At 39.4% G+C, this 106,781-nt stretch overlaps 1 protein-coding gene across 1 annotated transcript; it reads right to left on the bottom strand.

Moving 5' to 3' along the window:
• Positions 1-2,693: 2,693 nt before the first annotated feature.
• Positions 2,694-104,748, bottom strand: LOC103472660 (dolichyl-diphosphooligosaccharide--protein glycosyltransferase subunit STT3B). The gene is made up of 16 exons (XM_008422421.3): positions 104,143-104,748; positions 62,503-62,611; positions 50,458-50,745; positions 41,287-41,352; positions 32,008-32,107; positions 29,781-29,879; positions 27,215-27,361; positions 23,703-23,751; positions 21,382-21,536; positions 18,312-18,523; positions 14,160-14,347; positions 12,225-12,396; positions 11,569-11,742; positions 10,194-10,307; positions 6,626-6,832; positions 2,694-6,034 (listed from the first exon to the last, which is right to left on the bottom strand). The coding sequence occupies exons 1-16, from the start codon at positions 104,406-104,408 to the stop codon at positions 5,960-5,962; spliced, it is 2,421 nt and encodes an 806-aa protein (XP_008420643.1). The 5' UTR covers positions 104,409-104,748; the 3' UTR covers positions 2,694-5,959.
• Positions 104,749-106,781: the final 2,033 nt, after the last annotated feature.

The raw sequence follows: 106,781 nt of genomic DNA, 5'->3' as shown, positions 1-106,781 counted from the left end.
AAGGTTTGAGAGTAAATCTATGATTTATCAACACCCACCAGACGGGGACGTGTCCCACCCTTTCTGATAAGAAAAAGCCAGAGGTCATTTTCTAGATTCTGCTCCGGATCAAAGTTTGAGAGAAATGTTGTTACTACCAGCAGGAGGCGGCTTAGGTCAGAATCACAGTTAAATGGAGATAAAGTGCAACCAAATAAAATTGTTTAGACAAATAAAACTATAAGTTAGAGTCTGGCTTTCTCATAATTTATTCCTAATATTAATGGGAAAAAAATGCGCTTTATGGTTCAAGTATACGAGCATGAAACGGAAGAAAGAAGAGATTGTGAAGTTTAAGTAGAAAAAAAAGGGATGAACAGGTGGAGGATAAATGGCTAAATCTATTTGATCAGAGATTTAAATCTCCAGGCCAGAGTTTCTGCTTTAGGTCATTAGCAGGACTCTAAGGATTAGGGACACATCTAAAGGTTGCAGAACCTCAGGCTTTAAACGCTGCAGCTGAGGACCTTGGTTAAGATAATGGCAAATACTTGTGTTGAAATGGCCCAGTTAAAGTTCGGGTCTAAATACAATGGAGAAACTTTGGTGAGGCTGTTTTAGATGCTCTATATATTTTAACTGAGCTATTTTGCAAATAAGAACGGTAACTACACACTACTTTGTCTTCATGTATGACGTAAAATCCCACTAAGGTACATTACAGTTTGTGACAAAAGTGTAAAAGTTTAAGGGGTTTAAAAGGTTTTGTAATTAAACTGCTGCTCATCTCTGGATTATAACTCCTGCATTAAAAATTGTCACGTTAAAAGTGTTACAATAATATCTCAGTGCTCAAACCTAAACATGCAACACTGCAAAACTCCTTGGAGTAACAGATCTACTCTTACCTGACGGGGCGTGGACAACAGGAGGGGAGGGCTGGAGGCACAGGGGTTAAAGGTCATGCAGAACCTTCAATGTTCCGTTTCTGAGACGCATCAGGTGGGATTCGTCCCTGCAGATCATCTTCTGCACGTCACAGTAACATCTGCAGGAGAGGCAGAGTTACACAGCAGGACGGCGAGTTGCAACAAGATGTTTGGTGGTTTCCATGACGACCAGCGGAGGCTCTGATGCTGATGAAAAGAAAGAGGTTATGACATCTTCGCATGAAATCAATAGAACATCTGGTCGTCTCTTGACTGATGAAAGCTGGATTACAAATTAGACTCGAGCCCGAAATGATGTCGGCTTCCGCCGGTGGAGCCAGATTTCAGTTTCATCTGCTGAAAACTCCAAGAAACATGAAAGCAGAGCGAGATCGATACTGTAACTCCCACCTGCAGGCCACAAACCTCCCCGAATGTTTCACAGCCCATGATTCACCACAGCTGATTTCAGTAGATAATCAACTGTGGAGCCAATCGGATCAGAAACGTCTGAAACACGCAGGAGACTCGAGTGCGGTTATTTACCATCGGTTTCAACGCCGAATACGAAAAATTTTTGCAAAATAAAAGCATGCACACTTGTTTCTGCAAACCCATAATAGAATTATGAATAAAAACAGAAAAGGAGAACACAATTATAAAACTTGTCACATTTTTCAGGTCAAAATAAATCAAAATGTTAATATATTTCTCAATCCATTTCAGGTAAAAAAAAAACCCACACATGAGGGGAAGTAAGGATGGATATGAGGAGGGATGAAGGACCAATATTCTACTGACTACCAGGAAAAAAAATATTGTCCAATCACCTTTTTTTTTAAATCCCAGTCTTTGTAAGGTAATAAAAGGTTTCATGCACTTGTCTCTTCCCATAAAATGTGTTATTACTGATAAATACCATTTTTATGAATTAGAAAAAGGTACGTACAAAAGTCCCACCCCTTCACATGTGGTATCATTGAAAAGCCCTAAATGTCCTCTCTAGATACCAAAAGGAATTAATTCAGCAGAATGCAGGGTGTGGGAGATATTCACGTTTAGAAATGTCCTCTACAGAGGACAAAAATGAACTACTGGTGGTGAGGAGGATATTAGAAACTCACCGACAGACACATGAAAGAAACTGATGGACATCTGGCCAGAAAAGCTGATGGGTGAAGGACAAACCGATGCAAGAATGAAAGAAAGAAACAAACTGATGGATTGATGTGAAAAGGGAAGAAAGACATATTGATGGATGGACACAACTTTCAAACTCCTGTACTCGAGTTATTCTGAAACTTCTGGACCTAACGTGAGTGTGAGGAAGGACTCCAGGGAGCTGCAGAGCCGTTAAAAATAAATAAATAAAAAAAATAGGGTAAGAAAAAATGAAGTGTAAAAGTTTTCCACACTCAGTTTTCTTCTTCCATATTTATCCAGATCTGGAAAATATTTCAACTCCAAACTTTTTCAGACTGGTAAGAAAATCTGACCAGTAGAAACTTAAAACATGTCAACACACTCCTTTAAAAGCTCCCAAATTCATCCGAGGTGCAGCCTTCACTTCACATCAGGAATGTCACGAGGAACATTTCCCAGCATTCTTCCCAAACACACCAGCTGAGGATGAAGTCATTCTTCATGCAGATCTGCAGTCAAAGGTGAATGCTGCCATCAAGTGGTTCAGTTTGCACTCACCTGATTCCTCCAGAGGAAAAAAAAACAACACAATTTAAAACACGAACACAGCGAGTTCATAAAAACATCACACACAAACACGGCTGTTTTTGTTTAGGAGTATATTTAGAGGTGGCACAACTGAACAAAATGTAAAAATGTAAACTCTGAAGGTGAGCGGGGGACAAATCGGAGGCTGCACCGAACGAAAAGTGCTCAGGAAAAACCGCAGAGTCGGAAAAGCAACATTTTAATCCGTTTTAAGGAAAAACTTATCACATGAGGAAAAGTAAAAGTACATCACATTAAGGCTTAGTCTGAACTCTGTCCTCTCCGTACTAATGAGAATCCAAAAAGGACACAATGCAGTTTTAGGCGAAGTGCAACGACACGTCGGAATGTCACCGTTCCAGCAGCCTGAGGCCTCCAGAGGAGACGGGCGGTAAAAACGAGAACAAAGCAACTCAGACGCATTTTAAAGAAAACAGTCAGAAAACCTCCCCTTCCGTACAATGTGGCAAAACAAATAACAGCTGTACGATGTGATTTTAAGTCTCTCTGGTTTGATAAAAACAGAAAAATAAAAAAAAAGTTCCCAAAGCATGCATTAAAACAATCTTTCAGTTTCTGTCGTATGAAAACAGATGCAGAGCTGTGTCCCAAATCCATACAGCACACCCCGGCTGAAACCTGCTCAAACTGGACAAGGGAAACATTTTTAAATAGAGTATTTACTACCAAGGCAGCCGTGAGGGGGAAATAGAATGTTATCATTTTTAAAGGTTTCTCCCCAAAAAACAGAAGTGCCCTTTGGAATTTACTCCTTTACACCAACGAAATCCAGATCTCCCTCGTGTGAATTCTTAAAGGACAGAAAATAGAGTTACGGCAGACCTGCAAACCAAAATAACAGAGTGTGGGTAGGGTAGAACTGATGTGTGGCACTGAGGTCTTTTGCTACAAAGAAGGAGGAAGTAAACCTGTGAAGAGCAAATATTTCACCTCAGCCAACAAAAATCGTTTCTCTGCTTTAAATATTTTAAGTTCTGGGAAAGTGAACCAAAAGTTCAGCTGATGAAAGAGACGACAATTCATGGAGTCAAAAGCCAAACCAGTCAGCTGACCACACCAGCTGGTTGTTGGCGAAAAGTTAATCAGCTACATTGTTTTCAGCCGTTTTCACTTTTTGAACGTCCGCTGTCATCACTGCTAATTTTGCAGATCACCTTGCATTTCAAACCACTATAATTAGCCTTTACTGCAACTGTTCTTCCTCTGTGTCTGAGCCAAATAAAGAAGTGTGTTCATTTGTGCTTCAGTGTAATAACATCCCTTCTTTCACCACATGAGAAGCATCAGATTGAGGTGACATATTTTAGGGACAAACATTTATGTGGGGGAAGTCTAACGCAGTAAAATATGGAATAATTACATGGAAAAAAGTGAGACTCGCACAAAAACGTTATAACTCACTAGCAGAGTAGGTTATTCTAATGTTGGGAGAAGTGATACATGCAGAACTGCTTCTCTGCATCTGGAATACTACACGTCTGTGTGCTCCAGATTTCTTCTGCTTGGAAATTGCATTAAAGTTCTGAGGGGTCCAGTCAAAGTCCTGACTTAAATTTTAATAGAGCGTCTGTAGAGGGAGCTGAAGATTAGGGTGATGGCAGGGATGCAGTCCAACCCGAGGGACTCATCAAATGATCAAAATAAAAATGAAGGTATGAAAAAAACAAAAAAACAAAAAAAAAACCTGAGTTGGGAGTTGGATCGCTGTGATGGCAAGAAAAACGTTTCCACTGAACAACCAGGGCATGAAGAATTCAACGAAAAACACCCCTAATTATTTTAGTCAAAATCGATCCTCCATTTTCAGTTTTATTTTGTGTCATATGCATGTCGGAATGAAAACTTTATAATTTTGAGTTTCATTGCAACCATCATGAGCTTCCAGCCTCAGCTACTCTTTTTCTTGCAAGTCATGAATTTTTGAGGTTTTATTTCGTTTTGATGGCATTTTTTTACTTTTTGATAAAAAAAAAAAAAAAAAAAGAAAGAGTAGCAGCTAACCTGGTTCAAAGTTGCCTGACATTTCCGCCGAGGGAAGCAAGTATGTGGTGCAGCATTAGGACACAGCTCCTTAACATTTGGTAATTTATCTTCCCGTTACAACCGATGTTGCTCCTGATAACAGCCGTCCTTTACCAAGCCTACACACAAAAATCCTCCTTCACATTTCTGTTGATTTTCAAAGCAAATTCAAAAGCAAAACAAACGGACAAGTCTAATCACCATGTGTGGTCAGCAGCAGCTGCATGACGAGCCAAAGTAAGAAGAAAGAAGCCAAAAAATGTGAACGGCAACAAGGTAAAATTCTGCAATATAACTAGGCTTTGCTCAACCAAGAGCGCCCCCTGCAGCCCCAGTTTGTAACATATATATTTTTTTCTCTACAGCTCACTTGCTTGTTTTTTAAAAGCCTAGCAGCAGAAATGTACAATCAATGCAATTTATGGAAAAAAAAGGGGGGAGATGTAAAAAATAAAAATCACATTCAAATTCTTTCAATGAAATCTGAAGCCCCTCTGTGTAGTTATTGCATTCACTGTTCTAGTTGCTGTCATATAAAAAAAGGGAAAAAAACGAGGAAAACCCAAGAACTGCGCATTTAAAAATCACAATGATCCAATATATTACCATCATTTTAGAGATTTTTTTTTTTTTTTGTTGTCTTTACAGAACATATTTACACATTAGGCCAATTTCTTCTAGAATTTGTTGGAAACCAAAAGTCAGAGAGCCAGGCAGACGTTAAGGAGATGAGGATGGTAAAAAGGTTAATATTACAGATGTGCTGCGTGTAGACGGTGACGTTCCTCCATACCGCATACTGTCCTCTGTACACGCGTCAGGAACAAAGTCCTCTGCTCTCCCCCCGGCGTTCCCTCGCTCTTAGCAATGAGTTCCCATGTGCCACGGAGCAAGGTCGATGGGTCTTTGGTGCAAACGTTCCTCTGACTGATAATCAGGTCATTAACAACCCCCCAACATACACACACACACACACACACAAAAAAAAAAAAAAAAAAAAAAAAAAATGAATCAACGTTTAATCAATTAGAGCAGCCCTATGCCTCGCCACATTCAAGTAAAAAGTAGAAAAACAAAACAAAAAGCAAGACAGACATCGTCAGGATAAAACGAACAACGATTCTGGACAGGCCGGATGTGACGCTTCCTCGTTAAATGAGGGCGCTCCAACGAGAAGCGCTCCTGACCAACCGCCAGGCACATAGCCGCCCGCCCTTGTGTTCTTCTTCATTGGTTGTTGGAGGTTTCTTTACGTTCGTGTGAGTTCAGAGCCGTCTTTATTTTTTGGGGAGTTTCTTGCCCTTCTTCAGGACGAGTTTGTTCTTGATGTGTCCTCGCTTCCTCTTGGCAGTCTGCTCAGAGACAGAAAAAAAGTATACAAGACATCAGCGTGAGCAACAGGGTGCAGTCCAACAGAACCTTAGAGTCCAGGCAGGTGATCAGACTGCTGGATGTAGATGGACAAATAAAAGGACGCATGTACAGAGATGGCTGGACGGACAGTTGTGGCGTCTTCACGGAAAGACACAAATGAACAGGCGAATGGACAGATTGGTGAATGAACAGACAGATGAATGGATGGATACGCGAATGAGTGATTGGTAGATCATGGAGAGAAACGGATATATGGATATGAGGAGAGATGAAGAATGACAGATGGACACAATGACAGATGACTGGATGGATGCGAGTAAAAAAGGACCAATGGGCGATAAACATCATTGGATGTCCTGATATAACACTTACACTCCCTAAATAAACACACATGCTGATCTGGCTGAAGGCCACATCAATGTTCCTCTGCATAGGCAATTACAGCTGACATGGAAACACGTTTCCTCATTAACGCAGGTGCGTGTGTGGATCATTGGAGTAAGGCGTCGAGCGCATCGTAAAACTCAAACTACAGCTAAAACCGTCTCTTCTTAAAGGAAAACGCTCACCTTCTTAGAGGTGTACTTCTGCCTGGACACCACGCTGCGGAGCTTGTGGTCCAGCGCCTCCCTGTTCTCCAGCTTCTTCACCTTGTAGATCCTGACGAGCCAGTGCTCGGAGGTGAACGCCTCCTCCAGGTGCTTGAACTTGATGTCCTTGTTGCCGATCTCGGCGTTGCGCGTCCGGTCGAAGCCAGGCGGCGTTCTGAAATCCAGCTGGGAGAGAAACAAGGTTTTTTGGTTTTTTTTGTTAAAGCTTTCCTGAGATTTTAAAATCAACTCTGCTTTGTAGCCCAAATATTTAGCATATAACTTTATAAAAATATTTATTCTAGCTAACCGTTGTCAGCACTGGTAGAAAATGTACAAATTTAACTCACTATTCAGTCTGTGAAGTTCATTTAAGCTGCAAAACACCAAGAGAGTATAACATTTTAAACAGATAACGGGAAGGCTAGACGGAGAACAGGAAAGTCTCTCCATTTTATACTTCTTGGCTTCAAACTTTTGTCTCGTTATGAGCCATGATGGATTTGGAAACATTGGCATCCTTTAGGAAAAAAACCTCAGTTTAGTGTGAGACAACTAAGCGCTACCGTCAAAGTGGAAGAGTCGGTGACTGTCTGCTGGACAACACTCTTACCTACGGTAAGGCCATAACATCACGCTTTCCCTTAGAAATTAAATTCTATAATCTGAACTAAAGATTTATCTTGTCCATATAGTTCAGTTCTGAAACGATCCACAGGTGTTTTGGTTGAAGTTCATTTTTATTTTCTTTGAATTATTCAAGTTCAAAATTTTCTTGCTGATCCCATTTGTACATTAATGACTCCACATCAGACTTGAGTTGGTCCAGTGTGGGATCTTTAAACTTCTACCAAACACCAACACATTCAGATGGACTCAGATCAACGTCTCAACTCCCAGTTCATTGGATAAAAACACCTAAAATAAAGTTACATCCCAAAGCTGCTGTGCCAAATTTAAAACTCAACAGATTAAAAATAAAAAAAACACAGTCGAAACTTAATTATAAAAGATAAACAGAGTGTGATAACACTGTGGAGTTTCCCCTTGAGCAGCAACTCCATTACATTTTTTGTTTGAGCCACTCAAACAACCTCTTGTGTCTGTTGCTCGGCGCTAAAAGCCCTTGACGGCTCGTCCTTCAGAAGCCGCCGCTGCGTCCTCTCTGCCTCTATTTTCTGAGCTACAGTTACATTCAACATTGTGTTTTTCCTCATGCTTCCTCTTTCTATCTGTGCCACAGTTGATTCATCTTATTTCTGCTCTCTCTCTGCTTCAGAGGGCAAATATTGTGAAATATTAGAAATGGAGGCTTAGTGTTATCACGCCAGCCACAGTTATTGGAAATCTCACCATCGGTTCGCCTTGTTATAGCTGCATTTTTTTTTTAGGAGGGGGCGGGTGGGGGGGCTACACTTTCTAAACATAAAAATAATTCAGGGCACTATTTTTATTGTTGCAATTATTTCTTCATGTTGCCATTTTCAATCACACTCAAACAGCTGAGGGTAAAGGTGCCGCCGTGTGTTTTGTTAAGCGGTAACTCAATTTGTTGTCACATTGTATTGCGAAGTTTGTCATCAACCGTTATTTGTTTCGAACTGCAAATTCCCACAACTCCATGAACTGTATAGCTGGGGCTTTTTGTCATTTGATGTCTCAACTATTTTTTTCTTTTATTGTTTGTAGCCATGAGAACATCAATAAAACCTGCGCTTATCTTTCAAAATATGATTGAATGTTGATTGTGTAGTCAAGGAGCCGTAATGTTTTAGCTGCTGCATTGAAGCAGCTCATTAGGTAGAAGTTTATTGATGTTAGACTCATGCAGTGAACAGCGGCAGATTTATAGTCAAAAGGCTGAGGTAATTTCTACTTTTTAAATATATAAACTTTTTAATTTCCATATTCCTCATTGCTGGCATCAATAAAGAAATGTTTCAATCTTTTTTATAAGGCATTACATTTGTTTAGATGGATTCTTAGGAAATTTTTTATGATCCGTATCTCTCGACTACAGCTGTAGACAAACCGGTAAATCAATAGCTTTGCTTTTTGGCTTCGCCCCAACAGACCGGAGCAGCACCTGCATCACTGCAGACGAAGCTCCAATCCGTCTCTCCTCCTCCTCGCTACATCCTACCATCACTAAAAAAACAAATCACAAATCACACACATACTTTAATTCCCCCACTTGAGGCAGAGACTGACCCCAACCAAGAGGGAGCAGTCCAACTTCTTCTGGTCAAGAACCAAAACCTCAGGCTTAGAGGTCCTGTGCATTTGTGAATCCTTTTGCATTTGTGAATCTTAGTCTGTGCATTTGTGAATTATGAGACCGTTTTAGCTCCATATAGAGGAGCTGAATCATTTGTCAGTGAGAAAATTTTTTTTGCTGCAATGAAAGAAAATCATTTTAGCCTTCTTTTGCACATTTTTACCGTAGGTGTTAATAAATGTGATTTTACAGTTGGGCATTTGCTGTATTGTTTATCATTTATCGTCGTCACAATAAATTCTAAATAATGATGTTTAAAAGTTTCAATAGCTGCACATATTGTTGGGATTGTTAGTTTTAATATTCAATGACTATCAATACAAAGAAATGTGTAAATATGCTTAAATACAATTAGTGTGTGCAGTTTAGTGATAAAAAAAAAAAAAAAAAAAATCACACTTAATTATGTGAATGGGTTTGTTTTTTTAAGAGAAGTATTTGTGTGTGTGGTGATATGATGGAGTCTTAGAGTTACCTAAAGAAAGGAAGTTGTAAATAGTTCTTACTTGAAGTGACTGGCTCAGTTTATTCCAAACAGAGCATCAGTAAAGTAATGTTTAGAATACATCATGTTTCTCAGTTTTCTGTCTTCTCTGCGATGTGAAACTTTAATCTGCTCCCCAGACTCTCTCCCTCCATCTTGACCTCGCCGTTTTGTCTCTCCTGACAACATTCTGAGTTGCTCTGAGCTTCACCCGTCTCTCTCTCTCTTTCTCTTCCTCTCTCTCTGTGGTCTGCAGCTGCATCGATTCAGCCCAACTTGTAGGCTGAGCAGCCTCTACAGCAGGGATGCTCGCACCTGGCAGGGCGGATATCCCATCTCTCCACCTGAAATCTGCCACGGAAAGCGGCGACAGATTTTTAAAAAGCTTCCTCCAATCCCTCATATTTTGTCTGACAGCCTCCAACACCACATGCCCCCTAAAGCAATTCCTTTAAAATCCCTTTTCTGTCAGCCGGCTCTGCTTTGAAACTCCAGCGGCAGGAATCCTTCACCTTTAGTGCTGGCAGACGCCCGTTATTTCCTGCCGAAACTGTGTACTCTAAAATAGAGTGCGGCCTTTTCCCTTTGATTGGTGACGGCGGCTGCTTGTTAGCTTTTGATTGCGCCACAGAACCGGAGCTCATTATTTGTAGCCGTGAAGTGGATCATAACACCAATAAAAATAAATCTCCTGGGAGGGGAATTGTTCCCGAGTCTTAACCCGTCCCCCGGCAGGTGAAGAAACGATCTGCTGAAATGACTTTTTGTTGACGTCGGTGCCTTACCTGCATCTCACCAAATCGATAGTACGACATCTTGTACATGAGGCAGTTGAGCAGAGTCGGCGAACCGGCCTTGTCCACTCTGAACTCTCCCTGCGGAGTGAAGTAGTCGCTCTCCTGAAAAACAAAAGGAAGCGTTAATAATCAGAATACAAACCCGTAACTGAGCACGTTATTCGCTTATAGTTTCAACCTCCAGACCTGGAAGGCATCCGAGAGCTTTATTTATAAAGAGAAGAACTAAAAAGTGTATTTTTTTTTATGTTTGTTGAATGATCAAAAGAAGGTGGAAATATTTCAAATATTTATTAAATTATTTCTCATTAATTTTCTCTAGTTGAAGTAAAATCTTAGCGTGGATGTAAAAGATCAACACAAGAGAAATGCATCAGAAGAAAACTTAACTGTCTTTTCTAAGTGATTAATGGTTTCAATCATGGATTATAATGAGTTCTAGTTTTAATACATTTAATGAATGAAAAAAGGAATGTACAAAAATGTCATGTAAAAATAAACATTTCTTTACTTTGTATTAGAAGCTAAACTGACGGTTTATTTTGGCTAAATCCTGAAATCCAGCAGGAGAGCAAAGAGTCTTTATGTGAAAAGTCCAAACCTAAATCAATATTGTATAGAAAACTGAATTATGAATCTACAGGACACAAAGTATCCACAGAAGATATGGAGTACAGCTGCTATACTTATAACCCTTATAAGTGCCTATTGTAGTTCAGACACTAAAAATGCCTTCATATGCATCAATATGCATTCTGGTAAAAGCTAATGTCTGCAGTCTTGCTCATCTCAGCTCTTAGGGGTTACAGCCAATCGCCACAGAAGAAAATAAACGTCGCTCCTGGATTGGCTGCTTTGCAAACCCAGCCAATATTGTGTCAGGTAGCATTACGTCGACGCATTTCAGCTTCCCGAGCTGCACTTTCTTTTGAATATTTTAGATATGCTTTAGGATAAAAGAAGAAAATCAGCAAATTTTCCCACACACAATTAGGAGTCAAGTTGTTCAGAAAAATCCCTAAAACGGCAGGAATCCACTGTTTTAGTTGGAACTTGTCTGCTAACAACCCTAATAGAGTTGGGCAGCTTCAAACCAAACTGACTGCTGAACTGAAAGATGTTCAGCTCACTGGTAAAGATGTTTACTCTTCTGTCAGCCATGCCGTTTGTTTCTTTGAATCAAATCAGGCAAAAAAAAAAAAATGAACCCAGCTTCCTTCAAGTCCAATAACGCGTCTTCATTCATCTCAGTCATCAGAGATGCACGTTCTTTTTTTTCTTCTGGCCATTTCCAACATGAAGCATCAATCTCTCGCGCTGCTGCGTTCTCGTTCGCAGACAGTTACCGCCATCCATCACTCACCCTGATGTCTTTGGGGTGCTCCCCTTCAGCGATCCTCACCATCCACAGGAACTTGTTTATATCGTCGCCGGAGTAGCCGATTACTCCTCCGAAGATGATCAGCACGTAATCCACATCCAGCGACCTCATAATCTCGTAGGCCGCGCTCTCGTTGGACGACATGGCCTTCCCCACCTGAAAACATCGACAGCGGGAGTTAGACTTTAATTGGCGTTTCCTGTTTTGAAAAGACGCCAGGCTTCAATACTGCAGCGGCAGAAAGGAGAATTATTGAACAGAAATACAATCATGTATTCTCTGTAATTACATTTCCTGTGGATAGACGCTGCAGAGACGAGAGGCAGCAGGTAGAAAAACAAGACGGAGCGGAGCTGGAGGGCTTTACGATTTAACTAAGAGATGAAAACATTTGTCTGCATTCTGCAGTTTAAAGAAAGAAAAATAAATCAAAGCTGGGAAAAAATATCTGACAAGAATTGACTTTTATTTCCCTCAGTGAAAATTCGGCAGAACAAGTTTAAACAAGTGATGATGCATAATGTGGCAATTACATAAAAACTCGCTAAAGAGCTGCAAACGACTCAGTCGCAGGAAGAGGAATGCTTTCGTTTCTCTGGGTAGAAGAGCAACATCAGACGGAAACAGGGAGGCTTTACCAGAGCTATGTGACTGTTGTTCCATGTGTTGTTATCAACCAGCGTGGTTCTGTTGGCCATGCCGGCTATCTGGTATCCGTAGTCCCACCACGACATCACGCGCGCATGCTCGTTCGTGTTCTGTCTCAACCAATAATAAGCCTCTCGGAAGTCGTCCAGGATATTACGAGTCCTAATGGGAAGAAAGAAAACAGGTGACCACACCGGCAGGAAGGAGGACTGTACAGAAAAGTGTCAATGTCTCCTGAGGTTTTCAGATTTTCTCGTGTTATAATCACTAACTGACTGCGATTAGCTTACACAAAGTAGCACATAAATGAAGCAGGTCTCGTAACATGAATCTGTATTCAACTCTCTAACTTGGGAGTTTTCATAGTGTGAGAACATTGACAATCAATGGCACCATCCAAACTACATTACTGCTGTTTTTTCTGTGAACATTTTGCTGTTGCTACACTTGATCTTCCATTCATACACGTTTCACTGATGATGCGAGGTTTACCTGCTTTAACTATGTGTATCGCCACTTGATATGATGCTCCAGCTGCTTCATCACTTAGTGACAAACGTATGAACCACCCTCTGCTGAGATTGTATTTCATTTAGTTTTTTGCTGAAAAATCTGGAGATTTGTAAACAACGCTGTGGCAGTGGAGCTTCAGACGCAGCCCACGAAAATCCCAACTTAAAAAAAATATATATATATGTATATCATAATCATACTTCCCCTTCTTTATTACTTTGCTTGGCCCAGACACAGTCTTCTTACTCATCATAGCCTTAGGTAATTTTGTAAAATAGACCAAGTACAGACAGATGTGATTGAAAGTATCTATGGATGTCAATTTTTAAGTCTTGCCCAAAATGTTCAACTGGATCTGGACTTTGACTAGGCCACTTGAACCTGAGTACACTTTTATTTAAACTACTCCATGATAGCTTAGGGTTGTGGTCCTGTTGGAAGGCAAACCTCTGCTCTGGTCTCGACCTCCAATGGGAAAACACACGTTTCAAAAACGTCGTATCGTTTTAATTCCCCATAATGATGATCCTCTTTGTGTCTGTAACCTAAAATCCCAATAAAGACATTAAAGTTTGTTTTTATAATGTGAAAAAGTTCAAGCAGCATGAATTCTGTAGCAAGGACATTTCTGCCTGCAGGAGATATTCATGTTTTAGAACCAGGTGCTTCTTGACAAAGAGTTTTCCATCTTAATGAGACTTGTTTGTATGAATAAGGGCTATATTTAGTTAAGATGTTCAATCAGAATAGCAACATCTTATAAAAACAACTCTTCATAAGAAATTAAGAAGCTGTTGGTCATTAAATTTACCTCATGAAGAAAAGTTAATTAACCACATGGTTTATTCCATTAAATCTGTGCGTGTGTATTCGTCTGAACGTGTGTGTGTGTGTGTGTGTGTGTGTGTGTGTGTGTGTGTGTGTGTATGTATGCGTACATCCAAAACGAAGAAGCAAATATGACAGGCATGTAGCCAAGAATAGCATGATTAAACAATTGTCTGAGCTCCTACAGTAACGTCATAAATTTATGCATGAGAACTTGTGGGTCCACCATTTAGCCTTCAATATTTCTTCCTAAGGGCTTTAAAAGAATAATTAGGCCTGTGAAGCATGGCAGAGAGAATAATATATGAGCTTTTTACAAATTCAGAGAAGGTCCACCGGTGTTTGCGTTAACCTACAAAAACCATGTTAAACAATATATCAGATCTTCCAGGGACACGTCAATATTTCCATACAGCTCATGAAATATACATGTGCACGAACCCGAAGTTCTGTGCAGTCCTGCATACATGCATATGTGCTAATTTGCCAGCAAGACCATTCAAATCGGTCTTCCTGCGTTATGGACCATCACAGCTGCAGGCAGTTACGGGATCTCCACCAACGGAGCGCCGCACGGCTCTCACCCGTCATGGTTGTATGACGCCAGCACCACGCTGGGACTGGAGTAGGCGTTGCTGGTCACCCAGGTGCAGTGGACGGCGAACATCATGAGCAGCATCAGCATGAGCATGGTGACGATGGACTTGATGTTGGGGCCCAGACCCTCCTCTGCCTTCTCCTGCTCAGACACGTGCTTGCGCACCTTGCCCGCCTGCAGGGGGAGACATTTGCTCTTATCACAGACGGAAAAATTCAAAAGCTTCCAGAGGTATAAATTATTTAACTGCATGCATTATTAATCCGTCTAAATGAACAAAGTCTTTTGGAGTGTCCACAACTTTTTTTTTTTTTTTTTTTTGCTGCGCTGTGTGAAGATGCGTCCGAGAACTGCTGCGTGAAACGCTGTGATGAGTTAATATTATTTTACAGCTGAAAATCACGGCTCAGCTGCAGAGGAAGACTGCAAACTGTTAATAAGCACGGCGCCAGAATTTAAAATCAGGAAAGAAAAATGCAAATGACACAAAATCAGATATTTCCAGGTGATGAGATGTTAAACTGAAAACTAACACATGTACTGCTGTTGCTGCTTTTCCTACAGGCATAAAACATAAAGCAAAGTGCAAAATAAACCGACTGTGGTGTTCGTGAAACCAGCCCGCAGCTTTTGTGAGGAAGAACAAGCTTAAAACTAAGACATCTTGCACAATCTAAATAGTTACGCTGCTTAAGGCTTCAAGAGCTGGAGGACTTAAACATTTTTATCAATTTATTTTTTTTCTCGCTACTCTCAGACGATGCAATATTTGCCGTTTCTGCTGGAATTTACTCAGAGTTCTGTGTTCTTTCTTCCAAAGATAAAGATCCCTGGCTCAGTTCTTTTGTGTCTCTTATTTTACAACCTCTGATGGAGTTTCTGCTGGCTTTAGCACCGTTTATCCCCTCTGTTTTGTTCCTACAGAAAGTGCTCTAATCTCACTGCTTCCTTGTTTGGCTAGGTCTTTCTTGGACATAGATCTAAAAACTATTACTCTAATTAACTGCTTCTTTTTACACAAAAGAACATTATGATTTTATGTTAAGTTGCGTTTCTTCCTGGACGAAAGGAAAGACGCTGCTGCTGTTTACTGGAGGCATTTTATTTCTCAGAGCATGCTCTTGACTCAAGTGTTCCTTTGTTTTAGTCTCTCTTTTCCGTTTGCATCAACTACGCAAGTGTAGATTTTTCTCACTCATTGCAGATGTTTCAAAACTGATCCAAAAAGCTTCTTCAGTTATGTTAACTGGTCCGTTAATAGCATTAAAAAGGCCTTTAAGGTCACCCGAGTCACCGGTCCTACCCATCCATTCAGGTCAAAATTTGAGTAGTTTTCACTTAACCCAAACATGACGCCATGAGAGCTGCTTTGATCACGTCTCGGGTGTGAAAGGCTGTTAAGCTGATTTAAGGCAGCAGTGTAGGTGTTAGAAAGACGAAACCCAAGGCCACTTCCTCTGCTTAGTCTTGCTTTTTCACGGTTAACATAAAAAGCTTCTTTCCCTCCACTCTGGAACCACCTTCCCTGACAAAAATGTGCATGTTGTCGTCTTCTAAAGAGTCACTGTCCTGCAGAAGTAGATGAACTGCAAAGTCATGACCATATAAACCGGATCTTCAGTGATGGGTCAGCGTTTTGTGTAGCTGCTGCTTAGTTTCTCAATGAACTGGACTTGATATTTATCAGATCTGAGCTGGTTTGATTGTTTTACCCTTGGCTTGAACCAGTATTGGACAGCGGGGTTCGCTTGAAAATCCCCCCGGAATATACACTCCTGCTCGGATACTTTCAAAGTACAAGAGACGTGAAACACAAAGTCCAACACCAAGCACAGGATGTGGCTGTTTGTCATCTTTCTCACACCTGCTGTGCAGCTTGGAAAGGTTACAAGTCTGACACTTAGAAACCAAAGTCTAGACACAAAGGAGCATTTTAGATCAGATCCGAGATCTCGTCAAAGAGGTGTTGTCCAGCTTCTCTGTACTTAAGCACTTAGAATCGTCTTTCTTTTTCTTTCTGGCAGAAGGTGATCCTGTCCCAGAGCTTCTGTGTTCTGCTGGATGAATTCACTGAGGGTTATTGGTGTCATTAACTTTGTTTACTCCGTACTACTATCCTATGGGAAAGACTTCCTACTCAGTGCTTCTGTTCTTAGCTATGTCTCCTTGATGAAATAATACATTGTTTTTCCATTTTCATAGAAAGTACTCTGTGCATCAGAGCTCTTTGTTTTAATTTCCTACTGAAAGTTCTCTTGATTCACTGCTTCTGTGTTTAGCCATTCCTCCTGGAGTCCTTGGTAAAACTACTGCTACAATTTACTGATGCATCTCGTTTGTTTTTCATCCCAAACAAAGGTTTCCTGACCTGATCCTGTTTCATTTTAGTGCATCACTTCTATAGGTCACCACTCACTCTGAACATGGTTGTGAAGAAAGTTTCTTCTTGCTAAAAGACGGATGTTCCTTTCCACTGTCACCACATGCATGTACAAGCGGTGACAGTGCATGCACACACACACACACACACACACAAAAAAAACAATGGCTGAATGCAACAAGCTAGGCGTCCTCGAAAAGACACCTGGCATGAAACGATCAACTAAATATGACTGGTTTTGTAATTTTCTTTGAATCAGACTATGTAAGGCTGTAGGCTTTACATAGGTTGACAATATGAATGTCATAATGGACTGATTTTAATTCAATCCTAAAAACTGGATCCATTTTTCTAGCAATGTGCTTGGATATAATATTGTGATTAGCATTTAGCTAGGCTATAAGCTCATTTGAAAAGAACAGAATCTGAATTGTGGCAGTTTACTGGCATTTGTAATGAGATCTCGAGCTGCTGTGCATGATAAATGTTTGGCTTTCTGATTTGATGAGAAGAGCTTGCACTTTCTTCACAGGTTGCTCTTGTGGAACAGACCCATTACCTTGATTAAACCGCCTGAATAAATAAAACTTAATTAAGGGCCTAACTAACTGAATATAAACAGGACTACTTCAGAGGACAGAATCCTTTAACAAACAAGCTTTATGCAGGACGACACGTTGGTGGTGCTGAACGATCTGCTCATAAAAGAAAAGTGTTTACGATCTCTCTGAATTAAGTCGTCAGTATAAACAATACTTAAATTATAATGTTCTGTTTCATTCATTGCATTTAATGCTCTTAAATCAATAACTGCATGTGCATGCTGTTTATGTATTTTTTACAGGCATTCATTTGGTTTACGAGACTCGTTCCTTAAACATAAACACCTCCAGGAAAGCGCTACTGGGGTCGCAGGGTGGGAAGAACCTTTCCACGTCTTATTTTTTTAAATTACTGCTGTGAAATGATTCCAGAACGCGCTTCTAAATTCAACGAAGTGAGCCGGCTAAGAGGATGGCAACGACGTGAAACTGCAGCAGCTGAGTCACTGCTGAATCACAGTTTACTCAAACAGTTGGGGAGCGGGGAGGGAAGCAGAGGGATGTGTCAATACGTTCAAACTGCACAGGTTGTGGTGAGACCTCAGCAGTTCATTAACACCTAAACACCATACAGGTGCATCCAAGGCAGTTAATTTCTGCGTAGAACACAACACATTTATGTTTAAAATAGATCTACTACACAAAGACTTTTTATGTTTTTAATGATCTTTTTCTTTTTTTTTCTTTTTTTTATTGCTCTTATCCAGGACCCGTAAAGATCAACACGGAAATGTTGACCTACTGAAAAGTACATCCACGGACACCAATGTGGAGCACAGTACACGTACACAAAATTATTTGTTTGTTATGCTCTACACAGTTATGGGGAATACTGTTGACATTACAATCCAGCAGACAGTTATTGACACACAGAGGCTAACGAGCTTTAAGGAGAAGCCGATTTCTTGGTCCAGCTGCACTTGACACCTACCCACACAGCCAAAAGCACCAACACTGGTCTTAATGACCATGAACCTGTCTGGCCAGTAAGCTGGCTTCACCATTTATGTCATTTTCAGATTTAAGTATCAACTTTCTCTTAGACATAACCATCAAAGATAACACAAACACTCTGTGTGCAATTAGTTTATATAAAACAAGTTTCCCTTCACTTTAGAATTAAATAAAGCTCTGGGTTTTTCCCAGTGAGACTTGCCTTGTCGTAAAGGTTCCCAGAGTTCCTCTTGTCGTCCTCGTCGCTGCTATCTTCAGCAGGCGGCTTCTCCCTCTTGGTGTCATCTCCCATGTAATGCTCAAAGACGCTGGAGAACGCCACAGCAGACAGCATGCACACCACCGGCGTCAAGGTCAGCATGAGTCTCACCATCACTCCGGCAAAGTACACGGCACTGATGGCGTACAGGGCCACTGGGCAGGCAGAGAGAAGAAGGAGGAGGGTAAGAAACCGTTTGAAGCTAAACAAAAAAGGTCAGATGAGGATAAACAAGGTCTGAATGTATCTGAACGGAGATAAACCTGCAAAATAAGGAGTCTGGGCAGTAAAAGTCAGGCAGCATAATCAGTCTTTGCAGAACCCTGAACAGAGAACAATGGCTGAACATTATCCTTGCCCAACCTGCTCTACAGGTGCACGGCTAATCAATAGCCGTTATTGGTTAATTAGCTGCTGAACAGAGGTAGAGTGCTATGATCCTTTCCTTAAGAACTAAAAATCTGCCTTCCTTTGGTGCCCCAAGTGTCTTTTACTGCAAACATAAAAAGGTAAATGGCTAAAACCAAACCCACCCACTATTGATGAATGAATTGAGATGGTTTATCGAATTTATGTTATGGAAAAGATCTCTTTTTCCCTCCAAGTTGAAATAGGAAAATTTTATAAGATCTGGACCAAATGGACTGAGTATGTAAAACCAATTAGATCCGACTTCATTTGATTATTCTTGTGAATTATGTGTCCTGCCCTTTTATGTTCATGTGGTCTTTATGACTCAAGTTGGTGCAATCCCCATTTTTGTTCAATGTTGTTAATTTTTGTTATCGTTCACAACTAAAATTAGTAACAGTCTGTAAAAGAAAATACCAGAAAGGCAGTATGTATGTAAGAAATTACTTTGACTCTCTGCTTCTATCCTTATGTACAACCTTAAATGGGTTAAGTTGTAATTAGCGATTGTAATGGAAATCTGTCTTTCTAAATAAAAAATGTAAAAAACAAAACAAAACAAAAAAAAACATAAAAAGGTTTTGTGAAGATGCAGTCAGTCGGTCGGTCTGCTTAAAAGCTGAAAGATCTTAACACTTAACAAGCAGCTGAGTCACAAAAACAGGAGGCTGATTTATAACCCCAAGCAAATCAAAAAATATTCTACCAAGGCATATAAGGACAACAGATAACCGCTGCAGAGCTTTCAGCTCCATCCGGACATAAATGAAGACCCTGTGGTGGAAAAAACATTTATTTCATCAAGAACAAAGAAGCACCTGTCAGCCTAAAGTTCACAAAAACTCCTCAAGCTGAAATATCCCTTCCAAACTGCCAAGACGTGAGTAACGTGACACTGGCTGCTGGAAGGAATAAAACATTTAGCGCAACCGCTAATGTGAAACCGTTATATTACATGCGTCTACATAACGATTTTTCATATTTCACATATACATCAGTTGCCAGATTTTGTTCCAAGGATCATTTGAAATTTGAACAGTAATGGAAAAGATTAACATGCAGCAGGATTTGCTGCAGTCTGTTATTAATGTCAGTCTCAAAGTATATTAGGAAGAAGAGTTTGTTACACTAAGCTCCTCTGCGTTTCTTCTGCAGCAGGTTTTTCGAGTGGATTTGTGCGAAACTGTAAATGTCACTTTAGTTTCACACTAGTCAAAAATAGTTACCCCAACTAGATATAATCGATGATGTTGACTGTATTAATGAGTCAGCATTAATGTTTATAGTAAAGAAGTAATTATGAATGTTTTCTTCCCTCCCTGCTGTGTGAGCATAAAGTGTAATTGATCGACTATCTGAGCTGCAGCGTCATAACAAAGGTGGTGGATAAAGCTTCCGATTAACTATTAAATAAGCCTGATTAAGAATGTTTCTCAAAGTTACCACAGTTTGAAGTGGTCTTAAGAATAGGAATACTTCAAAGTAGGTGAAGACAAACTACAGGTCGGGACGGTCTGAAATGTTTCACTACAAACCGCAGAATAACAAGAGCAAAGCACAGAGAGCTGCTGATGAGCCGACAGTAAAAACAAAGCCATCGCAAGTTTGTTTTTTTAAGATGCTAACTGACATCTAGAAAAGTTTCTGTTTATCCTTACACATTTTCCCCTAAAGACGTGTTTCTAGAAACATCTGATTCTCAATTTGCTTTCCCCGGTTCAAAATTAATTTAAGATGCTAAAACAAAATGACAAATCTACGCCAGACAAACACATAAATACTACATGCAGGTAATAAGTCACAAGCTGCATTAGGGGGGCATAGTCTGAATGTTCTATTTTGAATAAAGGGTGTGATAGGAGTTTGGCCTTTAGGCTAAATTAGTTGAGACATTTTTCTTTGTTTTGAACAATTTTACTGAATTTTATTTTGGTCCCAAACTCAACATGAGAGGTTTCCCAGAGCTGAAGAAATGGCTGCATGTAAGTAAGACAACCAGCTCCATCTCTTAATTATCTACACCACAGAGCAACATGTTGGTTTGTGTTCTGCTTGTAGCTGGTTTGACATGTTGAAAGCAAACCGAGCAGCTGCATCGAGCTCTACTATTATTAACTTATGAGCAAACATTCTGTATTCTATCTGCCTTTGTCTCTGACTGTGGTCTTGAACACTCACAAAACAAAGATATGTGCAATAATAGACAATATTAGAAGCCTATATTATGTTAAGGGCTGACCAGTTTTTATCATTTCAACCAAAGTGTGAGGAAAATCCTATGTTTGACGATCATGCAATCAAAAACAAAACTCTTAAAGCATTGAAGTCGTCAGGCTTCATTGTTTGTCCCTCGAACATCAAAAATGTTTTGATTTATTTAAAATCTATGCAGTGGATCTCAGCTCGACTCAAAATAATGGATTCATCATCCCAGTTTTTAGCAAAATATAAAAAATATTTGCAGAAAGCAAAGCAGGAGTAAACAAACTGAAGGCAGCAGAAGCAATAAAACACAGACGGCTCACATTGCAGCTCAACGCAACAGGTCAAATTAAGGTTTTATGATGTAAATATTTTTTAATAAATAAATAAATCTTCGCACCAAACACGCGTTCATCATTGATGTTCTTGATGCAAAACCAAAGGCCTGCTGGGAAGGTGCAGACCAGGATGTGGAGATCAAAGAAGAAGGACACCCACGTGGTCGGCTGGTGCTCCGACACCGATGCAATGATGGGGATGTGGATCTTGGCGTAACTATGGAGACGTGAGAGGAGGAAGACACAGGCAGGTTATAATTTATGTGCTCTCCCTGCAAACAGAACAATTACACAACAGATCTTCTGATCAAGGATAAAATATGAAGAATCATTTCTTCTCTGCATACTAATCAGATTTAATATGACTATGGTGAATCTGATTAAATCAACTGTAATTTCAGATTTTATTTTGCCAAAAATGAACATAAAAGTCAATAGCTTTTATGCACACAGTGAAAAGAAAAAAAGATTTATACCTTAGATATTTCCGTTTTTGCTGTTTTAATTTTTAAAAATCTAATAAATTTTAATATCAAATAAAGAAACCTTGAATAAATACAAAGTGCAGTTTACATTTAGAAACTAATCTGGCTCATTAAACTCATTAAATTATAAAACACCAGATTAACCACATTTTTAAATCACTTTCAAAGCCACATCGAGGCCCGACCATCACCAGACCTGAAGAACTGAAGAGTCACTTAAACAGTCTCTTAAATGAAAGAGGATAAAAGATCTCAAAAAGCAACACATCATGTCTTAATCATCAAGAGAAGATGAGAAACAGTCTGGAAAGGGTTACAGAGCCATTTCTGTAGCTTTGGGACTGCAGTGAACCAGTGACTCATTAGCCACAAACGGAGAAAACATGAAACGCTGAATTGTGAACATTCCCAGGAGTTCCAGGCTGCAAATCTTACACACAGAGCGCATTGACAACTCATCCAGGAGGTCACAAAATAATGCAGAGTATCTGAAGAATTGCAGGCCTCGCTTCCCTTGGTGAAGTTCAGTCAACACGATTCAATGACAGGAAGGAGGCTGGGCAAAACTCGTCCACGGGACAGATCCACAGCAAAAACCACTGCTGGCTGAAATGAACACAACGGTCTGCCTCACATTGGTCAAAAAGATCTTTATGATTCCCAAGACTTTTAGAGAAATATTCTGAGATGATGAAATGCGAGTGGGTCTTTCTGGTAGATGTGCATCATATATCACATCTACTACCAACATTAGAAAAAGGACCTCATCCTACCGTCAAACACGGTGTGGTATGATGCTCTGGTGCTGTTTTGCTGCATAAATGGCATGTAATTAATAGAATTGCTTTCTAACTGAAAACCCTGAAGGAGAATCTCCAGCCATCAGTTTGTGACCTTAAACTGAAGCTCACCTGGTTTAGAGAGCTGGATAATGATCCAAAATCACTCCAGATAATCCCCTCTGAATGGTTTTATAAACAAAGTGACAATTTTTAATCGGCCTAGTCAAAGCCGAAACTTAAATCTGATCGAGATCATGTTGCATGACCTTAAACAGGCCTATAACGAGGCTTGAAAATAGTGGATTAAAATTCCTCTACTGTGAGGTAAAACACTAATTAGAGAAATTATATAAATATATTCAGTTCTGGAAGGAATTAGGAGACCAATGCAAACTCATCAGTTATCTGATTTTACTTTTTATAGGTTTACGTTTGAGAAAAATGAACATTTCTTTTTATTCTATGAACTACTGACAAAATGTCTCTAAAATTCCAAGCAAAAATTTAGTATTTATTTTGCAGAAAGTAAGAAGTGGTCAGAATAAGGAAAAACATGAAGAGCTTTCAGACCTCAAATAATGTAAAGAAGACAAGTTCACATTAATTCAGAAACAACAATACTAATGTTTTAACTCAGGAAGGGTTCAGAAATCAATATTTGGTGGAATAACCAGGATGTTTTCAATGGGGTTCGGTGCAGTGGGTTCTCTGAGCTGTGTCTAAAAATATTATTTTAAATATTCAAGCGGTTTGATGTTGCAGCTTGAAAAAGCTGAGAAACTAGGGTAGCAGATTTTCTTTCTGGAAGGACAGAGCTAAAAAAATAAAAAATAAAAATCCCCATCCCAAACAAAATATCCCCGTTCTGCTTATCTCAGCAAGTTGGAGTTTAAGGGATTGATTGCTTGTGTTGGAAAAATCCCACACTTTGCAGAGCATCTGGAGAACAGGAAGTGCCTTGTGCATTGTTCAACGCGGCCTGGATCAGCAGCGTTTTCCCTCCAGGGACGATCGCAGGACGGCTTTATTGCCGTCTCGGAAAACAAATGCACACACGCGGTCGACTGGACAAGTGTTCCATCGACAGGCGGGAGTGTGAAGGTCAGCAGAGCTTACCCGGTGTCCCAGAGCGAGTAGAAGCGGCCGCTCCATGGAGCGATGTATCCTGCAGACAGGAGAGACGATCAATAAGGTAATGCTTCTGTGTTAATGCTTTTTATTAAACACTTGACATGCAAGGACTGTTTGGAGGTGTGTGGAAGGTTTGCTCAACTATATTAATCTGAAGTGGAACAATAAAAAGTTCTTAAAACTATGGAAACATTTAAGCAAAAAAAAAAATTTTAAAATGCAAGAAAAACTAACAGGGCAGTTTGGGTCTATCGTTATTTCAGCAGCAGAGAATACATATACAGTCTGAAATAAATAACTTCACAATAAAACCACTTACTCGTTTTATTCAAAGCAGAACAATTGGGCAAAACGTTTCTCTGTCAGAGTAACAAAGACCTTGGAAACGACAGGATGGAGGCTCTTTACTAAATAAATGTGGGTCAAACTAAAATGACAAACACACTGCCTTGCATCGACCATCGGATCATTTTTAATTTTAAAAGAGCAATAGTGTTATTTATAAACTGGCTTCTTTTCACACCATTTGTCATTAAGACATTCCTCCCATTTACTTAGCTCTGCCCTACAGATAAACGACCGGAGGCAGAGATCTGATACGCGGTTCAGCATCAAAGACTCTGTCTCTGCTTTCTAATTAACAATAATACCAACATGACCTGGGACTCAACAAAACCATGTATAATTTAGTGAATTAAAAAGGTCCAGTTTCTCCTAAGCAAACAATCATGGAGTTTAATATTATTTAAAAAAATATATCTGTGCTTGAGGATGGGATTAAATCTGGAACTAAAACTGGGAAGGAATTTAAATTTTGTACCAACCAGTAAAGCTAAATCTTAGAAACGAGAAATTGTTTCAAAGTAATCTAGTCTGTGTCAAAAAGAACATACAATTAAGCAGTTTTTCAATTGAAAAATATTTTTACCCATGTAAAAAGAGCTGCACTGTAAAATTACAAGATTAAATTGAATTTAGAGCTCTTGTGTGCAAAATGCTTTTAAGCAGAAAGCAGAAAGTTGTCTCTTCCAGTTGAGGTTTTCCTCTGGCACCAAACGAGCTAACTAGCTATTTGCAGAAATTATTAGAATTCAGCTTTCTCAAAGTATCTTTGCTGTTAAAAAATTAAATAAAATAAAACTCAAATATTGACTAAAGTAAAACATGAACAGCAAGTCCAGAAGTGGCAAAAAGTACAAAGCAATTGGAGTCTAAAGACAAGAAATCCTTCAGCAGAGAACAAGTCTGTGCTCAAAATATATTTTATTGATGCTATTTAATTAGTGGAATTGACTTGTTTTTAAATGTAAGTGAAACCATTTAAGTTGCAAATTAGACCTCACAGGGCATTTACAAATGTCTCTTAGTTAGGCTTTGATCTAGAATATATTCCAGCTCGGTTTCCTGAGGGTTGCTGGAGCCCAAACAAATTAAAAACGGTACCCACACACTCTAAGGTTCTTGAAATCTTTCCACCAACATTCAGTCGTACTCTGTCCTGTAGCCGTTCTTTCGCTCAGGTGGTTAAAACAAGATGGAGAGCTCTCCAAATGAGACGTTACAGAGCTGTAAACCAAACCAGGCAAGAAAAGAGATGAAGAAAAGCAGCAGGAATATAAATGGAGACACACTACGAGGTGATTCATAGGATAGTACTGATTTACCCAATCAATACTTGGCTCAGTGGTAAAGATACTGAGGGGGAAAATGTACTGTTCCTGTCTTCTGACTCTGAAATGAAAGTTTGATAGACAGGACTGAGTAGGTAGTGTCTCTGTGAAGAACTGGCACCCTGCGCCCAACAATCAGAGTCCTACTGCTAAATTCTGATGGCAGACAGACGGCAATGTTTTACCAGACGAAGCCAGTGTCCAAGTGACAGAACGTCTGCACGCATGCGAGTCAGCAGCCCGTACGCGGGGCTCCACCATCTGTCTGCACTTAGAGAAGTCCTGGACAAGCTGTATATATTATCCTGAGCAGCAGAACGTTGAATTTCAAAATGTCGCCGGCGAAACTTTGCAAACAAAGTTTACAGATACCTAAAGGAATGAACTTTTTCCCCTTTCACTTTAGGATGTGCTGCGGGGCGAAGCACCGCTGGGCGAGGAAAGACGAGGGGACGATTTAGAGATCTAGGTCAGGCAAAGCTGAACTTTAAAGTCTAAAAGAAACAAATAAATACGCTCAGAAGAGGAATATTAAAGTTCAGAATAATGGCCGCAGAGGGATGAAATGTCTAGGGAAAAACCATCAACATGTCCAAAGTTCACCCAGCTGGCTGCATATGCAAAAAAACAAAAAAACAAACAAAAAAAAAGCACAACACAGGCACAAAATCATTCACACACACAAAAAAATAGATTCAAAGCTCCAATATTCATATCTGTTTATGCTTGTTTACCATTTTGCCTTCCAAGTGTAATTTTCAGACAGAATGCTGATTAGCAGCCCACTGGGAAGGCCTGCAGGTCACACCATGGATGAGCGCATGGCAGCAGAATAAAGCTCTGAAATGGCTTAAATTCCAGGTTGGGATCGCCATCAAGAAAAATTTTTATCAATCTGCCCAGAAAAACAGTCTTCCAACCGCAACACAATTTCCTAACCACAGTAGTTAAAATTCTGGGAAAAAGATTCATTTATAGTATTTTGTTTCTTTTAACCACCCATATTGTTGGACTGAATGTATAGCAATAAAATCCTATTTAGCGTCACTTTACTGTAATGCATCAGGTCTGCAGTTTTACTAAAAAAAAAAACCGCAGTAAGTTATATTGCAAAAAAATTTTTTTTTTTTTTTTTTTTTACATTGTGTCATCTTAAAATGCTGAGCGATATTGCAAAGTGAATACCAAGCTTCCTCTCAGTTCAACACTTAATAAACTTCCAGGATGTCAATTTTTGATGTATTGAAACAAAAGAGTGTTGTGGTCCGAATTTATACTTATAGTAACCAGAGGCTGTAGGATAAAAAGATGGATGGAAAGCCAAATGTAAAAACAAATTAAAGTTTAGATGAATATGAGAGAATGTGAAGCCATGTTGGTTTGAGCACAAAATGAAATGAAGTAAAATTCATTGTTTCGGTGCATAAACATGTTCAATAAGCTCACTCTGCTAACTGAGGTTTATACAAAACCCAGAGGGGTACTAATGAGCAGGGGGAAAAAACGAGATGCTTTTAATTAAATTCTGAATTAAGTCAGAGGTGGAATGTGTCTGCCAAGTTATAAACAACTTCTTTATCTTTTAACCACTAAATTATGCAAAAGTTTTTATTATCCAGCGAATCTGAGTTAAACCAAACATCAAATAGTACAACTAATTAATACAAATCATCTTAAAACTACAGCTTCCTTAATTTCTTTTTTTAAATAAATAAATAAATAACATATTTTATTGCCGTCACAAAAGGTGAAAGTTAACATTTAGGAGAAATATGTCGTATATGACCTGATAAAAGAAATGAGTTTATAAAAAAACTAAACGCAAACCTGTGTAGGTGAGATAGATGACTGTGAGGAAGACGATGCAGGCGGCGAGAGAGATCCCGAGGAAGAAGAGCGTCTGAAACTCCTGCCGGGTGAGTCTGTCCTTCAGGTACTGCAGGAAGGCGTAGGCTTGCAGAAGAGCAAACACACCTGAGAAAAAGGCACAGGCAGACATAAAAGATTGAGCAAACATCCAAAGGAAACTCCAGCTGAATGTTTGAGGAGGCTCTGATTGATGCCGCCTCCTGCTGGGTACAAAGTGGGTTTGTCATTTCTGCAGAGTTCCCACAAAGACGTCCATGAGATCCCCCTTGGCGAGCCAGGCAGATGTTGAAGACTAATACCTCAGGACAACATATTTGAAATTCATGAGACATATCTGTGTAAATATGCCCGTCTCTGTGCTTGCCTTATCTTCATTTGCAGCCCCAGTCAGTCACACTTCGCATTCAGACTTTCTTTGGGTCGCTCTCTCCATCACCTCTTTGCTTGTCTGGACTGTTTCGTATATAAAAACGGAAACGAAAGAGCGACCTGGTTTCTCCAGTTTGCATCACCTTGCGTGAAATCCCCCCCCGTGCCTCCCTCAATCCTCCGTTACGCAGCGACCGGCAGAAGAGCTTTTCTCCCATTTCCACGGTTACGTTCCTGCCCGTCTCCTGGAGGGCTGCCGTGCTGCTAACGTGCTCGTCAGTCTACGCCGCGCTGCTTTCCTCGCCTAAGGGGGAAAACGTCCCACCGGCCCCGGTGGGTCCGCGGTTCAGCCGCTCCACTCAGGTCCCACTGAGCTCCATGAATGCTGCCACCAGATGTTCTAAGCAGCTGCTACCTTGATGATACTGAAACACATTTTGCTCACCAAGAGAGACAGGAGCCAAAACCAGGGGATACATTTTTTAGATGTTTTTTTTTTTCTTAAACGTCTCTCGCACAGCTGCCAGTGATAAAACAGGGACACTTCAATGTGCACCTGCTGCACCGTTAAGAAAATACTCTCAAAAAAAGAAGAAAAAAAGGGGGGGCTTTGCTTCATTTTCAAAAGGTGCCAAAAAGCAAACATGAACGGATGAATGGAGCACTTGCCAATGTATTCATCGCCGTTTCCTAGGCAGCAGATGGGCCCACTTGAGAGTTGAAACTCGGCAGGCTTTAATAAACTTTCCAAAAGCAAAACTGGAGAGCACTGCACATGAGTGGCAGGGAAGGGTGCTTTGTTGTTTCTTCTTTGGAAATGTACCTTAGATCGCTTTTCTCCCACAGAGAGTGATTAACGCCAAGGAGGAATTTACACCCGGTACATCCTGAAGAAAGTCAACTGGTTGGTGAAAAATACTACAAGAATGTATTTACATTTTAACAAGAGTTAAAATGAGAAAATCCAAAAGGTGCGATGTGCATTCGTCATCATGCATATTTAATCATTAGTCTGCCTAATAAAAACGCAGAGGAAAACAAATCTATATCTACAACGGAAAAAAACAGATATAATACTTAATTTACAGAAGAGCAATTATGACCTTTTCCAAAAATGTGTCCATCAATCAAATGTTGTGACATTATTTCTCAACCACAAAGAGCTGTTCTGCTGTCCCTGATAAAGATGAATAAAAGTCTTTAGATATACATTTATCTTTTATGGCACCAGAATAATGTCGGATTGAAATCCAGTGGAGCCTCGTCTGTTCATGGTTCGGTCTCCACAGACTCAACAATTGAGATTTGTAAATGTAATTTGAAATGTAAAACAACTGAAAGGAAAAGCAGCTCAGTTAAGATTCATAGTCGCAGTGCTACGTGAAATGCTATTGGCTAGCGTTTGCAAAGTAGCCAATCCAGAAGCACCGTCTGTTTTTCTCTGCACTGATTGACCGTACACCCAAGAGCTGAAATAAGGAAGAGTGTAGATTTTAGCTTCTGCGGTAGTGCTAAGATGGCTTCCACTGTGCGTATTAATTAATATTAAGGTGCATTTAGTGTTTGAACTGCTAAACTACGACTAGGGAGTCTCAGGTATTCATGGATTTTTAGTTATTCTGTGTTTGTGGTCCCAAACCCCCACACATACCAGGGGTCAACGGTATTCAGAAAAAAATCTTTAAGTTTATTTACTCAGTGTAAAAAAAATGCACATATATCATATTGGTAACTGTGCTTTCAACACCTTTGACCAGTAGGACGCCTCTTTATGTAGAGATTTATTGATGCTGAGAGATTCAGAGAGTAATCTTTGAACTTTGCACTTTCTGAAGAGTCCAGGGTCCTGTCTTCTGCTCTCTTCAGCCAATTCCACAGGTTTTGTAAAGGATTTAGCTCTAGGCTGATACCTCCATGGAGGAAGGATGACTAAACATCTCCTTCATGGAGGAGGTTTTTGCAAGATCTCTACATACTCTCCATTATAAAACTCCATCCTTTTTGTTGGCATCAGCAATCATGTTAAAAACAATTATTTCTTTAATCTGCCATTTGTTTTCTCCCTCTATAAATGAACTCAAAGACATATCTCAGAAAATGCATTAAAAACAAAAGTCTAGACAACATCCCTGCTTCTAAAGAGGGAGGATCTTACCTGCAGCAGCCATGTGTTCGCTGGTCCTGATTGGCTGGAAGCCGACAAAAGGGACCTGCATTGACAGTACGAGCCCCACGATGTAAAAGGTGCTGTAGGCTGAGAAAAGACAAAATAAAGCAGAAGGAGAAACAGAGGGGACACCAGATAAGACATCCAACAATGAAAATAAATTACAGCATGAAAAAACCCATTACTGCACTCCAGTTCTGCGCCCACTAAGGGGGAAAATCAACCTCAATAGAGGTGTTTAAAGTCTATTGATTTTCACTGCCGTACCTCATAGGGAGTAAATACAAAATAGCTAATCTAATGTCATTTGCTGAGAAAATGGGAGTTGGCTCGGCACAGTGTGGCGGGGGGTGTGTGTGCCCGGCATGCACCCAGGGAGCCGGGAACGATGCGACTCCCGCCTTTTAGAGGCTTGGAGGGGGGAACTGATTCCCAGACACACCAGCTTAATTAAGATTTCATACTCTTCCTGAAGAGTGATGCTCGTTTTTGAAGTAGCTGTACCTGCCCTCCCGCAATCCCTTTTTCATACATATGCTATTGATTCAAGTCAGAAAAAAAAAAAAAAAGACAAATTGCCAGGGAACATAACCTACAAGCTGTTTAATTAAAGCAGGAGATTCTTTTGTGTAGGATCCTTATTTGAGATGGAGAGAGACACCTGCTTCTGAAAAAGGAGCTGTGTGATACAAAGCAGAAGTGGGGGGGGGGGGAGGTAAAGATCTGGAACTTAATATCGTTTCCATCTTAAAAATTTCAGTTCATCTCTGTTGCTCATTTGCCATCAAATGGGGTGCAAGGTCTCTGAATTATGCTCAAGCTGCAAATATCCGGGAGAAAAAGTCAGAAATAGGAAATTTTCCACCTCATCAAACATCATTTCACTTTTGAAGAGCTGTTTGAAGATAGAGTAAAGGTACGGCAAACCCTCTCACTGCAAATAGACCGTAATGTACTTCAAATCTCTCAAACACTATGCTTTGTGAGTACAACTATTAGTCTGTGCATGGATGATGCTCGACATCGTCTCATTTATCTTGACCATGAAAGGGGCCTGCTGTGAACTCATGCCTACTGCAAGCTGACAGCTCTGATGTGGAGAGACTGGAGGAGGGAGTTGGAGTTCTCTCAGCTCAGAGCTGCTGGGAGATGCAGCGCCTTGCAAAACTATTCACACCTCATGAGGGTTTTTTTATATATACAGTTCTGTCGCATAAGAATTGCAAAGTTTAATGTCTTTTGGGGGGGATTTTATGTGATAGAGCAACAAAGAAGGACATCACAATCAGTTTTATTTGTGGTTTTGGTTGTAAATAGTTTTTATTGATGTTTTATTTATCATTTTGGGTATTTAAAATATTTTCCAGTTTAAATAGCGTTTACAGAATGAACGTTTGTTGGTCTTTGAGAGGGTGAACTATGCCATTATTAATCAACGCAAAACAACATTATTGTTTATCGCAATGATTACTGGGGCGATTTATTGTCCCGCTAATTTTATCGAGATATGCCTAGTTACCAATCTCAGGAAATATCACTCCTGTAATTTTTACTCCTCGTGTCCAACTTGTCAGTACAACAGGGGTCCGTGTCTTGGCCGGTTATCACTGCCTCTGTCTTCTAATTTCCAGACGCTGGACTGAACTGGGATCTTTGAGACGTTGACTCGCAACCCAAACCTGCTCGTTTTAGATTTTTATTTGTTAAAGTGCTAAAACTATCTATTCTTTTCCTTCATCTTAACAGTTTTATGCGTGACTTTGTGTTTGTCTTGCATAAAAAAAATATTAAGAGTGAGAAAATGTGGAAAAGTTGAGATGGTATGAATGCTGTAAATGGAACTGGGATGCTAGGTGCTGATTTGCGCAAAAGAAGTGAAGAGGGTCAGGTAGCAGGTGGCTGTTTTTACTGTGAAGAGGCGTGTGGGTGTGTGGATGTCTGCCATGTCGATGATGAAACACCTGGGGTTGTCGGTAATGACTACAGACGTGACTGGGCCCTGAAGCCTGTTGTGGGGGTCAAATGCTGGGGGTCAACAGTGTTTGGAAACACCTGTGGATCTGCTGTTTATTACACACATTTCTGTCCCACATGGAAAGCCTCTGAAAACATGTCTCCATCTCACACACACCATTTGTGAGGGCGTTTTACATACGAGGTCAGACAGACAAATATACATTTTAGTTTAATTGCTTGTGCTTTGTGTGAACCTTACCGATGTAGACTCTTCTGCTGTAGCGTTGCATCAGCAGCAGTGCAAACACATGCAGAGGAATCAGGTTGATAATAAACACGTAACCTCCCCATGCCGACACCTACAAGAAACAGAAAAACATTTAAATGTCAGTAAGCAAACAGAAAGCTAAGATAATTAGTGTCTCTTGTTTATTTATCACATTTAATCAGAGACAAAGCTCTATAAGCAGATTTACATAAATAAGCAACGCTAACAAGACAGCAACAAGAAGTTTGCTGAGCTGAGACAAAGTCGTACTGCAAGGAAACTCTTGGTTTCAAAAAATATGTAGTTTGCAATCAATAGGTTGTCACAAAAAAACTCAAACAGTTGATTTTCAAATAAAAAATTATAAAAAATGTATTTCTCCTCAGAAAGAAGTTGACAGACCAGTGATGCACACAGACATCAGCAGATTTCCAGCTCGAGTTGTGACCGGAAAGATGGACGCTGAAATTTATATATATTTTTTTCTGATTAGTGAATGCCCTGTGGTGTGGATGCTGTTACTGAGTGAGGAAGACTCTGCAGTTTCCAGAATATTTGTTAGATTTAAAATAAAAGAAAGAAGAAAAAATGGGGATAAAAAATAGGAAATTATGTTCTATGAAACAATAGGGTGTGAGAACAAGAGAGAGCAAGGCTTTCAGCTGACAACAGGAAGTTTGACTGCATTCCCAATCCTGTTCAGTCGTATTCCTTTCAACTTTCAATCTTTTTCTTTTATGGAACTTGTTGGATTTGGATATGTTGGCTGACTTTGGGAAATCTCAGAGTAGAGGTTTGGCTCCATATCAAGGAAACGGATGCAACAAAATGGAAAAAGCTTTAAAGAAAAAAAAAGAGAAAGGAATCGATTTTTGTGGCCGCTATCTGTTTCCACCTATTGAACTACAGCACTAACTTGTAAAACCATAACATGAATTTTTTTTTTGTTTTTTTTTGTTTGCAGCTGACTCCAAAGAAAAGTCTACATAAAAGAACTTTCATGTTGGCAGCAGATCCTTGTGGCTTTGCAGAGCCAGAAAATGAAATCCACATTGAAGCCTTCTGTCTGAAAAATTGTCTAAAAAGACACAAAACTGCAGCTTTTTGCACATGAAGTAAATCTCACCATCTCAACCTCATATGGCCTTTTCTAGTGTCTTCTTACTCAAACTGAATAATTTAAAAGAAAAAAGGGGCTTTTCTTGTTCAAACAAGTCTGGCTGGAGACATCCAGCCTGAATAACAAAGGCCTAATGACTCACCAATTATCCAAAATATTAAAATTCTCCAAGTTTACCTCGACCTTAGTTCCTCAGATTAAACATAAAAGAATCTGGTTTTCCAGATTTATTAATTCTGTCACAACTACAAGCTGCGTTATTTTCTTTCAGTCTAGAAACATCCAAATACTATTTCAAAACGGGCCCAAGAAGTCTCAAAATAACAATTAAGCAGCAAACTAAAATTTAGATAATCAGTTAAATTTCCTAAATGTAGAAAATAACTTATTTTCCACAAAAAAAACTGCTAATAGTCCCTCAGAGCCCAAGAGACCACTTCCAAATACCAACTCCCACATCAAAACTCCCACAGCAGACACCAAAACTGCATCTTTACTGGGCACAAACACACAGCCATAAACACCAACTAAAATAGAATCTGTAAAAAAAAACTAAGCGATAACACTTTACATGTCAGATGTAAAATCTCTGATGCACCAGTAAACTTAATACGCTCCACTAAAAGACGACCAAAGCTGTTGTTGAGGTCTGCTAGGCAGCAGAGCGTCTGATGTGTGGGCCATAAAAAAAAGCTCCACTAAAACAACTTTTTAATCATCTGTGTGTCTCAACGGCAAAGGGCAAATAAACTGACAGGAGATTGAGTTGTAATTACAGAAAAATAAAAGAATACAGATAAAACAAGAGCGGAATATGCGAGAAAACAAAACCTGAAAAGGTGATTACATTAATGCAAATTGTTTGATCCTTCTTTTCCTCACAACAGCTTGTTAAATAGAGCCCTTTTGCTCCAGCAAAGGAAGATAAAATAAGTGTTCATGATTTTATATTCACAGGAGAAACAAGCAAGTTTTATTACAGAAAGCTGGAGATCCTCGTGCAATATTAAGGCAGAAAATTAAAAACGAATCTAAATAAGCTTCTTGCTGGCGCAATTATCTTTTGGCAGTCACTCGCATCTGTTGTCTCAAATGGTGACAACCAATTAGAAGCCTGCGAACCAGAACTTGAACGAACAACAAAGATGACTTCAATTTAACACTCGTTTTCAGTGTTGACACAGGAACAGCTCATCAAGACTATCTGGGAACTGACGAAAACACTGCAGACACGGCGAGGGGCGACCCGCAACATCTTGCAGTGTTAATTTTTTAATGAACTGTCGAGTCAGGCAAAACGAAGCCGCACAGCAGGATTAAGAGGAAGTCAGAGTTTCGAAATTTCTTCTGAACATCACGCCAAAACAGTCTGAGCGGCTCGTAATAGATGACCAACAACAGAGAGCGGTGCTTTCAAGCAAGGCAGAGAAAATGCAAAGCCGCAGAAAGAAAAGGTGGAAAATTTGCCCTTGAAGTTCAATTAATTCAGAGAAGTTTCTAATCCTAAAGTAAATCTGATGGAGACGGAGGAAGTTCAAACAATCTCTTCCATCGATCATAATGGGAAAGGATCATATTCCCGACTCCAACGTCTCTCCGCCCGGCTTTCTAATCCTACGGCCAGACGGAGATTTATAGAGGTGCGGCAAAAGCAAACGAGGTGGATTAGCAGTGCTGGCCAACAACTTCCCTGATATAGAGCTGCTAGCATCCGATCACTGCCATAGATCTGTCATAGATCTTCAGATGTCTTTCAAGACTGACTGCTTCCTATCGGCTCTTTAAAGATACTTGGATGATACTAATTACATTGCTTAACTGGCCCTTCTTATAAATAATCTTTAATTAAATTGAACAAATCTGTTTAAGTAGCCTGCTGAGAGTTCTAGTGCATTGTAGAAGTATTTGTCCAGTTGAAGATTTCTGCATTTTTTTGTCACACTGAAACATTTTTGAATCAAACAAACTTAGAGAAAGATTATCCGAATAAACACAAATTGCAGTTTTCAAATCATTTAAAATAAAGGGTATCCATCCCCCCTGTTAAATTACCTGCAATTTAACATTTATAGTACAGCCGAGTTCAGACTTGGAGAAAAATCCTCAACAGTGGTGTAAAAGTCTTATTGCCAATTATTAAAAACAATTCAGTTATTAAGTTTGGTTATTGTCTGCAATTACTTTTTCAAATAAGGCAAAATTACTTGGGGCTGCTGAAGACCAGACTAGTTTGGTTATAGCACCAGTTAAGGTTAGCGTTAGCAATAGCCCTAATTTACATTTTATTTTACGCAGAAAATGCAATCATGTTAATTTCAAGCTATTTACATTTTTTTGTTACAGATATTGATTTAATTTATACAACTTTAAATATTTCAAAGGATAAAAATTTTAAATCTGCAGCTGTGGCCATCCGGATGTTACTTGAGATTTAATGGTCTTGATCACAAATCATATGGAAGGTTACAGGACCATTTTTCCTGCAGATGGGCTGCTTTTCCAAGTATTTGTAGGAGCTAGGGTCGGAAAATTTGCTAAAAATTAGAGGCTGATGAGAATCTCATTAGATCTGCACGTGTCTAGCTATGAACTAGAGCACTAAAACATATTTTGACCTGATAATGGCTGTCAATAAATAATGTATGAAGGAAGTTGTGCAAACACTAATGTGATTACAAGGCCAGGCAACAAATGTGCGTGATTATCTTTCATGAGAATCTGTTTAGTAGCTTCAGGAACATTTCTTCCTTAGATGAAAGTGTGCATATAAAAACATAAAGACTTAAGATATTCACGTTTTGACAAAATTCATGAAAATGTTTATCTTGTTCGTTTATCATATGCAATTCTTAAGAAAGATGTGTCCACATTGGGGTAACATTCACATTAAAATGCTTCGAGTGTCTGCTCAGTCAAACTAAAGAATGCAATTTGAGTCTAAGTGAACACAGCATGGCACTTATTCCACATTACAGGACCATGGGAAGTCGAGGGACGCCTCTCCTCCTCTCGCTGTGGGTCACACGGACAAATTATGGTTCAGCCAACCGTTTTCTAAAGCTAGACTGCAACAGCAGAGGGCAGGAATCTTAAAAAGCTTGGAACAGTCTTACAGCCGTTATCGCTCTCTGCACTTCAAGCTGGGCTTATCTGATGACCACAGAGGTTCTTTGAAGAGGATTTAAAGAGTGCACCATGCAACAGGCCAAGGGTTTCCTCTCTGAGGTTTCAGATGCATTTATGTGTACGAAGCTTCACACGCAAACTATTCTTATTTTCAAAAAACATGTTCTTTTCAGTTTGCCATGCCTTGCAAAAGTATTTGCGGCTTATAAACCTGTTTCATATTTTGTCATGTGTTAACCACAAACTAGTGAACAAGTGAGGTGGAAGGAGTATGATTTATAGTTTTTCAATTTATTTTCCAACAGAAATCTCTGAAGATGCACATTTGCAACCGGCCCACTGAGTCCGTCTTTGTAACTGTGGTTCTTTCGTGATGCGTCTCAACCAGCATCCAACAAATTGTCTTCAGGTCTGGACCTTGACTAGGCCAATCTAGCAAATATGTAATGTATTGTAGCTCTGGTTGTATGTTTAGGATCATTGTCCTAATGGGAGCTAATGTGTGTTTAGCTCAATCAATCTTCCCATTGAGTAACTACTTTACTAGTCCATGGGAAAGGAAAAAAAAAGTCCCACTTCATGATGCTGCCATTACCATGTTTTACAGTGGGGGTGTTGTGTTCAGGGTTAAATCCAGACAAAATAGATCAACTTTCATTTCCTCTGAGCTAAATCAACCTTTTTCTCCCGTTTGCTGCATTCCCTTCATTCCTTGAGACAAGGAATGAAGGGAATGAAAAACCAAGCCTCAGGATTTTTTTTTTTCCCCCAACCATGGATTTCTTGTTGACATTCATTGATAAAATGTCACTTTTGTTGAGTATTATGTAGGAAATTAGTTGTAAAGATTTGTACTTGGGAAATATTGGTGTAAAAAAGGCCAAATACAAATGCAACCTTCACTTTCAAGTTAATTATTCAGGTATGCTCTGTTATCACAAACCCTCAGTCAGTCGTGGCAGATGATCAGTCACACCGGGTCAGGTTCTGCTGGAGGGTTCCATCTGTTAAAGGAGAGGACTCCTCCTCTCCACCGTTTCCTCAGAAGACTTTTTAAACAAGTGGCACAATAAACTTGACAGCATTCTTTCATAATGATTGAATTGGAATAAAATTGGGTATGAATCTACACATTAATGTGCGTAAATTATATATTTTTTTTCTTGTGATGTTTGTTAAAATTTTTTATATAAATATACCAAATTCACTTATTTGCAAAAACATTTGAATGCTCATCACTTTTCTGCCATGTTACAATTATTTGGCAACCGTTTTCCATATGCAGCAGGTATGAGTACTGCACAGACCAGTGGAGGGCAGTATATAATGAAGGATGAAGGTGGAGTTGGTCAGAACCGGACAGATATCGCCATCTCTAAAGTCTTGCTATCAGTTTAATGTTTCAGTCCAGGCAAGCTGCTTCCCTTAAAGCAGCCACTGTGAGAACCCGGTTTTCAGAGCATTTAATCAGCATTTGATTGAGCTAAAGAGCTTTTGACAGGCGCTGACATTACAGGTTAGTCTATTAGAAGATGCTGAAGGGTTTAGGGAATTGGAATTTTTTTAATCAGCTTTGCCCTTTGGTTCCAACCTCAGAAGATGATCTGCAGCCTCCAGCGACGGTCTGAACTTTCCTGGCCATCAGTCCATCAAACTGCTCAGATTCATGTTTTAATCCCAACCACCGCCGCCATTTCTCCTTCAAATAATCCAAAGTCGGAACAATAAAATATCTCTCCCGTTTCGTTTTGGCATCTCCTTAATGAGTGTCACGTTTAGTTAAGCCACGCTGGGAAATATAACCTTGGCTTTATCCTGATTAAATACCATCTTAAAAGAATATCTACGGTGATTCCAGCACTTTGTCTGGAAGGTCAGACAGTCGGTGGTTGCATAGCAAACGATGCTGGAGTTATTGACAGAGATGTCCAAACCTGGTTTATTATTCTTTGAGGTGGACTCGTCTAGAGAGGAACATCTGATCTCTTTGGATAAGGAGGAAGGTGTGGGCGTACAAAAAAGATCATAACAAGAAGACAGACTAAATGTTTTCACAGCTACTGACGAGGACAATAAAGTCGGCTCTTATCTTTTTGTATTCTTTCCATCTTTGTCCTTTTTTTTTATCTCTTTGCACCTCTCTATACACCATTATGTCCCCTCGGCGTTTTGTCTGCCGTTCTATTCATCTCTCCACCAATCCCCCCTCCGTAATCTCTCGGCTCTTGAGTCCCCCGCTGCAGTGTGATCGATGAAGCTGGATTTCGGTAATCTGCTGGATTTGACATCTGTCTTGCTGCTGGCCAAATAGCTTTAGTTTTGAATGAAGACGACGCTGGAGATTTTCATAGGCACCAATGCAAACAATCTGTCGCTGAGGCACAGTGCCTGAACTGTCTTTTTTATCTCGTCTCTCATCAACCCCCTGATGGGATTCTGTCTGAATTGATAAATAATGCAGGGAAGCAGTGGCTAAACGTACTAACAATTGTCGCAGATTTCCATGAAGTTGCAGAAGAGAAGGAAAATACTTCCTCTGTTTAGTCAGTGTGAGAAGGAGGTTGTTGGGAGGTAGCAGAGAATAGAGGCTCTGAAAATAATCCCCTCTCACACAAACATAACATTCCAGCATTTGGCCTTTACTTGGTTCCTTAAAATAAGATTGTCCAAAGACAGGCCCCAGGGCCAAAGGAGCCCTTGGGAAAATTGTGTACACCCCAATCATAGTTCAAAAATGGTACAAAATTGGCCCTCCAGCAAATGGAGCTGATGCATATGGAACTTTTTGCAGTTTTTTATTTTATTTATTTATTTTAGGAAGACATTTTAATATATCCCTTCTTAAATGGGAAGTGTTCGGTACAGCACAGTACGTTTCCTTTCTGGCTTTTATTTAAATTTTACAGCAAGAAGGGCAACAAATAGCCAGCAACTATTCTCATAAAACAGACTTTGTTCAGAATAGTCTAAAAATAATAATAAGATAATATTTTTTGGATCTATTGGAACCCCGTTATTGATTAAGGTTGAAGACCACAATCTCCAACAAATGGCTGAGGTCTAAAAATGTTTAGAACTGCATAATTATACAGTTCAAACAAATATAGTAAGTATACATTTACACACACAATGGAAACTGTTTTGGCACTTGCACAGAAGCCAACATCGAAGGTAACATTGCCGCTGCTGTATTGGCTGCTTGAAAAACAAAGTGTCAAGTATTCCTCCCAAGTATTTTAGATTTCCAAGAAGCATTTTTCTTGAATATTATAGAACACTTTACCAAAAAAAAAGAATAAAAAACCTGAATACACACAAGTTTGTGAATAAACTGGAGAAATGTTCCAGAGAAAAATTCAGAAAACTGAGCTGCAAATTGGTAATATACAATGACTTTTTTTCTATCTACAAAAATAGAACTACTTTGTTCCATTAAAATATTGCACATTTAGTTTATTGTTGAGTATGCATGAAGAATCATAAACCAACTGTGTTGCAGTGATTAAACCGATTAAATTTATTGGTACTTTTTTGCATGACTTTTTTAAGGCTGTGTTTCAATCATTTTCTGGGTACTGAATTTCTGCAATAGATCCTTCAAAACCAAAATGCAGAAGGTTTTGCAGTAGCAAAAAATATCATTCAACCTTCAGTGACCTGATGACACCATAGAACAACAAGAAGCACTCAGCTCCAGCTTTCCATCAAAAACCACTTCCTTCACTGTTGCTCAGTGTCAGAACATTATGTTGCTGAAGAAATAAAAATCTTTGCTGGATCAGCCATATATAATAATTAATGAGAGAAACGTGTCATGAAACAGACTCTGCAAAGATTAAACTCAACAGCTAAAAGCCACAACTTGACAACGGTTCAAAGAGAAAGCTTAAGTGACATTAGATGACAGCTGACTTATTGATTTTTTGAATTTATTAGAATCTGATGTTTATATCAACGTATTAACAACGTCAGACGGGTCAAATTGAGTACTGAGAGCATCTAGTCTGACTCTTCTGTCTGTGATATGATCAATAGACGAATCAGAGGCGGTGTAGCCCCTCTGGTATAAAAAGTCAGACATGAACAGCTCAGCTGTAAATGCACAGAAAGGTCTGCTAAAGAGCTCACTGACAGAACCGACTGGACTGATTCAGAATGTCTGAGCTGCTGCTGCAGAAGATGACATTAAAGAGGAAGTTTCTGTGAATGACATGCTGTAAATTGGATTCTGCCTTTTAGACAAGAATCTTTTGTTGAAAAATGGATGAGAGTAAAAATCATCTGTATAAAAACGCTCCTGGTTGCAGTAAGAAAAGCAGAGCTGGCCGACGACCCGAGTTTGCGTCAAGAATTATGTTGAAGGAGGCAAACATTTGGGTCCCAGGGTTCCTCTGAATGGGTGATTAGATCGAAACACTTCCTCAAACAAATCCTGAGAGCATGAAAACTTGAAGCTTCAGATCAGATAAGCACAACATAAACGTCCATTTATGGAAATCTTAGTTTATAATAAAAATATCTGACAGTCAGATCTTTTACTGACTTTGTTAGTAAAAAAAAATCTACTTTTACTAACAAATTATAAATTACAAAATACGTTTTTTTTTTCTCCTCAAAGGACCTCAGGGACGTGAGTGTGTACTCAGCATGAACTTTATAGTGGGGTTGACAAGGATTTGGTTTATGTAGATAAAGAAACTAGTCGATGAATTGAAACTACAAAAACTGAGTGATTGGGATTGTTATTTTTGTCATTTTTGTCACCTATGCTGGTTTCAAGAGTTTTCAACAGTTTCAATAGTTTTTAATAAAGCTGCAATTGTGAAAATATTTTTTTGAAATTAATATTTACAGTTTGGTGGCATTATTGCAACATTTTGTGTGACAATGAGCAAATTTTAATTTTACACCAGTAATTGTCCAGATAGAAGTACGATGACAGTCATAGTGACTTTAAATACTTTTCTATCACTTTTATCCTTATTACAACTAAGGCAACAAAATGCAAATGCATTAACTCTTACCATGTAGAAGTAGGAAAGACAACAGCCAATAGTCCAAAACACTGAGCCAGTCTTCACAGATTTCACCTGAAAAGAGGAACAGAAAGGTAATTTAATGTTCTCCAATGAAAGGGTTCATACACAGTTTTACATGTTTAATTTCTAAACCAGCTCAAAGACTACAAACAGTAAAGAGTAAAAGACACATATGACCTCATGAATGGACAATGAACGAACGAATGACAAGGCAGACAGACAAATGGACACACAGGTAAATAAATAGTTCTCTGGATTGAAAGCAATCTGTCCAGCAATCCAGCTGATGAACAAACCAAAAGATGGATGAATTGATAGACCGAATATACAGTCTGATAGATGGATGGAATGATGGATGATTGACTAATAAATGGACATAAAGATGTGGTAGAAACTGTTGGAAAAACAGGTGTTTAACTAATGGGTGGATAGTAAATGGACTGGAGACCAGAGAACCCAACAGCGCTTCACACTACACTCATTCTTTCACCCATTTGCACACACATTCACACACTGACGGTGGTGAGCTACTGGATAGTAGCTACACCTGTTCTGGGCTGCCATGCACCGGCACCAACAGGGCAACCGGCCAACACCAGAAGGCATGTGAAGTGTCTTGCCCTTAGAGGATTGCACTGGTAACCCACCGATAGCGGGACAAGCTCCTGCAAGGCTATATTTACAGTGGAAATCCTGAGACTACCAGTAGATCAGACTTCTTCTGCTTACTTAATTTCTCCTATTAGATGATATTTTCAAGCCATAAACCTAATCACATGTAGTATAGTAGAGCGTGCCAACTTAAACCCTTCATTAATCTCTCTTGATCATGAACATAAACATCAGAGTTTTCTGTTGCAGAATATTGTGTTAAACATAGCCTGAAACAAGGTTCACACACCGACATGGGAGCCGATATGACCCACAGACCTGGTTAATAATTAAAAACACTGTTAAAGGTACATCCATACAGTCAGACAATACAAGTCATATTTCAGAGTGACCAGTTAAATGGGTGATATGTGTTGTCAAGATGCTTGATTGCAGTCAGCAAGGTTTATTTATTTAAAGAAAAAAAAAGGAATCAGTTTCCTGGACAAAGGTAGTCTCCGTCCACAAATACCACGACACACACCTCTGGATCAATAAGCTACAAACGGCAGCGATGCTTTATATAGCTGGAGCAGGTCAGAATATCCCGACACCCAAAGGAACAGGTCAGAAGACAATAGTCTGATTTCTTGCCAACAAGGAAGTTGTTTGTAGGAGGAAATCAGAAGATTTCAGAGCTGCATAGCTTTATGTGGGTTGACATGACGACACAGTTAAAGTCCCGGTTAAGTGAAAGATTTTTTTTTCTCTCGTTGGAAGATTGACATAAATGGTGCAAAAAAAATTTACTGAACAACAATTTCAATCCCGTCAGGATTCCTTTTTTTTTTTTCTTCCATTTAACTTCGACATTCCCCATTATTTGATCAATTTGACAGTTCTAGTTAAATGAGTTGATTTGTTCTTCCATGTTGTAATTGGCCTGTTCAACTATTCTTTAATCTATTGTGTCTGTGAATTAATCAGGGTATTTATCAATTTATCTTATTATCAATGCATCTTTAATATATTTAATATTATCCATTGATTCCAGATTTTGGCAGTAATTTATTATAGAATATATTCTCTTTCCTCCTGGTAAAAGCCAAATGTGTGTGTGAAGAAAACACTGAACGGGTCTATGTGCCATGCTGTAGGAAGAACTGTATTTAGGTCACTTCAGAACCGCGACCATGAGTGATGTGCGCTTTCAGAACCGACTGATAACCAATTCTGGCTGTTTAAAATCTGCCCCGCCACCCCCTGTTTACCTTTGGGCATATTCTGCTGTCAGGCTGTGACTGTTAAATCCCCTGCCCTACTTCATGTTCAAGCTTTCCGTTTTTACACCAACACACACACAAAAAAACATTTTAAAATTCAGTCAAGCCTGTTTTTTTTTTTCGTCTCACAGTAACTCCCATCAATCTAATTTGGTCCCATTGTGGAGGGAATGCTTTACTAGGGAACGCTGCCCATTACAAAGAATGCAGGTCTGATTTGAACAATAAATTAGCAGCTTTTTGCTGCTCATCAGGATCATCTAGAGCAGGGGTGTCAAACTCCAGTCCTCGAGGGCCGGTGTCCTGCAACTTTTAGAAGTGCCTCTGCTGCACCACACCTGAATAGAATAATTAGGTCATTAGCAAGGCTGTGGAGAACTGAGGAGGTAATTAAGCCATTTGATTCAGGTGTTTTGTACCTGTGGCACATCTAAAAACTGCAGGACAGCGGCCCTTCAGGACTGGAGTTTGACACCCCTGATCTAGAGTGAGATCCCGATATCTTCACCCACATAAAACAAAACAATCAGGTTTTAAAGGTAAAACATAAACGAGATCCAACATGAATGACTGACATGTTGTGATCAAGTTACATCTTAATCTCCACTCTGAAGGAGAACTAAGTTCAACGTAATTCCAAATTATTTGCAGATTAATTAGTATGTTTTTTGTGGAGCATATCTAATATGTAAAACAAAACGCAGCTTAGGAAACTGAACCTATACATTTTGAAAATAAAAACGGAAGCAAAGGTGTAACCAAAATTAGTGCCAATCAGTTTAGTAGACAAAACTGCTGAAGACAACTAAACTTTCCCCATAAATGTTTCTATTTGAAGTATTCACTGCTTTGAAAAGCAGAGATGCTACACATTTTTCATGTGAAAACTGTTTCCTGAACCTAAAAATCAGATGTTCTCATTTCTTTTTGGTCTTTTTTGTAATTTTAAAAGATTTTTAATAAAGAACCAAAAAGAAGGAGTTAGAGTTGGGTAGCTTAAATGGGCTTTAATCAGATCTGTAAAGATTATCCAGACTTCTCCAGATTTCACAGGAACACTTCAAGAGTGACATCAATAACCACAGAGGATAACAAGAGCCACTGAACAATCTGCAGTTTTTCCTCAACATCATCCAAACTAGTGAAGCTGAGCCGCATCCAGCCTGGTGTTCAACTTGTGGCCAACCCCCCCCCCCCCCCGAATCCCTCAGGGCTGCTGCCTTTGTTTAGCCACACAAGTCTCTCAGTGTGGTACCAGACCAGCTAATTAAATATGAGCCAAGAGAAAGAGCAGAATTACTAGTCCAACAATACAGCCATGGTGCGCAGGGTTAAAGAAATGGAGGGACGCTGTGCAACTGTGTGCTGGGCGACTGTTGTTCTTATGCAGACGAATGGAGCAACTCTCCTCTGTGTGAGTGGATTCAATTATAGATTATGGGAGAATGTGTGTGAGTGTGTGTTTGGGGGGGTGGGGGGGGGTAAACACAGAGATCAAGAGAATAGAGTTGAATGGGTTTTTTAGTGGTTAAAATGAAAGAGTTGGATAATGAAGATTGGGTTGAGACCAGAGAGAACAACGCTGTTTATGAAATGCTAAGAAGAGGACAAAGTGGAAGAAATTAATGAGCAATAAGATGATACAGGAAAAGAAGGTAAGCAAGGAATAACCAGGAAGAGGAGGAGGAGACGCCGCTCGATAAAGAGAGACAAAGGACGACAAAGACAATTAACGCAAGACAATCTTGGAGAAGGATGGAGGGAAGGACAAGAAAACCACAAAGACAAATGTGGGTAAATGAGACTGATAATGGGAAGCAGTGGTGCATGGCCAGGATGATTGTTTTTCAGGGCCCTCGCTAAATTGAAGGGAAGATGTGAATGGGCGTACGATGAGTGCAGCGAGATTCTTCTTGATGGTGCTGCCCTGCTCATGACATGCCACCTTAAAGAGGAGGTAAAGGCTGCCGCGTGAAACACCTGCCTCGCTTCGAGATGTATTGTCCCACCACGCCAGACGACAAAAGGCCGTTATGATGACGCAGAAACAAACACGTGTCCTCTACAACCTCATAGACACGCGTGATGAGGGGAGAAACGGTCATGGCAGATGTTTTATAGGCGTCGCTGGAGGTTAGTGAAGGCAGATCTACCTGACACTTTCTATTATTTGAAAGAGTTTCCAGCGATTTTGAGAAAATACTAAACGCATAACTCCACTTCATAAGACAATGGATGGATTCTGTCACGAAGCAGCTTAAAGAGTCGGAACAAAGCTGCAGCTAACCTCTTCCAAAATTCAATCAACTGCAGCCCTCTGCTGAGTTTTCTGCCGACTCTGCAGTCTGCGCGGCTTCATTCATCTCAACTAAACTCTGTTCTGTTTTTTCCGTTTCCTTACCTTTCCTTTTCAATCTCAGTTTTCAAGACAAATAGCTCGTATACATATAGAGCTTTGCAAAATTGTTTATACCTCTTGAATTTTTTTCTTCCTAATTATGCGCTACCAACACAAAGTAGTTCATACTGGTGAAGTGGCTGGGAAAGAAAACATGGTTTTCAAAATATTTTAACTTAAATCTGAGCATTTCTTTGAATTTCTCTTTGATCTCTTACTAAAAGCAGTACAACGAGTTGACTTCAGAATTCACCTAATTAATAAACATTGCATTTTCCTAGTAGTACTGACCACTCAAGCCACTTTAGAGTCAAAATCATCCAATAGCACACTCATTCATAAGCCGATATAATACACATGGTAAAATATAAACAAGTTAAAGGGCTACGACTGCTTTTGCATAGCTGTGTATTTTTTCCATTTCATCATTGCATGTAAGCTGCCAGCTTTCTGTCAACCATTTGATGCATTGCTTTCCTTTTCTTTGTTTTTAAATGCATGCTCCTTTCCATTTTAACACTCGTGTCAGTAACATTTTGTGTCTTTGAAAGCTTTTTAAATTCAGAATAGGCTCTGTGTCAGTTTAAGTAGGACAACAGCGGAACAATAAAGTCCTTTGTATGGAAGAATGCAGCATTTATATCCCTTGTCCTTCAACCTGGAATGATTTCCCAAATGTTGACTGCTTCTTTTTTTTTTTTAAGAAGTCACCACTGCAGCAAGGCGCTTTTCAAAGGTTTGGCTCCCTTCCAGCAGCTGTAAAGAAAGCTGGTGAGATACTCATTAAGGACACTATGCTTAATGTCAATCAGCCTGAGCCAACATGGGCCAAGCTTCACCCAACCAGGTGTTTGTTGAATAAACTCGGCACACCACAGAGGAATGAAGTCTAGACTAAGACGAGACTGTCTATTAACTGTTCGTTCAGTTGGAAGAATCAATGTTTACACGGAGGTTCTTACTCTGCACAAGTTTTTCTTCCCAATAATTTAAAACCACGTAGCAAAAATAAATTCAGACGGCCAGCTCTTCTTGTAAACATTTTGCAGTGGTCTTTCTGGTTTCTATTGCTTTCTTAAAGTCAGTAAAAGCTTGTTCAATGTTGCTGCTTTTGGGCAAATAAACCACAAATACATTTATCAAGGTGCTGCGTTTGCTTTCACAGAATGCAGATGGGATTGCAGAACCAAAGAGCATGTGGCTCAACACCACTGACGCCATCACATTCACACATCTCTGGCATTTCAGCTTTAGTTGAAAACTGACTGATCTCTGTAAAACCATCCTCAAACAGCAACACTTCTTACTTTTAAATACAAAAAAATGTTGGATGTCATCCTAAACATGTGATCTGGATCTTATCCTACTGAACATTTCCCACCTCAGTGAGGCCCGGCTCGCTTTGCACCTGTAGGCTGTGCTACTTCTGCATTTGGTTTCTCACACTTCTGCAATCCTGTTTTACCCCCATTACAGCTCAGTGATATTGTGTTATGTGCAATCTGCAAACAATAAGTCAATATCCCCTGAAATTAACATTCTCACGACAGAGGTGCAACACGAGAAGAGAAGACTTTCAGCAGATAATATAGCAAAGTTGATCTGATTCATATTTGAGCTTTTAACCTGCAAAAGCTGAATTTGAAAACGTTACTAAGATGGACTACAAGATGAACCTGCAAAAATTGTCTGACCAACTTCCTGTTTTACATCCACGTACAAGAGCCAACAGAGAACATCATATACTTTATGATCGTATTTGATAAAACATGTGCAGAGTAGACTGCAAGAGGATCTGGTTTTAAAAGAGCGGAACTATCGATGTGGTTACGCTGCTGAGTCAGAGCCCAAACACAGAGGCTTTTATCAGGGGGATGGAAACTTAGAAACAAGCTCCAAGAGCTGGACGACAAACTGTAGCTCAGCATCAGAAATGACACAAAGTAGAAAAAAAACAAAAGAAAACTAAACAAAAAAACAAGCCACAAAGTTGTTTCAAAAAGAAACGAGGTACAACCTTGAAACCGCATGCAGTTTTGTGCTTAAAGGGACAGGACCAACCATGGGTATCTGGATGAGTTTCTACACATATTATGGAAGCCTTCCAGACTTTTCCAAATTCTCGGTTCTTTTGTATTAATATTTTAAAGTAAACCTAAAGTTTACTTTTGATTTCGGCAATTATTACTTTAGTGGGAAGGCATTTAATATGGAACAGGAGGAAACTGAAACTGGACACAAAGGAGAAAGGAACAGAGGACAGAAATAAAAAGGATGGAATGACAAAGGAAAGAAGCAAAGACATAAGGAAGAGAATAAAGAAAGTACACACAAAGGGAAGGAAGTACGACCCCAAGAACAAGAAAGAACAAAGGACATGAAAGTTAGAAAACAAGAAGAAAGGAAAGGATACTGAAAATCCAGAAGTAGAATTACAGACTTCCAGACTGCGTTGGAACCATGAATGCAGCTCCTGTCTGACCTGATTGGTGTTCATACTGCAACAGGAGTGAATAAGACCCTCCACCTGGATGAAAGCCTCCACTTTGCTGTGTGTTTTTACACCAACACAGATTAATATCGATGCTTAAAAGGCAAAATAAAATTGGACAAATAGCCTCTGATCTTCCATTAAAAATTGAAACTCGCCTCTGGCATATTTAACAAAAGCTCGTTTTCATTTTGTTAACTCAACTCAGCTTGAATGGGAATAATCAGGACTGCAGCTACTAATCAGGCTTTTCCAACGCTGGAGGCCAGAGCTATTCAGTTTAAGAGATGCATAAAGAAAATTAGCATCTGGATACATTCAGACATTTAAATAACAAACATGGGATTTATATGAAACATTTCATCACATGAAAACAAAATCTGACTTGATTATTCACAGACCTAAACACAATGAAAAGAACAGTCTGAAACGATGCTCACACACTCGCAGGTCTTGTTGCTGTATCAAGCCAAGATCTCATTTTAGGTCATGCATGTTTTCATCTCAATTCAGATTTTAAATATCTCCACCATCTCCCCTGCTTGACAACATGCATTGACCTTTGTAGAGAACTTTCCTTGTAAAGGAAGTGGTTGAGGATTAAAGAGAACATCAGCCATGATTAGGCTTACAGCCACACGGTGGGAATAAATGTCAAAAGAATATATTGAGGTTTCCTGAATACGGTATACTCCAGTTCATGTTTCAGTACTTTCTCAGATTCAAAATTTGGAATTTTTCTGACCAAGTTTTACAACATTGGAGACATTTAAGTTTACAATTATTATGCTTTTGAATAGTTGTGGGCTTGTCTGTGGGTAGTAGCACTAGATTAAAAAGAGTCAATGATACTGATATGATATTTCAAATAATGAAAAGTTTGGAAATTAAAACATGTTTTCTTTTCTCATATTTCCACAGATTTGGAAAAGCATAGAGTTCAATTTCATAGATATCCTCTTTTAAAATAATACTGTACAAGTACTTTTAACTCTGTTTTTTTCAGTGGCACAGCAGCTGGCTTATTATTAATAAATCTACAAAAATAAATTGGTATTTGGCTAAAATGTCTTGATTTTTCTTTGGTCTCACGCAGCGACTGTGCAGGGCTGGTAATTGGATCACAGTATTTTGACACGTCCGTATTATAACACTGTGGGCATGTGGAAGATTTGTTAATGGAATAATTTTCAGAGACTGAATGGGGAAAAAATATATAATTTCATAAATTTCTTCAACATGATTTTAGGATAAGAAGTAGAAAACTTAGTTAATTCTCCTCCTGCGTTCATCTCGGGTTCAACAGCAGCAGAATCAACTACAAGTTTTTATAATTGGACTAAAAGTATAAACACTAGAAGGTTTTAGTCAAATCTGTACTAGTTACAAGTTTAAAAGCCTGGTTTATATGGCAACATTAAAGCATTATTTTATCTTATATACAGCTCTTTCATCCTTTTGATATTGCAAATAAACAGTCTCATTTTTCATATTAAAAGCAGAATGGTTTTTAAAGATAGAGCAGATTAATGTCTGTTCAGCAGAATTCAAAATTGATGAATAAAAAAACATTAGAAAACTGAAGTGATGCAGAATGAATTAAAAACATCCATTAACAGCCAACAAGGTCAAGTTTACCATCAAGGAAGAGAGGCCTCCTGATCAAACTGTTTGCATAGCAATTTCACGCATGCATGTATGATGCGTACATATGAAGATATCTGCAGGGCTTTTGAGGCAGCTGCTGATGCAACTGAATGAGCGAACAAACTCTTTGAAAACTGTTTTTTAAGCGTCTTTCATCTTGAAAAGCTGCAGTGTGGTGTTTTGGTGCGGCTTCTGTAAACAACCGAGTTATATTTTAGCTGGAGGACAAAAAATAAAAATCTTGTCCGTGCAAATACTTTTTTCATAAAACATGAGTAATATTTTAATAACTAAGGATTAAAAAATATTACAAGGAGGAAACAGGTGAGCGAGGTGACATGTTTTGTTGGTGTCGGTGAAAATTGTGGATTAAAGAAAAAAAAAAAAAAAGGTTAATTGGAAACAGCGGCCAAATTCCACCATAACCAGGCTTGATTGTACTCTAAAAGGTCATCTTATTGTGAAGGTGTGTGAAAGTTTTTCTAGTGCAGTTTGGATTCTGTGAACCACATGGCCTGCAAAGATCGCCAGCTTTCTTTTCAAGGCTATGGATAAATAATTCAAGATGTGAAGCAAGCAAGATTTGAAAGTAGGGCCCCAATTCCTGGCTACATAAACTTCGTCTCTTAGAAAAAAGGAGACTGCGACTTCAGACAGAGATGAGCAACGACAGAAAACATGACAAAACTATTACGTAAACACGCATAGAAAAATGTCACTTTTTCTCTAGCTTTCAGTCTACATACCCAAAGGTAGTAGGTGAACTGCAGCGCAAAGATGGCGATGCCTTCGTTGTCGAAGGAGCCCGCCACAGAGCGGGAGATGTAGCCCGGGACGATGGCGATGAAGCAGGCTGCCAGCAGCCCTGCGCCCTGGTTCCACAGCTCCCGCGTCAGCAGGAAGGTGGAGATGGCCGTCAGGCCGCTGAACACCGGAGCCAGGAACACACACACATCCCGGATGTGCACCGTTACGTGAAGCAGGTTGAGGATGTAGTGGATAAGGCCGGCGGTCACCATGAGCCCTGGGTAGACCTGAGGGCAGAGACACACACAGAGATTAGTGACAACAACAAAAAAAACACGGCGGGTGAGTTCAAGCATTCACAAGACAATTTCACACAACACAAGTTTGCTGTATTATATTTTACAGTTTACCATAGAAATTATAAAACAACTGTCAAACCTATGCATAGTTTTTCAACTTTCCCATCTTAAAAAGTTGTTAGAGGTAGCGGTCCTTGATGTATGGCGCAGGGAATAAAACAAGGTGCAACAATCAGGCTTTTTGCACATAGCTTTCAATTTGGGTTTCCAGTTGAACAGAAGTGCACACGCCTCCATATTGCACATATGGACTGGATGTGGTGAGACGAGTAGGATCAATTTTGTTCTCCGGTTGAAGTTCAAGTCCTAAATGTAAATGGCAGATTTAGAAATAGCCGAGCATCCAGTTTCGTTATAATGGAAAAGACGTCAACTTTATGACACAATTTTATAATAGTTGCGGCAGAAAACATGACAATTTTTAAAACTGTTTTCACTGTGATGCACAAAGTGACCAGTAGAAACACAGATTGCGTTTCCTGCTCTACACTCTGGCTAAACTATATTATATTATGATATGCTCTAAACTTTATTGCTAAACTAATAAATCAGAATGTAAAAATTATTTCATGAGAGGGGAAGATGGATAAAATCTATTCTAGGATAAAAAATTATTTTTGCTTATCGATTTTAAAGCAATAAGGATTATCTAGTGCGTTTCACATTTTTATGTAAATACTGTGTTGCAATGAAATTGTGGCATTTTTAATTGAAGTTGCTCAAGCAGTCGATGACTATACTGCTTTTATGAGGAGGAAGAAAAAAAGAAAAAAAACAGCAAATGAGCAGTTTGGAAGCTTTTTGCAAGTTCTGCAATTTTGTTTCTTCCGAAGGCAGCAGCTCTGGTCTTAAAACTCAAACTCTAAGTTGAACATAACAAGTTCACACCTGCAGATTGCTTTTATAATGACTTATAAAAATGCAAAAAGAAACCCAGTTTGTTTACAACTGTTAGGAGCTTCCAATGTGGTGAAAAAAGGCCATTGTTTCTAATAACTTTAATGCTCTAACAATATGTCTGTAGTAACAATTTTTTTTTTTTAGCAATGAGACCTTTTAAAAGGTTCAAATGCACAGTCCCACGTGTCGTCTTCACAAATTCAGTGTTGTGGAAAATCTTGTATTTGTTAGTTTCTAATTCTCTTAAGACTAAGTGTAGCAGAACAGCAGATCTAATGTGTTAATTTCCCACAGAGTCTCACTGATTCAGACAGGAAAAAAAATACTTCTGCTCTGTATTTGTTCAAAAACAGTCAGTAACTAATTAAACATAACATTTAAGATTAACTTTTAGTCATTGGTAAATTTGAAGCTTGGTGGGTGAGCTGAGAACAGTGTGCGGGCACAGCTGGGTGTTACAGTCTTTTAAATCCTCCACTTTCCCTGTAGGGCCATTAGCTCAGCTGATTTAAAAAGACCAAGTTGACAGCTGCAAACAGGCTTTGTATTAACTTTCTTCATTAATGCATGATTTGTGTATAACAGCTCTTTTGAAAAGCTGCAGCTCATAAATGCAAATAAAATTCAGAATAAACCAAACTATCTGGGGCGTTTTTAGAGGTGAGGGGAACAATTACAGTGAATATTTCAGCTTAAAATGAATCTTTCATCATCTTTATGGATTCGCTTTAGTCCAGATCAACCTTGCAGCAGAAGGATAATCTTGACAAACTAGTTTAAAAAGCGCTGAATAAAAAAAAAAAAAAAAAAGGCAGCGTTTCTTCAGCAGAATGTATGATTATTAGCTCCTCGTGCTGAAATCGAACTGCAGCCCGTGTAGGTGAGGCCTCGTGCCCCCGTCTCCTCCAACCATGAGAGACGATCCAATTAGAGCCTGTTGTAGTGTACTAGAGATGTCAGATGCAAAAAAGGTTATGCATAAATGTAAGTGATCTCTAATGTGTATTCAGTGTAGCCTCAGTCTATACTCTACTTCTCCTAATACACTTGTGTCTCTATGTTTCTAATTAGCCTACAAGATCCAAGCTTTGCCAGCCAATCTATTTCAATGAGAGCCGACTCTCTCTCTCTCGACTCAGAGGATTTGATTCTGTCTATTGGAACAAATTCCCATCATTCCCTGCATTAATCTTATAATTATTAGCTAGTTTGAACTCTGTTGTGACCTAGATGAGGGAAAACTGCTACTGTTTAAAATAGGGTTTAAAAAAAAAGATCTAGTTTGGCTCAAACGTTTTGGTTTTCAAAATGAATATATGCTAAAAGTACAGAATTCTCATTATGAAATGTTGAAAACCTGACAAAAGCCCTCACAAAATATGTATTCCAATTGTCCTTGTGGAGACAAAGAGTGGGTTATCGGCTTGACAGCCCGCTGTTGTTACAGGCTGGCACATTAAAGAGGCTTTCCTTTCTTATTTGCAGCTCAGAAAGAAAGAGCAACTGACAGCCGTCCTCTGGGGAGAACAGGGTGGGCCGGGGAGAAAAGGGAATAAAAAGACAAGGCCAACTGGACTGGTCTTAGCCGAGACGCACCTTCACCGTCACGTTAACCGGTATCAAGTCATCTGTCCTCCAACTGGCGCGAGCCGTCCCGAGTGCTTGGAGGATTAATGTTTTCATACACGATTAATGAGGGTTGTCGAGATCCACTATCTAACTTTGAATTGAAACACGGGGCAAGGTAAAGGAGAAAAGATGGAGAAAAGAACATTTTTAGGACGTATGAAAAGCTACAAAATAATGAAGAAGACGTGGATATTAAAGACGCACAGATCAGAAATCTGTGGCTCATTTTCTGATCTAAAGTTTTAACCTAATGATAACAAAAGCCAATTCATTATTTTCTTGAATTTTCTTCAATAACTACAAAATGTTTTTTTTCTAGCCTTCCTGTTGGTAGCAGTCATTAAGTATTTATGTGGTGAACAGAGGCAACCTCACACTCTATGTCCATGTACTTGCTTAGCTTTTCTATTTGGGACCTTCTCTGGCTTATTTACTAACTTTCTGAAGACCGATGGGTCTTTTGAGGACCAAAGCCTCAAAAGAAGCTTTAAACAAGCGGCGGTGAATGCCGCTTGTTTAAAGTTAGGGGTTATGTTTAGAGGTATGGTGTGAATTAAGTTTTTGTTAAGGTCAGGATTATGAATATATATGTAATAGTTAGGGTAAGGCTAAGTGTTGAGAGGTTAGGTATAAAAGCAGCTACTGAAATGAACGGAAGACAATACAAAGTCTTAATATGAGCAGAAATACAAACGTGTTCATGTGTGAGCAGTGACGGTAAAACAGGTTTCACCATTTAAAAACTGTCTTATAATTGTCTACGCCATTTTAGGGTGAATTCACATCAGCTCTGTTTAAACCAGCTTAATCGAACCCAAGCTCCTTTGCTTAGAAAGTCCAGTTTGTTTTGGGAGGAGTAAATGCTTAATCAAACTGTGATGTAAACCAAAAAAGCGAACTCTGGTGGAGTTCATGCACATGTGAACACCAAATGGACCAGAGACGACTTTAAAAGTAGGAGGCAGATTACAGCACAGGGCATTCTGGGTAAATACAACCAAAACAAATGAGTCTAGTGTAAGTCAGCAGTTAGTGAGCAGTTGTAGGATACATGTTTTGCCTTTGGCCACTCCATTCTTGTTTACAGTTTGTGAATAAGGAAGTTGATCTCAATGTCTTCTTCAGAGGTTTTTGGTGCACACACATGCAAGAGGTTAAACCACTTGCTCAAAGGGTTTGATTCGATTCACAGAGCAGTGTGAAAGCAAACCATACCAGCTGAAGTCACAAATACGGCAATTTTGGTCCCCAATTTTGGTCAGTTCCGTAACTGAGATTACTGGATCATCAAGTTTGGAAACACTAAAACTAAAACTCTAGTCTCCGTTTTAATTCTCTTAAAAATTAAGATTACTGACCTCAACATTCTGAAAACCTTTCGAAACAAGATTGACACAAAGTGACATAAGTGACATAAGAGAAAGTTTGCTGTACTGCATTTAGCCTTCCTATTATCTGCTGAAAGTCTTCTCCCTTCCAGACATATCTTGATGAGTCATAGATGACAGCTTTTTAAAAAGCTTCTCAAATGATTCCTCTGAATTTATGCATTGACGCATAACATCAAGGTAACAGATATACATCAGGTGGCACCTGTGAGATGTTTCTCCAGAAACAGAACAGATTACTGGACATCGTTTCCAGTATTTTGGGGTCTGGACTGGTCCTGGACTCCTCCGGCCGGTGTGTTAATGATAAGGTGTGCCTGCCAGAGCACTTCTGTAAGTGCCCTAGTCACTGAAGAGTTCTCCCTGATGCTTTCAGACACTTGAGTTCTGACTTTTTCTTTCGGTGTGACTCCCATTCTACCACAAACAAACATATTTATCATGAACGATAAATGACTCACTATTGCTGCCAATCTTAAGCAAACTGTGTATTTCTAAAGGTTACCTCATTATGAGGTCTCCACTGCATTTCTTAAAGGTATTAGACTAGAGGTCCATGATAAAAAGCAAGGTGCCAATAACTGGACATCTTACCTTGAAGCATTGGCAGGCCACCAGACCGTGCTGGTGTAGGCTGTTCATTAGAAAGTAAACCCACATTTTCTGCCACTGTGAGCTGCCCTTTAGTGTACTTTCCTCAATTACAAGAGTGCACACTAAAGAGTGCGGTTACACCAATATGGCAGCAATAGTCAAAAACAAGGGGTGGATTTTTGAGTTTCTGACTGGCCCAGCAGGTAAAAAAAAACAACAAAAAAAAAAAAGAAAACTGTCCAAACCGGCTACTAGCCAATTTCTCAGTTCACTGCTGGCGATTAGGAGAGGTGATATAAGCAATTGGAAACTAAAACTGTATGAGAAAAACAGCATTTGGAAAAACTTTTTAACTGACGTTTTCAAGGCAAATGCTCTTCACTACATTACGGTTGGAACTGAGGAAAAACCCAACTCTCATCTGCTCTCCTCCGTGTTTTAAAAGCACAGGCTTAATGCAAATGAGAGCTCTCACACAATCATTTTATGACTTTGAAAGCAGTGTGGGAGGTGAGGTAAATACCATGTCTCTGAAGCATGCTTATGTTCAAAAAACGATTTGGCTCAGTCATGCAAACAGAGCTGCATTTTCTCAATTAACCTACACACTAAATAAGTGAGCTGCCATAAGAGTGCTCCAGTGTAAAGTCGCTGTTAGTGGTCTGAGCCACTTTTAGGCCAAACACCATCTGTCTTTTGCTTCTCATTTCGCTGGACTACAAAAGTCAACTTTCAGATATGGGAAATTAAATGATCGCTTGTTTTGAGCTTATTTGGTTTAAATGTTGAATATTTCAGGTTACATATAACTTGAACTCAGTCTAATTTTTGGTAAACTGTAGTCTCAATGATTCTTCAGTTCCATCTTTTTTATGGTTTTGCTACATCTTTATGCACCATCTCCTGGAAGCTGTAAAACTTTGCATAGATTAGCATGTTACAAGGAGATTTTTGCATTTAGCACGACCATAAGAATGACCCTCCTGCCTGGCATCAAAATGTCTGTACTCTCTATATGGCAAAACGCCATTCGCCATCTGGCACTGCACTCCTGCCAAGTCAACTGGGAGTTCTCGAAGACCTTTTTATATTCACATGCTTTTAGACTTTGTTTTCAAGGCAAGTACACAAACACAAAATTACAGATTTTTTTTTAGTCTTACACATAAATAAATACAAAAGCATGAGCTTGTTAATGGCTATAGAAAAGCAGCTCAATAGAGATCAAATGAAAAATGCTCATTTTCGCAGTGAGCGACATTGAACAGCCGTGGTTCACATTAATCCTTTTTCAAAGAAACTACATAAAGCCGATCCTCAATGCGCCACACATCCTCACAAGATACAACTCATTTTTTACAATCACTTAAAGTACTTTTGATAGGTTTGTAAAACAACACACCTTGTACGTAAACTGATGAGTACATACATCTTTTCTAGCTATATACTGCCCATTGTTCAAAGGGTTAAGAAACATTTGGAGACCAAGCAGAAATTGTGTTGAAACAATCATATTTTAGCTACATAAAAAAAAAAAGTCATGGATAATATGATGTCTAAAGTTCTGCAGCAGGCCAAGACCTGCATACCATCATGGTTTGCAGCTCATCACAAACTACACATCCAAACCACAGCTGTGGGAGTCTGGTCAATACAGCGCGCAGTGATTCTTTTCAAACCTGTTCTATTTCAGCTCTTCTGCTAAAATCCTCCAAGGCTTAGGTCCAGTGACTTGTTCTATCATTGTGCACAAGCAATTAGTGGTAAAACGCCACTTGACGTTTGCTAACCTCTTTAACTCGAGGTTTCTTTTTAGAGAAATCTGCTTGTATACGACATGTCCGCCATGTCTTTTACTACATGGTTTATTTGAATTACTCTTGTATGAAAATAAAAGTCAGATCCAGAGCACAGTCCAGAGGTCTAAAAATCAATACAGCACACCAAAGAAAGAAAAATCCACCTTAAAAAAAAAGCCCTTTGTGATGTGAATATCCCTTTGAAAGTATGCGGTTGCAATCCAAAACCTCTAGCCAACTGAAGTACAGGATCTGACATTTGCTGACATGCCAAATAAAAAAAAGGAAAAAGTGAAGCACAGAAGTTTAGTTGATATCAGTTCAGGTAAACCTTCCAAATGAGTCATTTTAGCACAATTTGAAGAATTTTTTTCTTGGCTTCTTCTGTCCCCGTTTATATCTTATCACAGATAGTCATTCCATCATATAATTGCTTTTGCACCAAAATAAAAGTAAAAGAAGCATGAGGGGGGAAAAACTGTCAAACTGAATGCTTCAATCCACAGAGCCCAGACATTGTGAACGACACAAGGCAGTTTCTCAGCAGACTGTTGGAAAATTTAGATGATTGAAACGTCCATCAAACCATCAGAGCCAATACATTGGTGTTTACAAAAATGACAAAAGACAAAACCATGATCATTCACCAAACCCAGCAAGGCAAATTAATTTGCCGTAAAGCGATGGAATGTAAAAATCGCAGAGTTAGACACCGTTAGGGACACAGAAAAGGCTGAAAACCATCATGCATCACTTCATTTAGCTTCTTAGTGTGGAAATGGCATCTTGTTGTGGTAGAAAGTCATTTAGACTAGGTTTTCCCCATTATGTAAATACGCAATACGTTTATCGGTTGACGCATAGCCTTTGTTTGAACTTATTTTGCTGCTCGAGTTGTATACCTGATGCCCCTCGGCAGCCAATATGAGTTTTCTTTAAATTTGGTACAAGAAAACGTACATCCATGTTGTCTAATTTATAACATCTTATGAAAACACAAAAAATTTATTTGAGCTAATTTTAAGAGATTGTTTTTAGATTTTAAAATAAAGTTAGGCTTGGTTTATTTACTAAAACACTAATGCTTAAGCTCCCATGACAGCACACTGATTATATTTTATTTTACTGCATTATAAAGCTAAATTGTTTTAGATTAAACTCAACATTGATTGACTTATTACCTTTAATGCAATATTAAGTCAAGTGTTTCAGAGCAGAATCGGGACACAACAAAAACACGTCCTTGTTTGAACTAACAGTACATGTTTATGTTCAGCCAAAATGTCAGTTTAACTGCTGAAGGTCATTTTACAAAGCAAGAACATCCCTAATATTAATGAATGATAAACAGATAAGAGCAAGAGTTCTCTTTTACATTCTAAACCCCACGTCTGAATGTCCTCTACTTGCATGCTAATTTTTAAATGTCCAAGAGAAAAAGGAAAATACTTTTAATGCTTAACTAAATTTGTGCAGAGATCAGTCCAGCACAAACTAATCTGCTGCACATGATTAATGTGTAAATTATTCAGCAATTCTTTCCAAGAAGAAATTAGACGTATGAATATATCTGTGCAACATGGAAACAGGCACTAGTTGTTTAATTTCTGCAAAAGAAATTGGCTCGCTGTGTGACAAAGACGGTTTGCAAATATCATGAAAATTAAGTTGGGACTAAACATGTTCTAATTCTAATTACCTGTCTAATCACGAGTTTCAGCTTGAGCCCTGTGGGAACAAAGACCTAAACCAAGTAGCCATGAACTGTAACTGAACCAATAAATCTATTATTAGATTGCTTTGCAAATGCAATTACCAGTAGCTGATTATAACCGCTCACAACAAATGAGGACCTTTGGATTCCAGCTCTTTAAGAGTTTCTCACTCACTATGGGGAAAATGTCAGTATACATCCCGACTATATCTGATTGTTGCAAAGTAACGCCAGTTCGGTGATGAACACCATCAGGCATGCCTCACCATCTTTATGTGAGGAAACGATGCTAGAAAGTCCGATTACAAGGCTCCATCTTATCGTTTGAGTTGGACTCAGTACTGCCAACACGTTGGGAAACGTTTTCACATTTATCTTGCACTGAGGACTTTAGATTATAAACTCCTGCTGCATCATTAAGGAATGCAATTAGAGCTCAAGAGTGTAACCCCACTGCGTCCATGAAACACGGTGGGAAAGAAAGGTAGCAGGTGGCGTTGTAATAGATGGAGGGAGATGGACAGACCCGAGGTATTTAACACAGATGAGCCTCGTAGCTCGCTGGTTGTCGAGTTGGTTGTCGGGAGAGCAAATTGTGAAGAAGACCGAAAGCAAGAAAGAACATGCTGAATTCATAAAAGGACTTCAACACAGTGGCTGTTGATGTGAAGCGCAGACGCCGTGGCAACCGAGGGGAATCCACAGAGTTAATTAATCACAACTGGATCGTGACTTCGTTAATGCAACATAATGCAGATTAATCACATTACCTATCGTGACCTAAAAGCCTCTCTCCTGCGGAGGGTTGCTTAGTCCAAAGCAGCGCAGTGTTGGTCAGAAACACGAGTGAAAAGACGAGAGAGGGACGTCAGGCTGGTGTGCTCAGTGAAAAATTTCACTTTAACAAACGCTGCACTGGACTTTTGGGTAAAACCAAGCTAGTACGTAGCCTACTTATTGCAATAATGAATTATCCTTCCGCCGAAGCACAACCCAGATAATGTTTTGTAACACTCCTCAAATTCAGAAGTTTGACATTTCATTTGTTTTTAATTGTTATAACAAGTTGTACTGTGTTATTTAACTGGCAAATACAACACAGCCAGAGCAGTAATTAAGCCAAAACGGTACAGCAAAAGTGTTTATTTTGCATTTAGGATAAAAAACTAAAAAACTAACTGTTTTTAAATATATTCTACCAAGAACTCAAGCGGCACAAGTTTAACTTCAGTCTCTAAATGGTATAAACGTTTCAAATTGTGGCACCTTCAGGCATTTGGGAAGTATGATCCATGATAAACCAGATACACATGTCTTCTTTCAAGTAAACTCAAACATCACAAATAAAATAAATATTTTCTTGACACGACATCATCTGGCTAACCCCAAATTGCTTAAAGCAGCAGTGCTTGTGGTGTATGCCAACATCTAAACATGAAAAATGCAACAATGAAATCTCTAAAAGATATTCTCTTATTTTCCTGGCATAGAAATTATTTTATTCCTAACTTACCTAAATAGAAAAGGCTCAGACTGATGCAGCATAAACAGAGGAAAAAGGTTTAAAGAGTGTGAATAAATATATGGTTTTAAATATATGTCTGTCTATTCAGATTTGATTACATATGATAGAAGATACGTATACTAGCGTATACTAGCTGGCTTATAGAAATGTATCCTAAACAATGCCTGAATGAATGAATGTGCTGTTCGGCTCTGTGAAAAGGTGTCTGACCCACCTCTGAATTATTTAGATTTCCAAGAAAACAGACTTATCTGGTTTTCAGCAATACCACTTCAAGCCTTTCAAAGGACTCTGCTGCTGTTTTGTTTTTTCGCTCAAGTCCGATACCTGGATATCTGACGGCATTTTCACAAGCAGGCTGTCAAAAAAAAAAGAAAAACGTAGCTTTTTTCCCCCCATTGCTTTCATAAAAAGAAAACGACTCCAGAACATAAAAAAACACCATTTGGTCTGGTTAAAATGGGGTTTCTGCACCAACCAAAAGCTCTCCAAAGAGCACTTGGATAAAAACAAAATATCTCAATAGAGTTTGAAGAACATCAATAAAAATAGTTTAGGAAATTTCACAAGGACAAATGAAGCAGCAGCAGGCTAATAAAACTGTACAACAATTTAACCGCATCTAAAAGCCTTGCTCTTAAGAAATCAGAAAATATTGCAAGGAAAAGCAACATACTTTAGCTGAGCCATTTACCGGATGTCATGTCTGCAACTAATAGAATTTGCTGGTGCCAGACTCCTATTCTAACCATTTGAAGCAGAGCAGTACATCCATCTAAAATAAAAAAGAAAAGAAAATAAATAAAGAAAATACAAATCCCCCACCCTGTCTAGAATAGTTTGGGGTAAAAACTTAAGCATGTTGTCTAAGGAACTGTGACATGACATCGAGACAAAATTATTGTTTTAGCTTTGCTACTTTTTAAAAACCTGTATGAAAAAAAAAAGATATTTAAAACCCTACAAAATGTTGGCAACTACAAGATCTGACTTCTTGGAATTTAAAGATGAGCTTCAACCTATTTTTTTATTTTTATTTTTTTTAGCAGACACTCTGACTTTTCCTCACTTTTCAAACTTCAAAGTTGAGGCTGAAGTTTTCATATTCTATTATTCCTGAGTATGTCCGCTGGCTTGTAGAACAGAAAGTCGGACTCAGATCAGAGCCGAGTATCCACTAATACTCAGAGATGTAATCATCAATCTTGAACTTCACCAGGACTCATGTTAAAATTAAACCTCACTAAACCAGTGTCACAATTACATAAATCAAAGTAAATACAGCAAAATAAAAATAAAAAAAAAACGCCTTAGTATTTAGTAGAATGACCTTTAAACTTCTGACTTTGAAGAAAATAATATGAAGATTTGATACTAATGATCTTGCTTTTTACACTGGAAGTAGCTATTTGACTCGCCTAAAGCCATTTCTAAGCTTCATCTGATTCAATGTTAGACTAAGAATCAAGGTCATGCTTCTTTTGATACAGATGTTAATTTCTCCGTTAATGCATTTGTCACAATTTTGCAAGGAAGAAAAAGGAATGCAAGGAAAGAAAAGAAAAGAACAACAATAAAAGAAAATGACAAGGGAGAAAGTAGAAAGAAAACAAGGAAGGAAAAAGAAACAAGACAGAAAAGAGAAACTGGTACAAAAACAGATGAACATGAAGGAAGATCCCTACATTTAAAACAGATGGGTGAGCCAATAAAGTATGGAAATACACTCCACTAATATTTTTTTCCTCCATACTTAATCCATGCCTGGAAAATAATTTTTAAAAAATTGTCTACTTTTCTAGACTCCATAAGAACCCATGTTATAAAAACAAATTGACAATGACTTTTTTTTTTAGGGCAGAGAAAACTTCATGATATTGTTATATGGGAAGCAAAACTCTGGTCCACTTTTCTTTTTCCAGAAGGAAAAAGAAAATGTAGACACCTTACTCTGAAATCTTATTCCTGCCTCATCTGCTCACATAAAACAAAGAGCACTGGAGCCCACTTTCCCCAGTCAGACAAATTCAGGTCAAAACAACTTTATGGGCATCGTTAAATGCAGCGCTGGATGCAATAAACAGAAGAAAAGCAGAGTTCCACAGCGCAATTGATTAGTTTCAAACAGACACTCACTGTTCCGCCAACAATCCTGCCCAGGGGGTACCAGGCCCTCTCGTCAAACCAGTTGAGGAACTCGTAGAAGCCATTGGTGGTGAGATGGTGGGTTGATCTGTAGTTGAACCTGAAGCAACACAACAAAAGCAGAAGACAGAGACGGGTTATTGTAATGCAGAATGTAGTTGACATGCTCTGTTAGGATCAAATCGTCTTAGGCGGAGATGAAAGCAAAACATGAAGCAACACAAAACAGATTATTTTATTCAAATTTTAAGAAGGATCTAAGGAATATTAAGCTGCTTTGACTTGTTCGAAGTGAGATCAGTAAGTTCCTCCATTCACAATCTGAGCCTTTGTAGTGATGCCAAAAGCTCTGAGGTCAGGCTTTGGTTAGAAGATCAGACGGTTTTACTCGGGATGTGACAACAACATTAAACAGGTCTCTGTTTTCCCTCCTAATTTAATGAATCAATCAGGACGTGGGAATAAATGTCAGCGATCTCACTTAAAACATGACCCAAGTCAAACCGTAGTTGAGGTAAGTCGGGAGGGGGTTGGAACGCTGTCAAGCAGCTGAGAGAAAGAGCTGACAGTCTTCTGAAAACTGCCGCCGAAGAAAACGGAGGAAGTCGGCGGCAGCTCCTCCACCACACAGCTAATTAATTTGGGATGCATTGTGGTTCGAGCCCAGGCTCAAATGGATGGTGGAAAATACTCCAGGTGCAAGACAGAGAGGAGTCGACTAAAGGCCAATTACCTGGGAGGTGTACAACAGAATGAGTGTAACCTTGTCTGCGAAGAAAAAGCTGTTCTACAGCAGAGAAATTCTTTGATTCACATTTCATAGAGTCTTATTTAATCATCCCATGAGGTAATGCTGAGCTGAGGAGATCAAGGTGCTGCTGATCTCTGCAAAAGAAGCTTATTTTATATCATTATCCTCAGTCAAGCTGAAGAAACGCTCACACCGAATATACGGTCACCTGTGAAAGTTTTCCGGATTATGCCACCACAAACGTCACCGCACTCCGTCTGATGAGCTCACATTTATTCAACCTCCCCATTGCTTTCTGAGTCAGCACTTTGCAGACAGACTCCTGCCCACTCAAACAGTACTGACTTATTGCCTTTGATGCATCAACGACACACACTCGTTAGCACATGCTATCCAACAACGTCTGATGCTTCATGTACGCTGTAGCTAATACAGGGTTTATGCAGGTTTCATAAACTCAAATGTGAGACTTAAGATATTTACTAAGACAATTATGAATTAAATTTCAGACAAAGTCATGTAATAGTAGATACAAATTTGCACTTGCTCATGATGGACTCAAAATGGCAAGCTAGCTAGGATATTTTAGCAACTAGTCAGCGGAACAAATTCACAGGAAGCCCTGTTCTCTTCTCTAAAACTCCCAGTTTTTCTTTCCAGCATTGTTCTTTGTTTAACTGCGTCCATCTTCCCATCAACTGTCTCTGATCCATCCCAGATGGATGGATCAGAAAAGCAGCCCGTAACATGATGACGTTTTTATTTTGTTATGAACTTCTACAACTTTACCTTGCAATAAAACACAAAGCAGCCACAGGTAACACTTAATTTGCATAAAGGAAATAAAAAAAAAACACTATTTAAAGTAATCAAAAATCCAACAAAAGTAGTAGTATTGCAAAAAGCTATTAAAATATGTGAATAGTGCTTTTCCTTTGGGCTTTTGCTGGCAATCATATTCCTCAACAACCTGAGGCCTGAGGCTCTGACACTGACAGAAAAATCCACTCCCACCCTACCTGCAACTGGAGCTACTCAAAAGAAAATGCAGACATATTAGCTCACTCTTATGGAAGAACTAAACTTAAATTTCTCCAACTTGCCGCATGTCCATGCAGATGATCTAATGACCTCAAAATTATGAGAAACCCCTACATATGGGGCATGTTTCCTCAATATTGCAGCTGGCAAAAACAAATAAATATAACCCTAGAACGTAAGACGGCATGAAATGGAGTCAGCCAGGTGTGCGAGCGCTTCCACAGAGACACTCTGGAAGTAGATGGATCTGGTCAGGTTCTTCAGCCTCATTGTTCAGCGGTTGTCAAATCAGCGAGGCATAAACAAAACCAATTCAAAGCAAAGTCTCTAAAGGCACGACTCTGCTCAGTGCCAAGCAGAATCCGCAAAACCCATTTTCCATTGATCTCATGGACAGCTGAACAGATCGGTTCATCCATGCTGATGTCACGTCGATGGGACGGATAACGTAGCTCTGCTGGGCACATTAGCAATTTAATGCATAGCTGCCTATGTGGTTTCAGGCCACAAAGCCTTTGATGACTAGCAGCCTCTCTTAGCGCCAGCGAAGATGAGCAACACTAATACAACAACACTCCTGGGTGGATGTTTGAAAGGAGAAAAATGAAGCTTATATAAACTCCGTACATAAAAGCAAAGAGCAGAAATATGGAGTGGCTTCGCTTCGCCTCCCTTTCAGACACCTCTGAGGGCTGATTCACTGATTAACAGCTTCCTGGTAAGATGAGGTCGTCATTATCAGCGTGACTAAACGAGCTTCACCGCTACTTACAAGCTACAGTATGCTTTTATTCAATATCAGCTGCATAAGTGCGTCGTAGTTCCCTTCCCCTTTATCATCAGCAACACATGCAACTTAAGTGAATGATCTGCAGATGACCTCAACGATAAGAGACGGAGAAACCAAAACCCGAGCCGAGACACCAACTGGAGCTGAGCATTATGGGAATCCATGTTGATCTTTTTATTTTTCTGGTGCCAATTGCAACATTAATGTGTGTACAATATAAATCCTGCCAAGGGCAGGATGTAATGTTTGGACCAATCTTTATTCCATCAGTGTAATCCCCACCTTAGCATAGCTTAATCCAGCCAACAACTGTTCAGTGTGGATGCTGATACAGAGAGAAAATGCAAATTAAGCAACTTTCAGTATCAGGCAGGTGGTCAGAAGTCAGAGGAAGCACAGAAATTTAGGAAGCTTTTTAAAAGGAATGTATTTTAACGTCACATCAGATAATTCAGAGTGCAAACAGTGAAAGAGAGAGCAAACAGTCGATAACAGGAAGACTGAATAGAGTAGTAAAGTTTCTCTGCTTTACACTCTGAACTCTGACCCCATTTCCACGTTGCACTAACATGCATCCCAAGTGATCTAGTCATGTCTGGACAGTGTTAAATAAATAGTAAATAGTATTTTACCAATTACAATTGGAGGAAATGTTTAAAAACATTGATTTATCTCGACAGCAATAACCTGCAGTTGATGATTATAAACCACCAGAATCTAAAATTATTTTTAGGATTGTTACTTTTACTCATTTCTCCAATTTTAGATCCAATAGAACAGAAAAAGATATGAAAATCAGGGATCCAAAACAATATCTTATCAAAAGAATATTTGTATTGTGGTGCTTTATCACTTCATTATTATCATGCTCTAACAAAATGTGCACACATTAAACTTTTGCATCAGTATCAAAAGTGCAAACACAAACGTGTTAAGACAGTCTGCCTCGGGTCTTACCTGGAACAGAGAGTACGTTCCGAGTAATTCAGCCGTGTCAGGACAGCGTTAAATACATGAAAACGCATTGGGGACGTTTTCTTCAGATCACCTTCAGAGGTGACCTGGGACATTTCTGTCTGCTTTAGTTTAGCAATCTGAATGCAAACTATCCAGGGACACATTAAAAGGACCACCCACCAACTGGCTGAGACTCCATTCAAGTAACAGATTCGCCTACACAGATTTTAGATATAAAAAAAAAAAAGAGAGAGAAGAAACAACATCAATTAAAGCAGCGTTGCTAAAAGAAAAGCAATTTAACAGGTAAACATATCTACCCAACAAGTACAGTTTATTAAGGTTTTGGAGCTGACTGAAGATGCATTCACATTTATGGAGCCGTGCAGCTGAGTCATTGTACCGTTTTATGGGTTTAATTCCCCATGGGGCTGCGGGTGAATTTTGTAAAATCCACTATTATTTATTCATAACTTAGAAATGGGTTTTAAGCTAAATATCTAAGCTAAAAATTAGACTGATAATTGAAAATAAAGATAATGCCTGAATAATAAGGCCTCTGAAGTTAAAGAAACATCAGCAGACCAATTGGTCTCCTATTTGCTGCTCAGCCAACAGACCACCCTGTGACACGTCTTCGTGCTTATTAGCAGTCAAACAGGCCAACTGATCTGAATAGGCTACATTTTCCAAATTAAAGTGAAGATCTACCATTTATGTTGTGTTCAAACCTAAACTACTCTTTCAATATTGATAGTTGTGCAAACTATTAAGGTAAAGTGGAAGAGATGGTTTAAAATATCAACTCCATGATCATTTAGTCTTATTATACAAAACCAGAGCTCTGTTTTACAGTGTCTACTCGCACAAAACATTATGTTTTATATACCCGTTCTTTAGGAGCAACAGGACAAGTCAGAACAGCCAGTCAATTGTTTATCATCTTCAGATATCGGAATCAACCCAATATTCAACAATATCTAATGGGGTTTTCCAAATTATTCCAGACAACAATCTGAACTCCATAAACTAGACTGCATCACATAACATTTTTCTGTGAGTCGAGACATTTATTTGGGTGACGGAAGAAACTTCCATTTAAAAAAGCAACCCTGCCACTCAATTTTGGGATTTCTATGTTGGAAAATATCTCATTTGGAGAGCTGCCTGGATTTTCAGAGTAAATTACACCACAAGCCCAGCTCATCCAGCATTTTGATCTCCTCTCAACTTCAAATCAGGCTTGATTTTCTGTACCTCTGAAGGAAGAAGCCAACAATCCTTGAGCAATCTCCTTTTGCTTGACAGTGCACAGCAAATTTTCATGAGGATTTACAGGGGATAAGGCACATCTATCGAGACAATTTAATCAAGTGTTAGAGTTTCGAACCGATCGGTACAAAATTCACTGTTTTGGGATCACAGCTTCTCCAGGTTTTATTTGTCTAGCTTTGATTATGTTGTCAACAGGTTATTGGTGGGAAAGATGAAGTTTTCTATATTTCAAATACTGTTCAGCTAAGAAAAGGCAATTTTATATAAGAAAATCTACCAATCAAACCGAGTCAAACAAGGAGATCAATCATGACGGCTTCTTCCATGTTCACAGGAAAATCTGATCCCATTTTTTTTTTTTTTTTTGCACATTTCCAACTCCCTCCAAAAAATCCAAATTGTGTCACTTCCATATGTGGTACTAACGCCATATGAGTCCTGAAAGTGCCGTCACTCTGAATCATCATGTTGCATTTCATTTGACTTAAATTGACACGGTAGCATCCATCGTTACTTACCCAGACATCATGCTGCTGTGTGCAGTCTACGTTCTTCCGCGCTTGTGCATCGTAAATCGTTCAGGCAAAAGCCTCAATGCAGTCACATTTTTACTAGCAGTATGAACGACCATACAAAAATGCTGCAGACGTAAACTTTGATTACTACAAATTGCTACATTTTTTAAATACTGAGACACCTACAAACTATGTCCATTGTGAAAACAAAAAAAGTCATTAAATATGAATTATGAAATGTAGCACATAATTCTCCAGAATCTGATATTTGCAACTTTCTTGTAAGATGGATAAAGTCTCAAAATGCAAACTTTACTAACTACCTTCCTGTTTCCACACTTCAAATATGATAAAATCAAACTCCCTGCTTTTCAGGACTGCATAGAAACTTCTACACAATAAGGGCAAAACTAGAAAAAGCATAAACCCATTAATGAAGGCAACAAAAAAACAGAAAAAAAACAACAAAACAAAACACTAGAATAAATAAACAGTCATTCTGTAGTAATTATCAGTGGGATAAACACAATGGTTTCCAAGCTTTGGTTTGGTAAATGAACCAGCTGGCCTTAGTAATACAAGCAGATGGTTGGGTTTTTGTTGCATGTTGAGATCTAACATCAGCTCAGCATGCAGAGAGCTAACAATGCATGCTCAAAAGAAAAGCATCATCTCTGAAAGCCGCATTTTATTTAAGTCACATTCCTATTAGCATAATACATTCTACTGTCTCTACGCTCTAATTGCAAGTAGAGCAGCCTATAAAAAAACAGCAGCTTTCAATGAGCATTGTTTATTTCTTCCAGTAGCTCTGCGTTCTGACAGTCGGCATATACATTCTCACATTCATCACTTTGGTGCGTATGAAAAATGGGGTTGGCAGGAAGGGGATTATGCACTTCCGAAATAGACCATTCTGAGGCATTTCTTAGTCTAGGTGGTAGGTTTGCTGTAGATCAATATCCTGTTGTCTATTCATATTCCAGTGACAGACATGTGTGATACTTATGATTTAAGACTGGATCTGTTTCAGTAAACAAACTGCTATTGACAGCCTAATTATCATTTTACCCATGCATGCAGGCTCTTGGTTGCACCTATGCACAAGCAGCTTGGGAGTGTTTGTCACCGACTTTTAAAGCCTTTGAAGTGATGCGGTGATGACACACACATGCTAATTAGCACATGTCGTGCTGCAACATTTGAGGGGATTTTTTTTAGTCTGTAGCTGATGAACCATTTAAAATAACTATAATATTATCTCACACACATTTGTTTTACGTTTTTTTAAACACCCCAATACTGTGAAACTGGCATTTTTTCCCCCCAAGGTTATCAAACATTAGAATCTCAGACTGGCCCCCGTCTGAGGTATTGTGGGATCTTTTGATTTCAGTTAAAAGGAAAAGATGAAACTGTGATATTTACCAAAGGAATGGATACTTGGATTCTTTCCTTCAGGGAAAATATTGGCAAACTTAACGTTCTGCAAGCGTTTTTATTATTTTATTTTATACAATTAGGCACCAATGTGCTGGCTATACTGCAAAAAAAAAATCCATGGAGTGAAATATTCTTATATAGTGCACATTTTTTTTGGAATCATACATCATCATTAAGAAAAGTAAAACTTGTATTTTACTTGGAATTAAATCATTCAGGCAACTTTCAACAGAATGATTCAAACATTTGATCATCTGCAGGTAACCTAGTAAAGCCAGAGTTAAATCTCAACATAAAGCAGAATAATTTTTATATTTTTAAGATACATTAGTTGTAGAACAGATACTACAAGGCTTAGTTCTGCACACACTGCATTATTCTGGACTGATTTCAAAAGAAGTTGTTCAACTTTAAAATGTGCAGAGCAACTTTACTTCACAGGACAAAATAGTGAAGTTTAATTTGCAGGTACCTGCAAGAGTTCAGGGGGTTGCGGAAGTCGTTAGAAATTACAAAAGGTAGGTTTGCTGCACCGCATCATTTCACACTTCGCTGCACTTTACATTTTGATCTCAGCAGCTACAACAACATTTGGGATGTTAATAAATCAACGTCCCGACCCACTTGGCTCTCTGTTGTGTTGTCGCAATGAGGAAGAAGCTGTCCGGTCAACTGAGTTCGATGTTGACAGCTCTGACGTCTTCATCTTTTGTAGGGGAAAAAAAAAAATACCTAAAAGATCAGAGGAACTTTAATTTGCTGCTGAGAGTGAAAACTCGCTTGTGGCAACCAATTTCCACAAGCTGTGATTTAAAAAATTAAAAATATGAATAAACCCAAAGTAGGAAATAAAAAACAGCGCAGGTACCTTTTAGTGTGGTTGGAGTCGAGAAGGAGGTTTTATTTATTGGGTATTAAAATTTAACATCTCATTGTTAGACTGGCATTAATTAAATCTCCAGCAGAAAGACAAAAACCTTTTATGTTCCCTTTTTTTTTTCCCCCATCCGTCACCCATGTAAATTAGTTTGATAAGATATAATAGATTATCGTTGCAGATGGCAGCCTCAAATATGTAAATTCCTCCTGAAAGAAGGAAGGGAAAAAAAAAGCTATCGTCTCATATCGATGACTGAACTTATAAAAAAGGGGTTTTATTCAGCATAAAGGAGCTGTTCAGAGTGAAGGGCAGAATGGGAAGAGTTATTTCTAGGGACACGGTGGGAGCAGAGGCTCAACAATAAATGCACCTTGAAATAGCCCATGACAAGAGGACGGTGACGAGGGTTCATTCCAGCGACGTCTGCTTCCAGACAATCAGCTCCTACAGAATTGTGGGCCGACGTGTGGGGAATTCATCAGGGACAGAACCGCCAGGAAACCAGGCCTTCTGTTCAATGGCACCATTAAGAAGCGAAGCATACAATTAACCAACTGGGGTTTGGCGGGTATCGATCAGGTCTCGGAGGAAACGCGACACATCTGAACTTCAAACGGTAATTGTTGTGGAGAGAATCTGATCCGAGTGGAAGGAGGTGCGGGGGTGAGACTTCCCCCAAAAACTTTCGTCTTGGTCCCGTCACCGTTAAATATTCGGACTGTCTGAAAACATAAAGCTCAATCTGTCAGCGACTTGCTTCCCTGTGATTTCCCAGCAGCGTTGCTCTCACCTCAGACGACCAGAAGCGCAGCGCAAGCAAGACGTTCTCACGTAAATCCCCTCAGAGAAAAAGGCCAGGGAGAAAATGGTTCGCTTGTGAAAAGATGCAATTCAGAAGTTTTTGCAAGAAGACAGCATTTTTTATATATATATATATATATATATATATATATATATATATATATATAAAAACAAATATTTAGGGACATTCAATCAGATTATGGCTGACAATCTTTTTCCATTGATAATGCTATTCGCCCATTTTTCAATTCCTTCATGATTCAAAATTACTTTATTTTGAATAAGACAAATTTGTTTCATCTACAAAGTAAATGTGAACATTTTGCAGCTTAAAGTATGAATTGTGCCAAAAATGTCTCCTCAGTTATTACAAAAAAATGTACTTATACATTTACAAAAAACGCAATTTCAGATAATGATATCACATATATGAAGCAATTCCATTATAAAGTACAAAGTGCTCAGCATAAATGTCTTTTTGACGATTTTTCATATCTTAAGCAATGCAATACAACTTACAGCACAATAATATGCGAGATGTAACCTAATTTTAAGCCTGAGATGAAGCTACTTTGTCTCACGCGGTGGTTGGGAACAATTACAAGGAGCACTCATATTTTACCAATACATTAATTAAAAATGTGTGGAGAAATGACCAGATCCTGTCACATTTCCAAGAGAGTAATTGCGACGCCTGATATTTAAATGTCACTGAGCAGCTCAACGCTTATAGCCAAGAAATGTCTCCATGCAAATCTTTAGATGTGTATAATTATCCTCCAGGAGGAATCGTTTTACGGCCTGGATGTCGCACGCAGACCTAAAGGAGACTGCAGAGAGTTGCACCTCCTGTCTGTGTGAGGATCTACGAGCCCAGTCTGTATTCCAGGCTTGCTTCGCTCTGCCGGAGAAATTGCCACCTACAGTTGGAGCTCGACAACAGCCTTAGAAAAGGCTGCATGCTGAGAGCCTCCACCTTTAAAAGGCTTTCTGCTCCCAGCTTTCCCATCAAACTATTATTTACAAGAAAGCTCAGGCTCCATTCTTAGTAAAATCATCAGTTATTTCCAACTACGCTGCGTGTTCTCTGGAGAGTTCATGTGAAGTTCTGTTGTTTTTTTGTCATACTGGAACTTTTTAAAGTAGCAAAAAGAACTTCACTGAATACAAAATGTGACTTTCAAAACAAGTATTTTCATTCATGAAAACGAAAATTAAAATATATCCAAACCAACCGTTTTATTTATTTATTTATTTTTTTACTAAACCTTTATCTCACCAGGTAAAAAAAAATTTAATTAGATCCAATTAAATCAGGTCCTCTTAAAAAAAAAGGTGAACTGGCCAAGAAAAGCAGCAGCATTACGTCATACTGGACAAGACAGAAAAAACAAACATTAAAAATAAACTGAGAAATTTGACATATGAAGTGCAGGAGTTTATTTCTACACTAGCAATTTAAGAATTTATTCTCATCCAAGAAACAAGAAATGTAGCAGCAATAATCAAGGATGCACCGATTTGAAAATTTAGGCTGATATTCATTATCTGACATGAATGCTGCTGTTATGGCCAATTACCGATGTGTCCAAATATTATAGATATTTCTGTACACTTTCAACACGGTACTAAGCTTTGCCGTAAAGTTTTGAAAGGAATGAGGGGACTGCAGTCCCCAAATTTTTGGCTGTAATTAATGATCTCAGTTTTTTTCGTCTCTTTGCATATTTAACTAGGGGGAAAAAAGGCAACAACTGGTTAGGAGAATCCAGTGTTTGGGAGTCTGGAATGTGGCACTTTCCATGCCAACGCTGCAGGTTAAATATTTTCCTCAATTCTTTCCAAAATGTTGCAGAGCCAGTGAGCCCAGGATGTCTGTAAAAAGATGGATTCAGAGGCATGGAAAGATTTGTGCTGCGAGTCCATTTAATAGGTAAGGAGGGAGATGAGAAATGAGATGCTCCCAAAAGCACAAAGTCACTGAATTTCCAACAGTAAGATCTGAATCAAAGAGAATGGATGAAAGGAACACCAATTCCACATTTACAAAAAAAAAGGAGTCCACTGGGAAGCAGAGCTTCTCTTTTATCAAAACCTACTGTTACCACAGAGCAGAAATAGGGAAAGCACTGGGAGAGAGCCAGGCAGGAACAGCGGGAAGTGGTGTATCCCAGAGACGGGGAGTAATTACTGGCACAGATAAGAGCGCTGCAGTCATAACGGGGAACAAATCAATGGCATATCTGAAATGCAAACATTTGAAACAGCAACAGTAATTACTGATCTAATGATCAGAGGCTGAAATCTGGGCTGACAGTATTTTCAAAACGGCTCATTTCTTGTCATTTGGCGTTTAAATGAAAACGCGCTGGCAGGTCTACCATCAGGTTAATTTTTGGTCAATACAACATGTGCACAGCTTGAAATTTTACCAATTTGAAGGTGAGCTGTTCAATAGATCAAGCTGCAATTATTGCAATATCAAGGTTTAAAAAAAATAGCAATTGCAAAGGATGCAATATTTCAGGTTCCATGCATGCACACTCTGAATGTCGATAAATTATGTAGCGAGCTGCACAGCCTAGCCATGTTTATATTTTTAGTTGCTGACAACCTAAAGCTCAGACAATGGTAGGGGAATTGGGAGGATTGTAAATATAGAAAACAAAACAAAAAACAAAGGAGTCAAGAAAATGCATTTCCTCCAACTTAACATGACAAAAACCTTAGCCAAGCTCATCACAGGAGTCTATGGCAGAAAGAGTTGCAACATGATGCAGAGAGAAGTGGGATTCTGAACTTGTGTGGTCCAAAATGCTCACAGGGTTTTGATAAAAATCTGGAACAAACTTCCAGAAAAATGTGAAACAGCTGAAACACCGAGTTCCTTTAAATTAGGGCTAAAAACCGAAATCGAGTTGCTTTTTAACCATAATAAATGAAATATTAAAAAACATATTTTATGTGTAGTGATGGTTTTGATGATGGCACTCATCAAAATTTAATGTTTGCTGCTGGTTTTCCAAGTTGTTGGCTGCATGGTGTCTTTAATGACTTTGTACATTTGTTTTTTGTTTTTTTTAAGTAAAGCATTTTGAACTGCCTTGCTGCTGAAATGTGCTATACAAATAAACTTGATACAAAATTTACTTTTGAACTTTACATGATGTTATAATGTTATTTCCTCATCAAAAACATACCTGGAGTGTCGATTTGAATCCCTAAAATCTAGCTGAAAGGGGAGCATGGGAAAGGGTAGGAAGATCTTAAAGAGACAGAGGCCAATTTCTAAGTGTCTGATATGGCTACGATGCGAAGTCAAATTCCTTTCAAGTCGTTTTTGATTTTTACAGCATTTTCATAACAACTAAGGCAGCATGGTTACTAGACTGCTATAAAATGCAACTATGTGCCTTGAAAATGCATAATAGTCCCCTGCTAAAAATGTAAAATGGCTACATTGCTTTTTTTGTTGTTTTGAAATATTAGAGAAACGCTGTGCAACAGCAAAGCTGTGTAACAACTCCTCATTCACACACACACACTGGGTGACACAGTCATGGTCCCAATAAAAAATTTAACACTATTCGTGGCAGAAAGGCTGCTTAAGGGTGTTTTATAGTCACAATAAATGAATGATTTATTAATTATAACATGGTTTTTAGAGTTTTTCTTTCTCAAATATTAAGCTAGACACCTCTTGAACTCATTTTGAAATGACACTTAAAAAAATGAAAATCATCTGATAAAGAGCACTTATATATGTGTGTTCATGACAAAAGGCTCCATTTGTACACACTATTCAATAACCTGGAGAATTTTACCGTATGTTCAGATTTTCAGTAATAGTGAAAAACAGCCCTTTTTGTGTATTTACTCTGTTATTGTACTGATGAGACAGTTGAAGTATTTGTCATTAATTAGATGTTCTTAAAGAGAACTGGAATGGGAATGTCTGAGCTTTATAAAAATCAGTTATTGGACATGAAAATCTCAGAAGATGAATGATAAAACAAACTAGAACTGTTAAAAACACACCTGCAGATTATACCATCAACATAAACGATTCTGCAGGATAAGACACTGTTACTTCTCCCCCTCTGATCATAATCGCTCTGCTTAGATCTGTAGAGTCATTGAGAGGCGATGCAGGAAGTCAGTAAGACATTTCTGCCTCATTGGCTTAAATATCGGAGTAAGGTGCTCTGCAACGTCCGGAAGAGACGATACCTCTTTCCTCCGTGGCTCCCCCTAGCCCCCCTCCCATTCCCAGCAAACTCGACAATCATTAAGACAGTGTGCCTACATCATATTACAAGTTATAGCTGCCCAGAGCTACCATGTCTGCATGAGCAGGCATGCCAGTGTGATTCCAAAATCCTCTGGGGTCAAAATTTGCTGCAAGGGCTGAGTAATTATACGCCGTCCTCTGTACCACAGAGGTCTCCTCATCATTATTTCCTAACACATGGCTGCATCTGCTGTTTCATATTCTGTGGCTATGAGATATAATGGGAAAGAACAGAGGAGCGTGCTTCTTTCTTCCTCCCCTCTGTTCTTCCCTTGCAGTCGTGGTGACGGAGCGATGTTTCACTTATCCAGGGGTCAGTCTCTGGGAAGGCTCAACTCCCAAACCGTACTGTCTTTTTAAAGTTAATGCTTATAAATTCAGTAGAACCTATGCCGATGACTTCAAATAGAGTACGTGTTTCTTTCATAAAGTGAAGAGCAGAAGGCAAACTGACGAGTCAATGCCAACTTCTATAAAAAAGAAAAACAAACATTTTCAATCCAAAAAAAAGACTTCAGGCCTTAGAAAGGAATATTATAGGAGGGCTCAGAGCTGCTGCAATAATAAATCAACCAGGTAGTCATTTATGATCTCAGTGAAGTCAACACAAAGCAAACTTTTTATATCACACTGATGATAAAGCTAAAAAAACAAAATCTGATTCATTAGAGAACTATTAAGTGTGATTGATTTTGGACCGGAGTACCTGGAGAGAACTCACACAGGCACTGGGAGAACATAAACACTCTGAATCAGCATATTTCTATAATTATTTATCTTCTTTTAGATGTGTTGGTCCAACACACCTGAATCAGAGGTTTGAGGTCAGGGTTCTGCAGATGACCTAGTTACTAAGTTTATCTGTACAGCACATTTCAGGAACAACACAGTTCGAAGTTCTTCACATCACAAAATTATAATGCATTACAAAATTGTAATACAATAGCCAATTATGGCATTTTTCCTCAAATGCCATCATCAAAATCATCACAGAAATACACAAATAAGTTGATCAATGTTCCACTTAAGACTATTCAAATGCAACTATAAGCAGGTGGGGTTTTAGCCTCGATTTAATGGAACTCAGTGTTTCAGCATCTTTGCAATTTTCTGGAAGTTTGTTCCAAATTAGAGGAGTATAGAAACTGAATGGTTCTTCTCCGTGTTTGGTTCCGAGTCTGACAATGCAGAGTAGACCAGAACCAGAAGACCTGAGTGGTCTGTAAGGTTGATATGACAACAGGTCTTTAATGTATCTTGGTGCTAAGCCGGTCGGTGATTTATAATCCAACACACTGTAGTAGTAAGTAATAAGACTAAAGATAAATCCATGGATGAGCTTCTCAACATCTTGCTGGGACATTAGTTCTTTAATCCTAGAAATGTTCTTCAGAAGGCTGACTTTGTAATCATCCTTGTGTTTCTCTAAAGGTTCAGATCCGAGTCCATCTCTTACACCCAGATTTGAGGGTGTTGAAGCAGAGACACTTTAATAAGACCACCGGCAACACCAAATCCAAACACCTCAAGACACATACACACACACATCAACACACACCCATCAGAAACCTTAAGTCTTGTGGATGAATTTGTAAATTTGATGACTTTGAACCCAGCTCCCATTACTGTTGGTGCCAAGAATGTTTTCTAATGGTCCATTTACCATTTACGAAAAAGGACTGGTTTAAAGATCTACCAGTCATTCAGGTCTTGCTTGTTAAAGCTGGAACTGAACATCGACAACACGCTGAAAACAAGACAAACGCATGCAGTGTTCTTGTTTGATGTAGCCGCCTTTAATGATCCGGGCAACGTAATGAGCTACAGTGTCGATTACGGTTATCACTCTGGGGGCTTTCAGACTTTGTAAAACACAAAAAAGGCAGCTTCCTCATAACTGGGATTCTGAATGCCTAATTGTACGAGCTGAAGAGAACGCAGCACTGGGAGGCGGTGGGGGCTAAATTGCTGTAATAATATCCAATAAAGAAAAGATGACGAGTGTTATTACTCTGATTAAATGTCACCCAAGACGCATAGAGGCTCCCACACTTAAGGGCTTACGTGACAAAAACGAGGGGCTGCTCATGGCTGTAACGAAAATACTGCAGCTTTATGCACTTTTACTTATAATTCAGGTCAAAAACTCCCAACAGATCGCTGAGCAGGGATGAGTTTCTCCAGTCGCTGAGGCTGTGCAAAAAAAATAAAGTTTCCTAACACATCCACGGGGTCGCTGCAGTCTGAGATAACAATTATACCTACTTCTGGGCTTGTGGTGCCCGCTAAAACACATGCGTGACCTATTTGGGTCTCATGGCAATAGAAGCGTGGAGAGACTGAAGGAAACGTTACGGGGGCTCATAAATTACAAAGCAAACCTTCTACCCATGTGGGTTCATGCTCATTTCTGAATTTCTATCCCCCCCCCCATTCAGTGCTTCATTGCTGGCCATCTTTTCACTTCCAAGCTGCCATATTCGATCTACTGCCTCAGATCAGCACAGCAGTAAATTAATGAAGCATATGACATTGGCAGTAAAAGATTACGTTAATTAGGGAAGTTGCAGTGCAGCAATGCACAAGACCTGGGCAAAATATTCTAGAATATGGACCTGAATGACAGAGAAAGAGTATTCAGACACAATAAACTTTTTTCCATTTTTATATTGCAATCTTCAAACACTATGTGACCTTATAGGAAACATACAGTACAACTATGTAAAGTATGCAATATACCACTGCAAAACAAATCCTGCTAGAAATACTTAAATTAATAAACAGAATACATTTTCATGTTTTTTATTCTTAATTTGAATTTTTAGAAAACATTGGTGAACAACCAGAAAGAAAAAGGAAGAACCGCGTGTTCAGGGGTAGTCCAAGTTATGGATACATTAAAGGCAGGGTTTGGTCATAAAACATAATCCCAAGCTGTGAACATCTCATGGAGCAGTTTAATCCCCAAAAAATGAAAAGACTGTTGCACAGCAGCAAACCTTCCCACACATGCCTGTCGACCTAAACTGACAGCCCTGCGAAAGGAGCAGCAGGGAGCATCTGTTGACAAGAAAAAAACTTGAGCTGTCCTCTGCACAAATCTGGCAAGAAGAAAAAGTCTTATTTAAAGTTTGCCTCAAACGATGTGAGGGGACACAGCAAGGGGGGGACAGAGAGGCTGGTCAGGGTTCATAGGAGCCAAATATATGGTGTCCCTGGAGAGAAAACCTGTTACATGATGCAAAAGATTTCATCTTCCAGCAGGACGATGATCTGAAACATACACGCAAGGTATCCTGTGGGTTTCAGAAAGTCAAATTTCAGACTACAAGTCTTTCTATTCCCACCTTAAGCGAAATTTAAGACAGAAAAAAATACTATATAAAGGGATGGTTGGGGGATCTTGCTGTGTTACAATCAAGCATAGCAAAAATTGTTATTCTGGGGTCTGTTTGTGGCACTTTGCAGCAGATTTCTGCTTCTCACACTGCATATGGTTCTCTACAGCCTTAACCACCGTTGTACCAAGAATAAAAGTTTTATTGCACAGAATGCCTCTCGTGGGTTGGCAACAGAAGTGAATCTGTGGCGAAAACAGACGTCATCCAGCCAACCGAAGATATATTTGTGCTTAGAGGGGTCAACACGCGAGGTGATGTCGCTCCCTCTCCGTTTGTTTCCTATGGAAATTGCAACATGAAGCAACAATCATTAGCTAGTGACCGATGACATTCATGGATCTGAAATTTTGCATATGTGCGAAATTTTATGTGTGTTTATGGGCGAAAGACAGGTTTATGACACAAGTTGAAAAATTTTCAACTTTGCTATTGTGTCTCTTGTGTTGAGTTTCATCCCACGTGGCGAAGACTTTCACCTGTCACTGTTCTTTGTCCCTCCCCAGTCACTAAACACAATTAAGATTTCTGAGCAAGACTCAAACTGTTACCTGTCAGAAAATTCCTGAGAAAAAAAGGTACATATATGAGAATATTCAAAATTAAATAGTCCCTTCATAACAAAATGTGTGATTAAGGTATTTAAGCCTGACTTATATTTTTTTTAAATAAGTTTAAGACATGTTAAAGTTTTGAAGTTACATGAATTTAATACTTTAGAAGACTTTTCGTAGACGTGCAGACATCCTGTACACATGTGAACTTGATCATTCCTGTTGGCAGTCCTCCATCCAATCTACGTGTCCTTTTTGAAAATGAAAAAGTAGTTTTGCAAAGTTGGTAGACAAAAAGCACTTGCAGGTGGTTCTACAAATTATAAAATGCACACCAAACCCTCTCAGAAAATATTAAAGAAAGTGTGTGGTTGTAGAGAGACAAAACGAAATTCCAGGCAGTAGGGAGATGAATCTTATCATACGTTCCAGACTCAAAAGACGGTTGCCCTAACCCGACTTTCAAACTTCAGCAAAGATAAAATTCAGGCAGCACAGGCACTCACAGATAACGCATCTGCGCGAGATACACACTGATAGCATCTTAGTAGAAAATTTGGCTCCAGGCTTAAGGGATGCACAAAAGGCAACAATGAGCTCATCCTGGATGAAAACTCCTGTCGTTCTCCCCTCATAGCCAACAGAGGAAGAGAGGTGAACGAGAGCAAAGGCTTCCTTCCGCTCACTATCGTCTGGGAAGCAAATCTCAAAATCCCAGCCAGAGGCGGAAGCAGATCCAGTACCCCATTATGAGCCCGAGAGATGGGAGTGCATTTCACAGCCAAAAAAAAAAAAAAATCCAGCATTTGTTTGTTGGCCCCCATCAAATCTTGCCTGGGAGTGGCCAGATGACATCATGCCAGCTCTTGCTACAGCATCCGCATGGCAGTCTGTGTTTGTATGTCAGTAAGATGGAGGAAGGAGATTGCTGATTGAACTGTAGCCCAGGGATCCAAAAGAGCAAATCACTGATCCGATTAATGTCACAAGTAGCATGGACAACATCATGTGGAGAACAGAATTACTCCACCAGCGCTAGACTGACGTGGCTTCCTGTGAAGTCAAGGAGGTATCGCTTTACGAGATCACAGCATAATCCACTTTCTTTTCAACATTTCCTGCATGAATAGAGAAATGACAGACTGTCATCAGAACGCATTAGTAACACTTGATTGGGAATACTGAATGCGTTTAATGAAGTAGTCATTTACATTATAATATACACAGAAAATGTGATGCATGTCTGTTTGTATAATCTATGCTGCCTGAAATTTCTAGATAGATTGAAGTGGAAAGAAACCTCCAGGAATTCAACACAATGTCAATGAAACCCAGAATGAAAGTGAGTCTAAGTGAACTTCAGCTGAGTTTACTAAAGGAGGCCATGTTTAACAATGGAGGCAATAGTTGAGAAATCACAATTTTATAAAAAGTCCAGGCATGTTCATTGAGACGGTCGTGGTCCCGGTGTCCACTGCACACAGAATGAAACAATGCAAGTATTCCTCTATTCAGTGACCAGTGGAAGGTCAGGTACCAAATCACCACATGTGGCACCTTTTTGTGTTTCACTGACTTGACCGATTTCTGGTACTTGTGAACAAGTCTTCCAGCTCAGTGAAATTAAACCACATTTCCCAACTCTTCAGCATTGAGACTTTGCCTCAGTAACTACAAATCTGGCATCACCCTACAACTTTTCCATTGGATTAAAATCGCTGACCGAGCTGGAAACTCCAGAACATACTGGTCTGTTTGAGAGCAATATTTCAAAGAAATATCCATCTCAACAGCTTTCCACCTTTGGCATAGCGCAAAGTGACCTTCTCATGTTCTCCAGTATATTTCAACTGACCCATAATCTCTGCTATGTCAAATATACCATCAAACACCACAGTATGAATAAAATCCTCATATCATGCTGATTTATCATGCTTTATGCTTGCTGGTTTACTATGATTTGAATTCTGTGTCTTCTCTGACAAACTGTCAAACAATCGTGCTTTCATAAAATGTTGCTACACTTTTTGTTTAGGCCATTCATTTTAATTTGGTGAGCTGTAATCCTTCTAGGGCTGTTGTAAACGATTATTTTAGTAATCGAGTAATCTATAGATTTTTCTTACGATTAATCGAGTAATCGGATAAAAACAATTATGAAATAAAATATTGGTAAATCTTCCATAACACCAGTGTTACTATCGGATATCAACATCAGTCTATTTTTTCCACATTTGAGCTTCCCTACCAGTTACTTTTTTGTAGACCGGGGGAGCAATACGGGATATTTACGGCTCCTCCGTTCAGAAACTCATCTACCAGCCATGTTCCACCTCCCGTTTGTTCAGACCGGGATGATATAAGTTTATTGTGCGGTTCGTCCGTAAAGTTGCTCTTACCCTGTAAGCATCAACCCTCAGCCGCCCGCCGTGCTCAGTCTCTCCGCTCACCTGTATAAATCCTCCTCAGCTTCTTCCCGCCGTTCAACCAGCAGCTCTGGAGCAGAAAAGCTGTCGAACTCCCGGCATCGCGCCGGTCATTTTAAGGATGTTTATTAGTCCCACAAAAACGACGAAAACCCAGAATTATCACCAATCAGTAAAATCCCCGTGGGCCGAACATGAAGATTGGACGTTATGCCGCTAACACGTAGCTTCCGTCAACAACTCAGAGGCGGAAGTCAGAGCTCCGCTCAACGCAAGTAAAGTTCCGGCTGAAACACGGTGCACTAAATGATAAAACATAAATTAACGAAGCTTCGAGGCAGGTCAATTTTCCTTGAGGAATTTTAATAATCGAGGTACTCGAATCACTCGAGGAATCGTTTCAGCCCTAAATCCTTCTGGCCATTGTTTGTTCAACAATAGAACTTATTTGGGGTTTTTGCTAGGGGTGAAGTGATACGATAATTTCACAATACGATATCAGATATTCTGGTCACGATATGATATGTATCACGATATTTGTTGAGTGATACAATTTGATACGCTTTAGTGCATTTTTACGATTTTCTGAAAAATTTTAGAAGGACAGCGATTTTAGTGACATTTTGTGTTTCATAGACTTGAATTTAGTTAACTGAAAACGCCGACCTTCCCAAAAAAAACTGATTAAAAGCACCAACTACACAATACCTGACTCTGATTGGACAGTCTAACAGTCTGCAGCTGGACAAAATGAATCAAAGATGCAGTGAGAGAATTAGTTTCTGTCATTTAATTCATATGGATTTGACATAAAACTCAAAAGTTTAAACGGTAATCCAGGAGCAGAGTGGGGAGATTATCAGCCTCTGTAGACTCTCAATATGCAAATGATTGCACTTATGTTTTTTCTTTTGGACACCGTGGCTGCATTTTAGAGTAAAAATGAAGCCACAAATGCAGTCTTTTGGACTATGGGGAAAAAGGCTTTTCTACCTTGGCTCCCGGAGTTAGCCGTGGCTGTAAGCTGCTTTCTTCTAACTGCTAAAGTCGTGGCTCCGCCTCACCCCGTAGTGGTCGACACCCTGCAGCTACGCAGCGCCGCTTTTCTCCTGCTTGGATCTCTGAGTAGCTGCCTCTCAGACTGCCAGGATCTCATAGTTCTCTCAGTCTCTGATACTCTTTGTCTGTTGCTAATAAAAATGATCGATCAGCCATTGTTATCATGGAAATCCTCACTGCGCCGCGGATTCCGGCTGGGGGTTTTTCCCTCTTCGTCTTCCTGCTGAAAACACAGCGCTGCTGCTGCTGCTTCGGATGTTATCAACCCATGTTCATTCTACAGGTAATCCTTTTTATACATAACAGAAACCGCTAAGCTAAAACCTAATTACGAAGTGAATGCTCCCAGTCGAAATTTGCATTAATTTCCCGATCTCACTGCTTTTTCAGCTGCTCCGTTCCGCTTCTCTTTCACGGTTACTTGCGCAACTTTACTTCATTTCTCAACAACAAAATACAGCCCATCGTTATTTATTGAAGATTTTACATTTCCAAAAACACAGGAATCAAATGTTTCGTTTCGTTTTGTACGTTTGGCAGCTCAGTCCCTCTCACATAATCGGAAAAGCAGGAGAATGGCGGCGCTTTTGACATTTCTCTGACATTTGGAAAAATATGGTTTACTAATTTTAGCATAACTCCGGTTATACTTGGCCTATTAACACAATTTAAAAACTGGTGTGTAGTTTATAATGTGCACTTTAAGTTCAAGTTGAAAGTGAGACTGAGGGAGGCGGAGTCTTGCTGCCACGCCATAACAAACTAGACATTAAAAAGAGCTATAAGGTTATGGACCCCCATGGTTTAACGGATCGATACTCGCGGATGAAAAATCGATACTTTCCGAGGGTGGAAAATATCGATATATATCGCCGAATTGATTTATTTATACAGCCCTAGTTTTTGCCAATGCTTGGCTTCAAATAGGCATCACCGGTAGATTCTCTGTTATCATTAGCCAAGTCTGCCATTTTGGCTCTTTAATCTATTCTAATGGCAGTTTTCTGCTTTCTTTTCATCTTTCAGGTTTTGCTTTCCATTTAAAGCATTTCACTTCAACTTAGCTCATTAGGCCTTCATTTACCCAAACTTCTACCAATTCTTCTAATCCAAGAACGCCGACCTTCCCAAAAATGTCTGAAACAGCCAATTTCAACCAGATTTTCACAGAGGAATGAACTATGAGCTCTGTGTGTTTACCCTGTGTTTGCCCTTAAGTAAACACTACCTATGCGTCATCTGTCTGCTTAGTTACACAATGAATTTAACACCCATTTCAGATAGGGATGCAAACAATTGATTTATGATTGTCTATTAATGGTTTATTTGATCAAAATTAGTTCCATTTGGTTAACACATGCCATCCACTTAGCCCTTCTTCCAAGGTTGTACTACTTTACAAGAAGTTGAATTGGAAGCAAAATGGAAATATATTTGCAAGGTTAGAGATGCATGTCAGGCAACATGTCTAATGGTTGAAAGTTTTTTGTCTGGCAATATTAAATTATGACGGCAATGTTTGATGTGTTTTCAAAAACACTGCTAAAATAAACACTGTACGCTGCCTTTGATGTCCAAATTAGTCATGAAGTCCCAGAATGATTTGTGGTGGAGGAAAAGTATAAGCAAAATGTATTCTGCTATTATAATATTCAACAAAAGAACAGTGCAAGGTGTTTCCCGTGCACCCCGGGTACAGATGTCATTTATATGGACCTCTGACAAGATTGTCTTGCTTAGAAATGCAAATGAATAACTCGAGTCACACGTGAGTTAAGTTTACTATTTGGGAACTGCAAATACAAAGACAAGAAGCAGCGTAATCTCAAAGCTCTGGCCAATATAAAACAGAGGCAGCAATTAAGAAGACTCTCTAGTCCAGTTTGACACTTGGACTAAAAAAGAAAAAGTTTCAAGGTCAAGATAAGCAGTCACAGTAAATGAAATTATAATGACTGTGGTAATTGCTGAATCGCTGGAACTATACTGATAGGGAAAAGTGAACGTTTGCGGTCACTTATTCCACCGGAGTTAAAAGAAAAAAAAGAAAATTACATCAAGTGCCTAATGATCTCTTTCATATACTGTATTGCAATAAAGCCTTGGGAGTATTTTTAAAGGAGAGGTGCCATCCTCCGAACTGGATTCATTTGGGTGTCGGAAATATCCCCCTTGATCTCACTAACTAGAGCGCATCTGGAAAAAAAAGAAGGCTTTGAAAAGCTCAGGTTGAGATGAAAAACTGGGGAGGTGAAGATGACACCATCAAAGGCCTACATTAACTGCACCGGGTTTGACTGCAGAGCTTAATGTAACAGGCTGAGGACGGCAAACCAAGGAAGGAAGTGATTTTCCCAAAAAGAACTAAACCAGCTGTTTGAAGAGCTATTCTTAAAATATTTACAGCGTGAAATTTCACACTAAGAAGTGCCACAATGCTCAAGCGAAAATGGCTACTACGGAAGATAAGCAGGTTGCAGCTAGGAGAGGGAAAAGGTTGCAGTCACTCAAACAAATGAACACTTTCTGTGCCAGAAATGTTCACTTATTCATTTCAAAATTCACATTTTTCTACATCTAAGTTCCAATGATTGTCGAAATATTCAATGACAACATTCTCCTGGGAATTATCAATTCAAAATGTCTAGGTGGCAAAAAAGCAAAGAAACAGCACTTTGGGGGAAAAAAAAAAGAATGAGTGTTTGTGAGTGGGCTCCCTCTCTTAGTAGGTCTAAAAGCCAGATTCCATAAAATCCATTTAATTCTGTTTTTCAATCCTTGAGTTTTCTACACTTTCATTTTTTGAACAAATGTTGGATCCTAAAGCAAATAAGAAAAATGTTTTAAAGACAATTAAAAGTTAAGAAAGGTTGCAATAGTATAAATAAAAGTATATCTGTAATTGGATCGATTTTTCAGTTACTTATTATACACAATATCAAGTAAAAAAGAAAAATTTATTTTTCATGCCATCTATCATGAAACTGCCACAATGGCTCAATAGACCTTACCAATCATGTTACTGGTTAACTTGCAAATCATATCAACTGCAAACCAATCAAATTCATGTAATGCAGCAACATGCAGTTAAGAAAAAAATGCTGAAATTGTGTTTTTTAAGCGATAGATTTAAATTAAATAGTTACACATTTACTTGTTTGATTCTGTGTTTAATAAGTTATTGTAAGTTTTAAATGCGCCTAAAAATCTTGCCAAATTTTTTATTTATAGAATATTTTACAACTTTGAGTTGAACCTTGATGTAAATGCAATCATTCTGAACAAATAAAGTTGTGATGTGGCAATAGAAATAAAGTTGTACAGTTCTTTTTCCCCCTACATACCTGGAAATTATAAATGAAAACTTCAAGACAGTAGAAATTTTAGATTTGAGAATTAATAACCATTAATAAATCAAAGCAAAAAATAAAGAGCAGAGGAGGGGGAAAAAATGATATCTCCAATTCAAGTAGGTCAGTCCACCCTGGATGGGAAAACAGAGAAAGACCCCAGCTGATATGAAGAGCGCCTGCAGGAACAATCATTAAAATTTGGAAGGAAAAGATCCTCTTCTCCTGGTGTGCCACATGTCTCAGGGACACATTAAGTTGTAGCAGCAGGCTTGGTGGAAAGAGAGAGAGAAAAAAAAAATCATTTTATTCATTAATTTCAAAAAATGTGTTCAGAGGACTTGGCTGCATCAGGAGGAGGCTTCATAAAGAGGCAAAACGAGTAGGCAGAGATGTGTCTCTGCAGACTGAAAAGCGGCAAGATGAGGCAGTAAGTGGAGCGAAAAAATAAATAAATCTTAAACTGACATCTTGTTGAATGTGTGTGAAATTAAGCTTTTGTTGCGAAGAAGAAAAAAAAAACAAAGATTCAAGTGTTAGGTTGCAGTGCTGGCATACTGCGATCCCCTCGTAGCACACAGGAGAATACAGTAAATTTAGAGCAACAATGCTGACTTCACTGCCAGCCTAGTGGAAGTTGAGCTAAAAATCAATAAAAGCCCAAGGTTCATGATATTCTGAAAGCGGCGTCCTTGCAGCAGCTTGAACGGGCGCACAGAGCAGACTTAATGGACAGAATTTACACTCATTCTTTACACTTTGAACATGTGGTCAAAAAAGTAGATTACACGCAAACAGACACGCAGACTCAAAGGATCAGTTTTACATCTGTATCTTTAAGGAGCCGTTTCTGTAGTGATCCGTCATTAGAAGCAGCGACCAAAACAAACCACCTAATGGGCTGAAAGCCGGCCTGCAGCGGGCTGCCCGGAGCTACAGCAGGTCCAGCAGTCCTCAAAGCGCTTTTAACACTTTTTAATAGGGGGGAGGTTTTGCCCACAGTTTCCATTAGCAAAGCCTTTTTCCAGCAAGCAATTGGATTACAGAACACCGAGCCTTCCATCTTCTCTCCAACTAGCACTGAAGTAGCTGAGAGTTTGTTTACGTCAATGAAGTTGATTTTGAGTTTTAGACAAATTCAAATGTAACTTTTGTCGCAGTTGGTCGGAGTCAACGTTTTGCTCTAACTGGCTTTTTTTTTTTTTTTATAAAATACATGAATTATCTTTGAATTTTGTTTCAATGTTTGATTTCACTAAAAATGGAGCAGTCCTTGCTTTTTATTTTATCATGTACACTGTATGTTAAAGTTTATTATGGTCAGAATAAAGAGCTTTGAACTCTTCATCTTCTGAGAATAACCTGGATTTAAACCAACAGAACTAAGTTGTAACCATGTTCTGCTTAGAGTTTATCTTTAGCACGTCATATACCTCTGCCCCGTTTGAACTTCGTAACAGCTACATTTCCATTACAGTAATAAATGCTATGCTTTTGTTTAATCTCAGACAACAGAAACTGTTTGAAACGGTGTGACCATTACGAATTGGAGCCCAGTCTTTCCAATGCATGAAGAGCAGAGGATTTCACTGACAAAACACAACAAGAAACTGGTTGGTTACAATTTTAGAGCCTCTAATAGAACACTGGGTAATTTTATTAATTCAGTAAGGTCAGTTATCTTTTATAAATATGCAAATCTATTGCTAAACCCATCACATTCCAAAGGAAAACTTCTGCAAGTTCTGTCTAACCTTCCTAATGAGTCTTATGATCTACAACGGTTTCTTTGTCTAGCCTTTCACGAGTTAAAGTGCCTCATGTCGGCCATTTAATCTGGAATGAAGGAGCGGTTTAAGGGGCTTAAGCTGGTCTTGACATCTCAGTTTCCTCCCCCGTGCATAAAGACATTTCCATGCATCACGTAGAAACTCCAGAAATGTAATCTGCTGGTGAAGACAGAAGAGCCACACAGAGAAAAGGTGGTTCCGTGTTGATGTGTGTTCTCTCCTACAGTTCTACACAAGCTAATTGGAACAGAATGGTTTTAAACACACTCTTATCCACTTCACTTATCCTACTCTGAACCAAATATTTTATTGGCTAACTCTTCAGAGTCAGTCCTTGCTTTGAAACTCAATGCTGTTGTAAAATAAATCCAGTTTAAAGTTAATTCGCCTCCTGAGGCTGACCCTGTGCATTTCCATTTGGCAGATTCTGAATTCAACTGCAAAGCAAGCATGCAGGAATACAATCTCCACCTCTCCGGTGTGGCCTCGACATCAGTGACTTTCCGCCCGTTTCCAGCTCCAAGCCTCCCATCTCGTTTTATAGCCAGGCTACCTGCCAGCTGGTCAACTTGATAACCCCCATGATATAAAAACCTCCTGACTGGCTCGTTTTCAGCAGCCACTCACAGATTTGACAACCTATTCCAGCTGTCGCCATGTCCTATCTGCCCTCCTTTCGTCCATCTGCCATTTCTCATCCTGAGCCCTCAGCCCTCTTTCACCCCCTCATCCCTCCAACTGTTCAGCCGGCGCTCGGCACTGACACCAAGAGAACGTGGGCTGTTTTCGCCCTTGCCTCGCTGTCAGCTGCTGTCGCGACCTGAAACAAAGCCACGGCCCCAGATAGCGATGATCTGTAATGTCACGCCAGGTGAGCATGCCAGTGGCGAGGTTGGGATAATAAAGTCATCCTCTCAGAATGGACCGCTGGAAAGGGACCGCTGGAAAGGGACCGGAGAAACGGCCCCAACAATAGACACATCTGCAGCAGAACAACAGAAAGATGGGATCCAGCCAAAATGGAGAGATGCCCGTCGCTGAGCCAACAATGGGCAGAGATAATTATACACATGTAAGTAATTACTCTAAAAACAAAAACATTCAGCGCAACACAATTTATACTTATTCTTAATCTTTAAAAAACATCTGCTAACCAGATGGAAATGTTTCAAATTGTAATGCATTTTCTTTCCACTGTTCTCCAATAATCTTCAAAACAATAAAAAAAAAAAATCAAAGAGCTCTATCCTAATTCATGATTTAGATAGAAACAGACTGAATTACAATATGAAAAACAATTCAAAACCTCCGTCCTGAACGAGTACAAAGTACCACCTCCCTCCCTGCTCTGTTTTTCTGGTTTTACATGTTTAGTGGCATTAATAATGTTCCTGAAAAACTACTCCTTTAGTGGAAACACTTCCTGCTTAATCAAGTTCTGTCAGCAAACAGAGGACCACCAAAACACTACTAGTGAGATGTACCTAATAAAGCGGCCAGTTGGCCCTCGATGCCACACTTTACTCAAAATGATCGGCATCAGGGTGATGTGGATCCCAGAGTGATGGAGACTCTGTAACTGCACTCTGTAATAATTTAGAAATTTAATGTTCTCGTATTTTCTTGCAGCTCTAGTTTGTTTGAAGTTCAACTACACAGAAGAAATGGAAAGAAGGCTGGAGACGGGATCCAACCACGGCTCAACATTTATTTAGTTTCTAATCTGTCCCAGCAACATTCATGCATTAGTCTCTCCTCTGGTTACAGTCAAGTTGTTTGATTGAAATATGATAATCCACGGTGTCCAAGCAGGGTTTTGCGAATGCAATGTTTCAAATAATGGCACTGATATTGCAAGTCGATCTATATAATGAACTTACGTCATCTTTGCCAACTGTAAATCACGCCCCGACTACGTCAACTGAAACCAAGTGTCCAAAGACCAGTAATTTCAATTTTCAGCTTTTACATCCCGATACATCCTTGATTTTCATGTTCAGTTTTACACGCAATTAATAAATAATTAGAGAAGTCATATCAGCCATTACTGTTTATCCACCAGAACTTGAGTTTATGTGACTGTGATAAAACTATTTAAAAATAAAATTACTTAATGTGAGGCCTGCTTGCCTCACGGCGACATGGTTTCCGGTTAAACGCCGCCTCAAGGCTGACTGGAGTTTGCATATTCTCCCTGTCGCTCCGTGTTCTTCGCCTCCCTACCACAATCACAAACATGAATTTTATATTAAATAAAGATTCCAAAATGACTTCAGGTGTGCATGGTTGTTTGTCTCGCTCATCGTCGTTTTGGCACTTTGAACACCTGGCAACGCGCTCCTGATGCCTTCAGCCTCTCAACCCAAGAGTACGCTACAGCTCCACTGCAACCCGCAACAGGAGGAAGCTGGCATGGAAGACGGGTGACATGAGTTACAAAAATATGCGCGCTGCTAGCAGAAATCTTGCCAAGAAACGAGGGAAATGAATTTTAGAAAAGGGATAAAAATATGATGGAAAGGCATAAAAAGCTCCCAATAAAAAAAGGCATAAGAACTGAAATGAAACAACCACAAGGCATGCAAGATGAGCCAAAGAGAACGGCAGCCAATCATCCAACCCAGGAACAGAAAATTCATTACAGAGACTGAAGCAACCAAATCTTCATGTTTAACAAGAGGCAGATAATCAGCTAGCAGCTCCATGTGTAAAGTCTTAAAAGTATCACACCTCTTCAACTTTAACATTCTTTGGGACATGAAGACAAATTTGAACATATTTTGGAAGAATTTTATGTAAACTTAGATACTAGTACTTGAGCACATTTGCATATCCTGTTCAGAAATGCAAATCGAAACAAGTCAAAACATTACCTTTGATCCAACCCAAGCAGACTTTGTGCCTCTGATTAGTTTAATACTTCGTTATCAACATTTACAAAACAGGAAAATGACAAGGGATGCACGATATGTCGGCACCAACATCCGTATCGGCTAATATTAACTGATATTTATTTCCATCGGTGGATCACTACAAATGACTCGGCAGCAGACGGTAAGTAATGACGGCGGTCGTCACTGGAACCGTCCCGAGTCTACCACAAACCTGAGGTGATCACCAGCCGACCAAAGCTCCCAGCATCGCCGACCTCAACAAGCAGCTCAACTTTTCAGGCAAGTCTTTACACAAACAGCTTCCTCCTGGCAGCTCCACTGACATCAATGAATCTTGCTGGTTGTCTTTTGGAATTTCACAGGTTGTGCGTGAATATCCAGCAGAAGACATCAATTCTACAAGTCACCTAATCACCAAGTAGAGTCCGAATTTGTTTCATTTGATTTCAGTCTAAATGCAGCCGCTCTGTGAACATCTCAGAGGACATCAGTGAACTATCAGCATCATGAAGACCAAAGAATACCAAGTCAGAGGTAAAGCTGTAGGGAAGTTTAAAGCAGTCTTAGATTTTAAAACATCCCAACCTTTAAAATGCTTGGGACTGAGCACAGTTCAACCAGTAGACAAGATTTTTAAGCGTAACTGTTATTACAACAAAATGTGGTTCTACAAGGTTCTTCTCAACAGGCTGAATGCAAATCCTCAGTTTTTAGATTTGTATTTTTCAAAAATGGCTAATTGTGTATAATTTTTCATGGGGGATGAAAACTTTGTAGCCTCCAGTTTGCCCAGCACTCCTTGAGACCAGTTCCTACCAAGATTAATCTGCCTTACCCAACAGCCACCTACCTAGTTTCTCTGCCAGCATCGACTAAGTTTCTGCAAAATGTTCGAGGGATTAAACTGAAAGGAGAAAATTACTTAAGAATAAGCTGAGCAAAGCCGTTTCTACTATTCAGTAAGACTTCGGAGATGCCTTAAGCAGCTGATCTTATTAAACAGACTCCGCAGTAAGCAGCCTATCAGCCACAGAACACATTCAGGTCAACCTGAGGCAGAAAGTGACAAAAACCCATCCTCTTTCCACATAAACAGTGAGGCACAGATACTGTGGTAGAGATGAACGCAGACCGATGAGGGGGTTCTAAGGAACAATGCAATCTCTTTGGCCTCGCCACCAAAACCTTCCTCAGTCTGAACGCTTGGCAGGCAGTCATTTCTTTTCTCCTCCTCTGCCTCCTACCATCCCACCGCCGATCCTCTCTCTCTCTCTCCCTCTCCTCTCCTCTCTGCATGCAGGTGTGCTCGCCCACAGAGCTGCGTGCTGACTTCTGTCAGTAAGAGGACGAGGAGGCATAAGCACAGATCCTCCTTGTTCTCCTCCAGCCCACCTCCCCCATTAGACCACCCAGAGGGCATGCAGGACCACTTCAACAGGAACAAAGTGGAGCGGCAGTGAAAGCTGAGAGATCGAGTTAATAATTTAAGGACTATCTGACCAATAATGACCTACAGTAAATGCCAGCGATTTCTTGCTTTTCTCAGGGACGAGCATTAGTTTGAGGTCGATTCTGAACAGCTACTGTCCGTTGCTGGTGTTCTTAATTGGATTTTTTTTTTTTTAAAAGCAAAGTGTCAAACAATAAAACATCAGATTAGTTTTGGGTGCTCTGAGGCATCTCAAGGCCCAACAACCTGATTCTTACTATTTGCATAAAACGGTTAGCTCAAGCAAAACAAGAAATCGGAGGAAAAGTAGCGTCACTTGCACAGGCATTGAAAACGAATGCCTTCAATTACAGCCTTGCATCCGGTGAGCAGACACTCCGGTCCGTCTGTTCTTCGCTGGGCGGATGAGTCCTGCAGGTTGGATGGTCACGGAACAACAATCGCATCAAAACAGCCATGACGGCGCACAACAAACAGCTTGACAAAAGCTGCATCAACCAGACGGTTTCTCTCGCACTCTGCGCGGCAACACACGGATACGGTGCACTTTTGTTCCTTCTTTCCTTAATGTGGACGAGAAACATGGGGGATAAATTTAGTTCTGCTATCTAGGTTTTGTTTCTGGGCCAACTCAGACCTGCTCCAGGTCATGCTCTTGTATTAAAGATGACAAATAGGGCAGTGTGTATTCGTAAAAGTACAGTGTGTATCCTGAAAATGCACGTTGAAACTTTCTTTTTCCAGTTTTATGTTAGGAAGAATTGATCTGCATGAAAATGACAGTAATATTTTAAGACTGAACTCCAAAACTACTTTCAGCGCATCAACTATCAGAAAAGAGCTCTCCTTCGTACACCTGAATGTATGAACTCCATTACTGCTCTTTTGTTCGGGACCGAGCCGCTGCTTCTTCTGACACCGCTCCGTTAACGGCACCGGCGAGAGTGGTGAGCAGGAAAAATGAGAAACACCGAGCTGTGTGTAGATAAACGGCCTCATGCTCTGAGATTCTCCACAGGAATGCAGAAATATGGGAGGAAAAGGTTCAAACACAATGCAAGAGAGGTTTTAATGCAACATAATGTAACAAATGTGTTGAGCCTCTTTGGCATTGGTGAGAGAAAAATGAATAAATAAATAAACCTTCACTTCTATGGCAGTCTTTCAGAGAGCTTCCAGTGTATTACATGTTATCCAACCATGTGGTGCTTTTTTTATTGCACAATCTAGTAACTATCTTCTCAATTTATTCTCAGTTGTTGTAAAAATGTTGTATATCAAACATGACAAAAGAAATTTGAGTTCACAATATGACGCCTTCATGTTAGACTGTCTCTTTAAGAAGCGCTCTTACTGATACTCAGCCTTCAACGCGTCATCACAGCAATGACTTTCCATTATGCAGGTAAACGTTCTTGGGAGCGATAGACTAAGTAATTTGTCTGATGCACTCAGCAGATGCTGAGTTCCACCAGGTTTTTGCTAACTACTGCTGCTGCTGCTAGTCTGGAGGAGCTGAGTAGGAAGGTGGCGATTTTGGGAGAGAACATTTAAGGAATGGCTGCCATGGGAAATTCAAGAATTTCTCATACATGCATGAAACCATGGAGCAACACTCCAGGTATGTTAATGATGAGGGTTAGTGCACCCAAATTTAAATTTTGGAAGACAACCTCACCAACATGCTGGACTATATTTCACAGCCATGTTAGACCTCGGACTTCTACAGCTGGGGTTAGACATTCATTTGTACACATAATATTTTAACCAGATTAGAGTTGCATGATGCATATTAAATCCTTAATGATACTGCAATGCTAATGTCTGCACAATCATATTTGCAAAGGACTGCCTGGGTGCAATTATTTGATAGGTTGTTAAAATTCAAGTGCAATGCATGTGAATTCTGCATCCTACTAATGTATTTGGTCTGTTTCAATGCACAATCTTGATCACACACCATCAAAAAGGCTACGTCATAAAATTAACTCAACCAATAAACTGCACACAATCTACTGCTTTTGATTATATCCCTAAAGATACTATTATTTAATGCAACATATCCCTGGCCTATATAATTCTGAACCAGTTTGAATAAGAATAATCTATTATAAATTCAAACACGTAACCCCAATCCTGTTTTTTTTTTTTTTTTTTTTTTTTAACTTATTGCAGTAGTTTTTAATTTAATTATTCCACCCTCGCAAAAGTAAAGCTGAGTAATTAGCAGATGAAAATCTCAAATGCCCATGATGAGTGCATGTAAACCCTATGACTGGAACTGTACCCCTTATTAGGTGGTAACGGCGCAGAGGCTTTCAGAAAAACGTCATCAAGAACACAGACTTACAGGCAAATCAAGAGCAAAAAAAACTAGGGCATCCTCTTCAGTTCAGCCTGAATGAATGGAGAACTGCCTCTCACTTCTGTACAGTAGAAGATCTTTAATAGCTGCTGGAAAAAACCTGGGTGAGGAGCTCAACTCACAACCTTGGTCACATTATCCACAGCAAAGAGGATAACCACAAAAGGGAGGTCATGAAAGATTATTTAGTCATGAAAAAGTAGCTTACTTAAGGTTGTTCGCACCGACTACAAAGGAGAGCGGAAAACCTTGATCACTAAAGCAAATAAGACTGAAATCATAATCCTAAATCTTTTATAATGGCTTCCCCTGGCCAGATGCGGCTTCCTTGAAATGAGCCCATGTTGCCTGGATCAGCTCTCCGTTTCACATTTGCAGCATGCTGCACTTTCACAGACCCCGCTGCCATGTCTGGCAGTATTCTCCTGGGAAACCCTGCCAAGGAAGCAGGGGCTTGACATGAAGCCTCTTGGCTGAGGTGAAAGCAGGGAGCAAAAGTTAGACGAGGAAGAGAAAGTAGCTCGACACGTCGATTTCTCACCGCAGTCATTAATTTCCTACAAAATGGATGGCTTTCTCCAAACTGTCATTAGTCCAACACCTGATGGTTTTACAACAGCTTTAGGGCAACTCCGGGCCTTTTTCCTCCCCGTCACGCTATGATTCAACGGACATGCTAATGTGGCCCTGCCTCAACAGACACCTGCCAGCAACAAGTCCTGGAAACCGCCTGCTTGTTCCCTCACTAGCCTTTTTTTCCACTTCCTGAAGCTGCAAAAGTTTTTATTTTAGCTGCTCCTGACATTTTCTAACCCCGCCAGTCACGGTGGAGAAGCTGCAAAAGTAGTGTTTGCCTCAAATTCTTCCAACTAAACATGACTTTTCTGCCTCTTAGACTTAAGTCCGTAAACACTGATGGGTATGTTATATACACTGCATGTATGGAAGATAAAAACCTAATTCACACAATGGAATAAAACTTTAAAGTAGGGAGTCTCATCTGAAAACGGAGGCCAGAATGTTTGATTTTCATCCATCGTACATGCCCCAAGGGATCAGAAAACATACAGAACTAAAATCATCATCGCATCCAAGCTCATAACTTGTTTTTTAATTAAAGGGCACAACATCCTGCTTGCATTACCACTGTTATTTCAGTTAGATCTACATGTGTGATGAGATGTTTCTACACTGTTTTTAGAATCTTGTTTTTTTTTTTTGTAAAGTAGTATTAATCTTTAAAGAAATGGATCGAATCTCATGGAAAATGTTAAAATAGCAAAACCCGAGACTAAATAGCGAACACCACTGACCTTCCTAGGCAGATGCTAGTGTTATATACTAGGGTATCATTTGAGAAGCGGCTTTACGGTATCACAACGATTCCTGCTGAACACTTTCATTAGTTAGGAAGATAAAACTATATTCTCATTTTCCTAAACAATAGCGCAAGTCCCACATGTTGTGCAGCCCTTCCCAGGATATTAAAATGATACTGTGCATTTCAAAACAACAGAAAAATAAAAAGCGTGGAGAGAAGGAGGAGGGAGCTACTCACACTAATTGTTCAGGTTCAGAAAAAAAAAAAAAAGCTGAGGCGCAACATTTGGTGAAAGGAGATTTTCTTTTCACAGCACTTGGCAATTTTCTGCAGCACAGAATAATTCATTACGCCTGTAAGAGACGTTTCAAAATCCTCGCAAAGGCGTAAACTGAAGGTATTTCATGAAGCCGTAGGATTGAATATAAATGCTGTAAAACTGCTGCTATTCCAGGTGTCAATGCAGCGCCAGACAATGCAGAAACCTGACAATGCACAGTCCGCTTTTGACTAAAACCTGAACCAGAGTGGGCAGAGAAATCAAACTAGAAAGATTTCATTTTTAGCCAATTCTTTTTGGTGGGAGAATGCGCTTTGTTTTTTTTAACGCTTCCTCACAGACTCATATTTTTATAGCATTTACTTATTTGTGTAACACTAAAGTTTACACAATGTCTGGGGACAAAATGTGGGCCTTGATGTTTGTGTTTAAATACAAGTCAGTTTAAAAATGACACCGTTTTCAAGCTCTCAGCCCAAATGATGAGGACTTTAAATTATAGAGAAAAGCAAAAAATCTTTTACACATTGTCCAGGTTTTCATTAAAGTAAGCGAATACCTTGTGCCTAAATCTTCAAACGAAAAAGGAGACAGACAGACGAACAAGTAAAGTCAGGCAAGTTGAAAAGCAGAAACAAGAAGAGGAGAAATGGCACCCTCGTTTTCGGCATCCTTCCAATGGCTTCGGGGCTTCAAACAACGCTGCATGGTGAGGAAGTGTGCAGCTGGAAGATACTACAGGAGCAGATGGTGAAAGGACAACAATCTTACTTGCCCTTAGCTTAACCTCATATAACTACACCCACACTTCACACTTGGCAGGCTAATGCATGGGTTTTGCATCGCAGCTATATCATAAATTCAGTCGTTCTCACCAGCACCAATAACAGGAGCTGCAGCTAAGGTCCATTTTTTAATAACCTAATAAAAATTAAACATTCCGTCATCCGTTTTATTCATTTTGCTATGGGTTAAGGAATACTGTACTTCCCGGTTTTTTTAAGTCTACAGGTCACACATTGAAACAATTTTCTGCTACTTTTTTTTTTTATCGTTTCTAAAGTAATTGAGTCCATTCAAATACTTTAATTAAACGCTGGCTGATTGGTTTCCTGCAGTGGGGGATGATGACTGACCAACTTTTAGTGTCACTAGAGATGCGTCTTTGAAGCAAACAGCCTTCAAAATAAAAATGGCTGGCAATCGCTTTGAATTTGATTCAATTATTCCCATAAACAATCATGAGGCAGGCCGCTCGCTCTGCTAAGCCATGCAGACAGCGGCCCAACATGGCTCATTACCTTCTAATTACAAGAGCACTTTAGTAAAGCCAACTTAACCTATATTTGTACACATGCTGTTAAAATAATACAACTGTGCTATTAGGAAATTATGGCTGAATAACAGCTCAGCTAAAATATAGCCCACCAAAGGCTCTGGCTGTGCTGTAAGATAAAAAAAGAGAACAGTAACAGTTCCTTTAATTGGACCATATAATGAAATGTACTCAACGCATCTTGTTCAAAATTATTCCAAAAAGCAATTTAAAACGCTACAGAATCTGCTGTGGATGAAAGATGTTGTGGATTTCAACTCTTCCCAGCTTTGCAACAACACTGTAATTATAAGTTAAGTTTAAAAATGTAATGTCCACTCATATCCAGAAGACTGAGATCCTTTGCTGGAACTGGATGCATGCTGGTGTCATTGGATCAGAGATCAATAAACCTGCCATTTGTTCTTTGACTGGCTTCACCTAATTTCATCAGTTTTCTCAATGTTGAGTGTCATCCGTTTTGCTGTAAAACACCAGGGATTTCACAGCTGATTGACTAATATTATATTTATTCTATAATAATCATTTCATCTTGACCACTTTCATAGAACCTGCAGCATATTTTTCATGCATTGTGGTGCCTAGACATTTTTAAACGTTGTAAATGGTCAAAAAGTTTGCCAATTGATAATGCTGACAATCCCATTCTACTTTTCTACCAGAGCCTCAATAAATGTTTGTATAGCTATTTGATTACATGAGCGAATAGAATTATTGTTCCCATAAAGCGACAACGTAAACGCTCGTCACTTATAGCAATAAGAGACAGAAGCTTGAGTCACAATCCATCTTTAGTGTTTAAAGCCAGTAAGAAACTCAAAAATCTGTTTTTTGTTTCTGATCATTGAACTCACCACAGTAAGCCATCAGGTCAAGCTCACAAAACTCTTCAGAGTTGAATTTGTAACAGAGAGAAGGAGTTGAATTCTTATTATTTTCAGTGTTGATATTGCTTAGACTGCAACATATCCAGACCCGTCTGCAGTTCATTCAGGCTGCGAGACAGTGAGAGAGAACAGGCTTTCAGAATTTGACAAAGAGCAAGACATATTCCATTCTGAAAATATGGGTAAATGGTAAAAATGCACTTTCTGTATGAACTGAATGTGCCGTTTCGCAGCTTCAGCACACCTCATGTCAGCTGATGGCTGATTAACAGACTTTTTGCTGAACTGCAGTCGTCTGAATCAGGAGCGTTACAGACCGGAAACATCTAAAGCACAGGGCAGTGTGACTCGAGGGTTGGGAAACCCGCTAACGAATGCAGAGAGACTCCATCTCTCCTTTCAACGTAAATAAAAAGCCTCACTACAAACACACACAAAATTAGAATATTCTTACATTTTGGCTCCAAAGAGAAGAGAATTTAAATTTTCTAAAACCCGAGTCAGAATTCACTGTTCTCATTTCATATATACAGCATTAGAAATAGAAGACGGAATCACTTGAAGATCAATATGAAATATCTGTAATAAAAACACATTCTGAAAATAATGCTAGATCTATGCAAGTCACAAAAACAAAAAAAATGTACTTTACTACAAAAAATACTTTGATGATGTCTTTTCGGCTGCAAGAAAATTATCTCAGTTAAGTGATCAAATCAAGTTGAGTAGGCTTCCAGATATTAAAAAAAAATAATTCAAGTGTCACCAGCTTCCAATTCACAACTACAAAATCTATTAAAAAAAAAAAACAACAAAAAAAGAAGTGTGGAACAGCTGCCCAGCTCTGATAACAGAGTTATTAAAAATCATGCAACAAGCTCTTGAAGCTCTTGTCAAACATGAACACAGGACATTCAGCAGAATACTCTGGCAATTACATACAGACCTTTTCCACCACTCGTTTTTCACACATGCACTTCACAGTGAGAGATTTTCTGCTGCAGATGCGCCCTCACAGCATGATAAACGAGTGAGGAGGAGGAGTACATGTCTGGGAGGCTTAGGAGAAAGGGTATAATGCAGATATATAGCATATAAAAACCTCTTTTTCTAACAGCATGATGAAAACTGTGACTGAGGCTCCCTTTAGACAGTAGTTAAATATATCCACGAGCAAAAACACAGATTAGATTCAAATGTGAATGTGCTGCACGCTTTAAATGTTCCGCAGGGCGCGCGTCTACGTTCACGTATAGCATCACTTCCAATTCAGCTCAAAAATACTCTATTTATCCCAAAGGGATGTTGAAGGTTGTCATAACTTTTATCCAACTTTGTCTCCAAAGAGCCGCTGTGGATGGTGATGCTGTGGGCAGGAAGGATCTCTGGTAGTAGTCAGTCTTGCAGCGAATCTGAAGAGGCCTCTGACTGAAGACTGTTGCTGTGTGCCAGATTGTTGGACAAAAACTTCCAACCGTAGCTTCGTTTCTAAACTCCACCCCTCAGTATGGACATATGAAGAATGCATGAGACTGTCGAAACACGTAAAACCGGTAGTTGACAAAAACGGTTTCAGTTTCACGCCTCTTTCCAGCCTCCCTGAACACCTTATATCTGCTCTTTATTCAGACATACGTTTCCTCTTAGAACAATCACCGTTGTCCAGGATTATCCCAAGTCATTAATGCCCAACAGCACAGTGCCATTGTGTAAATATAATGCTGTGAAATTCTCCTGACCTGTTCCTTTGTACAGTAAGACTCTCGATTATTTTAACCTCTCTGCAAACCAAGGAAGAGCTAAAAGAGACAATGAGCAAATAACGGAAGACCGTAAAGGGAAAGCAGAGCGGCATTTTTAGATCAGATTCACCTCGACTGACAGCAGACGTCAACGCAACAACTGTGATTCTCGAAAACAAGTCGGTTAAAATCGCTCATTCCAGCGTTTTACTTTATGCTTTCCCTTAAAACATTTGTGTTTTTACCTTTCAGTGCACAAGATGTGGCACGTCAAAAGTAAAAGTTTTAAGAACCATCAAGTATTTTGTTTCATTAAAAACAAAAAATTAAATCGGCGTGTGGACACTTCTTACATCCACTTCCTACTTCTCATTTCAGACTCAAAGAAGTCAGTTGTTTGCAAACTTTGCTCTTACACTTCTGCAAGCCTTGCGGCACAGCTCAGATTCATGCATTTGTATTCATCAAACACTACAAAATGATAAACTCAAAGAAAAATGTGTAATCCAGAGAACCAAAGCACATCCTTCTCTTACAAAAAGCAGCATTACTTCTGGCAGCAGGTTCGATTCATGAGTGAGGCGACGTCTTCACACAATACACTTCACTGAAACCACTAACTCAAACCTTGAAAGGACTAATAATTTAGAGCCGTCTTAAGAAAACCCAACGACGCTTTTCGACGACGACATGACTTTGCAAAGGAATTACCTTCGCCAAAGAAAAAAAAAAACAGCATTAAAAGTATACTTTTGACTGTAATCAGAGCAGCCAAGGACTCATCAAGCAGTCTTTCACTAAATCAGCCTTGCCTGCGCTGTTCGCACATTGTGCAATATGCCTGACATTTTTAGAGTTTCTAAATCCAATCATAATTCCACAAATTGCTGGCTTGTTTAATGTGATGCTTATCTGTGGACAAAGTGCCGTCACACATAAGCATCAACAAACAGCCAAACTAACGGCACCAATCAAGCATGTCTGAGGATGATGGCCTCTTCCAATCAGCAGATGGTTCATCATATCACTTTAAATTCTTACCGTCAAAAAGGTAAGAGATTCATCAGCACAACATAATGTAGTAAAACACCAAATCAATCCATAGACACCACTGACTAAAACGTGTTTCTTTGTTTAGAAAGGTCTTGAGTTTTTTATGAGACCCAGAGATGTCCATTTTTTGTAGCTCCAGAAAACACTAACAGCAAGGAGGAAAGTGCATCATGAAATAAACATGGAATAAAAAATAAACACGAATTTCAGATGGTGGTCTCAAGGTTACACATGTTGCGCGGGTCAGGAGAAGAAAACTATAAGAACAGAGATATATATTTTTTAAGATTTAGCTGAAAGCAACTACAGTAGCTTACAAAAGTTCTCAACCCTTGAACCTTTCCACATTTTTTCCATGTTACAACCACAAACACTTCAGAGTTTGTGGCTTTTTGTAATAAGCTACCTTTAGAGGTTTTTTTGGTTTTTGTCAAAGCACATTTATGAACTATGACCTTGAACCTACAACAAAAAGCTACAACTAACTGGTGTAGTACCAAGCATGTCCAAGCTGTACAATCTTCAGACCCAAATCTGAGATTCTGTGGCAAGTTCTGAAAAATCTCTCCATTTAATTTGATTAAGCTTGAGTCACTTTGGGGGGGGGGAAAAAGGATGAAGAAAAAGGCGAGACTCTAGACTTGAGACTCTAGACCAGAGTACTTAAGAGCTACTTGTCCTGAAAAGTTTACATTGTAAACAGCTGAAACGAATGGCTGAATTACCTTTACAGCATGTTATCAAGTTTGGTTGAGGTATCGTAATGAGTCAGGTGTGTTGGACCAGCAATGCATCTAAAAGCTGATCTGGACTGGAGATGGACAGGGAGTGAATACAAATGCATACCACACTTTTCAGATTTGCAAGTCAAAAAAATGTTTGAAATCATGCATATGCTGATATGAATGATATAGTTCAGCTGCGTCTCTGTACTTTAACCAAAGCAGATATCAGTGCAGTAACAACACTTTTAGGACAAAATTACAGTTTTATGCATTTTTTCTTTTTTAAACCATTTAGCCCGATGGAAGCACTGCTTGGTTTTTGAGGGTGAAGAGAAACAACAACAGTTCAAGTCTTTTCATAGCCGTGAGGGTTTTTAAACTTCTGCGTATCAAAGACAGTCTTTTGCTCTCCTGTCTGTGACAAGTTGCCAAGAAGCTGCACTGTAACTGTGGAAACTGGCGCCACTTTACAGCCTTACAACTGAAGCAAGGCAGCTCCAACTACTACAGTAAAGTACAGGGGGGGGGAAGGGAACGGTACCACAGTTAATGTAATGTATACATCTGCTAATGAATACTAATGGATGCAACACACAGGACCACCCATGATTAAAGAAAGGTCAGTCCTGCACATTTCCCAGCAAGTCAGACCCAGATCACCTGAACCTCTCCTGGCTTCAAACCTGGGCGATAAAGTGCAATCAAGTTATCAACATAATTGAAAAGGTAAGTGTCACCCTGAACAAGACGGAGCACCTGTCCTTGAAAATTAATAAATGAATGCCTCAGTCGTGGAGCATGGCTGAACGCCACACGGTACAGGAAGGAGTGACGGTGCATCCTGGCTGCCAGTCCAACCCCCACAGCCCATGTGACACGGCTACAACCAGGAATAATCCTGCATTGTGATGACAGCATCACCAGACCGGATCAGCGGGCTGTCATGTCAACAGCCTGCTGTGATTACTCGCAGCGGCTGGAGTATGGAGCTCCAAAAGGGGCAAACATATGGAAGTTTAAAAGGTGTTTGAATGAGATAGGTTAATTTGGATATTAAATGTTTAAAATTGTCATTTTACTAGTCATTTAAACATTTCATGATAATGTTTTGCAGCATGTCATGATTTTATCTTATGTGGTCAGCTTTAGACACAAAGTGATTGGTCTGCAGGTTAGCCAATCAAAAATAAGCATGCATTTGACAACCCACACAGATGATTTAAATAATTTTATGAAGGAAAGTAACAAGATGTAAAACAAATTAATATCCAATTGTAATAACATTAACATTTACTTATTTAGTAAATTAATGACATTTTAAATAATTATAGATGGATTTATTTCCCCATTTCATTGAAATTTTCACAATTACAAAAATGTATTCATTTATTAGATTAAAGCACTTTTGGCATTCCATATTCAGTTTTAAATGGTCCTGAAATAGACAGGTGAGTTGCCAAGGGTACACCCTGTCTCCAACTGCTGGATATGCAGGTGCATACAAAAGGATGGATAGGGCTTTCATATTTGTTTTTAAGTTGTGCATTTAACAAATTGACATTTCAAATATCCTTCGTTTTATTAATCTACATTATTAGAATTGCGACAATTGCAATCCTCCACAGAAACTTCGTGCACACTACATCAGGTGGGTAATATCCTCCAGGGAACCAGCTCCGAATCAAATATATCGACCACCGAACCCGCGTATAATCCCCTCGGTGAGCCATTTTTAATTTCCCTCGCTCCACTTTAATTAAGTCTGAAATGAATTGCAAACAGTTCTGATAGAGAGCTGGTACTTCCTCAGTCTACAACAAAGTTGTACCAGCAGCTGAACACTCCACGTATCTTCCAGCGCCCTGCGGTCGTCAACCACAGTTGCACAGACGAGAGCCAACAACCTGCAGAAGATGCAGTCCGACCAGACTGGTAACCCAGATCATCACGATAAAACGTCAACATCCCTCATACCTGCTGCACTCCGCTCCTCTGACAATTAAAGTGATTGTGCCAAGGACATGAGACAGAAAATCCCTTCACTGGTCATCACAGGGGAACAAGTGTTTTATAGTCAGCGGAATATAAAACATCTAAAATAAGTTTAAAAACTTATCGCTGTTAATGTAACTTATGCAAAGAGATTATTATACGTCACGTTTATGTAAAAGGGAAAAAAAAAAGTGGGTCGACTTAAGCATCTTTCATTGGCACAGCGAGCACTTGCAAATCGATCCGATCTGATCTGCTAGCTTACCATGGATCAAACTCGTGGATGATGCTCTCGAACCGGATCACAGCGAAAAGTCTGGAGCTGAATCCTGCCAGGCAGGCCAGAAAAAGAATGCTGAAGGAGAGTAGAGACTGCCACCCGGCCGGTTGTGTCAGTCCGCCAGAGAGGCCTCCTTTGCCCCCTGCTCCTCCTCCACCGCCGGCGCCGGGTCGGCTGTTTCCGTGCACCGAGCTCCCAGAATTGCCGGACGCCTTGTGCTTGCCGTCGCCGACTGCGTGGTGCTCCGCCATTTCTGCGTGCGATGTCGGTCGGATTCGTTAGAGAGCGCCCGTTCCCCCCACTTCTCCTCCTCCTCCTCCTCCTCCACCGCCTCCTGCCGCTCTCCCGAGTCTCCCTCCGCTCCTTAACCGTTATAAACTCCCCTCGGCTGTCCGTGCTCAGGGTTCCTCTCTCCGGAGCTGCTCCCGGTGTGCGTTTAAACGTGCTTTCAGTTGACCACCGCAGCCGTTACGATCCTGCCCGCACACTCCTGCGCCACAGAGCAAGCGCTGCTCGTTCAATCCGCTTCACGACTGAACGCCGGTGGGAAGAGGCGGGAGGGGATACAGTGGGCGGGGCGTCCGGGAGCGCTTGTGGCCTTTCACAGATCGACAGGTACGAGAGGGCGGGGCTTCGGGTTCATCAGCCAATAGCAAAGAAGATTTGTTTAGATTGCCAGAGAAGTTATCCAATAGATGATTAGATAAGTCGTGGCCGGTTGTGATTGAAAAATGAAAAAAAAAAAAAAAAAACTCCTGACACATAGAGGGGCTCCATAAACAAAGAATAAGTTGTTTTAGATACTTAATGTTAGGTTGTTAATAAATTTTCTAAATCTGCCTGATAACAAGTGTTTTCTGTAAAATTAATGACAGTTTATATATTACAATGCACTGCCAATCGGAAAAACAAATCCATACCTGGATTTAAGAAATGAAATGGGAAAGAACCACCCATTGGATAATTTTTGAATACTTATTCATTAATTTCGTTTCTGTTTTGGTCCAGTAAATTATATTGAAATTGAACTGAAACATCTTTCAGCTGGCAAGTTGTTCAACCCAAGCTGATGCTGCGAGTAACTTCTCATTTCTTAACCAACCATGTCAGGATACACATCCTGTGGTTGTGGAAAGGATGTTGGTCTATTTCAGAACAGAATTACATGCGTGCATCAAACAGAGAAAACAAAAGACTGCTGAATGAAACTGGGCTAAGAACTGTCCAACTGGAAGGACACATGGGGGAAACAGCATGTTCGTGGTAGAAACGTGGCTGTGAAAAATGACTGATGATTATGAGGGATGACTTAGACATCTCTACATGCAAAATGAACTGATAGGATTGAAACTAAACTGCTTTGCTGCCTTGAGAAAAATAATGATCGGTTTGGCTTTTGTGGGGAGAAAACGTTAAATTTATTAGGGTGCATAAAGATTAGACTTTGGAGCAATAGAAGAAGGTCATGTGGTTTAAGGATCAAATATCTACCCTGTTCCCTCTGCATAATGTGACCCACGTATGATGCTTAGGTTCAACTCTAGATAATAGCACTTACCTCACAGGTGTTCTTTGGGGATATAACGTCATTGAACCTAAACCTGAGGTAACCAGACTACCTGAGCATACTGAATAACCAGGATATTCCATCAATCATTTTTCTTCCCCGTGGGAATGAGCATATCTTAAGATGACAAGGCTGGGATTTATCAGATTCAATTCATGCAAGCATTGTTCATGTAGCCTGACACATAATTTTCACACATGAATTGGCCACCATAAACTCCAGACCATAACCCCATTCAGAATCCTCTTATGACCATTTATGGATTGGCATGCATAACTTTACTCAAAGATGGCTTTTTATATTTATTTTTTTTCTTTTTTGAAAAGCAGTGGCCAGATAGGGGCTATCAATTATCTCGAGTGGCTCTCTAAAACTGAAAAACATAAAATAATTAAAGAAGTTTTATTATACCAAGTCCATAAATATGAGGCGGGGTGTGATGTTGTGAAGGTGGTGCTGTAAGAATGATAAATCTTAAAACCCATTGTATATTACCTCAACCAAAGCAGGCTGGACATTGCACAGAATATGTTCAACTGTTCTATTAGAACAAATATTCTAGCTTATAATAAAGAAAATCCTGACCAAATCACACAGACTTTTGATGCAGTTTCTAATCAAGAGGTTTAATACAGTCCACAGAGCTCAGAACCCTCCGTATAACAGTTCCCTTGGTGTTGACATTAATAGGCAGGTGTGTGAAGATGAATCGTCTCCATGAGAGCAATATTTCTGTTGCTCATGGATGTTCAGGAGTGAGTGGTTGGAAGGTAAGAAAGACTGATGTGTTTCATCATTCTGCGTCCCACAGCAAAGACAACAACCGCACCATTCATCAATCCTTGAAAGCCTTTATTGAGCCGAGACATTTTTTTTTCCTAACATATCAAATAATCGCTTCTGTATTGAAGCTCCTGGTCAGACCTTCCTGGAAACCAGTTAAACTTACTTTAGATGTGGATTGCCAGCTATAGAACAACATGTCATCATCAGTCTATTTGTTTTGCTATTTTGTTGTAAATTATTTCATTACATAAAGCTTCCAGGCTTGCCTCTG

Source organism: Poecilia reticulata, chromosome 11, assembly GCF_904066995.2.
Source record: "Poecilia reticulata chromosome 11, P_reticulata-male-v2, whole genome shotgun sequence".
Taxonomy (NCBI): Eukaryota; Metazoa; Chordata; class Actinopteri; order Cyprinodontiformes; family Poeciliidae; genus Poecilia; species Poecilia reticulata.
Note: the sequence above shows the minus strand (reverse complement) of the source record. Positions and strands in the feature narration are given on the sequence as shown.

Excerpts from the sequence above, each read along its gene's own strand:
- LOC103472660 (XM_008422421.3), bottom strand. The coding sequence starts at position 104,408 with ATGGCGGAGCACCACGCAGTCGGCGACGGCAAGCACAAGGCGTCCGGC. Across the intron at positions 62,612-104,142 it reads ATCCACGAGTTTGATCCATG|GTTCAACTACAGATCAACCC; the intron begins GTAAGCTAGCAG and ends GTGTTGCTTCAG. Across the intron at positions 6,035-6,625 it reads AGAAGTACACCTCTAAGAAG|ACTGCCAAGAGGAAGCGAGG; the intron begins GTGAGCGTTTTC and ends GTCTCTGAGCAG.